The 144,179-nt window shown below is 31.5% G+C and overlaps 7 protein-coding genes and 2 long non-coding RNA genes across 10 annotated transcripts; 2 read left to right on the top strand and 7 right to left on the bottom strand.

Annotated features, from left to right (window-relative positions):
• The first annotated feature begins 5,171 nt into the window (after positions 1–5,171).
• Positions 5,172–6,657, top strand: LOC134693714 (uncharacterized). Its single transcript, XR_010102450.1, has 3 exons — positions 5,172–5,242; positions 6,080–6,151; positions 6,581–6,657. It is a non-coding gene; the product is annotated as an uncharacterized LOC134693714 (long non-coding RNA).
• Positions 6,658–8,006: 1,349 nt separating this feature from the next.
• On the top strand, positions 8,007–11,701 carry LOC134692022 (uncharacterized). Its single transcript, XM_063552365.1, has 3 exons — positions 8,007–8,063; positions 8,731–8,885; positions 10,958–11,701. Exons 1-3 carry the CDS (start codon positions 8,026–8,028, stop codon positions 11,185–11,187), a joined length of 423 nt encoding a protein of 140 aa, XP_063408435.1. The 5' UTR covers positions 8,007–8,025; the 3' UTR covers positions 11,188–11,701.
• A 4,513-nt stretch (positions 11,702–16,214) lies between these two features.
• On the bottom strand, positions 16,215–23,090 carry LOC134693419 (uncharacterized). Its single transcript, XM_063554233.1, has 5 exons — positions 22,809–23,090; positions 20,787–20,864; positions 18,817–18,918; positions 17,709–17,787; positions 16,215–16,797 (listed from the first exon to the last, which is right to left on the bottom strand). The coding sequence occupies exons 1-5, from the start codon at positions 23,083–23,085 to the stop codon at positions 16,551–16,553; spliced, it is 783 nt and encodes a 260-aa protein (XP_063410303.1). The 5' UTR covers positions 23,086–23,090; the 3' UTR covers positions 16,215–16,550.
• Positions 23,091–29,357: 6,267 nt separating this feature from the next.
• On the bottom strand, positions 29,358–50,297 carry LOC134693474 (sodium-coupled monocarboxylate transporter 1-like). Its single transcript, XM_063554308.1, has 16 exons — positions 49,598–50,297; positions 49,064–49,132; positions 43,246–43,297; positions 42,139–42,206; positions 41,522–41,602; positions 40,579–40,652; positions 39,837–39,977; positions 38,242–38,380; positions 37,978–38,063; positions 36,778–36,890; positions 36,167–36,237; positions 35,387–35,473; positions 34,545–34,735; positions 33,607–33,710; positions 31,535–31,659; positions 29,358–30,885 (listed from the first exon to the last, which is right to left on the bottom strand). The coding sequence occupies exons 1-16, from the start codon at positions 49,940–49,942 to the stop codon at positions 30,658–30,660; spliced, it is 1,974 nt and encodes a 657-aa protein (XP_063410378.1). The 5' UTR covers positions 49,943–50,297; the 3' UTR covers positions 29,358–30,657.
• A 4,986-nt stretch (positions 50,298–55,283) lies between these two features.
• LOC134693247 (uncharacterized) lies at positions 55,284–65,031 on the bottom strand. Its single transcript, XM_063553992.1, has 6 exons — positions 64,898–65,031; positions 61,684–61,971; positions 60,086–60,169; positions 59,184–59,282; positions 58,357–58,435; positions 55,284–55,859 (listed from the first exon to the last, which is right to left on the bottom strand). Exons 1-6 carry the CDS (start codon positions 64,968–64,970, stop codon positions 55,598–55,600), a joined length of 885 nt encoding a protein of 294 aa, XP_063410062.1. The 5' UTR covers positions 64,971–65,031; the 3' UTR covers positions 55,284–55,597.
• Positions 65,032–66,301: 1,270 nt separating this feature from the next.
• LOC134693207 (uncharacterized) lies at positions 66,302–76,372 on the bottom strand. Of its 2 annotated transcripts, XM_063553937.1 has the most exons (6): positions 76,249–76,372; positions 73,101–73,376; positions 71,411–71,560; positions 69,952–70,050; positions 69,179–69,257; positions 66,302–67,668 (listed from the first exon to the last, which is right to left on the bottom strand). In XM_063553937.1, exons 1-6 carry the CDS (start codon positions 76,325–76,327, stop codon positions 67,413–67,415), a joined length of 939 nt encoding a protein of 312 aa, XP_063410007.1. In that variant the 5' UTR covers positions 76,328–76,372; the 3' UTR covers positions 66,302–67,412. The 2 variants fall into 2 exon arrangements, with proteins under 2 accessions (XP_063410007.1, XP_063410009.1); XM_063553939.1 differs by lacking the exon at positions 69,952–70,050.
• An 11,292-nt stretch (positions 76,373–87,664) lies between these two features.
• LOC134692965 (uncharacterized) lies at positions 87,665–89,855 on the bottom strand. Its single transcript, XM_063553634.1, has 2 exons — positions 89,789–89,855; positions 87,665–88,816 (listed from the first exon to the last, which is right to left on the bottom strand). Exons 1-2 carry the CDS (start codon positions 89,841–89,843, stop codon positions 88,032–88,034), a joined length of 840 nt encoding a protein of 279 aa, XP_063409704.1. The 5' UTR covers positions 89,844–89,855; the 3' UTR covers positions 87,665–88,031.
• Positions 89,856–96,585: 6,730 nt separating this feature from the next.
• LOC134693473 (uncharacterized) lies at positions 96,586–108,182 on the bottom strand. Its single transcript, XM_063554307.1, has 3 exons — positions 107,783–108,182; positions 107,123–107,298; positions 96,586–99,648 (listed from the first exon to the last, which is right to left on the bottom strand). The coding sequence occupies exons 1-3, from the start codon at positions 107,877–107,879 to the stop codon at positions 98,314–98,316; spliced, it is 1,608 nt and encodes a 535-aa protein (XP_063410377.1). The 5' UTR covers positions 107,880–108,182; the 3' UTR covers positions 96,586–98,313.
• A 4,607-nt stretch (positions 108,183–112,789) lies between these two features.
• LOC134692123 (uncharacterized) lies at positions 112,790–129,835 on the bottom strand. Its single transcript, XR_010102228.1, has 3 exons — positions 129,777–129,835; positions 113,435–113,870; positions 112,790–112,950 (listed from the first exon to the last, which is right to left on the bottom strand). It is a non-coding gene; the product is annotated as an uncharacterized LOC134692123 (long non-coding RNA).
• Between the last annotated feature and the right edge of the window lie 14,344 nt (positions 129,836–144,179).

Here is a 144,179-nt window from a genome sequence, read left to right as displayed (position 1 = left end):
TTTTGTTCGATGACTTTACGTCTTGCAATTTCGATTTATCTTTTTTGTTATCGATAATGAATGATTTAAAAATATAAAAACAAATAACATAAAACATAAAATATAAATATAAAATATAAATATAAAAAACGATTCAGTCAAACCTCGAAATAATAGAAATCAAGGAATGGCATTTTTCTTTTTGTATTATTAATTCTTATTCTTTTTAAGAACATTACTTCACTTAAACATATAATACACTCGCTATTTTTATAGATCTTTGGAATCGAATAGAATAACAGAATTGCCAGCAAAAGCATTTCGCTCTCTTACAAATCTGACATTCCTGTAAGTATTGCTGTAGAAAATAAATATTTTTCAACATCCATAAATTATTTTAAGAAATACACAACACATGTGTCTTTTGACTCATTTTTATTTGAACATAAAACCTGTGTTATCCGACAGTATTGATGCCAAACCTCAATTATGTACGCAACATGTTGTAGATTTAATGATTTTACAAATTTAGTTTTAAAATTGTTATGAAATAAAATACTTATGGTAGATGGCATTTCATCATCAAACAATGATTGCTCTGCTTAAATATTGAACAGGTCCATGCATCTATGAATTGTGATATAAATAGCATGTTGAAAAACTGTAGTGCCTCTAACATGTTTAGAATGCTTAAATTATGTTACTATATTTTACCGAAGACAAAATTAAGCACTTACTAACACTCACGAACTATGATGTAAATTATTTTCTTTTTTCTAGACATTTAGCGGGAAACTTCATCAAAGCTATCAAAGAGAATGTGTTCTTTGGTTTGCATCATCTCATCTCTCTGTAAGTTTATTTTGTTGGTAATTACAGATGATAACATTTTGTCAATAAAATACTCATTAACTAAATAAATGCTAAGGAATAAGAAGACAAAATATGAATTCTTCTGTAAAATCAAGTTGAAAGTATTCAATTTATAAATCTATGCTAGCTTAGAAATGGCTATGTTGTGAAGATAAGCATAATTTTAAAACGTTATTTTTTTTACGCACTAACCTATTACTTGCAGTTTGGTGTTGTGTGCCCTCAGGAATACTGAATAGACACAACAATTTTAAAAGCGCCTACATATACCATGTGTAACACGTATATAGCACACCTTAAGTTTCTTCTTTTTTTTTGCCATTTTATTAAAGAATTTTCGTCTGGATTTCTTTGCAGTTCGATACTTCACTTATTTTACGTTTTAAGCAGATGCCTTTAACTGGTTGGTTATCTAAAATATGCATTTAACGAATTTGTAGATTATTCAAGAAATAATGTATAGTGGTTAGACTTTATACTAATCAAACCACATATTGGCCCTTACTGTTAATTAATATAACACAAACAATAACAGCTTGTAAACTATCGACAAAAAAGGGTTAACCCGTGGTGAAATCGATGACGATGCTTAAACTATTTACAATAACGCATTTTGATAGGTGTGAATGAATTTAATGATAATTTTGCTTATTGGAAAAAAAATGTTGTCTTTTGAAACATTAAAGCATCGTTTGTTTACGTTTCCTTGTTTTAATGATATTGTTTTTACAAGCGTGTGTTTCCCGTAAAAAGGAACCTCCTATGCAATATATTCATATTTTACAATGGGTTTGCACTCAAAGCGTTTTAAGAACGTTATTTCATAATGTGTAATATTGTTATGTTTTCTGTTTTATTATATCAGGTTCCTGGGTGACAATGATATCGAAAGTATTCATAATGAAAGTTTCCTTGGATTGCATAGCCTGAAGGTGCTGTAAGTAGTTGATATATATAATATTCAATATGCTGCGATGTATGACATCTCACTTTCCAAAAATTGTAAAGCCCCTCACATAAATCTAGTAAACAGATAATATTTTCAATAAAATGACAACGTAGGGAAGTTATAAATACTCGGCATTAAAAAAAACACCATTAAATGATTTTGTCCTTGAAAAATAGACAATACTATTTGGAAAGGAATACAAGCTAAAAAAGCAAAAGAAACCCTGTGTATATCAAAACCATTTACTCATATATAATTCACTAGTATGGAAGACCCTTTACTCTCCTAAGTTAATGTTCTTATTCAGAAAATCCTATATATGTGGTCAATAATTGAGAAAGGAAACGGGTAATGTACAACAAGACCAACGAGTAGAAACCAGTCCAAGACCACCAATGGGTCTTCTACACATAAAAAAATACGGCATCGGGAGTCAGCTTTAGCTCCCCTAGACAATTATGTGTAATAGCTTAGAAAACATTGACTTTACACTTAACCTCGGAACATGTAAATCATACATATATCTATAAATATAAAACATTCGTGGACAATACAATTTACACAGTTTTAATTTTTTTGAGTATACCAATGTGGAGAGCTTTGATTTTCTTCCTATTTCAAGCAATGTTGTAACTTATACTAATATTACAGAATCCGTTGACAAAAACTAGTAGTAACATTAATGAGAGTTTTTATACTATATTGTTTCAAATAATATTCCTGGAATATACATATTTCACCAGCTGCGATTACCACACAAGTTTAGTTTGTTACGTGTTGCCCAGTCTTAAGCTATCTTTTCTGTGTTTTGTTTATGGTTGTTTATCGTTTGGTCATTTTCTTTTTGATTCATGGCGTTGTCAGTTTGCTTTCTACTACTAAAGTGAATGCAAATCTAACATCTTTCGCCTCTCTTTTGTCAATGTTATCATAAAGTTAAACATCTTATGTCCATTTACACCAATTAAATCAGTGAACTAATGGTGTATGCAGTTAGTATTTATATTATCATTGACACATCACAACATTTTATCACATCTTTGGGGATTGCAGGTGGATAATTTAATACTAGCTAGGTCAGTTCAATTAAAGAGTATAAAAAAAACTCATCATAGAAAACAGGACTAAATTTTGTATATACGCCAGACGCACGTTTCGTCTACAAAAGACTTATCAGTGATGCTCGAATCCAAAAAAGTTAAAAAGGCCAAGTAAAGTACGAAGTTGACACATTGAAGACCAAAATTCCGAAAAAAATTGCCAAATGCAGCTAAGGTAATCTAAAGCGTGCGCAACTGCTTGTTTTGGAGAAACGTATATGAATTATTGTCAAGTTTTGTTTTCAACAGACTGCTTTACATCCCAAGATGTCTTTGTTATAATTTCAAGTCACAAAACACATATTCAGCAACTATTACCCTTACAATAACTGACAAAAATAATCAAAGATACCAAGCCCAGATGCGCGTTTCGTTTACATAAGACTCATCACTGGCACTCATATAAAAATAGTTATAAGGCCAAACAAGTTCAAAATTGAAGCGCATTGAGGACTTAACACTATCTGTCACTGCGCAGTTGTTTAGATTCATCACAGGTACAACGAGATAGCCAAAATTGACCTGCAAAAACTATTTGCGATACTCAAATTAATGTTTTTAATTTATCTTTCTAATGTTTAGAAATATTCCAAGAAACCAATTAAAGTCTTTACAGAATGGGATATTTGAAGATTTGTTGAACCTTGAAAAACTGTAAGTTTATTGTTCTTTCATTGTATATTGCGATATTGTAAATGTATCATTACAGTTAATGTTTAGCTTTTCATGTCATTGGTATTTTGACAATTCATATCTCTGAACATATTTGCAATTTTACCATGCTTATTTTGGACTTACTGGTCATACATGTAATAGATAAATGATATTTTCTTTAAAGTTGTCTTTTATATTTAAAGTTACTCAGCTTTGTGCTGTTTTCTGCCCTTTGGTGGGGTTATTGGATTCCCCATTTCCATTCTTAATTTAAATGATTAAGTTGTTCGGGTGCCTCTTATGTCACAGTCCAGTTACTTTAAACTAATTAGTAATTTTCAAAGTTTCGGTTATTTCTTCAGCCAGATTGATAAGAATTACTGATACATTGTACTAGTTAAAATATTTTTTATAAAGTTACATTGCTATCATTATATATCAGTTTAGCGAATATTTGTATGAGGCCTTGTCCTTTAAGGTCATCGTCCTGAATGTCTTTTCATCGAGATATAGAGAATAATACATGGCAAAATCCGTATCATATGTCGTATCATCCCGAGACATCAATATCAGCCCAAGGACCTTTAGGCCCGAGGGATGATATTGGTCGAGGGTGATACGGCAAATGATATGGATTTTGCCATGTATTATACGCTTTATCATATATTTCAACAGAAGAGTATTATATTTTATGAACTGTTTTCTGGTCCATAGCACTGGGTTACCTTCAGTTCAGCGTTTGTCTTGTTTCAAAGCCTTAAAATAACTGCGCAATTATTTACACAAAGCACCTGGGTTGTTGTTTTAAAGATATTTTGTTTATTATTGACTGTATTTATTTGAGTTTTTGTATTTTTTATAGATGCATTTAGTGTGCCAAAAAATATGTTGTCAACACTTGATGATCGTGACGTCACATACAATATGAAAACTTGACGTTCGTGACGTTACATACCAAACAATGACGTCATTCCAAAAAATGACCTATTTTGAGGAAATTTTTTCTTAAGCCAAAAAAACAAAAAAAAACTGACTTCATGTAAAAAAAAAAAAAAAAAAAGTATGCGATACGGGGTATGCGATACGGGTTTAGCTATGCAATACGGGGTATGTGATATAGGGAAGGTGATACAGACTGGAAAAAAAACCCTTTATTAGATATACAAAATAGCTGTATTTTGTACTAAATATATGATAAATAGAAATAAAGCACTTTATTACTTTTAGCATATTACTAAGCAATGCCATACCAGATATTGGTGAGGAAGTATTCAACCATCTGTCTAGTCTGACAAAAATGTGAGTTAGTTTCAGTAAAGTGTGATTTTACGAGAAGAAAACTTCTACTTTCTTATATAACAAATAGGCTTTATACATTTTCATTTTTACTTCATTGTAATAAGTTCATATGAACAGCAAAACGTTTAAACTCAATGTTAACCTAGTGATGCATGAATAGAAACTACTAGCGGTTCATATAAGTAGCAAATGCAATGTCGTTTCTTTTTAATGAAGTGTATTTAAACCTATCATTTTATTTTTATAATTTTTCATACTGAAAAAAGAAACAAATCTGGAGCACGTTTCAAAACAAATATTGAATATTTCATTTTAGGAAACTGCAATCGAATCTACTTCATGTTTTGAGAAATGGAACTTTTGAAGGAATGTTGCATCTTCAGCACATGTATGTTGCTTCACTTATTTTCATTCAAAATGTTCTTAAAATATCTGAGAACTAAACAAAATATATTAACAAGAAATACGGAAAACTATTCAATACTTAACGCCTTTTATTGTTTGATATTAACATATTGATAAAAAAAAAAAAAACATTACATAGACATGGAAAGCTCATCTTTAAACCCCTTTAGATTCTTTAACCTCTTTTGGATTCTTAATTATATGGTTGTATTGGTTAATTATCTTAAAATAGAATGTGACCGCCAATATGACATGATTCGACCTTATAACAAGGTACAATGATGAACATATAGGTAACCTAAGATTCTGCGCTATTTGAAGTTCAAATATCAAAATGAATTCATAGGGATTGAGAATCAGTAACATTCTCATGCATTTGGAGTATGATACGATATTCGTTTCTTATCACAATTGAAGGCGAGTTCTGCTTCATCAAGAGGTATCTTATAAGTGGTAAAGGTGGAGTCATCGTTAGAAAATATCATGAACAATATAATGAGTTGGTCGGTCGAACACAAATGAAAGTCTGTTCGCTTGAGAACCATGGTTGTGTTCTAATTGTGGTAGTATGATAACAAACCATCTCGAATTCCTGAATACGATATTATCGAATGAGACTTTACAGTTTTTAGACATTTACATTTTATTAACGGGTTCCTCCTTCTCAATACTCAAATTTTAGTATCCCAATTTGAATACTGGAATCTTAAAATTACCAATGGAAAATAATATTTGTAGATACAACTTTTGTTGTTTATATTTACGGTTTTATTTTCACCAATGGTAATGCTTTCAACAATTTTGTTTATTTTTATGTCAGACAGCTATCAAGAAATAATATCAACCTGGTTGAAAAGGGTGTTTTTCGAGGACTTTATGAATTGGAAGAATTGTAAGTAACTTTTTAGAATATAAAAATCGTAAATTCTATAATGACATACTATAACATAGTTACTCGTCAAACTGTAAACTTACAACTTGTCACTTTTTTAACAGTTAGTTAGAAGTATGTATTTTCAGATAGGGTTAAGTACGACAAAGTTCCTGTCGAAAACTATCAACTTATCCTTTATATTGCATTTTGATTCAACTCCAATATATCATAGAAAAATTTAAAAAGCCTAATTTGAAATTAATTAAGCGTTTTCATTAAATTAAAAATTCATTCAGAGAATCACAAATAATAAGAAACGGATGTAAAATAATTTTGACGGCACAATAAGTTATCAGAAAAATAATCCGGCTTAATAAGCAATAGTAAGTTCATTTATCAAGATTTATAATTGAATGTTTAATGAAATGTATGTATTTTTCTTTGCAGAGTGATGGCCTTCAATAGCTTGAGTGATATATCCAGTTTGTTCGATGATTTGAAAAAATTGAAAGAGTTGTAAGTTTGAAATTGATGAATTAACAGTTTATTGATGGAAGATTTTGATCTATTTGGTTATATAGAAATTGTCCAACTTGACTGAAAGGTCTTAACAGGAAAAGGAAAACAATATGGAGTATTTCTGAATATGATAATATTTTACTAATTTATTGTCATAACTGAAAAAAGCACTTCATCTTTGTACGTTATATCAGTTTGCTCATACTTCTCACGAGAGTTCAATCGCTGATTAACATATTAAAAACAACACATAACGTTTAAATACGCTGCAATTTTTTGCACATGTCCTAAGTTCAGATGTTGTCGTTTGTTGATGAGTGTTTCTTGGTTTTTTTTTTAAAATAGAATAGACCGTTGTTTTTCACGTTTGAATGGCTTTACACCAGTAATGTGTTGTGTCGTTTATAGTTTGCTGTGAAGTGTAAGCCAAGTCTTCATTTGGAAGACCGTACTTTGACCTATAATGTTAACTTTGATAATTTATGACTTATACTTATACCACATCTTCTTATATCTATGACATATTTTCCCTACAATAACCTAACTGATAACGAATGGAATAACTGAGCAAATTACCATGATCTATCCGATAAGTTAATCCCTTTTAAATTGATTTATATCTTTTGCTCCTGTGTTGTATAGTTACCCCACTATCAAAAGTTAATGGAGGGTTTGGTGTTTTACTCCGCCACATGCTGTTTCTGTCTGTCTGTTTCAGTCCAGAGCCTGTAGTACAGGGGCTTTGTTTTGTTGCATTATATCTATTGTTTTTTTCACTGTTTTGTAAATGAATATAGTCGTTCGTTTTCTGGCTACAGCTGATCCCTTAACTAAACTTAGTACTAGTTCAGTGAAAATGAACGTGATACTAAACATACATTCTAGCTAAAATTCAAAACAAACAAGACAAGCAAAGGCTACATATTTGGATGTGAAATACCTGAATCTTAGAGAAGTTTGCATGTTGATTTATATTTACGAGTAGTGTCCTTGTTTCGATGATAAAATTGAGTTGACGTTTTGACTAGTTTGTGATATTGAATACCAATCTGTAATATTTTTTCATTTATGCAATTATTTTGTTTTGTCGTTAAAACCAAATAAGTTGTTGTTACATAAACGAGCTAATCGAACAAGTTGAGATATATAAACACTGTAAGATGGTTCGTCACCATTTAAAATATATCTTTTTTATCATAAATTTTGATATTAAGCTTCCTATTATGATGTAGATATCAAAGAAAGAGCAGTGTTCATTGTTAGCACTAGAAAGACAATATGATTACATTACTGCACTTTGTCTATAATTAAATTCAATTATTTGTGTTCATGTCATAAGGGACCTGCAACACAACCTAATAACATCAATAGATATGAAGATGTTCAAAGGACTAACAAACTTAAAGATTTTGTAAGTATATACATTTAAAAATAATTCCTGAAAGAAAAGTTACATTACAGATATCATAATCAAGAAATAATAGTGCACATTTGACTAGTTCCATTTCATACTAGTGCATGGGTTTTTTCCTGCTTAAAACTCGTTCATTAAGGTAATTGTGGAAGATATCTTTTGAATTGACAATTTCGTGTTTATATTATTCCGACTAAAGATGAGTATAACTTATTTATCGCAAAGAAAAATATCAATTTCTTGAAAAAAAAGTCATGTCATAGAAATTTACACAATGATGATTCAGAACACATATATGTCTAGATAATTTTCATAAATGCAAATAAACTACAATTAAACTATACCACATAGTTTTTGTTGTTTAAGTGGATCAAATTTGAAATAGATTTTTGTAAAACCTATAAATATCAATATTACTCACTTTCTATTTATATATACATTGGGTATATCGATTCTACTGAACAAAACCAATGCAATAGTATACATTTAAAATGGAATTCAGCTTCAAAGACATGTACGAGTTTCAGCTATCGTTTAACAGATGACATTTTTTCTAAATAATCGACGCAATATAAAAAAAAAACATTATTATATTGTATATAATCCTTTACAAGAATATCAACACATGTCATTAACATGCGTTTGCATAAAAAAATCTTTGAAGGGATCTTTCTGACAATCAGCTCATTTGTAACTGTGCGCTTGTAAGCTTGAAAGACTTATATATTGTTCTGGATCATGGCGATGGTATTATCTGTCCGGACAACCCAGGAGTCGATCTTCAGACTATGCCAGATTATGACCTGTGTACTAACAAAGGTAAGGTTTCGTCACCCTTTTTGTTTATAATTACTTTATTTCTAGATGGTACATAAAACGCTGCGCCGCTACTTTTACGATTTGATTAATGCAGAATACCTATGTCTCGTGTTTCACACTCATGCTGGCTGGTATTGGTATCGTTAGTTTAAATACTTGTTACTTTTGTTCCAGAAATGTCACCATTTGACAAGAAGACTATGTTTTGGTGTTGGACAGATTAAGACCCATTAGAGATTTCCAATAAAATGACATACGTACCTAACTCGACGTACGCACGTAACGGGACCGGTAATTGCTAACCAATTAATTTTGTAAAATGCGTTACTCAATTTTAACTAAGTATTCATAAACTAGGAAACCCATTCATAATAAATTTAATCAATATCAAATATTTCTAAGATGATGAAAAACGAAAGAAATCATGATTTTTATATATCACATGATTCTTGAGATTCCCGCCTAAACTTCACTGTCATAAGACCACGTATATATACGTATCTTTACCTATCATAGGAGTTGTCTTTCATGGTTTTTACAATGACTTTGATTTTCAGATATAATTGCAAATTTTAATGAACTTATTATTTTATATTTGTATTGATTTTGTGTGTCGTTATCAAATAGATTCTTCTTTTCGATTTTTAATGTTTTATGATATTTAATTTCTTATTTATCGATCGAAAAGGGGGAGTACGCCCTCTACCCCTGTATCCTCGGATGCAAGTTTATCTTAAACAAAAACCTCGCCCCATAATTTGGTATAGTTAAAAACGAAAAAGTACTTTTGAAAAATATATCATTGATATGAATTTCTGCCCACATCAAATTATCTTCAATTAAATTATAGAAAAATATTATTTTGTTTTACAAGTCGAGTACACCTTTTACATTCGGGTGTGTTGGAATTTACTTTAAACGTTAAATCTTTTTAAAACAAAAAAAGGCAACCTTCTCGCTTCGGAATTCGTTATTTTAATATTTGTATGCTAAATGTCGTCTAGGTAGTTTTTAAAATTCATAATGTGAGATTACAAGAAATGATGGGTGTGTTTGATTACAAGTTGGTAATGTACTTAGTTTTTTTGTTAATAAAATCATTCAGTGTTAAATGACAAAATATTTAAAGAGTAAAAAAAATAGTTGTGGTTGATTTTTACTGAAGGCATAATCCAGCAACAATGCGTGTTCAAAGAGCAAAACATGCATGCAGTGTATGCTCCCCTCTGTCATGCTTCAATGCAGTAGGACGAAATACATTGAGTTAAGTCGGTTATGTCGAGTAAAGTCATTTTTAAGTTATTGGAAATCTCTATTTTGACTTATCATAAGTTATGAGCGCTTATTCATTGAGGGTTAAACTTTTTAAAACAAAAGTTAGTTCTACACGGTACACTTTTTTTTTGTACCCTTTTTACCTTCTGTTTGTTCCAAATAAAAGGCAACAGTAGTATTCCGCTGTTCAAAAATCATAAATAGATTGATATAAACACAATCCCTGGTAACAAGTTTAAACTGAAAGACACACATCAAATATAAGAGCAGAACAACGACACAACAGAAGTACTGAAATTCAACACTCACAGAAACAAACTATAATATAACAATGGCCATTGTCCTGACTTGGTACAGGACATTTTAAAAAATCCAGTTTTGTATTCAATCATTTTTAAAACGCTTACTCTATAGTGTAGAGGATCAAGAAATATTACGGAAATTTGTGTCGTGCGTATCATATAACTAGTATAATAAGCATACTACATGTATGTTATCATTGCTTTCCCTATTTCATGACCGGAATAACCATAGATTGCATTTCAAATATCAAACAGTTGTGTCACAAGAATTGACAACTGTGTTTTCGAAATTTTATTTCTTTTTTATTGCTCTCTTTGGTATACTTTCTTTCTTGTTATTTCCTGACTGCAAAATAAACGATGCAAAAAACAGCAAACACAAAATTCGCGAGCAAATTGAAGATAACCACAACGATTTGATTTTGTTTCGCACACATCTTCTTAATCATTTAAATCAGTAAACAATAGCAAATCTTTGTTTTTTTTTAATTGCAGGTGATTTCTGCAGGCATGATAACGTCACAATTATAGATGGCCATTCTATTGATACTGCTTATGGTATTAGTATCATTAGATGCGCATTCATGTGTGACATAAATCAGGAATGTAATGCTTTTCAACACGACAAAGATCTGCAACTGGTCTGCAATCTGTGGAACATCAGGCATAAATCGGCATGGTTAACGAATGTTACGCGATATGTTGATCTTTACGATCGATGTTAACACTTTAATTTTAATTTTCTTTAGCTTTTTTGCTATGCTTTAACTTTATATATTAGTGATTACATTTTCGAACTATAAATACATTTCCATATAGATTAAAGGCTACATTTGACTAATAATTACATGCGAAAGATACCAAATAGATATTCAATAGATATAAGAAGATGTGGTATGAGTGCCAATGAGATGTCTGTCCATTCAAGTCACAATTTATAAAAGTTAACACTTATAAGTTTAAGTACGGTCTTCACTATGTAGCCTTGGCTCATATCGAACAGCAGGCCCAACAAATTACTAGTGTTAAACCATTCCAATGGGAAAACCAACGGTCTTATCTATATAAAAATCGCGAAAGAAGTAACACTTGTGAACCAAATCAGCAAACGACAACCACTGAATATAAGATTCCTCAAACTCATTTGTGGGAAACAAACTGTTAGTACCGTGACAAAAACGAAAAACGACGAATAGTACAAAACCACAACATAAACATCTAAAGATTTAGCAACACAAATCTAACCAAAAACTTGATTAATCTCAATAGCCCCGGAAGGGTTACATAATGCTGCACCACATGCAAAACCCGCTGTTTCACTCATTTGAAATAATAAGAAACTATAATCCAATTATTGGGGCATTACACAATAGAAAATTGGTAACCATCGGTCGTGAGAGTTTATACCCCTGAAATTTGGCAAGGTGTGATATTATGAAGTTAGAACGTTTTTCAAAATATAGGATTGAAAATACTCTCAATGTCCCTTTGGGATACTTAAAATCCAACAACCCGTGGATAAACAAATTCAAAATAACAACAACAACAAAATATCAGGTTGGTCTCACAAGTCCACTTACAAAATATAAGATACTAGGCACTAAACTTATGATACACGTTAGAGCAAGAACATCTTGTAGTGGTTGTTATTTAATAGTCACTCTGGTAACTCAATTGTACATAGACTATTGATAAGCATTACAAAATCAATTGATTTTGAAGATTTGGTTCTTTTTTTTTTTTAGATTTTTTTTAATTTTTATTCATCTTCAAATACAAAAATAATCATCATGTTCGAAGAAAAATTAAAAAAAGAGACATTTAACTTTCGTGCATGAAACGTGCGCTCTTTAATTTTCTTTTTGAAAATTTTGAACTTTTGATCTTTGAAAAAAAAATATCTTTATTTTTTTTCATTTGATGTCTGTAAAATCGGGAGACAATTTTTTATCTTCATACAACATATTAAATTGAATTAATAAACTATTTAGATTCATTAAAGAAGATATCATAGACAAAACAATAAAAATATGAGATACTATTTTATCTTAATACATGTGTTTTAGTATATTTTTGTAATGAATATCATACATGTTGTAAGATTGATATAAATGAAATACGAAACAGAATAATAAATGTATCAAAATTTAAAAAAGGATATTTAACGAAATAATGGGGAAAAAATATTTGATTTTGGGGTGGTTTTTTTTCATGACATTGCCATTTTGTTTCATATATTAATCTCTATTGGGAATCTGTCATACACAATCATTACTAATACAACCTGTTCGTACATATATATGTCTCGCCTTTCTGTAATTTTCATAATGCAAATATGCAAATAAAAACAGAAATACTTTGAAATGTGTTACATTTAATTATTCATATATTCAAAGTTTATAAACTATGAGAAAAGAACATGATTATACATCGGCAAGAACATGAGATGTGCCAATGCTAATACCACTGCATACCAAATTCCATTGACTTATCATTAGTCGTTCTGTTTGAACAAACCTAAACACGAATACTACCTTGTAGACTATGTAAAAGTTTCCAAGTCAGCACATCAGTACCAGGGGGTGGGATTATATAATCTCTTTGATAATGAGACTTGCAAATTCAACAAATTTGCTTACAAAAAATGAAATTACAAAAATACTGAACTCTGAGCAAAATTCAAAACGGGAAATTCCTAATCAAATGGCAAATTCAAAAGATACATATCAAACTAATAGATGACAAAAGTACAAAATAATGTTTATAGTTCACGAAATAAGATGTACCAATACTAATACAACTACATACCAAATACCATCGACCTACTGCTAGTGGGTCACCATAATCTAGACCTAATCACAATATTATACATTGTGTACACCGTCACTGCCAATGCCGCCGTCGAGGTCTAAAACAGCGTGCATCTATATCACTTAGACTCTCCGAAATATAATATAATTATACAACAACGCACATTCCCTAGATTTTGAAATTACAGGGCGTAAATGTATGTCAATAAATATTTAGTTTTCCCACTTATCATACACTTGGAGTAAACTTAAACAATGACGTGACCGATTTTCATCTATGTAGAACGCTCAAACCCCAAAATGTTAAAGCCATGGATGTGAATATACAACAATGCGTTTTGATATTTATTACCATTAATAGACCAGGTGTAAAAGGGATGGTTTAATCGTCTCCGGATAACCTTACCCAAGAGAGTTTGAACCTTGGGTGTAAATAATTTCATAATCCACCTATGGTCAATCTGTTCGACTGGTGTTATAAATTATGTCAGTACCAACACACTGTCCACTGAGTTAGTAATACAGTCAATCACTAATGCCATCGACTAAGTGCTGGTAAATGCGGGAAAACATGATGATAATTTATTTCGATTAAAGCGTTTTTCTGGATCAATTAATATTCTCATCATGAACGCTCAAACTTATTATCTTAAAGCAAGGGAAATTATTAGAACCTTTCTGACCGAAAGGAGCCGTAAAAAAATAATTTAAAATTAAGCTAGGAAAACAGATGTAGAACCATTAAGAAACGCCGACTAAAAAGGACCACAAAATAAAAGCGAAATTTATATGCGGTGAAATTAAAAAAAGGATGATATAAACATGATTATCTTGTGAAGACTGTAGTGCTGAATATTGAACTGGGGATACCATTAACCACAGAACAATCAATCAGCAGCCATAATAAATTAACACAAATCTTTATACATGTCGTGCATCCGTAGCGCTTTTTTTCAGAAACTCTGAAACCTATACATTTAAAAGAATAGTATGTTTTATTTATTTTTTTTGCACCTCGTGTTTGCAATTCACCATTTTTCCCTTCAGTTTACTATTTTCCGTTTTGATAAAATATACCTTTTTCTCTCTTTTGTCGTTTGGAAAATGTCGTACTGTATTAAAACCCCTCTACATAGAAATTTTGTTATGCATGCACACGTATGAAAATTGTGAGTTATATCCAACGGCATCATAGGTTTGTTTATCCCAAATTCATGTAATTGGTTTAGATGTTATATGTGTTATTCTCGTGGGATTTTGTCTGATGCTTAGTTCGTTTCTGTGTGTGTTGCGTTTCGGTGTTGTGTCGTTGTTCTCCTCTTATATTTAATGCGTTTCCCTCGGTTTTAGTTTGTTACCCCGATTTTGTTTTTTGTCCATGGAATTATTAGTTTTGAACAGCGGTATACTACTGTTGCCTTTATTTGAACTTTGTTTTCAACTCAGACTGGTTTATAATGTATAATTATATACGTGAAAGACTTATCAGTAATATAACTGAAATATACGAAAAAGCAACCAAAAAAGTTCAACAACAAAAACTGTTATATAAGAAATAAAGTCCTTTACATTATCTTTGATATCAGAACAACGTAATGATAATATAATGCAATTCTCAAATTATCCATACAATTTTTTTCCTAACTTATCAAGAAGTTTCATTTTGAAATTGTATTGTGATTCAAAAGAGCTTTAAAGGTAACTTGCTCTATGAATTGCATTAAACAGAAATGTGCAGATTGTCAAACCCAACGTATGACAAGATGCTCAATTTTGCTAGAAGATAATTAAATAATAAAGTAAGATTAAATTATATGTATAAGTTTTAATTATTTGCATCATGTTTGAAGGTAATCACAATATTATCCACTTTTTATAACATATTTAGTTTTTAGACAATGATAGTTTAACTTACAAAAAAGAACGAGAAGGTAACATTTTTTCACTATCATGCATGACATATCTATTAACCATATTAATTTTATACTATGATTGGCTTGTTTAGATGTCGGTACTATACTGTTAATCTTTTAAAAAAGTTACAATTCTTTTACTTGTAATGAAACCAATCTGAGGATTACGAACCTAAACTCAATTTACTAATTCATAGAATTGGAATACAGATTTACGGACGAAAGTATCTGTAGATATAGTTTTATTTTACTCGAAGTAGTCATGTTCAATATGACACTGTTAACTATAATCATATCTTTACATGAATGCAGCTTAAAGGTAAAAATATTCATAAAATATAAAAGAATAAATCATTTCTATTCATGTCTGATAAAAGAATTTATACATGTTTAGACATTGCTTATTTTTTGTCTTCTTTCAGAAGTAATTAGCACATGTTTTATGGCTAAAATCAAACTATATTAAGTACACCACTTAACAGTAATTAATACTTTGAGCAAACGTGCAGCTCTTAATATTCTTGGTGCTACATTAGGATTCACATTCATGTTCTAAAGAACGACACTCTGTGTATTAAAACTTAATTTTACAAAATATGGAGGAAACATAATCAATCAATAATAAAATAAAAGCTGAATCTTGTCTTGCCTTAGTTCATTAACAAAATTGTTACCCATATGTTCATGGAGTTTATCTTATCTTTAGTTAATACTTAATTTATACGAAAATATGATTAGATAGATATAGGAAGATGTGGTGTGAGTGCCAATGAGACAACTCTCCATCCAAATAACAATTTAAAAATTAAACCATTATAGGTTAAAGTACGGCCTTCAACACGGAGCCTTGGCTCACACCGAACAACAAGCTATAAAGGGCCCCAAAATTACTAGTGTAAAACCATTCAAACGGGAAAACCAACGGTCTAATCTATATAAACAAAACGAGAAACGAGAAACACGTATATATTACATAAACAAACGACAACTACTGTACATCAGAGTACATATCCGTTTTTTACGCTGACATACACGAAAGTCATAAAATTATACAAAAACACGTGTACATTGAAAAATAAAAAAATAAAGCAAGACAACATCTTAACAAACACTAATAACCAACATTAATGTTCGGCATCAAAGACGTCAGCTGCTATGGTTGGGTAGTTATTTTACGTAGAAGCAGTGACTATATCCGCTTTATTAATTTAGTTTATATGATTTGAAAGAACTATCCATATAAAACTACCATTTTATTAAGTATAAGTCTTAATTTCGTTATATATTCCATGATATAGAAAAATAAGCAAAGCCTTAAAACAGTTGTTTCTAGACACTTCATTACAATTAGTGTTACAGTTTTGTTTACTTTGAAGTTCTATAATTCACCTCGTCGTACGGGTTACTGACTGCTTCTTCATATGAAGGCAAAGCATAATTGATATCTCTAGAAGTATCGACTCTGTCCATCCTTGTTTGGCTGTATCCTGTGTATGTTGGATTTGTAGCTGAAATCTGGTATGCAGTTGAGTTTTCAAAACCGTTATTATATTCAGGATTCAAATGATTGCTGCGAGCCATAGGGTTTGGTCTTTGTTCATGTTTGTTTCTCCTAAACAGTAAAATATAATAAACCTTATTTCAAATTTTTGGCTCTGAGCGTTCCTGGTGAAGGTTAATCAAGACAAGCGCGTCGGACGCAAGAATTTCATAATGGGTTGTTTTCAATTTTTTGACATAACATGCATTGCAAGTCCTCTTGTACATTAATCATTTAGTTAAATTCAAGAAATGTCTAAAAACCTAGAAATGAATATCGGAATGATGACAATATTAACCTAACATAAAAGCCTAAACAATATAAATATAAATACACATCATTTGTTCTATTGCCAATATACATATAGCTTCTACACATCGTTGGTGTTTTATTGTTCTAGATGAATATCAATTAAAAAAAGCGTATCAACCCGACTGTTATACATGTAATATGGATAATTACTGATAAGGCAATTCTATCAACTACAAATGATACAAAGAAATAGTTAATTGACTTCTCGGAATTAGTCACTTGACATTATGCAACAAATTAAATAATGTAGTAATACCGACGATTAACGATGTATGAGAAGGTAGTTCGGTTTAATATTAACAGATAATTGAAGTTACTTAATAAAGTTCGTAGATAGCAAATACAACAACAGATCAGGTGTATAGCACAACACAGAAAAAAATATCAACGTGAATGACGTTTTTTGGTTCATCTATTTTTCATATTCAATCTGGTTTTTGCTTCCCTATTAAAATTTACTTCATCGATATTGATAGAAATTATTTCAATAATTCAAAATATGATATATAAATTGTATTTTCCCCAGAGAACTTGAACTTAAGATCAATTACAGCAAGGTCTACTTTATTACTTGACTAATATTTAAAATCACGTTTTCTTTCTTAGTTGAATTTCTGTTATACACAACATGTTATGTGTCACTAGTTAAAAACGTGATATAATAGACTAACCTGGATTTTAAAATGCAAAGCAAAGCAATAATTGCTATAAGCGAGGTGATTCCAACAGCCGTCCCTAGACAAATTTTCACTGAAAAAGTCAACACAATTTCGAAATTAATTGACATGCAAGGAATTGAAAGATAACATTTGTGAACTTCTCAAGGATAGTAATTACATATCTTTGCACAATTCATTCGCAAAATTCAATCACAGAGTAACTTTAAAACAAACAGTATTGACCTAATACTTGGCTTAGAAAAAATCCAATGTCGTAGAGTGCATCTTTACGTGCAAATAATCATTTTTGTAAAGTTGCATTAAGTTTGGAGCATTTTGAAACGTTGAACATTTTTGCTGTATCCATGGAAACGGTGGACATTTTGAAAATTCAAAATTCAAAGAGTACATCTATACATGCCAGTAACTATTTTTGTAAAGTTTCTTCCAGTTTTGAGCTTTTTTAAATATTTGAAATTTTTGACGTTTTTGCGGTTTCTATGGGTACAGTGGATAATTCCAAAATTCGAAAAGCAGACATCTCATTGCCATATATCATTTTATATATCCATACAGTTTCATTGACTTTATTTCGATACTCTCTAAGAACATGCTGATAGGATAAGTGTTAAATTTTCTCCTAGTTTCAATGACAACGACGGCAATTTCGGAATATCTTAATATTTTCTACACATGTAGGCATACTGGGTAACATTTCAAAAAAGTTTCCCCCAGTTGGGTTTTTTAATAAAAGATTTAAAATTTTTCATTAAAGTGAAGTTCCATCAACATTGGTCCATCGAAATCCGAGAAACACGACGGACAATATGTGTGGAAGAATAAGGGAAATTAAGGGAAAAATAGACGCGTAAAATAACAACATGTCAAGCAAACACCGTTGAGGGTGACATATTAATCTTTTAAAAAATGTAGTAATCCTCCGATTACAACTGACTAAACGTGTTTACATTAGACATTTCCATGTTGACCGCGTTAACGTATTGACAGTCAACGCAAACATCGAAAGTAACATAGGAAATATGCACACGGGGCATTATGTGTATTTTATTTGTGCAATGCATGATCAGAACTCAAATGTATCAAGGGAAGGTTTACATACAAGATTTGTTGTTTTGGCTTTCGTTGTGGATTTTGTCATCGTCGTCATCGTCGTCGTCATCGTCATCTTTTTTCTTGTGCTTATGATTTGGTGAGTTGTTAGCTTAATATAAAATATATATGTATAAATATAATATGCAAAATATAAAAGAGATTTTGATATATGTATTAAGACTTTTTGTTTTATAACCTTATTTCTAAATACACCATACACAATACTACTAAACATTATTCACGAAATAGAAAAAAGCGTTTAAAATGACAATACGTCAGTTTTTAAAGTATTTATATCTTTCATTAAAAAAGATATATTGAAAAAAACAAATAAAAACGGAGAATTCAATAACAACTACCCAAATCAAATTCATCAAACAACAAAACGCGCAAAAAGCAAATGTAATTTCTTTCTTTTTGTAGACATTTTCCTAAGAAAATTCTGGATTTCACCTGGTTTTGTATAACAGTTATTATTACCTCTATTATGTTGACAAAATAGGGTAAATAATATGTTATTTCGACAATCGTTGTGATCCAGCGGCCAAAACTATGTAAGGAGAGGAATTTGTATAAGTGACTTGTCACTTGTTTTCCAGTCCATTGTATTGTATTTATGTACGCATTTATTTATTTGTTTCTGAATAAAATATTGTTTACACTAAAACTATGTTAATGTACATTAATCATTATACGTATACAAAATGTTTCGTGGGGTACAACACATTATGTGATAAATAAATTGTGTAATACTTTATATAATTTGTGTCGTAAGGTCAACTAACAGTTCGTGAAGTATGTTGAAACTTTAACATAGCATAACAAAACAAAACAGCCAATTGTTTTAACAGCCTGCTTTTGAGAGGTGTAATCATATCCAAGGTAAAACTGTTCTGTAAATAAATCAAACATTTGACATACTGAAATTAGGTATTAAATAATTTGTGCACGATTCCCCTTTTTTAACTTGAGGAAACATTTTTATGCATAATTCTGTGAGGATAAAACAAATGGCCAAATACGCACAAGAATATCCCAAATTTTACAAACGCCTATATTTCCAGGCTTTTTAAAAATCAGTAAGTGAAACTTGACCATAATTTGGTTACATATGACAAAAAAGACAATACTTAGGTTCTTAATTTTCGTAATTTAAATTTGAACAGAAAAAAACTATAGCTGACTATGCGGTATGGGCTTTTCTCATAATTGAAGGCCGTACGGTCACCTATAGGTGTTAATGTTTATGTCATTTGGCAATCATACCACATCTTCTTTTTTATAAGTTTCATTATCACACCTCATGCTTACAAGATATATATGCAAAATAAATAACAAGAAAGCCACAAAAAGAAGGGGAAAACGGGACACCCAAAATACAATTACTTTTCATGTCGAAAATGGTTATTCAAACCTAGTTTTTACGCTAGCTTAACATCTCACATGTATGACAGTCGTATACTTCTCCAGGATGTTGACAACGATGTGTGAACAAAACAAATAAAAATAATAGGTTCAAATGTTAAAAAAGGGGTACAGCAGTCAACGCTGTTTTATAATCAATAATACCATTGATTTCAAAGTTGTTTTTTAATTTCCTTTTTTGTACACGATCCTTCAATTTAACTCTTAATTAATCCAATTATAAATATCAAATATGCAAGTACTGTTACAACTTAAAAGATTTTACCCCTATAAAGGACCCGTAATATACTACCCCGAAGAATTTGCATAATAGCAAAAATGAGAGAAGAGTCGTCCTTTTTGTCGTTATTAGTTTGTTGTATTTGTAATAATATTCTAAATCTGAATTAAGTAAGAACAGGTAAATTGCAACTTTCAAATATACGGATATATTGATTTTTGGATACATTATATATTTCGATAAAGTACACGTAAAACAAGGTTTATGTGGATTGAATCAGTGTTGTAGACATCATAACCTTGATGGCTTGAATAGGTTGATGATAAACATACCTTTCTGTGTAGATGTAGATGTTGGTATACCATTGGAGTAGTATTTTATCAGTGGAACTATTGTTTCATATCTTGATTCTAAAAATTATATAAGATATACATTTTCCGCTGATTTTAATGTCAAACTATAAATGAGGGACGAAAGAGGGACAGTCAAAATCCTAAATCGAAAATAAACTGACAACGCCCTTGCTTATAATAAAAAGACAAACAGATAAACAATAGTACACATGACACAACATAGAAAACTAAAGAAAAGGCAACACGAACCCCACCAAAAACTAGGGATGATCTCAGGGGCTCCGCAGGGGTAAGCAGATCCTGCTCCACATGTGACACCCGTTGTGTTGCTCATGTTTAAACAAATCTGGTATATAGTCTTATTCGGTAGGATACGTTCATGAAAGGGAAGGGAATGATAGTTACGACGTAAGAAAAATATCCGATATCATTTGGTAAACGGTTATTCCATAACGGTCAATCAACTCGTGATGGCGTCCGTAAAATGTACTAAGGGATGATTCCAACTACACTACTATTTGGAAGTCTTGGTTTAATTGCGTCCTTGTGAGCAGCAACCCTCTATCAAGAAAATCATAAGAATCAAGAAAATGTGATATTTGTTGTTGTTATATTATGAAATACATTGTAGGATGTGGTATAATTGCCAATAGGACAACTCTCAAAAAGATATCGACACGAAAAAGAAATTAACAACTATAGGTCAGCAAATGCGTACGACAAGCAACAATAAACAAAGCCAATACAGCATAGTAAGCTGCAAAAAGAAATGACAAATGTTAGATAATTCAAACTAAACATCTAATGGCCTCATTTTTGTACTGAATAATGAACGAAAATTAAATATGTAACACAGCAACAATCGAATACCACTGAATTATGGGTTCCCGACTTAAGACAGCCACAAACACAATGTGGCCGGGTTAAACTTGTTTGTTTACGCCAAATCGTCTTCCTACTTTTACTTCATGATTGAATGTAAAACTTATTGATTTTTTTTAACGCAAGTGTATTGCACGTACAAGAATACCAAAACTTAAAAACAGCGCTTCCAATGATTTTTTTCATAACACAGTCTCAGTGAAAAACTTTGAACATGGACCATCATTTTTCAAATTAACTCAAGTTTATTATTGAATCTATTAATTAATATTCATATCAGATATTCAAACCTTTGTATTTAGAGATTAGATACCAGGATTTTAAACTAACGTATGCCACATGATCATGTGTATCCTTATTTGAACTCTTAGAAGTTTTCTGTTCGCTTCATTTCAAATTAAAAGTAACTTACTTACAATTGTATGTTTCAACATTTATTATCTCTATAAAAAGTAGGCGTGGTTTCCTGTGATATAACTATCTGAGTATGATTTGGCGACCATAATTTATCGATGCAAAATTTAGTGAATCAAATAGAAAAATGAAGTTTAATAGGAAACACGGTAAACAAATAAATAAACTGAAATAAAACCATGACTTTCAAAGTAAAAAAGACCTGGTGCCTAAAAAAAATTACGGCAAGATATATGTTCAAAACAATAATGAAAAAAGATACATATGACCACCATCACACTAAAGGATCCTGACTTGGGAAAGGTACATTCAGGATATTACGTGGTTAAACTACTTTCTTGGCATCAACTTGAACAGTGGTGTATCAGTTCAACTACAGAAATCAGTTAAAAGGGGCTCAAATACTCATATCGATCGACAACAGAAAAGCATCTTACAAAAACACAAACCTTGTAATGTACGTAGCAGAGTATTTATTTATCTCAACAACATAAAAGACACTTAGTACCGAACTTAGAGTACTTGCAGTCACTCACAGTTCAAAGACAATAACAACGAATAAAGCAATCATTGAAAATGACAGTTATAAACGTTTTGTTTAATTAATTCTAAATTTCGACGGTATATTAGGAAATGAATGTAATTGAATTATTTAAGGACATCTATCAATCATAATGTGTGAGAAGAACATTAATTAAAACTAACCTGAACATTCATAATATATAGTAGCATACAACAATGGTACTGATGAGCATGGATTGTAGTTCATCATCACTGTACATGTATCTTCCCCTATACACTGGTCTTGTAAGGGTTGGTAGGAAATTGAGTATTTGCAATCATTCCATGTGTTGGTCCATGTTTTACAAACTAACGGATTAAATGACCTCCATTTAAAAATATTCCACTTGGTTTCGTACACTATATTCGTTATAAGAATAGACTGTCTGTGTGGACATTGTAAGTAAACTTCGCCATTCATGCATACACTTTCTACAATTAGCAATGTAATTATATGTAAGAATTGCATATAGTTTTGCATGTTAAATGATTATAAGAAAGACAAGTACAATCCTCCATTTTATTTACAATATATATATGGCTTTATCGAATACGTTTTCCGAAGCACAACATATTGCAATAAGTTTTGAGAGAAAAACAGTAGATAACAAGAGTATCGTTTTTACTTGATTTGGACAATGTATTGATATTTAAAGCAAGTAAACCTTCAAAATTTCCAGCTTTCAAGGTATGCAAACTGTACTACAACAGAAGTATGAAATAAAAAAAAGTGTTGTATAATTTGAATATCTGATGAAGGTGTATTTAATTTACAGTACCTGTTTTGTATTCTTATGTTTGCCTTTTTAATTTTTAATCATAGGGAAAATCTTATAATTATAAATCTAGAACAAGGTGTTTTGGGCAGAATTATCGAATATTTATATCGTATAGTAGAATTGCGTGTCATCAATTTGTATTTTTGGGAAAATGATAATAAGGGACAGTGCAATGTATCAGTCGACGAAGGACGAACAAAAGCATGGCACAAAGAAACAACAATACGAACTGATAAACACATTTAGCTACGTTTTAATGGTGTGCTTCTGTCGTGCAGTAGTTCTTTTCTTATATTTGATGTGTTTCCTTCAGTTTGTGTTTGTAAACCGGATTTGTTTTCTTTCTCAATCGATTTATGAATTTTGAACAGCATTATACTTCTAATGTCTTTAACTGACAAACATTTGCGTTATCTGTGAGGGAAAAATGTTTAAAAGACAAATTAAGAAGTACAAGACATTACATTCATCGTGTTTATACGTCATATCAAATATTTTAACGACTGTTTATGTTTTCAGAGTAATCGCTACTCAATGAAATCGGCCTCTTTCTTTACATGCAACACAGTCAGAACCGTATGTTAAATCTAGTTCAATCATATGGTTATCTAAGGGGCTATAAACGAAAATGTTGTGTTCCCATTTTTTTTATCACAGCGAAAATTAAAATAAAATCGAAAACCGATAGTACATATATGCTTCAAATTTTGTTTACTAACCTGGTTTTCGTTTCGAAATATTATTGGTGAAAACATAACAAGGTTTGGTGTCAAATGTAAGGCACGAATGTGATTTTCCAGTGGTGATTGCAACATAAATATTTTATTATCAAAAATTCTTTTAAAAAAACGACGTAACTTAAAGATTAACTAAGAGTTCTGCATTTCTAAATTTAAAATGATCCAGAAAATTTGTAACTACAAAACGTTAAACAAGAAGTTACGAATAAAGAATAAATTAATAAAGAAAATAATTAGTTATTGCTTACTGTGTAAGATCTGTCGACTTGAAACGCTTTGGACGAACAGAATTATAAACATCAACTTCATTATTGTTCCCACTATTTTGAAATCGTTACGATTATCTACGTATCCTTCCTTTCATGTGTGGTTTATTTGAACAAAAATCGATGTATTGTATATCATACTCGTTTTCCCACTGACAAGCGTGATTTAGGATAGGGAAAGGTAAATACCTTTATAAAATTCAAGATATGCGTAATTATTTTAGAAATTGACGATAAAGAATTTATTCCATTTATCTTCATGTCTAATGTTATGCATTTGAAATATGAATTTGTTTAAAAATAAAAAAGTCATATTCAATCAGTTATAGCCATCAGAAGTATTTATAGATCTATCTGTTTTGCACGGATGGTCAATATAGAAACCATATACATTTAAATTCTATTATATCGGAAATATAATTTAGAAAACTGCTGAAGACATAGAAATAGACCTTAGACCTGTCCAAATGTCCAATTATATGAATGGAGGCATGTAATTTCTATCCATAACAGGCCTGTATGTTGTGTATGCTTTTCCTTTTTAGCGAACTATGGTTTATAAATATTTAGAATCGTGTATGAATACCAAAGGTTTGGGTTTTTTTTCGTTTTTGTTTTGTTTATTTTTGATCATAGTTTTTTATTATGTTTTTAATACGGGTTACATATAATATTCCATTTGACATTCTCTCTTTAAAATAAGGAACTTGTCTTGTAAATATAATATTTGTCAATTGTTGGATAAACCGGTTTTTTTTTCTTTCTAATATGTCTTGTGTATGACCGTCTGTTGTCCAATGTATTCACCATTCACACGGATTATGGAAACTTTTCACACCAAAACATCCGGAAAGCAAGAGATACTTGTTTTTCCTATTCATAAATGGATTCCTTTGGAGTAACTTGTACTATTTATCTTAAATTTTCCGCTGCTTTATTCTGCAATAAAGGCTTCAAATGTTTGGCTTTGGGCGATTAGTTCCACCACATATCTTCGGATGCATTTAATATATAACGTGTAGTTTTCAGTTTTTAACTGACAATGAAAAAAAAAACTATAGTAGACAAAACTCCACTGAGAAAAGTGACAACTGAGAAATACTAATTTATAAAAAAAAAATGGGGGTTTAATGATATCAAACATATATACATGTGATAAATATAAGCAATGTTTTTGGTGATGATGTAAACAAAACTTTGCGACGAAGGATATAATTTCAGCTTCCCGATTGTGAACCTTTACATTTATATGCAGCAATACATCAGTAGGGCCTGCATACAGAGTATTTATCTTCAAGTAGATATGATACGCAAGTGCTTGTACTTCCTATCTTGATTTTATTTTCAAACGGAAACTACTTAACCAAGTGTTCCACGTGGTGAAAGTTAACTATTCTTTTGTAGATCTTAAAGACGTCATCAATAGTTGGTTGACCGTCACTAAATATCCATTCCACCGATGATATCGGATATGTTCCAAATGTCGTAGCAACAATCCCGTCCCTTTTTAATCGAACGTAACCTACCGAATCAGACTTATTTCTGAGTTTGTACCAACATGATTAACACTACCCTTACAACATCCCAGATTTTGGTGTGTTTTTTTGTTACTCAGTCTTTAGTTGTCTATGTTGTGTATTATTGTTTGTCTTTTAATCTTTTCTTTTAAGCATGACGTTGTCAATTTATTTTCGGATTTTGAGCTTGAATGTCCCTCTGGTATATTTCGCCACCGTTATATGCGTCAAAGTTAGAATGTCGTGCTGTTTAAGCCGCTTTTTGCATATAGTCTGAACAGGTTAAATAACATATTACCCATGAAAATTAAACTATAAAATCGATATATTATGATAAAAAGTCATATCTGAATACACATATTACAATAGAGATATCAAAGGGAAAGTTATCAAGACTGTTAAAGTATGTAGGAATAGGAATATCAGGTGGGGAAGTCAAATCTGTATAATAAAATAGATACAAAGATACAACAACTCGAAATAGCAGGAAACCGAAACCGGACAACTCAAAAAGTAATAATTGATAAGATGGGATGGTCGATATAAAACACACAAGACTAACACAGGCTAGGGGTTCCTCTCTTGAGACAGATGCACACGTGAATCAAGATGAGACACATCTCAACTTTGTCCCTTTATATCCTCCCAATGCGGATCTCCAGAAAAAAAAACAGAAAAACAATAAAACGCACAGTATTACTCAATTCAATAAAAGTCTGAGTTCGATGTTTGATAGGAAGGAAACAGAAGAAACTGAGTAAAATGACAAAATAAGAACTACTACACAGCTACTGTTGCACAAGACTAACACAGGCTAGGGGTTCCTCTCTTGAGACAGATGCACACGTGAATCAAGATGAGACACATCTCAACTTTGTCCCTTTATATCCTCCCAATGCGGACCTCCAGAAAAAAAACAGAAAAACAATAAAACGCACAGTATTACCCAATTCAATAAAAGTCTGAGTTCAATGTTTGATAGGAAGGAAACAGAAGAAACTGAGTAAGATGACAAAATAAGAACTACTACACAGCTACTGTTGCATAGGTATTATTTCTGTACTAAAAATATGTACATGTAGTACTTGAAATTTACTTTTAATATTTAGTACTATTTCTTTACTTTAGAATTATTGTAATATTTAGGTACTTGTATTTTACAGTACTTGATGTGTACTAAATATTTTGGTACAGAAATAATAAAATATTCCATGTTTGAAAATGATCCTTTTAAGAGATTTGAAATAGAAAAACTTTCAAAATGTCGAAATTGTAACGGTAGTAACCAAAAATCTCTAGTACCTAAATTTCAAGTACAAATCAAGTATTGTAAAATACAGGTAACTAAATTTTACAATAATTTTAAAGTAACAAAATAGTACTGAATACTACAAGTAAATTTCCAGTACTACATATTTTTAGCACAGAAATAGTACCTTTGCAAAAGTAGCTGTGTAGCAGATACTTATACGCCAGCTCCAAACCTGAATGAAACTAATACAAAGATTATGTCTTTGTCATATGAAATCAACCACAATCCTTCCCGTCAGTGATTTAATAACAATTCAGTATATATTAAAGGTGATGAACCGTAGCCTGCCATCAGCTATTTGTTAGGATACATATGTTAATATTCGATGAAAAGACCCGACGAGTGAATCAGGATTGATTAAAAAAACAACATTATCGTAATTAATCCTTTTACGATAAAACTATGTGTAAAGTCACAGCACAACTAGATAAGTTTGGAAGGGTGAATGGCGACATTTTTGTGTTATGTTTAGAATACTACCATAGAAAATAGGATGTGAAATATGTAAACGTATTAGTTATCGGTTCATAATTTATATTTAGAAATGATTTCGTTGTTAGGACGATAAACAAGTTAAGGGGTTGACAAGTTTGTATTAAAATCTTTTTATAGATAATAATAGATATTAGCTGTGTCGGTCATAACTGTTCAGATATATATGATGTTGATACAAATACTGTAAAAATGTGGGGCACACTGAATAAACCGCATGGCATATTTTTTTAAAGTGTGCACCACATTTGTTTTAAATTTCGAATAGATAGAAAATATATTTCAGTTATTTCTCATAATTTATTTCTAAATCCCATTTTTAAACGGAGAAAACTATGGAAAATCGTTAATGACGTCGCGGCTACATGACTACATTATGTCTATGAGCTGAAAAACAAAACAACGTCAGCCAATCAGATAATGCATTACATCCAAAATTAAATTTCAATAGAATCAAGACTGTAAAAAAGTTTCAACACTCGCATTGAGTTTAAGAAATACACACGGGTTTACTGTCACTGATACGAATTTGCTGTCCGATACAATATGCCTGTCTCCCAACTCATTATAGAAGTGTTTTCTTTGTGTAGATCCTCAGATATCAAAAGCGAAAGGCGAAAATCATGGCAATAAAAAGAAAAACGACCGAGAAAAAATTATTAGTTTACAAAATACAACGAAGAAAACAAAAGAACAACAACAACCCCAAAACAACAGGGGGTTGTCTTAAGTGCTTCTATAGGATAAACAGATTTTGATCAACGTGTTGCTCATTGCTTTACCAACTCAGTAATAAGTATAATTCAATAAATCATCTTTCAGTATAAAAGGATGTGGTGATGGTTACGACAATAGGAATAGTAATCTGATTAGTAAATATATCGGTTATCTTTTTTGCATTAAAATTCAGAAGACACTGTTTAACAAGTCAGTCGTTAATGTGTTTATTCCTAAATACATCTCAATGCAGTCACTCTTACACATTTGATACATATTTGATACATATTTTCAATCATAACTAACAGTTTTGAAAATTACACAAACTCTGATAATCTGTAAATACGAACGGTTGTTATGACTGTCAAACCTTCCTGACCATTATCAAAACGTTCATATGTTTCTTTTAGAGAAATTATGCAGTATTCGTTTTTTGGTGCAGTATTGATTGACCATATTTGGGCTGAACTATTATATATATTTGTTAAATGGCCAGCTGAGGAACGCTTCCGTGTGCTAAAATTTCTCGCTGCATTGAAGACCTGTTGGTGACCTTCTGCTGTTGTCTGCTCAATGGTCGGATTGTTGTCTCTTTGACACATTCCCCATTTCCATTCTCCATTCATGCCATTCTCAATCTTATTCTTAAATCTTCACTGCAGGAAAAAGTCGGGTAAAGGAGCGACAATTACATAGTATTTTTGTCTATTTTATTAACTGTGATGACAAATGAAATATGCTGAGCCAATAAAAGTTTAGCAACACTTTTTTGTTTCTGGATAAAATTATATGAATATCATTGATATCATCGTTAGTTTTACCTGTAATTCAAAACAGTCGTACTTTATTCCTGGTGATTGATTTGGCGCCATTTCAGCTTTGCGTGTGTAATTGATGTTTTAACGTCTGTACTTGTACTTTGAAAACGATATTAAAAAGTCTTTTTTCACTACCGTTTATATACACACCATTTGTTAGAAAAACACATATACCTTTGACAAAATTGCGTGGAGCGTCAACCAGGCCACCCCGAAAATGGCCAGAATGAGTGTTGCTGACATCTTGGCTCAATTTAATGTGCATTAGGGAACAGTTTAGAGACTAACAAAAGATTTCGACAAATTGCAACTGCACAGGATAGGTCGATATCTCGTAGACCACAAAACTATCGTCAGGGGAGAAACGCTTCCTTCGCTTTACGTCAGCACGTGACCAGTTTTTTTGTTCTGCCACAAAAGTAGTGCATGACTAAGGGCAGCTGCTGGTGTGTCTGCTAATCCTTCATGTGTGCACTTAGGGCATGGCTGAGAAATTGATTTTAAAAACCACTATACTCATTTTCAAATTTAGACCTTCTCGCGCTGCATACGAAGAAAATCCTAATGAATGTGAGTGATAAACATTCATGTTGCTTCTGACATGTCATAATTCCATTTCGTTATTATTAAAACTATATGTTGTTATGATTTTGTAATATAATAAAATATCACATTTATGTTGCTGATTTTTTTTTTGACTCAGTATAGTTTACAATAAAAATGAAACAATAGAAAATGAAATATAATACAATATATAAGTTAGGTTTTTGTCGTACTGACATTAACCCCCTCTTACGGAATACCCGTTAACCATATTAAGAAATTATTATTAAAAAACGAATAAGTCAGAAATAAATTTCTGCAATTATATTTCCTTGGAGGCAACAAATAAATGAATGCAATAATATCCATAAATCAAAGAATGACTCTTAATGAATCTTGGATTTATATAAGTTGAAGAGTTCATGATAATCACGAGAGCACATGTACATTAAAATAAATCACTGAAACTCAGGGTTAAACATGGTTGCAACAATAATATTTCCTTATCAACGAATGATATTTTCAGCATGTTACGGGAGACAACTCAACATGGACTTTGTCAATCTGTTACTGTTAATTTCAATTATAGCATTGAATGAACCTTGAATTTACATATTAGTTGAAAAATTCATGATAATCACAAGAGCATATGTACATTAAAACAAATGTTCCTCTATAGTTATATGCATTTTTATATATATGATGGACAGATTTTAAAGTAGCTATATAATGCTTGATTGTGATTGGTCAGTCAGTTTGTGCAATGTCTACAATAGTATTCAGAAACTAATAGTATGTTCTACCGAAATTCATATTCTTGTATGAGATTCATCTGTAAAGGCCAAATTATTATGCTCTAGTGTCCCATAAGATGGTGGTGCTCCATTATCAAAAGGTTTATTCAGTTTAGAATATCGTCCGATATTGTAGTCGATGATATCGCCATTTTTCATCGATCCAATTATCGATGGTTCTTTATATAGGTTGCCTTCCTTGTCAACTGTAAATTCCTCATCCTTTTCTTCTTCTTTTATATCCTTAACAATACATTATTATTATTATTAATAGTAATAGTATTATTATTATTATTAATTTTTTTTATTATTATTATTATTATTATTATTATTATTATTATTATTAATTTTATTATTATTATTATCATTTTTTTTTTTATTATTATCATTATCAATTTTTTATTATTATTATTATTATCATGATTATCATTGTTATTATCATCATTTAAATTATTATCATTATTATCATTATTATTATTATTATTATTATTATTATTATTTTGATTATTATATTATTATAATTATTATCAGAAGATACGTTTCTGGAGATCCATAAATACAACTCCATATAACTCATATTAAGTCGTTTCCTATATCGATATATGTAGTAACTTTGTTTGCATTTAAGAACAATTTGATTTAGTTTCTACCCTTCATATCAACCCCAGTTTTCCATAGCAACAAAAAGGTTTTTTTAAAGTTAATAGTGTAGGTCTATCTGACATTTTGTTTCGAATTGTCTCCCAATAAAACATTCAAAAATAAATAAATTATATTAAGAGATATATACTGAATTGTAAATGCACTAAAATTTCGGACTTTCCGTTTTGAATTTTCATCAAAGTTCCATATTTTTTTTATTTTTCTTTCTTTTTACATGTTTACGTCTTACCTCCGGATCCTCGAAGTCTATATAACATCTCAACCATCGACGGACCGAAGCTGGCAGACAGCAGAAAATTCTGTCAAACAACGGAATCAAATACTTTGGATCAACATCAGATTTTCTTGTAAAACCTATTAATGTAAAATTGTTATATAAAGTAAACACGTCTCTGTTTATAACAGAAAAGAGCAACAGTCAATGGTATGTGACAACACAGTCATTATAGTTGATTCAAATACCAGGGCAGGTTTTGTATACTGAGTGTGTTGTAATAAATGTAATGTATATTTAATGTGTAATGGCAACTCTGTGGATAAATTGATGGGGACACTTGTAACACTTGTTGTGATGAAATGATTTGATCTTGATTTTTTTTAAATTTTAACGCCCCTCAAAATCACCGATCTTCAGCTATTACGTGGGGACCAGTTTGATTGGTAGAGAAAGCAGTAGAGCCCGGAGAGAACCAGCGATTTTCGATGGAAAAACTGACATTCCCATTCAATCAAGATTGGATAAGAGTATGGATAATGAACGTCTTTAGTAAAGAACAATTGACTGTTTATAACTGTGTTATGACATGATTGCTAAACTTAACCTCATATAAAGATAAAGGAAGAGGTAGTGTGAGTGCCAATAAGACAACTCGCAATCCATATAACAATTATATATAACCATTATAGGTCAATGTACCTATTTATTTGAATGATCTTCTTGTATAATATGTATTCCCCCAGGATCAGAAATTAACAACAGACATGGCTTCTATCGCCTCATTTTTAGACTTATATATCGACTTTGACTTACACAGTCATCTCAATACCAGAATCTATGACAAACGAGACGAGTTTAATTTTGAAATTATAAATTTCCACCACCTTAGTAGCAGTATACCAACTTCACCTGCATATGGGATACATGTATATATTTCCCAACTTTTTCGATATTCAAGAGCTTGCAACTCCTACTCAAGACTTTGTTAAACGTCATCAGTGTCCGAGTAGAAAGTTGATGAACCAGGGGTATGTCATATTTTTTTTCTAAAAAAGTTCATCGGATGGTACCAAGACCTTGTTGATAAATATGCCATATCAACTTCACAAATAATACACGATGTTCTTGATGTTAAGATTCTGCGTTCTGATGTTGTTTATCATCTTAACAACATGTTATATAGGTCTTTCATTTGTCTTTGTTCTATTATTAATATAAATTTTACTGTTGGATTGTTTTATTTGATATTCATTTAACGTGGCTCGGTACTTAAACATCCCGTCAATGTGTTTATATTATCTTTCATTTTTCGGTAATGTGTTTTGTATATGCGACTTAGTGTTCTGTTAAATTGTTCCTTTTAAAATTGTTACACGATGATGACTGCTGTACCCATATTTTCACTATTTTATTTATTATGTCTGTTTAGTTCACGCATTATTGTAAATATAACGGAATTTGATAAGACTGTCATCAAAGTGAGAGATTTAGCGCTTTAAAACCAAGTTTTATCCCCCATTTTCTACATTTGAAAATGCCTTTACCAAGTCAGGAATATGACAGTCCTTGTCCATTCGTTTTTGATGTGTTTTGTCATTTAATTTTGCCATGTAATTATAGACTTTCCGATTGGATTTTCCTCAGAGTTCAGTATTTTTGTGATTTTACGTTTTTTTGTACAATTATACTTGTGTACCTCATTATTTTCTACTCTTCATATTTGGTGCTCACCTTTCTCCATGCATTACTTTTAATTCAGTATTCTCTATACTGTAAACCCCCATCTAGACCCGCATTTATATCAACAAAACAATTTCCAAACCAGTTAAGGTGGAAGACCTAGGCTAAGGGAAATAACTCTTAAATTCACCAGTACGTTTGTGTACACAATTTTCCTATAAAGATTCTAAGCTCCTTGGGTACATGGACTGTTTCCAATCTTTTTCACACAATACATATGAGAAAATTGACTTACAAAAACGCATAACTTATTTAAAGAGTTATCTTCCTGAACCAAGGTCAATCCCTTTAAAAGAATAACGCGCTTTTCGGGGACATAACCAAACTCCTGTTCAAATACCCACCTGTTATAGCGCTAACTATCATTCCCACTACAACAACAGTGGCAGCTCCTATTGATGGGTACCATAAATATGATACTTTGTATAGATCTGATATGCCTCCTGACCTTCAAAAATAAAAACAGAATCCGTTTCTTAACACCCATTTCAATTAAGTCATTAGAGCTTGAAATAGTTTAAGACGAACGTGGATGACCAACGCTTTGCATCGATTTCAATGTTACTAAATTTTATTTTAATTTGCTAAATTTTGCTTCAGAATCTAAAGTTACTTACTCACTTAAAGCAGCAACACTTTATGAAATACAAATACAAAGAGAACGGCTGTTGGTTCTTTGGTTTACAGAAATGGACATTTCATGTACTTTGAGGACAATAAGAAGATTATAAAGATACTGTGTATATCAATGTCATATAAGTCATTTAAACGTAAGGTTAGTGTGCCATTCCTCCAAATACCCATTAAAGTAAAACCTAAAGATGAATTTCATAACGACGAAAAATATTCATCTGTTTTGATTAATAAGACCGATTTAAACATCTCCATCAATACGACTAGCCTCCCTTTAATTAGCTTTGACATCTGTAGAGTGTTTTTTTTTTTTGAATTACAAAGTATACATATGTAGCTAGGGGATGAAAAGTACCATTTAAAGTATCTGTAACTGATACCCGATGTATTGTATTTAAAAATCGTGTTCTGATGACATCAATTGTGAAGTAAATGTGACATATTTGTTATTATCTGGGTGCTTTTCACTGTTTTTATTCGTTTACGGTGTCTTATGATTGGGATTTTATCCTGTTATATTCTGTTATTATTCGTATTAGGGTTTTGATTGTCTCTTGATAATTTTCAACACTGTTTTTTAAGGGGGTTGAAAACAAAGTTAAGAAAAATCTGAATCTTCTTTTCACTTTATAGCATATCATAAACCTACGATTCATCTGGCATGACAGTAGTATACATTTCTGTGGACGTGACGTATGAGCTTGTGCTGTTGTCTATTTGGTTGTAAATGTAGCACAGTGACGTGTTGGTAGGGAGATTTATTTTTCCTCCAACGCTGTATGCACCTATACTAATCCACATTGGTAGTATAAAACCTAAAATACTCCCAATAACTGCCCCCTACAACATTATTATTAATATTATGTTGACGAATTAACATCTGCCTCGCATTGAGAAGTGGAAAAGAAAGTATTTGTTACAAAATAACCTACTTCGGTACAAGATGTGGACAATAAAGTTGGATCGGCGGTTTATAAAATATGATGTCAATTTGCTTGTGGATGATCTCTGCAATCAAAGTTTAAACGGGTTTTTTCAGCATTTTCAAGTTTTCGGAACTTGCATTTCACAATTTTGAGTGAACGTGCAAAGTTTTCCAAATCTTCAGTTTATTAGTTAAAAAAAGAGATACGTACCCAATTCTTCTTACTTTAAGTAATATCGCTGTTTTGTCATTTTCTAAGATTGGCTTAATTGTCATTTTTCATGCATAACTTACGTGTTAAAAAGTATCCCCCAATGGTCTACTTGATAAATGGTCCAAGACCTTAAGCATTTCAAGATAAAACGTTTTGTGATGCATGCATGTTACGTGTGTGCCGCCTAGTTTCACGATTTTCAAGCTCATTACTCGATTCTTTTCAAAATAGGTAATGGGGAATAGATATTTCGTATCAAAACGGCATATGATGCTATGTGTAACAATGGCCTGCGGTTTCATTAACGTATACATATATAATTACAAAAACAGCCGAACCATTAAATACTAACGATCCAGTTGGCCCATGGAAAGAAAGCTCCAAGAACAAATATTCCTAACAAAGGACCAGATGCAGCTCCGGTAAAACTCAGTGAGGCCTGTAATCAAATTAAGAAGAAAGGCAAAACTATATGATTATTCTTTTATTTAAATAATATATTTGATACTTTAGAAAGTAAAATCACAAAAATACTAAACTCCGAGGAAAATTTAAGATGGCAAGTCCTTAATCAAATAGCAAACTCAAAACGCCAAAAGCTTCATAATTAATATAGCATTTGTGTTGACTGACTTGAACAATAACCAGTTATCTTAGTTGTGATAATAAGTAATCTATATGTCGTTATAATTAGTTAGTGAAGTCGTACAAAAAAACTACCCCTTAACACTAACCAGCTTTTATTTTTTAGGTTACGTGCTAACTCCTGTATAAGTTATTACTAAAACAATGAACGGAAAATTAGACGGACAACCAAATATAACACAATATGGGTTTTTTAGACAAAAAGAAAAAAACTAAAACCAAGCTCACACCCTTCCATTTTTGGAAAGTATCAAATCCAGATAATATTCCCCCCTTTTGGTTTAGTTAAGAACTAACGATCTGTTTATTATAAAAATTTAAACTGAATTATGTGTGGTGGAACGGGTGGATAAAAAAAACCTGTAGAACGGTAGGACAGACAGACACGACTAAAACCATATGCCCATTGCTTATCCAGATGTACAAATTGTTCATTAATAATTTATAAATATACAAAATACAATTTATAAATTACAATATAAAATACCTGTAACACTGTTCCTCCAAGGTTCATTGCCATGAAGGCCATACCTATACCACAACCTCCGTAAAACACAACTGTCAAATTGTTAAACGATAATATCAATTAATACTGTATAGAATAGATTTGAATACAGTTTTTAACTTTTATCACTGATGAGTAGGGGAAACTAAACCTTTTCGTGAGTTCCAAGTATATTTATATGTAGACTTCACATATCATTCTACCTTTAAATAAGAATTCTGCTTTTTCACATTACTAACTACATAAATATTTGCTAAAAACATTTGAATGTAGAATTTTTTTTTAAGATTTTTGGTTTTAAACTCAAATAATTTATGACAAAAATATATAACATGTATAAGCCTAATCTTCTATGATTCAAAAAAGCGATCAATTATATATGTACATATATGATTTTTAATGTAAGTACCAAACACCTACAAGAATAAAAATAATTGAAGATCGCCAAAATCCTTTATAGTGATTTTCAAACAAATTCATTGATCAGGGGAGAAAAATATTTAAATATCTATAAAAAGATGTGGTATGTGTACTATGAAACACAATATATTACAGTAAACCACAATAGGCCAAAGCAGGTTTATTATACAAACCTAATATTCTTGTCACCCAAATTTTCTTATCTTCTGAAATATTTCCCCAGAATGGTTTAAAAATATCTTCCCACGTCACTGCAGCTAAACTATTTAAACATGAGGACATCGTACTAAAATATAAGAGAATAAAAAAAAATAATGAATTGTAGTTTTGATGACCAATGAAAAGGTACGGTTTGAATTTTGAATCAAAGAAAAAATGTACGTTTAAATTACTCTTTCAAAGTTTAATAAGTGGTATGGGTTCTGCTCATAGTTGGAGGCCGTACGGTGGCCTATATGTGGTTACATCTCTACATTATTTGTCTCTGATGAAGTTGTTTCATTGGCAATCATAATACATCGTACCATTTTTAAACGGATACGGATAAAACGTGTAACTATCACTGTAAAAAGATCAAATATAATATTATGTTAGTAAAATTAGTGTTAATTTGTGTAAAGGGCAAGGAACAGTAAATGGGCTATGTCACAGATTTTGTAAAATTTTTACATATAACCTTGGCTCGTTGAAATACAACTGAAAATCGAAAAAATTATGCATTCATCTAAATAAATATCTGAAATATTACAGATTAATTTCTTTTGCTATGGGTGAATGTTCATATAGACAGCAGATAGCATCAATGAACACACTTAAATCTTATATTCGTCTTAAAATCATCAAATCTCTAATTTGAACTCCATAGAGTTTTCTAAAAAACTATATGTTGTTGACACATAAGTTTCTGCTTTAATGTTTTAAAATAATCATATGACAACCGACTTCGTTTTTTGAAAAATAAAATTGAGAATGGAAATGGGGAAGTTGTCAAAGAGACAACAGCTAGACCATGGAGAAGACAACAGCCGAAGTCCACCAACGAGTCTTCAATGCAGCGAGAAACTCCTGCACCCTGAGGCGTCGTTCAGCTGGCCCCTAAAGAAATATATATACTAATTCAGTGATAATAAACGTCATATAAAACTTCGAATTATACACAAGAATCTAAAATTCTTATTACGTCTAAGGCATGGTCGTCTTTTTTTAATGACGTCACAGTATAGATTTTCAGAGGAAAGCAAGAACATTTGTCGTTATAATGAAATGTTAACCAATGAAGAACAAAGATCAAACGAACCACACGTTGATTAAATAAAAGTAATCAACAGGTCAGGAAAGGGATAAATCGAGTAAGTATTGGATAAATTCCTTACCTAAGTGCTCCGCTGAACAAACATGAGACAAATAACCCAGGTAAACCAGGGTAAGCCAATGTTTTCATGACAAATAGTGGAATTATCTGAAATAATAACAATTTATACATTCTATACTGGTATCTGGCTTCACAAAAACAATTTCAGTGTGTAATTTTTAGTATTTACACAAACACTTTATGCAAATCATCGATTATAATTATACATGAAATATATTTTATTGAACATTCATTATGTAACATGCTTGTACAAATTTTTGCTTACCTGATTTTCGTTGCTTACTTGTCCATTGGCCAATGGATCACAGCCAATCACTCCATTATAATATGCAAACACAACAATTCCTGCCAAACAGGTTACAACTAATAGTATTACAACACCAAGAACGTTTAACAACACAGCGCTAAAAATAGAAAAACAAGGAGAATTTTAAAAAACACAAATATTTTAAGAATTTTCGAGTGTCATGAGTAAAGTGGTTACTACTACCCTTCCATAGTATCTGATATTTACTTGGTGATTATGGGGTTCCTGTTGATTTTCTCTTTCCATTTTGTCCTATTATGCTGTTTGAATTTTTTTCGACTTCAACATTTTTGGTTGTCCCAGGAAGTTTTAATCATACACAATCATATTAAGGATACAACAGTCTACTTATAATGTTCTACACATTCCCATTGGATTTCAAATCTTACATTGTTGAAAAATGTCGTTCAGGAAATAATTTGGTCTTTCACGTTTTTAGTAGTCAACACTTCGGTGTTGACATGAATATTATTAATGTGGTCATTTTAATAAATTTCCGGTTTACAAAACTGAATTTTTCGAAAAACTAAGGATTTTCTTATCCCAGGCACAGATTACCTTAACTGTATTTGGCACAACCTTTTTGTAATTTTGGTTCCTCCATGCTCTTCAACTTTGTACTTGTTTGGCTTTATAAATATTTTGATATGAGCGTCACTGATGAGTCAATGTAGACAAAACGCGCGTCTGGCGTACTAAGTTATAATCCTGGTACCTTTAATAACTATTAGAAGACTTTGTCAATGCATTTTTGTTAAATTTCTATTTTGTAGGGTTCTTATATCAACTCAATTTTCGAAAAGGTGATGACGTTCTAAATAATGTTAATAGTGTTCTTTTTATGTGTCTTTGTATATTGTTAACCTCTACTGTTTAGTTCATTTTAGTAGTATACTTTTGGGATGGCTAAGTATTTATACACCCCACCACTGTTACTGTGCTATGGTTTTTGTTCTGTATTCCTGTCTTTCTTTTTTGCTTATGTTCTTTGTCTATACAGTGTCTACTGGTAGTTTGTCTTATTTGTTGAAGTAGTTGATTGTTTTATAGATTAAGATTGTAACACAATGTTGACTGCTGATTCCAAATTTTTCCATTTTTCCCTACTATTTGCAAATATATTGTTATCAATATAATGAAATTCTAAGCGACTGTCATGTAATTGAGAGGTTATTAAACCAGGTTTTTACACTATTTACTACATAGTTAAATTCCTGTATTAAGTCAGGAATGGAATTTGACTGATGGCTTCTTATATAATATGCTTTCACTCATACCACATGTTCGTATATATATATATTGGGCTTTTAATTTTGCCATTTGATTATGGACTTTCCGATTGGAAATTTTTATGGAGTAATTTTGATATTTTACTTAAGTTTAACATACCCAAGTATAGACAGTGAGCAGTGTATCTTACCACTTACTTTGTTGCACACCAATTAATACATTTCATAAAACATACAGCTTAGCTTTTGCCAGTATAGACAGTGAGAAGTGTATCCAACCACTAACTTTCTTTCACACCAAACAAAATATATTATAAAACATACAGCTTAGCTTTTGCCAATGTTGGTACTGAACAGTATCTCTGTACGCTGGCTTGATTCACACCATATGTCGCTGTCCATCCTACCATACCACCAACAATTAATGACCAGAAGGAATGGCGCTGAGTGGGATCAGGATTAAAGCTGTCAAATAATAATAAAAGTATATATTCTAAATAATAAAACACAAGGTTAAAAAGATCAAAGTTAATTACCGGTATAAATGCATGAAATAAGTTCTTTTTGAGACAAAAGAGAACTTCAGGTTTATGTTGATTAAAGAAATTAATCTTACAAGCCTGTAGAGATTACATCTAAAATATTATAAATTGCTGTAACTAAATTTAAGAAACTATTTAAAATTAAGGAATGTATCTCTCTCGTGCAAAGGTATGATTTCTTGCCAGGTTTTGACTATACTTTTGGTACTTTTTGGTTTATAGCTCTTTTTATGAATTTATGAATTTTATTGAATTCTTTGGCATCGAGCATCACTGCAGAGGCTTTGGCTGTCGAAATTTGAATCTTGTTTAGAAAATTTGGTTCTGTTTATGTTATAAACATTAGTGAAGACACATTAATTATTTAATGATGCAATACATTGCGACTGTTAAATGTTATCAACAGTGAGTCAAATCAGTGTGGTCCTGTGTATCTAGATACTAACTGCATCATGCCAAGATTTTTCCAGTTCTAAATCAAAATCAAACATTTGCATTTCATAAATCGACAACTCTTTCCTTACTCAAAGAAATCGATCCGTCCCCACTTGTCGTTGATTTCCCACACGTCACCCATGCTTCCGACTTCTACCACTCCCTATAGGTACATAATAATTCATGTTTGATACATTTTTTTCATACGAAACTTTTTCATCTTTACAAAACTTTCTGATACAAAACAGACCTTTTTTTACCTGAATGTATAAACTTTTGAAAGATCCTTTTTCTTTGTAACCTTAACTTTAAGAAAAAGTAATATAAAAAGATACAATTCGTTAACCCAAATTGTATCTAACCTTAACTTTAAGAAAAAGTAATATAAAAAGATACAATTCGTTAACCCAAATTGTATCTAAGTTTACGTGCTTTGTAAACAAATTCGTGGTATAAATTGGGATGTGCTTTCGGATTTGTTACAAGTCTCATGGACTTAATATCTCGTGTATTTGTTGTTCTGAATATTGAGTTGATGACATCTCTTCTTTAGATCAATGGAAATTGCCATTGTTTTTTAGATTTGTTTTGTCAATGTCTGTTTACGGATTCATGTAATTCCAGACAAGAATGTACCAAAACAAAAAAGGATGAAATCTTCTAAGTTTTCTTAACCTTGCACTACAAAACAATGCTTAGCATAGAACCAAATGAAGCGTACTTGACATATAAAGCTAGTTATTAAATTAAATTCTCAGCTATTGCCATTTAAAAGTAGATGATTCTCTAATGTAGTTTTACAGAGCAAATATATTTTCTAGCATATAAGTTAAGTGTAGCATATGTAACATTGTAATGGTAAATATTTTTTTCAGGTAATAATATATAATTATCAAAGGTACCAGGATTATAAACAAGTTTTTGAAGTAGTGAAGACGTGTGGTATTTTTTTTTACAAAAACGCAACCTAAGACCTTTTAATGCATTGGAACTACTTGCATGGCCACGGCATCCAAAATTAGTCATCCCTACCTGAATTACAATGGCTAGTAATCCGGCAATCATAACTAATGACTGGAATACATCTGTCCATACAACAGCTTTCATTCCACCCTATAAATGTGTACAAATAATTATGATGGAGTACAAAATGTAAGCAATATAAGTTGAACAGTACTCTTAATAGAATATTAAAAATTCAAAGGATTTTTTTTTTAATTTTAGATCAGTAAAGATAATTGTATCTGCATATTTAAAAAAAAAAAAAAAAAGCATATCCTTCTTTGTTCTCCTGTCGCTAAACAATTAGAGTTTTTCATCGAACTTATTTGAATCTGATGTTCAGTAGTTGTCGTTTGTTGGTGCGGTTCATAAGTGGTTCTCGTTTTTTTATTAAATAGATTAGACCGTGTTGCATTGGTTTTCCCGTTTTAATGGGTTTACATTAGTCATTTTGGGGGCTATTTATAGCTTGCTGTTCGGTATGAGCTACGGCACTGTTTTGAAGACCGTACTTTTACATAAAAAGGTTTATTTTAACAATTTGTGACTTGAAGAAGACAGGTGTTTCATTTAATTGGGCACTCATACCACATCTTCTCATATCTACATTATTTTAACAAAAAAGCTAAAATATATAGCAAACTCACCAGAAACGTATACAATGTAGATACAAGACCAACAGTAACAATGGTTGCCCAAGTTGGAAATCCTGTAACTGTTAATCAAATAAAATATATCATTATGTTTGGAATATGAGTTGTGTCTTATTTATCAAATAAAATCCCGGGAACCTTCAACAAAATGAGTAACAAAACAGTGACGAGCTAACCTGAAAAACAAAAAGTTCACTGATATATTTTTTAAGGAAGATTTGGTTTCCATACCGTTATTTATTTTGTACACAACTTTATTTGGGGGCCAGCTGAGGAACACTTCCGGTGGGATTGTCTCGCTGCACTTAATACATTTTGGTGGTCATCGGTTGTTGTCTGCTCTTTGGTCAGGTTGTTTTCTCTTTGACATATTCCCATTTCCATTCTCATTTTCATATGTGTTTAATACGAAAGGTTGGACATTCTTGTTAAACTATAAGCATTCAATCATGCTATTTTATGATATCTTTTGGAGGAGTTTAATGATGTTAACACTGCCGAGTCACTCACAAATAAATAAGTAATATGAAAGACCGGGTTTACAATTATTAAATCCATAAAAAAAACATATCGTTACAATGTATTTCTTTTATATATGAGTACAACAAGATGCAGAAAATTTCTGTCTAGATAAAAATTGTCACAACTTGAATAACTCATATACAAGTTTGATGTTATTGGTTTTAGAAATTATTGCCGGCATATTATTCCGATTGTTGAATCCATGGAAAAATAAAAACGGTGCGGGTAAAAGAGGAGAGGCTAATTAACATTATTTATATTTACAAGATTCAATGAAAATATAACGATTTCCTGTATTCTACATGTACATGTATGTCATCTTCGGCACAACACATGTATAAAGAGTATAAGGTTTTCAATTGATAATAATTTTCAGGTAGTGTTTTATAGAAAACAAGATAAAGAGAAAACGAATTCAAATCAATAAAAATTCATAATATAAATGTATATTAAAGACACTAAAAGTAGTAAGATTTTTTATGACGGGATATTTAATTCCTTTTAATCTGACTTGTAAATTTGTTTTAAATAAATCTTATAATTTTTACAGCTCACGATTTCAATTTTGAGTTGACTCACCAGCTTCTAGCGCTGTAGATGGAGCAAATGAGGCTATTCCCATATAGATTACCTACAAAATTAAATCATAAGGTACATGTATCATGTACAAAATCAATATAATGTTATCGCATATTTAGTGCACTTACATATAAGTACTACTCAACGGTGCCATTCTCATTCAACTCGGCCGATTCCGTACCCTCATCTAGTTGCGGATTCTACCGAGGATTGCCGAATACAACGGTGTCATAGCTGTAAAATGGTTAGTACTTGAATCAATCGGCAATCACCGGGTTAATCGATACTCTGGTACGAAACCGACCGAGTTGTGTCAAATAGTACTTAGATGTTTCTCCAGTGTTTAATTTGTAGATTCTTGTCCAGATTTTGTTTGAGATCACTTTGGCGTCATACGGCCAATCAGTGTGTTGTTGGACGTTATAGCAGAGCGAAAACGGAATCTTTTACTTCATAGACCTCAGTGATATACAAGACAGTTTATTTTAAATTCACTCGTCTAAAATATTATTTAAATCTTTAACATAAGAATAAATAGGTGATAAAAATAGCAGAAACTAATATATAAACCAGTAGAAAATGAGATAAGGGTTAAATCAAAGAATAACTAATCGAAGAATTCAAAGATAGAAAAAGTGTTCAACGAGTCATCTTAATTCCCAATATCAAGAAGTTACTAACTTGTGCTATAAACACAAAACAAAATACAAAAGCGTTCATTTTATCATTAAATTCACTAGAAAACTGCGGGGAAACACCCAGTTTCATTTATTATACTTAAAACAAGACAAATCAAGAAACTAATGTTTTACTGCACTTTGTTTGGTGTTTTACTAAGTACAATAAAAATCGCATAAATTATTTTTACAACGTGTTTGACAGATGAATGCACTTCATATTTAATACATTGCACGACAAAAATAAAGTTTAACGTGCAAAATCAGTTAAGTCAACAAAAAGTATCATAAATAAAATTAAGACAGTCAAGAATAAGTTATAATAGTGGAGCGGCGGAGAGGACAATTTTAGAAATTTAAATTACCTAAATACCTCATGGGATTTTAATAGCTCATTGGAAAGCTGAAATCCTGTACTTTTTGAAAATATGTGTCGTCAATATCAAATCTGGTACAATAATATCGAAAGTCAAGGTCAAAGGTCATCACTTAAAAAAATCCTACATTCATCTAGAGACACAATACCATTGATATTTTTCAAAATTAATAATCCATTCAATAACTTATAAGAGTAGTATTATAGAGTAGAAAAACGTTAGTTCATACAAAATCTTTTTCATATTTGCACATGACGTCAGAACAACGTTTTATTTAACTTTTTTGAAGGTAGTCCATGGTACATACAAATTTTAATGTCTAATGGAAAATAGGAACATAATAATATAAACATTGATAATTGACATCGACAAATAGCATTTCTTGAATACTTTAATAGTTAAAAAGTTTTCAAAGAGTATCTGAAATGCATAGTTAATAAATCAAATCAAATATGCAGCCATGAAAAAATTCGTTTCAGTTTTCAAGGATTCGACGTGATACTGACTTTTCTGAAAATGAATTCAAACTATCTCAATACACGATACCTTTTTATATAATATAGTTATTGGAGTTTGATATGTTACTCAATTAGTGCAAGCGTGTTGTAGAACAAATTCCTAAAATTGAGACATGACCGTTATGGTATCTATGATGAGTTTATTTTCATACCAAATGAAACGTCGAAAACATGGAGCAAAAAATAAAAGTTACCAAATATTACAAGAACTATTTTCATGATATTTCATTACAACTACCTACATTTTGACAAAAACATAAATCAGTGCAAGGAAGACAGGGGCGTAGCTAGGATCTTGGTCAACTGTAGGCACCAATCGGCAGGGGGTCTGGGGCCGCTTAAGGCCCCCAGTAGGTCCAGATCGTAGGGGGTTCAGGGGGGCGAAGCCCCCCGACGGAAAACGGTTTTCAGCGTTTTAGCTGCAAAATTTTATGTACAAAATATTAAATGTACTGGTTATTTAATCAATAAAATTAAAATATACATGATTCAAGACCCTGCTCCTTGCAAACACGTGCTGCCTAGTATGTTTTTCCCCTTACATGAACTAATTATATCTTGTAGAAAGTCCGATACCATTTGTCCCTCAAAGAAAACTGGCTCTAACTTGTCATGTTGCGCAGTTTTCCAACAAAGGCACATGGGGAGCCATTACTTCGGTTGGCTAGATTTGCCGACAACCAAACTTTGCTTTGCCACATTGTACGTAGTACTTGATGCTTAAATACGAAGTCACATGCCGAAAGCTTTTCATTTGAATTGTTTTACACTGTCTTATCGGGGCCTTTTATAGCTAACAGCGGTATGGCCATTTAGGTTTTGCTCATTGTTGAAGGCCATAAGGTGACCTAATGCTTCAAGATTACCGAAACGGTTTGGTTTTGTCTTAAAGAGGTTAAATACCGAATTTTAACCGATTCCAAAAAAAACTTGATGTGAAGTCACACCCACCCAGAGCATGAACGACCGGCATAATAAGACTTTAAATGTTATTACAATTTGACACCAGGCACTCTGCGAGAGTAGCACATTTTCTCCGAATGTCATGCGAAATATTCATTGATACTGAAGAAAATGTTTCAAAAGACTTTTTCAAGAGACAAGTAACAAAACTTATCAAACAGGTTGACAACATTTCTTCTGATATTTCCAATGATATGCATTTGTACTTGGTTATTTGCATGATAATAATCCCTAGATATATAAACATTTTCCATTTTTTGTGATAAAATTGAGGCTGCTTCATAAAGTACTTGCATACCGATTTGTTCGTTGGTTTTGGTGGAGCTACATGTACTTAAGTCGGCTTTTATCTCAACCATTTTAAATCATGCTTTGATGTTATTCGCTGTCTTAACAACTTCTCCAATGGAAATATCGCTAGCAAATACAATGCTAGATTTATATTGTCCTTGTTGAGCAAAAAAGGCAATGGCATCCCTGTAGTACCTCTCAAGTTTAGCCTTATGTTCAGAGGAATTACAGTATGTCTTACTTATTTTATCAGGTAAAAATGACTGAAACCTTGTCAAAAGTGATGATAAAACAAGAGACTTTTTGTCAAGAATAAGGTCTCTGTCTATAATTTAAACTATGCTAAATGCCATATCGTACGCAGATTGATCAGTGGATTTTGGTCTATATGCCAAGTTTGTGGTCAGACATGCTGCGTGATACACTGCATTATTGAGCAAATTATTTTGCTATATTCGATTAATCATTTAACCGTTGCATGCTCTAAAAGCAGCATCTATAAGATTGACTAACCTTTCAGCAGATGATATTGTATGTAATGTTTTCACCCTTTTATGAGATTTTTTTTGCAAATAATACACTTTATAATGTATTGTGATCATTTTTTTCAGGCACCAAATAATTCATTATAGATAAATCGGAACCTATATCTGGTGATTCCTTTTCAGCTGATACTGATTTTAATTCTGCTTACTTGTGTAGCTTTTATAACATAACCTATGCTACCTAAATATGGGTAATTTACTTGCTGTTTCATTGCAGAATTCGTTCAAATAACTGAACAAATCATCACGTCTCTTTGCTGCAGCAGTAATCAGACTTTTTCTTCCAGATTCTGTTGGTGTTATTAATATTTCATCAACAACAGAATCGCAGATAATGCATTTGTCAACACAAACTTCCACTTTCCTTTTTTTTTGGGGCATCTAGCGGGACCAGTTTTAACGATATTGTCAAATTGTCCATGTGATTGAATAAAAAACAAATCAACACACCTGAAAACCAAACGAACCCTAAAATCAAATTTACTTTCCCAGTTCAATTCAATTTCCTATTTAGAAATGCCCTTACATTGTATGAAGTTCACGAATAACGATATTTACCAATTTCATTCAAAAATTATTTTTTAGAACGGGTTTGTTGTGAAATTTGACTACCGAAACGGCAGTGGGGTATTCGATGCAAGTTGGGTAACGTCAGTAAAGGCTATTTTTAACGTCATTTGTACCACATTTGATATTGACGACAAATATTTTTCTAAAGCTGAATAATCGATAAACATTTTTTAGACCTTAAAATTCCATGAGGTATTTAGGTAATTTAAAATCGTTAACTAAGCGACTTTTTCAACATTCGCCGCTCCACTTTAATATTTCACATTATATACATTTCACCATGAAACATAAAACATTAAACATAAAAAAATATATTTTAGTGCCATCGCGTTTTTCTTCGTTATTACGGTTTCAACAAAAAAAATCTCGTTAATTTTTAATTTAGTACGCCAGACGCGCGTTTCGTCTACATAAGACTCATCAGTGACGCTCATTTCAAAATATGTATAAAGCCAAACAAGTACAAAGTTGAAGAGCATTGAGGATCCAAAATTCCAAAAAGTTGTGCCAAATACGGCTAAGATGATCTATGCCTGGTGGGATAAGAAAATCCTTAGTTTTTCGTAAAATTCAAAGTTTTGTAAAAAGGAACTTTATAAAAATGACCACATTATTGATGTTCATGTCAACACCGAAATGTTGACTACTGGGCTGGTGATACTCTCGGGGACGAAACGTCCACCAGCAGCGGCATCGACCCAGTGGTGTAAATAGTTATCAAAGGTACCAGGATTATAATTTAGTACGCGTGTCGTCTACATAACACTCATCAGTGACGCTCATATCAAAATATTTATAAAGCCAAACAAGTACAAAGTTGAAGAGCATTGAGGATCCAAAATTCCGAAATTGTATTATAATTAGGAAGATGCCACAGAACATTGGCTAAGACCGAACAACAAGAAATAAAGGGCCACCATGACAAGTGTGAAACAATTTAAACAGGAAAACCAAAGGAATAATCTTTATAAAAAAACGAGAAACGAGAAATAAATGAACCACATTAACAAACGACAACCACCAAACAAAAGGATCTGACTTAGTGAATAAAATTCAGCGACTTCAACTAGTAAGATGACACTGAACCCTCCCCTTATCTGGGATAGTGGCTCTAAACATGATTAATATTGTCATTTTGCTCAGTTTCTTTTGTTACCTATTCTGACATCGGACTCAGACTTCTTTTAAACTCAGTTTTTACTGAGTGTATTGATATGCGTTTCTTTATTCTACATTGGCTAGAGGTATAGGGGGTGATTGAGATCTCACAAAACATGTTTAACCACTCCGTCTTTTTGTGCCTGTCTCAAGTCCGGAGCCTCCGGCCATGGCTCGTTCTGTATTTTATTAAACATAGTTCATTTTATATGTTTTAGAGTTAATTTGACGTCAATTTTCACAGAACTAGTACACACTTTTATTAAGGCAGCTGATGATTACCTCCGAGTGCAGGATTGTCTTACTGCGTTGAAGAACATTTGGTGGCCTTCAGCTGTTGTCTGCTATTTGTTTGGGTTGTTGTCTCTTTGCGACAATCACCATTTCCATTCTCAATTTTATTAGATTCCTTCCTTTTCATTCATTCATACTTATTATAGCTAGCGGTAAATCCAGTTACATTATGGCCGGCAATGATTTTTCTTTTAAAACAAATATGGTCCCTTTTTTAACTGTCGGGTTACCTTTTCGTTCGACCCCTCCGTTCCCGTTAAAAAAATCGTGGATCCGCCACTTATATAATATAAAAGTTACTGCAAGCATTAAAATGGATATGTTATATTTCTGTAATCCCCTTGTTTGGACTGACAGGTCTATTTTTAGTGATATGTATATATACACAGATATTCTCTAATTTGTTTTTATCTAGAACACCATACCTGTTGCAAGATCATCATAATGGTCCCTGTCAACTTAGCCGCTTTCGAATCGAAACGTTTTTCTAGGTACTGAAATAAACATGAAAAAAAAAACTTTCAATACGTTTTTTCCCCAAATGAACCATCTTTTTTTTAATGAAAATTAATTGAAAATAAAACTAATTTCAATCTATATCTGATCCTAATATATTACCATTTGAGAAAAGTGCTAACTCTTAATTACTGTCCCTTTACATTCAATTAGAAAATAGTTTAATCAAATAACCCCTAGAAGAGAAGAATTTGTAACCCTTCAGACGCACTTGGTATTCCCCGCGTTGTTTTGTTTTTCGATGCATTCATGTTGCTATGCAACGATCTCGACATTTCTTAGCGTGGTTCCTCTTTTCGAGATTGAATTGCATTTTTTGAAATTGTGATTTGCAATTGAAGCCTGGTTATGCTATATCTTTTTTTTTATATTCGGCGTGGCCTACGTATAAATTAATATTTGAATAAGATATGAACACAAATGTAAAAAAAAAATAAACTAACCTCAAATGAACTTGTGAGGTTTAGAGGATAGAGCAGAGGAACGAACAGTTGAGAGGCCAGGATGACAGCAAGAATCATTCCAAACAGGTAAACAAAATACTGGGTTCCTTGTGTATACATTTCTGCTGGTGTTCCAAGGATAAGAATAGCCGACATGAAAGAAACCAGTATAGATATAGCGACTGGTATCAACAGCATCTGTCTGCCTCCCATCAAGAATTCTTTTGTTGAGTTTTGTTTAGCTCCTCGTATAGCATAGTATATCCCAATGGCTGCTGAGACTGACAACATTGCAGCAAACAGCAGCCAGTCCCATTCGTTAAATTCATCTCTTGAACGAGCCATCGTGCTTTTTATACTTCACAATTGTTAATATATTGTTCCGTTTTATAGCATTCAAGATTATGTTGGTCACAATCTTAATTCAGACATTTACAGCACTACAATCATAGCTCTGCAGTAGTTCGGTCAATTCTTGATGTATTCCTAAGTTGCAATTTTTTCACTCACAATTTTAGTTCCGACATACAATTCACACCAGTCACAATATAAACACCGACATACAATTCACACCAGTAACAATCTAAACACCGACATACAATGCACACCAGTAACAATCGCAATACTGACATACAATTCACACAGTCTACAGAACTTCAATCTGTTCTCAGTAACAGGCTACTGATTGTAAATTTAAATTTACCGTCGTCCTCCATATATATTATTTTAATCTCAATAGATACTCATCTCCCAGTTATTTACAATTTATATTTATTTACATGTCATTGTATATATAGATAACGGCCAGTAAATCAAATTTTTTATCTAGTATATTATATTTAATTACCATTGGAGGACTTTTTAAGTGTAGCTGTATTTTAAGTGTCCGTGCTCATCATGTTTGGAAATTATATGCGAACTAAATCAAATACATGTGTTCGCCCAAAATACCACAACATTATTTTTATACTTTCACACCAATATGAACATCAACAAGAGTCGCCTTCCATCTCATTGTTGATAAACGAGCATTTTAGAATTGTTCATTTGTAATGAATAAAACATATGATATTAGACTGATAAACTGGCCATTAAAAGCCCGCGCTAAATCCAAACGTTTTTAATCAGCTGTACCATTAACATAAATTGGCGTTAATATTGATTCACTTATAGGGTCTTTGCATCGGAACTAAACACATTTATTCAAAAACCAGTTGTTGGCATGACACGGGTTATGTTCTTCTCGTATATGTTATGATCGTATGATACTAATCAGTTTAATTGAAGTGTGGAGCTGGCATGTCAGTTAACTGCTAGAAGTCTATTGTTATTTATGTATTATTGTCATTTTGTTTATTTTCTTTGGTTACATCTTCTGACATCAGACTCGGACTTCTCTTGAATTGAATTTTAAATGTGCGTATTGTTATGCATTTACTTTTCTATATTGGCTAGAGGTATAGGGCGAGGGTTAAGATCTCATAAACATGTTTAACCCCGCAGCATTTCGCGCCTGTCCCAAGTCAGTAGCCTCTTGCTTTTGGTAGTCTCATATTTTTTTTTAATCTTAGTTTCTTGTGTACAATTTGGAAATTAGTATGGCGTTCATTGTCACTGAACTAGTATATATTTGTTTAGGGACGCCTCCGGGTGCGGGAATTTCTCGCTACATTGAGGACCTGTTAGTGACCTTCTGCTGTTATTATTTCTATGGGGGGATCGTTGTCTCTTTGACACATTCCCCATTTCCATTCTCAATTTTATTGTAACTGAGAAATAAAAAAAAGAACTAAAATAATATAAAAAAATGTACTGAATGAATGCTGATATATAGTATGTTAAGTCATTAATTTTAATTCATTCCGAATGTTCCCTTTTCTCATATAAAAAATCTAGGCCAAGAATATTACAAAGGTGCAGAAATAAACGGCAAACATTTTTTATATACATTTTTTACCTAGAGGACGTTGATATCATTAACTCAATTCCATCCTATTTCGGACAAAAACATATTTGGTAATCTCTAAGTTTATGCTGACAAAGAAAGTGATGTTAGGGTACTATTGTAATAGAAAAATGCACTTTATTTAATTTTAATTAATGTACTAATTAATACATATTAAATTTAATTTGAAAAATATTTTATAATAAATTATTGTTTAACTGATATATAATTTAAAGGCCAAACTGTCATGTCCAGTTTTGAGTTCAAGTAAACTTTACGTTAGTCAAACGAACTTTCTGATAGAGCAAATATTATTCAAACCTTTGTTTAAAAGTAAAAGATTAAAAAACAAGTCACAAACTTATATTTTGAAACACATTTTAGTAATTTCAAAAGTAGAAATTAAAGAAATTAAAGAAAACTCATTTTCTATATAACTGATAGTTATGGCCTAGTTCTGGACCATAACTATATTTTGGTATTCTTATTTTATTGATTGTGGATTAACAGTAATAGCTTAATGGTCACTATGACACTTAGAAATTGGTATATAAGTAAATCAAGTCGCTTAAACATTAATAGCGCATTTCTTGATTTTTCTAGGTGAGTCTCTTGGTTCTTTTGTTATTTTTGTATTTTTCCAAAGTAAAATAAAAATAAAAATAATTTTTAATCTAAATTATTTTTATTTTTATTCTACTTTGGAAAAATAAGATAAAGTTTATAAATAATTAATATTTTAATTAAAAAATGGATTAATTTAATGGTAATTATTATTGTTATTGTATTATATTTGATTTGAGTTGTAGTATTTAATTATTGTTTTCAATTTATTTTTGACTAATATTATTTGTAATGTGAAATTGAATTATAATTGTTATGATGTTCTCGTTATTAAATAATCGCGTATTTCTTGATTTTTCTAGTTTGGTTTTCTTTTCCGTTGTTGATTCCGGCCTCCTACCGTGAGACTCCCCCTAGATTGCACCAAAAGGCATTACAATTGTCCGGTACAACATACATAACATCACACGAAATATATCAACACAATAGTACCATCAATTGAATAATTGCTACATGTTAATCTTCATTACTTAAGGAGGAGGCTGATTTCATTGAGCTGCATGTCCTCTGTAACCAAACAAAGCGTACCTCCTTTAAAAGTGTACCAAAGTGTCTTTGAAACAATCTTTCACTAAATTCGCGTTTTTTATATAAGTTTTCACCAAATGCTAAACGTCCTCGAACAGGTAAAACGGTAGTATTTATTTTGTCTGATGCGATAATACTAATATTTTCTGAATTTACCACTTTTTATAATAATCCTGGGCAAAAGTTATGTGTGGTTTTATTTCTTTGTCATCCTGTTTCAAAAATTGAAATCAAATATTATAATGATCAATTTCCGACGCAGTATCCATGAACATCCATTCCCACCGTCATTTTAAAAAATAAATCAATAAAAAAAATATATATTGTACCTTTACATCCAATCATAGCGCTTCTAAGTGGCAACTTGACTTCCTAAATTTTCTGGGCAGATGTAATACTACTATTTTCCCTTTACACTTGTCCAGTTGTACCGCGATTTCACGGCATTTTCTAGTAAATACAAATTCTGCTCCAGAATTAGACTTAAACATATGTATTCTAAAACCAGCTGTTGGCATGACACGGGTTATGGTCTTCTCATATATTTTATGAGTGTATGATACTAAACCCCGAACGGGAGGGATTGTGCTTGATATTCATATGATGAAGACATAATCTTCAATCAGTTGAATTGTGGTCTGGAGCTGGCATGTCAGTAACTGCTAGTAGTCTGTTGTTCTTTATGTATTCTTGTCATTTTATTTATTTTCTTTGTTTACATCTTCGGACATCGGACTCGTTTTACTATGCATATTTTTGTGCGTTTTTTTTCTACATTGGCTAGACGTATATAGGGAGGGTTGAGATCTCATAATCATGTTTAAACCCACCGCATATTTGCGCATTTTCAAAATCAGGAACCTCTAGCCTTTGTTATTCTTGTAAGATTTTTAATTTCAGTTTCTTGTGTATATTTCGGAGTTTAGGATGACGCCCATTATCACTAAACTAGTAACATTTTTGTTTATGGGCCAGCTGAAGGACTCCTCCGGGTGCGGGAGTTTCTCGCTGCATTGAAGATCCATCGGTGGCCTTCGGCTGTTGTCTGTTCTATGGTCGGGTTGTTGTCTATTTGGCACATTCCCCATTTACATTCTCGATTTTTAAAGTTTAAATTGCAGTTTTTAAACAAGTTTAACTGAAATAAAGATGATTAGTAGTAATATTATCATAAATTAAGTTTTAAAAACTATTTAGTGTTTTTTTATTAGGGAAATAATTAAAAAAAACATGTCGTTTCCTTTGTTCTTTACGTTAAAGGTTTTAGATTTGAAACTTAAAGTTGTCAGTCGATCCCAGCCTGCATCTATATCGACTGTAATGCCATACACATTTCTAGGCATTGTCAGCGTCTAGTCCCCACCATGATGCACCTACTATTACATAATTAGTTCTTTTGTATAGAGTTTGGGGGAAATCAACAGTAATCATAACATGTTACATTATTACGCGAACATCGACCTACTCTTTATTTCAATAAATGGAGCTTCATTCGTTTTACACAAAAGAAAAACATAAAAAAAAATGAAGAAGAAAAAGCATATTTCATTTATATATTAACATTGTAGATATATTGAATTAGTTTGGTCACTAATTTCGACTCGCTAAAATGAAACAAACCCTTGATCTATAAAAAGTAGAAACATAAACAAAGGTGTTTGTTTAATTGATATCGAATATATATTTTCTTTAGTGTAGAATAGTTGTTTTATTTAAATAAATTGATTTTCTGTTTCACGTAGGTAATTAAAAACCAGAAGCAATTATAGATTATCGTTGATTATCTCAACGAGATTGATTTTCTCGCTTGAGCTGGTACAGTTGAGATGACCAATGATAATCTGTTTATCGATATTTTACCTATGACGATGTTGTCAATTTCAATGTCAATTTCGTTAGCAACGCCACGTGGCCTCCTTAGTTTCTAGCGATAATTGTATTCGGTACATATCGATAATTTTGCTTAATGGAGATAAATGTATTCGTAAACAGAATGTAGCAAATTAGAGAAGAGACTGTATTTTGTTTTAAAGGTAACCGGAAGTGAGATAATTGTAGTCTTTGACCGGCGGTAATAAAATGCTTCTCTTGAATGTATCTCTGCTTATCTTTATTTTACCGGTAACTATAACATTAACGGTACCAATTTTTTCTGCACCAGATGCGCATTCCGACAATAAAAGTCTCATCATTGATACTTGAGGCCAAACAATTAAAAACCAAAAGCTTATTACAAAGATGAAGAGCTAAAATCCAAAAAAGTACAAAAAGTATAGCAATAGCTGACCAAGGAACCAGGGCATTGCATGAGGGAGATAATTCCTTAATTGATAATAGTTTCTTACATTTTGTAACAGCAAATTTTAATAACACTTATATCCGTATTTTCATTGGTTATTAACTCACTTTTAAATTAATTTCCAATTAACGCAGAAACCATCTGAAGTGTGTGATGCATGATTTTTGCCATCAGAATTACACGGATAGTTTTGTGCAGATTGAATGCACAACTCTGTATCCGCAGTAGTATTTTCTTTTTCCCCTATTGTGTCACATGTTATGAATTTATGCATGTTTAAAAACTTCCAATTCAGAAAAGAATATTTATTTGGGTTGAACATAAAATATATATATATATAAACAATACAAATTAACTTTTACCTTTTAGTTAAGACTAAAGGTCTCCTGGAAGAGTGAACATTCTATGTAAATAGTTATCAAAGCTACCGGGATGATAATACCAACAAATACATCTCTCGTATGGAAGTAAATGTATTTGATTTTCAAATAATCTTCATATAAACCTCATTGTTTAAACGCTAATAATTCATTTATTACAAAGTCCATGTAAAGGGTAAATTAGCAAATAGTTGCAACCGTTGTTTTTAGATAATTCATTTGAGTCACTCTGGCCCTTTTGGTGCTGTTGGAGTTGAACTTCTATAATTCACATCTTCATACAGGTTTCCGACTGCTTCTTCATATGAAGGAAGAGCATAACTGCTATCGTTAGCTATATCGACTATATCCGGTATTGTTTGACTGTATCCTGGATTGGAAACTGAAATCTGGTATGCCCTTTGGTTTTGAAAGCCGTGATTATAACCATAATTCACTTGATTGCTGCAAGGCGTAGGGATTGATCTTTGCTCAGGTTTGTTCCTTCTAAAGATAAAACACAATAAACCAGTATTGGACAACTCTAGCAATTGCAACTATTCTGTTATGTCATTTATTAATACAAATTTAATAATCATTACTAAAACTTGCCTCCTAACTAAAGTTGTACAATACTATATAAAACGATATTATTAACCGAGCAGCAGTACAAAACTTGGCTTAACATTATAGTTACTAATTTGTTTAATTTGACAATCTGGAAATTTATGTTAATAAAATTGTATTCACATATAACAATTTTAAACCTGAAATTATTCATTTTCGTTTTTTTCTCGGACTGTAGTTTATAAACAACATATTTTGGGACTTTTACATTTTTTTTCAGTTTCATGACATTGAGATAGTTTCTCGGCTTAAGGTGGTACCAAACACCTTGACTAAAATGAGTTTGGTTCGTTTAATTTTCAAAAAAGTTTGCCAAAATATTAACTTTAACCCTTTGACAAAAATATCAAAATTTCAAAAACTTTGAACTACACACTTCACTGCTATTCCTCGGAAATATGGGGGTTTGAAAATAAAAATAATACTGAAAAGTTACATCTACAGTTTTGTAAGCGCACTTTGGGTGTGCGATCATCTACGCCAAATTTTATGGTATATGGGGAACTTGGAAGATTTCCGCTTGAACTGCAGATCAAGTTAAAAATGGTATGTTTTTGGCACAAGCTAGCAACAAATGATAAAAAACTATCGGGTAAACTTTATAAGTTACTTTGGTACATGCATGAGCATGACGGTTGTAATTTTAAGTGGTTTAACTATGTAAAATCTGTGTTTAATGATTGTGGCTTTTGTGAACTATATAATTCTCCGGAACAAGTTGATTATAATTATATTAAAATTAATGTAAGGCAGCGTCTCCAGGACCAGTTTATTCAAAAATGGTTCTCAGATATAAACAATTCATCAAGGGGGGAATTTTATCTACACTTTAAAGAAGAGTTTTGCTTGGAACCATATCTGTTAAAATTAAGGCGGGGTCATAGGGTAAACATATGTAAATTAAGGGTATGTAATACAAAGTTTCCCATCGAAACAGGAAGATGGAGAAATGTACCACGAAATGAGAGGATTTGTCCACTTTGTAAAGCTGGTCCTGGAGATGTATACCACTATATTTGTAAATGTACCAACTATGAAGTTAAGGATTTAAGGGGGAAGTTCATACCTCCATATTATTTAAAATATCCAAATGAAAAAAAAGTACTTGGCATGCTTAAATATAGTAATAGTAATGTGCTGTCTAAGCTGTCAATTTTTATTCAAAAGGTAGAAAAGATGCTTGTCTAATTTAAAACTGTAATAAACACAAACTTATTTTTGAAGATGTATAATTTAAAAATGTATTATGTTTGTATGATGAACTATGTTGTAATTAATATTGTGTATATAAATATGCTCCTGTTACGCAGTCTTCTGCGGCTGAGTTTTCTCTAATAAACTAAACTAAACTAAGTTTCAAAATAAATAACTGTTCCTAAAACTAGTATGTATTGATAGGTAATACATTGAGGAATCAAAAAGCAAAAAAAATATAGGGTCAATGTGCTTGTTTTCGAGATATAAGCGATTGAAATTGTGGCGGGAAAATGTTCTCTCTTGATTTTACACAGTTTTATCATTTACCAGTAAAAGTTCTCAAATACTATTAAAAAATAAATAAAATTTTATAAGACTTTTGCAAATGAGTAATAATTATACCTGTTAAAGATTTATTAGAAGAAAAATGGGAGTTCATTGGGAAATTTTGTTAAGGCAGTCGAATGGATAAAACCACAGGATTTCGAAAATCTGACAAAAATTCCAAAACATGACATCCTTTAATGTTTTTTTGGTGTCGTCCACATCTTTTTGTAAATTATTTTTTGCCACAAAAGAAACTATATTTGATATAAATGTTACCTTAGTTGTATAAATGTAACCCCAATGCATTCTTGTACGTACTGATCGTTTTTGTTCTAGCGTATCTCATAAGTTAATCATGCCCGTCAGCTACAACTTGATAATTTCAAATGTTTTTTGACAACCAAGAAAAAAAACTTTTTGAAAATCGATGTCAACGTGAAAACCGTAAAGTTTTAAGTTATCTATTTATTAGATATAAATTTGTGGTCAACAGTCAGTCAGTTAATAAAAAAAAAGAGAAAATAAATCGAATAACTTGACATTCGAATATTTTTATTGCTTTATTCCAACTTAAAATCTCCGTTTACGTCTTTCATACAAAGTCATAAACAACACGGTATGTGTCACATGCTTAGCCAGAACTGGTTCTCATTCAACAAACATATAGTTCGGAACCCGTTTTGTTTGGGTTATTCTGTGGGGTTGTTTTGTTTGTTTGATTTGTCTATTTGTTCTCTCTGATAAATCTTATTGCTTAGGTTATTATGTGTCTTGTCTTCTTGCTAGATTTATGCCTTCTTTTTCATTAGATCAATCACACACAATAAAAAAAAAAGCGAGCTTATACACTTACCTGTATTTAAGAATGCAAATCAGAGCAATAACTGCTATTATCGATGTAATGCCTAAAGCTGTTCCTAGTCCAATTTTTACTGGAAAAGTAATGAAAACTTTTAAACCAACTTGAGTTATCAGTATATTGTGGTGTGATCAAAGTCCATTAAATATGACTAATTAGGGATATTATATACTAGATGACACTAATTGACTTCTTAGAATTAAGATAGATACTGTTTCTTTGCATTATTGATCTATATTAAACGTCAATATGCTTTTTTGAAATTGTGACGCCACTGTTGGTGGAGATTTATATCCCTGAGGGTCTCACCAGACGAGCAGTCAGCACGTCTGTTTAAACTTGAGTTATCATTGATATGTTCATAATAATAAATTTACTGTTAACAGAACTTAAATTTTTTGAAATACTTTTTCTACCTCAGGAATAGCTTATCGAAGCTGTTATTAGCAAAACGTTTAGGAATTTTTGGTCCTGAATGCTCTTCAACTTCGAACTTCATTTGGCCTTTCAAACATTTTTTTATTCGAGCGTCACTGATAAGTCTTTTGTAGACGAAACGCGCGTCTGAAGTATTTATAAAATTTTAATACTGGTATCTATGATGAGTTTATTCATAATTTAACTATGCTATTCAATAGTTTAAAGAATGATATAACATTCCAGGTTATTGTTAAACTTGTATTTGCTTTAACTGCAAATATAAATTCAAATGCAGTTTTAAAAGGTAAAGAATTTCAAATAACATTTTTAGAGAAAAAAAATACTATTTTCTAATAAAAATAATTATGTACTTAAAATCTTCTAAATAAAAGTTTACATACATGATTTGCTGCTTTGGCTTTCGTTGTCGTTCTCGTCGCCGTCGCCGCCATCGTCGTCATCATCATTTTGATTATGCAAATGAGGAGTTGATTTATCAGTTAAAGTAAAAATATTTATAATTTTAAAAAATCCAATAGGTGATAAGGTTTGAGTTATTACGTTTAGTTTAATAAACTATTTAAAAATACTTGTTCATTGGTTTGGATTTTTCCGGTATTTTTGAAGACCCATTTTTGGCCTTCGGCTGTTTTCTGCTCCTTCGTCGGGTTGTTGTTCCTTTGACTGAGTACAAGTTTCCATTCTCAATTCCCAACACATTAGTAACCTGTTTTATGCCCACATGTCACTGTTGTTTTGGCTTGTATATTTCGAAATTAATATACGTTTGCAAAGAATAATGATTGGCAAATCCCAGTAATATAGCTTTCATTTTTTTAACAAGTATGCCAAAAACTGTCATTTGTAATTCCCAGTAACATAACATTTTGTTTTAGAAAAAATGAGATGTTGAGTACCTATAACAGATAACTATGGGAATTTTATAGGTACAGTGCATCATACGCCTTTGAAGGCTATTATTAGTATTATAATGTTATATCAGGTTGCACTTAAATAAAACAATATATATATAGCATGGCGCACACAGTATTAGTGTATGGAAAATTACAAATTACTACGACCACTTCCGAAAGTTTGAAAAGCAATATGCACAAAATATTCAAACACACCGACACATTTTTAGTTATAAACAATGTTTCATATTCCATTCTGTCTTTTATGAGACCTGTCGATATACGCTGCTTTCGTAGCAGTTATGAACATATGAGATATTTTCATTCAGCACTTTGTACATTATACGTTTCAAATTGTGTTTTACTAACATATCTAATGATATACATACGATTCTGTACATGTGTAGATGTAATATGAGGTACTCTACTGTCGTAGTATTTAATCAGTGGATAAACGTGTTCATATCTTGGATCTAAAAATACATATGATGCTTTCATTGTTAATTGAACATAAGGTAAAATCGATGTCCCAACTAACGTAGGGAAGTGTGATATAAGTCAGAATTATTAAAATTCAAATTAAGTACCATAGTAACAATCACCTTAATTTTCAAGTAACATGCGGATTTTTTTTAGCAATCCGAATAAAAGGGGCTTCGATGATCTTTTTAAAGTTAACTTGTTTGTCATTGTATTCGCATACAACGATGCATTTCAAATAATCAAGTACATTGTGATATTGCTCCTTGTTATATTACTCTGTATTTGAATAGAAAAGTTATCAACTACTTTTACACAAGTTCATTGTACGTCCATAAGAACTAAAAGGAAGTGAAAGAATCTTTTTTTGTTGTTCATCATTACAAAGTATTAAAGAGAGGCATTGGATTTTTCCATTTTTGTTTAAAATGTATTAAAAGGAAATAGTCGTGTAAAACCTAGAAAAATCAAACGTTTGTATAAAATGCAAAACTAATTTTGATTAAACAGTGACATGTAGATAAGCATTGTAGACGTTTTAAGCATTCACATCTGATTGACACCGTAGATGAAATAATCTGATAACAGTATTTCTGAGAGAAAAGTGCTTAGAACTTTTAGAATATACTAAATCGAATATCTTGATGACCTTGCAATATGTTATTCTTTGTACCACTTTTTTTTATAAGTTAAGATGTCCAGTTTAAAGATATGAGATTTTTATCGGTCTTTTTATGTTGATACCAAGTGAGAGAAGGACATAATTTTGAAACTAAAATCAATGAATACTATGTATGTCTTTGTCTGCTGTAATAACAACATATTTGTCGTGAAGTGAAAAAGACTTCCACAACCACAGGAATTTATGAAGTATCAGAAACAAGTGACATTATTGTACATTGTAGATTTGAATATGCTTCTGAATTCAGCTTTGAACGGTCAGGTGTCCATCTTTTACGAAAGCTTCTTTTCAGAAATATGATAAAAAATTAACCTTATGGCTTGAACTTTATTGTATATCAATTTCGGTAATATTTTCAAGGATATCTACGGTAGGCTTTACATAGATAAATAAAGTCGTATAAGATAAACAAAATGAGTATGTTAAATTTGATGTATGCCTTTTTGTGCTTCTTCGTTACATTTGTTGTTTCTATAGTGATGAAGATGATAACACCATATTGACTGCTGTACCCCTTTTTTGACATTTTTACTCTTTGAGCATGTTTGTTATGTTCATGCATCGTTGACAATGTAATGGAATTTGATGCGACTGTCATACAAGTGAGAGGTTTATCTAGCTATAAAATCAGGTTTAATCCACCATTTTCTACATTTAGAAAATGCCTGTACAAAGTCAGGAATATGACAGTTGTTATCTATTCGTATGATGTGTTTGGACTTTTGATTTTGAACTTTCCTTTTTGAATATTCCTCGGAGTTCAGTATTTTGGTTTTTTTACTTTTTATCTATCAATTGTGATTATTAGGATAATATTAAACAAACCTATGCATGAATAGTATATTGTAGCATACACCAAAGGTTCTGAAAAACATGGATTGTAGTCCATTACCACGGTACATGTATCTGTCGCCATGCACTGGTCCTGTAGGTGTGTGTAGGAAATTACGGATTGGCAATCACTCCATGTGTCATCCAATGTTGTACAAACAATCGATTTAGAAGGCATCCAGCCAAAATCATTCCATTTTGAATTGTAGAATATTTGATATATACAAATAGACTTCTTGTTTGGACATCTTAAGACAACTTCGTTTTGCATGCATACATCTTCTACAAACATATTAATTATTTGTATAAATTGATAATGGTTTTGCGCAATGCTCATTATTAGTTTGACAATCTTTACAAGTTACAAATGTATATGTCTACATGCGACAGTTCGATAACATTTAAAAATAAATACTATTTTTGTAATCGTAAACACCCTTTTACTTAATACAGGCAATGTATGAATTTTCAAATGCAAACTTCAAAATCTCTATTTTACGAAGTACGGAAGTTGTAATCAAAGATCAGTTTGAAATAAATTAGAATTAAAATTGAAATTTAATTTTAACAACGACTATTTTAGCCGTATAATTAAATTGAATATCGAATGTAAATCGGACAATTCAATTTGTATTGACAATTGCTATGAAAGGAGAGACCACAGCAAGTGGCAATCGAATATATCAGTCAATGAACGATAAAATAATAAAATAGTCTAATATCAAGACACCATGTCCTTAAAAAAAAAGAAAAATATCATCATACACAACATTCTTAAAATGACTAAGAATACAAAGAATTTGTGAAAACAAGCATCAAATCCAGAAGTGTGAATATAAGACGAAATAAGCATATTTTGTTCTATTTTGTGTTGGTTTATCCCTTTGGTATTTTTCGTCTGTCTTTGAAATCAAGACATGACACTTAATTTTGAAACCACATAACCGATTTTAAACTTTAGAACAAACGTACACTAATAATAACAGATTGATTGAGTTGACATAAAAAAAAACAACGTTTAAATCGTTTATCTTGTTTTGGATCTCAAACTTTGTTTCCATTTTTTGTTTACAGTGAAATCTAAACAAATGTTACTAAGTCAGGAAAATGGCCATTGTTATATTATAGTTTTCTATGTATGTTTCCTCTGAGTTCAGTATTTTTGTGATTTTACTTTTTTGTGTTGTGTTTCTGTTGTGGCTTAGTTCTCAGCTTATATTTGATGTATTTCCCTCAGTTTAAGTTTGTAACCCGGATTTCTTTTTCTCAATTAAATTATGAGGTTCGAACAGCGGTATACTACTGTTGCCTTTATTGAATCGATATTATGATTCAAATGTCCTTTCAGTCCACCATTTCTACATAAGAAAATGCCTGTACCAAATCAGGAATATGACAGTTGTTATCCATTCGTCTGATGTGATTGAGATTTTGATTAGGACTTATATCTAGAAATTTAATATCAGGGTCGGTTGAAAACAAAACTTAACACACACAAGATGATGATTTCAGCTTCCTAATTGTGACCATTGCATTTTTACACCAAGAGTTGAAATGGTGAAGTTGAAGTTATCTCTTGGTAAATTTTACGGAAACCACCACAGGTTGACCGTTAAGGAATATTCGTTATAAATACAAATGATATCAGATATTTCCCTTATGTCTTATGTCTTAACGACCATACCCTTCCCTTTTCACGAATGTGACCAACCGAATTAGACTATTTACCGCTTTTGTAATGATATGAGCAACACGACAGGTGCCACATGTTGAACATGATCTGCTTACCCTTTCGAAGCACATGTAATCACCGCCAGTCTTTGGTGGGGTTCGTGGTGTTGTTGTTGTCCTATTTGTTATATTTTGTTCATTGTCGTTGTCAATAAAATTGAATTTCATGAGACTGTCGTGCAAGTGAGAGGTTTACCTCCTTTAAAACCAGATTCAATCTACCATTTTCTACATTTGAAAATGCCTGTACTAAGTCCGGAATATGACAGTTGATGTCTATTCGTTTGATATGTTTTCTCATTTGATTAAGGACTTTCCGTTTTGAATTTTCCTCGGTGTTCAGTATTTTTGTGATTTTATTTTTATTACACCTGTTTTAGTAGTTTCCAAACATTAACAGAAATAATATTTACAAGATTAACTGTATACATTGTAATGAACCGAAAGTGCATTTTGACAATTAATGTATCTTTGGTGATGATTTTTGAAGCTGACTTCATGCAGGAACTTCTTAGGAAGAAAGACGTTCTTTCACTAAACAATTCAAAATTTGGTGACTATGTGGATCGCAGCTATCCCATCGAATTGAGATAAAGGACACTACAGATACAGTTAAGTCGGCTTCATATCTTGATTTACATCTAGAAATTGACAATGAGGGTCGGTTGAAAACAAAACTTTACGACAAAAGAGATGATTTCAGCTTTCCAATTGTGAACTTTCCATTTCTAAGTAGCAACATTCCAGCAGCACCTGCGTACGGAGTATATATCTCCCAATTGACACGATATTCCCGTGCTTGCATTTCCTATCACGATTTTCTTGATAGAGGGTTACTGCTCACAAGGAAGCTATTAAACCAAGAGTTCCAAATGGTGAAGTTGAAATCATCCCTTCGTAAATTTTACGGACGCCATCACGAGTTGGTTGACCGTTATGGAATAACAATTTCACAAATGATATCGGATATGTTCCTTACGTCGTAACTACAATCCCTTTCCCTTTCATGAATTTGACCTACCGAATTAGACTTTTTATCGGATTTGTAATCACATAAGCAACACGACGGGTGCCGCATGTGGAGCAGGATCTGCTTACCCTTCCGGAGCACCTGAGATCACCCCTAGTTTTTGGTGGGGTTCGTGTTGTTTATTCTTTAGATTTCTATGTTGTGTCATGTGTACTATTGTTTTTCTGTTTGTCTTTTTAATTTTTAGCCATGGCGTTGTCAGTTTGTTTTAGATTTACGAGTTTGACTGTCCCTTTGGTATCTTTGGTCCCTCTTTTAATATATTGTGGCATAGATATTAGATTATAATAATAATGCCAAAAAGAACAAAATTAAAATCAAAACCCGGAGTTATGCATTTCTTAATTTTAACATGATCCACCAGTTTTGTAACAGCAAAACGGTAAACAAAAAGACGTATCAATCATATGTTACCTATTAATACAGACGAAAATAAATATTACTTACGTTCTAATGAACGTCCACTTGGAACAATTTGAGCGAATAGAAGAAACAACAAATTTAGAAGATGTCTCACCATTTTTATTTCATTTGGTGTATCAACGTATATTTTCTCTTTATGTGTGTGTTTATTTGCACAAAAATCGATATAGTGTTAATCATACCCGTTTGCTAACAGATAAGCGAGATTTATGGCATTCAAAGGTAGATAACTATATTAAAATAAATACATGCGTAAAACATGAATCATTTAAGAAATCGACAATTGATGAACTACTATAGTTATTAATTTCTGTGTCATTTTGGTCTCTTGTGGAGAGTTTTCTCATTGCCAATCATACCATATCTTCTATTTTTATATTCATATAACATGTTAAGCATTTGACATATCAATTATTTTCAAACAAACAGTGATATTAAAGCAGTTATAGCAAACATGTATATTTATACATATATCTAGCTTGCACGGAATGACAATTATAAACCATTAAAAATTAAATCAAATAAAGCAGAAATATATTCTTATAAGCTGCTTCAAACCAAACCTTAGTAAAACAAATATGATTATGAACATATCAATGATAATTCAAGCCAACACAGTTGTGTGACTACTGGGCTTGTGATACCCTCGGGAAATTAAAACTCCACCAGCAGTGGCATAGACCCAGTGGTTGTAAATTTAAAAAAATAGTAAAAAAATCTTTATTTTACACACACCAAGACACCTATTAGTGCGGAACATAACCTTAGACCTAAACGACAATGATTAAATGCAAATTTCAATCCTGGTTTCAGTGATGAATTTTTTACAACCATTGGGTCTATGCCACTGCTGGTGGAGTTTTAATTTCCCAAGGGTATCACAAGCCCAGTAGGCACACAACTGTGTTGGCTTAAGTTATCGTTGATATGTTCATAATCATAAATTATCAGTTAACAAAACTTTGAATGTTTGAAACACTAAGGTTTATCTACCTCAGGAATAGATTACCTTAGCTGTATTTGGCAAAACATTTAGGATTTTTTGTTCCTCAATGCTCTTCAACTCAGTACTTTATTTAGCCTTTTAATATTTTTTCGACTGTTAAGTCTTTTGCAGACGAATCGCACGTCTGGCGTAAATATATAATTTCAATCCTGGTATCTATCATCAGTTTATTTACTTGAAGGGACGCATGGTATTTCTATCCATAATAAGGTTTGCATTTTGGGTAAGCTTTCACTTTCATCGATCTATGTTTTATACATTTTGAGTTTTGATTACTTATCATGTTGAATTGCTCTTGTCAATTGTTAAAAACAATATTTTTTGTCGTGTGTATATCAGACTGCTTTCAAATGTATTAACAACAAAACTATCACTCCCTTTTTTTAATGAATAATATTCACACCAAAGCGTTCGAAAAGCAAGAGATACTTATTTGCCCAATTTATAAATAATGTCATTGGAAAATTATTAAAATTCTTTGTAATATTTATCTATAAAATTTCTGCAGCTTTTTTTTGCAATGCAAGCTTTCATATATTCGGCCATGAACGTTCTTGGTGAAGTTAATACAACAAAGCGCTTTGGACGACCCAGCAGTGATTTTGATAAATATGGAAACAAAAAATTGCGACAAAGGAGACATTTTAGCTTCCCGATTGTGAAATTTTACATTTCTGAGCGCCTGCATACAGAGTATATATCTCGAAGTTGATACAGTATTCAAAGGCTTGTACTTTCTATTATGATTTCATTTATAGAGGACTGCTTTTCACAAGGAAGCTACAAAACATGATATGTAAGTAGTGAATTTAAAACCATTTCTGTTTTAATAATACGGACGCCATCACAAGTTGGTTTGCCGTAACCGCATATCCGTTTCACAGATGATAGCAGATATATTTCAAATTTCGCAACTTCAATCCTGTTCCCTTTTCCTCAAATGTGAACTACCGAATCGGACATATTTCAAGGTTTATACTTACACGATCAACACGTCGGGTGGAGCATTGATCTACTTACTCTTCTTACCCTTCCAGTGCACATTTTAGTGGGAATTCGTTTCTTATTCTTTAATGTTATAAACAAAGGTTCTATGTTGTGTACCTTTGTTGGATTTTTTTTCATTTCTGTTTGCTATGACGTTGTCAGTTCATTTTTGACTTATGAGCTTTAATGGTTCACTTAAAAGAGGGACGAAAGATACCAGAGGGAAGTCAACCTCATAAATCGAAAATAAACTGACAACGCCTGGCTGAAAATGAAAGGAGACAAACAATAGAAAAAGACACAACATAGCAAACTAAAGAATCAACACATCTACGTTAAACAAAAACAAACAACATAATGATGTAAAAAGGAGACAAAAGACACACATCATTGATTAAACACTTAACAAAAAAATAAAAATTCTCTGTAAAAGTAAGTCGATCATTAATGCGGACAGATGCACAACACTTTTTCGGTACAATTGTCATGACAAAGTTAAGTAAATTATTCATTAAATTGTTAGTTCCTAGATACTTCTCAATGCAGTCACTCTAATACATTTGATACTTTTGGAACTCTTAAGTTCACTTGTTCGTAATTGTGACTGACGGCTTCTTCATATGAATGCAGAGCATAACCACTTTCGTTAGATGTATCTACTGTGTCTCCCATTCTGTTGCTGTATCCTGGATTAGAAACTGCAATCTGGTATATGCTTGGGTTTTGAAACATGTGATCTTGATCATAAGACAGACGGTTTCTGCGAGGTGTCGGGTTTGGTCTTTGTTCACGTTTGTGCAGTCTAAGGAGTATAGCAAAATAAAATAAAAAGGTATTTGACAGATTCGTTCATGCTTATCATTAAGTATCATTAATCAAAATAAAAATGAAAGATATCTCTTTCACTTTTATTGTCCTCCATTATGATAATTGTAGAAAAAGATTTGACAAAACAAAACATGGAAATAAATATGCTAACCCATTAGGAGCATACATGCTCAATAACAAAAACAATATGGAACACCTCCATTAGTTTCGTTTGAGTAAACATTTCTATTGCATTAAACTTTGTCAGAGTGATTAAAAATAAGTTCAAATTTTGACACGTTTTTTAGATCAAAAACACCAAATTCTTTTGTGAAAATGTGAATTTTTGTTAATTCAAATTGTTGACCTAATATAAAAAAACTTTTAATCTAAATACAAAATAATTGTTTCTGATTATTTTTTTAAACTCAAGTTAGAGGTACCTTTTTTTATCTGAAAACAACATTAATGACTTAGTTTCTTAATCAAATTTTCTTCTAATGAGCAATTTTAAATTGCTTAATTATGATGTTTGACTTTTGTTTTGTGGTTTACAATTTCGTTTTCACCGCTAAAATCAAACTCTTAATTAATTTCAAGGTCTTGCTTATCATATACTATTAATTAAAATATATGGTAAGATATGGTGAGTTATTTGCATTGTTTACCTCTACTAAATATTTTACAGTTTGTCGTTTAATTTATTTCAAGCAATTCGACAGACTTAACACTAAAAGCTGGATAGCAAATTACTTTTAAAAATTAATCATAAATAGAAGAATATGTGGTATGAGTGCCAACGAGACAACTCTCTGTCCGAGTCACAATTAGTATAATATACATTATAAATGTTCAAAGTAACAAACGAGAAATTTTGAAACTAGTATCATCATGGTGATCCTAAGGTTTTCGCTTTTCACCAGATGTAATGAAGGTAGGAAAAACTATACTACATGATACGTTGTAACCTAATAATTAATGTGTTGACTATAAATGATTGTTTCCACTGATCGAAATATTTATCAGATACACCAACGTCTACCTTTTGGCCTTTTAAGACCTTTAAATTTTAGTCCCTTATATTTCTGTCTATTACTTACTGTAGCTTCTTGTTGTCATTATATGTCTCAATTTGCAACTAAACCACTGAAGTGATTATCCTTTGCCACGTTGTGTAACACATATGTTAATCAGGAGCTAATTGTTTTTCATTCAGCATACATTTGTTTGTGAGGTGTACTTTTTGTTTCGTATTTGTTTTGTTTTTATTTGTGTTGTTTTGTTTTGTTTTGTGTTTTGTTTTGTTTTGTTTGTTTGTTTTGGGGAGGGGTGCTTGGTGTCTGGTGTTCATTCTGTAATTTCTGTTTACTGTTCTTTTGTTCAGAGTTATTGACTTTTTTTACTTTTTCTGGTGAGTAATGGAAATGTCTGTCTAAAATATTATATGTTTGCTTTTGATGAATAATGAAGGAAAATAAAAAGAAAAGTTCATCTATTAAACTAACCTAGACTTTATAACGTAGATCAGAGCAACAATCGCAATGAATGATGTGATGCCTATAGCTATTTCTAATCCAATTTTTACTAAAACATATAACAAACCTTAAATGTAATTAACATATTTACTTTGATGGTATCCGAGTGCATTGTAAATCAAAAGACAATAGTGAACTTTCTAAACGTAAGAGTTACGAATATGCCTAGCATTATCAACCCAACCAATTTAATAACCGAACCTTTACACATATTATATTGGCATAATAATTTGCCAATGTTAAAATTAAGCATTTAATGATCCGAAAAAAATATTTTTGTCACTTTGCTTACTGTTTACAAAATTTAAAGTCAGTATGTTTTTTTTCTAAACGAATAATAACGCACATGTACCTGGAAAACCGGTTAACGTTTGAAAGCAGATACACAACAAGGACCGATAAAGCCTGTTTAAACGGTCTAAGGAAATCATTTTCGAGAAAAATGTATCTTTAGTTTTGTAACACTAAATCATTCATGAAATAGAAATTAAGAAGCAAGATGCATAATATATCCCATGAACAACTACTTTTGTTACTTGTAAATTGTCATTTCTTTTACATTTTAGAATAATTGGAATGTTAAACAGACACACAAACATATACGTATTACAAAAATAACAAAACAGATCTTTTTTGGTGAATTTTTATTGATTTAGAAGGCTTCAATAATATTAAGTTTATTATATCATATATCTTTTGAAAAAGTTTGTTTCTTTCAACATATCATAAAAATGTGTACATACTTTGCTTGTTGCTCTGGTTGTCGTTGTGGATTTGATGATTGTTATCTTTATTGAAACCATCGTCGTTTTTATGGTCCTTATAAATTGCTGATAAATCAGCTTGATATAGAAGAGAAATATATTTTATCTAAATTACAAAAACTGATAGGTTTTTGATTATCATGGTTTTATTCAGCTAGCTTATCGCGTTACTTCAATACAACCACTGAAATAACAAAATGTAATTAAATACTTGGGATAAAAAAAATATTCAACAAATTGTCGGTATTCTTGTGGCAATAAACTGAACGCCTCTTCTTGTCGACGTCTTTTAATTTTTATATGAGTCGGACTTTCTTCAGACACTTGTCAAAAACAGGAAGACCAAAGACGCCGGGTTAATTAATTTGATATTCAAATATATATTGATGATGTTATTTCCATTTACAATCCAAAGTTTTTCTAATTGGGTTCCATAAATGTATCCTATACTTCGAATTTAAAAAATTTTGAATTTTGAAATTATCAAATTTCTCCACCTTCATAGTAATATACATACTCCACATGTATATGCAATATACATTTCCAAACTCATTCAATATTCCAGACCTTGCACCTGCTACTCAAACTTTGCAAAACGTCACCTGTGTCTGAGCAGAAAGATGATGAACTTTCATGTCTAAGTATGAGTTTAGATTACCAGAAAAAAATTGAATAAATCCATTAAGCGCAACAAAAGACTTGGTGTACAATAGTAATGTGGATTCAATTATTGTCGTGTGTACCCATTTTCTTGGATTGCGCACATCTTGCATCACCGTGGATATTTGCTTTCGAGTTTTTGTTAATTTACCAATACAAGATTTAGAAAAATTGATGAACATCTAAATTCGTGGTTATATTGAACCAACGAAATGCACGAAAATTAGTATCCCACAAAATATAATGAATTCACTATCAATATACATATATAATACAAGTGCTGAGTAATTTTAAATGATACTGTTCAAAAACAAAATAAAAATATAAATGAAATATGCTTTAATGTATCATAATTTGGTTGTCTTATTATCCTTTACAATTGTGAAGATCTGTAACAAATAGCCATGATCATACTATTCTTCCATATGTTTATTAAAACATATATGTTCCTGTTAAACAAATAATATTTCAATTTCGGATGTAAAGCGTCTTATGAATGGCTTCTGTTTATCAAATTATAAACATAATTTTGTCATGTGACAATGACGTCAGTATCGTTTTTTATGGTTTACTCGGGTTTACAATGAAATTTAGAATTAAATTATAAGAAACGACTATATATTAATTCTGTTTCTTCGAAATAACATAAAAATGCGGTACACATTTTTAAATAACCCGTTACGCGGGTCATTCAGTGTGCTCCACATTTTTTAAACAAGAAAAAATATTAGTCATTCTTTTATTCTGACAATAACAAGTTTGAATGTTATGTACATACGAATATTTATAGTTGAAGATGCAGTTGATGATGTGGTTGGTGATTCAGCTAAAGATGCAGTTGAAGGTGCAGTTAAAGATGTTGCTGTCCTGAATCTGTTACCATATAATTTGATAAGTTGATAGGGATCAGTTGTTCCATATCCAGATTCTCAAAATAAAATGAAAGGGTATTTGTCACAGTTAACTGATGATTTAAATGTTTAGTATTAGTGTAAAATTAAATATTCTTCCGCTACGCGTACGACATCTGGTCTTTGTTCAATGGAAAACCATACCACATCTCCTTTTTTCATAATGAAAGTACCATATAAGTAACTTTAATTTAATAAAATTTTGAATAAAATGTAAATAGTATAAACAAAATATGACAAATATATGCTCAAAGTTTTCAATTCGTTTTACAAAAGAAAGATACATATACTTTCAAATTGGTTTTATGAAAAAAATTCCTTGAATGTGACAGTTTTTTGCTATTTGTAGGAAATGTAAAAGAAATGAAATATTTTAAATATTGAGTCTCATGAACACATTTAATGAGAACCACTAATATTAGTTAACAAGGCAAGCCATACTCATTGTTCTTGGGAGTATTTTCTGACTTTTTCTCCTTATTTCTTATTTTTAGTATTAATAAAGAAACTCAATAATAAATGTAGAATTATAAGTTAATGAAATTATTTTCAAAGCGAAAGCAACAAAAAATTCACTAAAAGAGATGCTTGATATGTCCCTCTCTGGAACCAGACGTAAATTAAAGTTAGGTAAGGACATATTTAAACATTCCTGGAGGTAGTAAACTTTTATATGGATAGTTAATTCAACTTGAATACTTCAATTACCCATTTGATATAACCTTTCTGTCATAAATGAGTGAAAGTTACCCAATTATTTTTTACATATTGCCCTGAAAAGTTGAAATTTTGAGGTATAAATAGACCAAAATAGACCTTATTAAGAACAAAAGAGATCCATAAGTGGTATTTATCTTTCCTAAATCATCGTTTGTACCATATTCAACCGTCTGTAGGCAGATAAGATAAATATTTGATCATTTATTGGTCCAAACTAGATCCAATCATGATGCAGCTTGGTTTGGATTTTTAGAAGCAATTATGCTCGAATTGCTGTAGATTTCATTTACACAATTCATATTTTCCTAGATTTTTCTCAAACAATTAATCTTTTTTATGAAAAAACTTCATTCACATAACAGTGTATTCAACAAAAAAAGTTTTTTGGTGTAATACCACCAAATCATAGTACCTCACATCCGGTTGCATATGTCTTTGGGTGTTTCTAAGTACCATTTTTTTTTATTTGGTGTATCTATAGAATATGTTGGATTCAAGAGGTTACTTGGTTACTTACGCATGTACACATGTAAAGAAGAAATACTAAAGTCTGATTGGTTGACTTTCAGTGATGCTAATTTTTCTTATATGCACTGAAATGTAATGCGAAATTTTGTCTATATTACTCGATAGGATAAAACTATATTCGGGCTAAGTATTTTTTTTATATATACAAATCAAATGAATTCTTTACAATGTTTGGAAAAGTGCAAATTCATCAAAGACTTATTGGAGAAAATTAATGTGGTATCATACACCTCTAAATGGTAAAATGTACTGTTGATAATATTAACATATATCTATTTAAAACGAGAACGCATTATAAGTTATACACACCTGTACATTCATAGTAAATAGTAGCATACAATAAGGGATATTGTGAGCATGGATTGTAGTCCATAACTATTTTACATGTATCATTCCTCTGACACTGGTCTAGTAAAGGATGGAAATCAATAGAAGATGTGCAATTGTTCCATGGTTGCGTCCAAACTGTACATGAGCTTCTGTCCCGAAAAATTTTCAACCGTGATCTAAATAAAACATCGGTAACGGCGATAAACAGTCTGTTAGGACAATTTAACACAACTTCGTCATACATACACACATTTTCTGTAAAATCAAAATAAAAATGTATTTATATAAAAAATAAAATCAGATTTTGCATGCAAATGACCCCCATTTTCATAAGCTGAGTTATCTGACATGATTTATAGCTGCATACTTGTCTTGATTGGTTCGTTTATAAACTTTGAATTATAAAGAAACTAGTTTAACCCCTCAAGTGCAGATGAAATGTATAAAGTTTGTTTTAACATGCCCCCTTCGATCCATTTAAACGTGTTTCGGTACTTAGACTTATCTGGCTTTAACAATATTTAGCATTCATCGATTCTGATGAAGATTATTCAAGAAAATCGCTTCCTTTGCTTCATTAATATTCAGTTTTGAGCGTTATTGATTCAGTTATTCTAGAAAATCGCTTTGAACACATAACCTGTAATGTTTTATTCTAATTTTCTTCTTAATTTGAGGGTTTTAAGTTTTGATGTAAAACCTCATCGCTTTCATAGAATAAGAAGAAACCTTAATGATTTTGTAAAATAAAAGGTTCTCAAACAACAAGTTTCTGACAAAAATAAAATATGTAAACTCCTTATATTATACAGACACGATCAAATTTATTCGTTCAGTGTATTTTCAATTGTGTTAACACGTCTTTTGATTGAGGTAATTTATACTGTTTCTTTCTATGTTGTGATGTTACACTATTGTTACAGATAAGGGTAAATGTTTGGTATAGTTAAACGTGTTAAACCATCGGCAGTTGTCCTAAGTCATGATTCAGATGTCCAGTGGTTGTCGTTTGATGATATAGTTCATAATTTTTTTCAATTCTCGTTTTTTATATAGATTATACCCTTTTCCCGTTTGAATGGTTGTACACTATTAATTTTTGGGCTCTTTATAGCTTGCAGTTCGGTGTGAGCCAAGGCTCCATGTTAAGAAGGCTAGCGAGTACAAAAAAATCAGCAATAAATTAAACATTTGTTTTTTCATTACAAATTTTATTAATTACACTATTAGTTATTACTTAATGATATGGTACAAAAAAACAATTCGGTTTGGTTCCAGATGAGTTTTTTAATGTTTATATCATTGAAAAAGCTCAAAATTATCTCCCTTGGTGCAAAAGTGCTATTTTTTGGCATTAAAATTGAAATATCATTTTTAACACATCGGTGACCTGTATTTTTTATTTTTTTTTAAATAAGCTGTATATAAACTAAATAATGTAAAATTTACGCGATTTCTGTAATTACGTTATTTTTTCATATCTATATTACTTCTATTTCTCCTATTAGTTCAACAGAAAAAAATAACATTAACAAAAATGTTTGCTTCTTTGAGAGGCAGATTGTGAGCTTAAATAAATGGTGACCCCATCTTATTTTTCATTTTTCTATTAAGTATATAATAAAGTTTATTTATAATATAGCGAGATCCTATTTTAGAAAAAAAAAGATTTATACCCGCGAGCCCCCTTAAAGACCGTACAGCTTTAACCTATAATGGATTACGTTAAACTTTATGAATTGTGACTTGGATCGAGAGTTGTCTCATTGACACTTATACCACATCTTCTTATATCTATATACGGTATAAATGAATGAATTTAAACAATTATTATTTCCAATAAACAAAAGGGAATAGTTTCGTTTCAGATGCATTTGATAATTAAAAAAAATAACATTCATTTTTTCTATAGGTTGTATTTCTATAAATATAGACTATGCAATTATACCTGAATGGAAAGCTCATTATATTAGCACTACTTTGTTTTCAAAGGCCAAATCAAAGAGTTGTGTGGTATGTTTTCAACATTTATATTATCATAACTTCTAAAAGAGGGACGAAAGATACCAACGGGACAGTCAAACTCATAAATCTAAACTAAACTAACAACGCCATGGCTAAAAATGAAAAAGACAAACAGACAAATAATAGTACACATGACACAACATAGAAAACTAAAGAATAAACAACACGAACCCCACCAAAAACTAGAGGTGATCTCAGGTGCTCCGGAAGGGTAAGCAAATCCTGCTCCACATGTGGCACCATCGTGTTGCTGATGTGATAAAAAATCTGGTAAATAGTCTAATTCGGTAGGTCACATTCATCAAAAGGTAGGGGATTGTAGTTACGACGTAAGGAACATATTCGATATCATTTCAAATTTTGTGAAACAGTTATTTCATAACGGTCAACCAACTCGTGATGGCGTCCGTAAAATTTACTAAGAGTTAAAACAAATACTAAAAAATCTGTACTACGTGGTATCCCATCCTTCACTTAGGGTCTACCTCATAACTCAAGACGGACACAATTTATGATGTTTTTTTTTATACTGGTAACATTCCCAAACTATATCTCTATGAGAAGATACATACATATCATATCTAGGAACCAGTCCATTAACAAAATAAACTATCTATGATTAGTATATATCTCCCAAAAAGAGGCATGGTTTGTTAAAAAGCTGTATAAACAAAGTGCTACCGCATGTTACTGAAAATGTTACTCGACAAGGAAAACAAATCAATCTGACAAAAAAACAGTTAATCACAATCTACTCAGAAAAATTGTGTGCAAGATAAAAGAAAATCACTTCTCAAAAGAATGTGTTTTAGATAACAGACCAGGAGGAAGGTACGATATCAAACCATACAATTCATACAAAAACTTGACAATATCAAGGGCAAATAGATATAGGAAGGTGTGGTATCTTTAGATTATTATAATGCGCAGTAGTTACTGATTAAACAAAGGACCATAAAACGTTAAAAAAAACAATTTTTCAATTAAATTAACTTGCTGAGCTATCTCAAAAACGCAGTGATTAAAAAGGTCTGCATACTATACACGTGATCAATCAATTATAAACAATCGCTTTAAAAAAAGATGACAAATTATTGCTTACTTTTTAAGACATGTGGACTTGGAACCACTAGTGTGGACAACATCATAACAAACAACAAAAATAATATGTTGACCACCATTTTGAAACCATTACTACTATCTAAATACTTATTCTATTCATTTGAACAAACATCAGTATTTTGATATTGATAACTGTTTTGTAACTGATAACCTATATTAGGATTTTAAAACATGTATTATAATGTGTTGACAAGAAATGTACAGATAAAAGTTTGAATGATCTGACCTAACGGTGCTTGAGGTGACTTTGAATTTGTATTTACTTTACTTTTATCGTAGATATTAGACACATGTTGTTGAAGATGTTTAAACTTTCTCTGATTATTTATCAAGGTAGCTCCTGATAGTAGAAGCTGCAAATTATGTTAATTCGCTATTGCTCTTGTATATTAACCAATTAAAAAAGATGCACTGACAACAGTTTTGAAGGTTATTGTTATAATCTACTTTTATTTGGATGAAAGGGAGTTAGTGTATATTTCCCGTAATATACTAGAATAATAAATAAATATTTTCTTTTACGCCAAAAATTTAATGATATTGTACTATATATCTTTTGAATATTTATGCATAAAAGAACGTTTATAAAGAATGCTTCTTGTTGAATACACATTGTCATGAAATTGCATTATTTCATGCATATTTAAGAGAAAAACAAAATATGCCAATTCTGCAAGAGTTGTTAGCACAAATACTTACTGCCTCTTTCGAAAGAGATTATGTAGAATAGGGCTTAAATCTTGCCTTGCAACAGGCTTCCAATCATACAATCACTCAGACCATTTTAGGAGATATTTCAATGATTCTTTAACGTGCAGATATAGAGAAATGTACCTGCATGAGGCATTGGATTTGGCGTTTCAATTCTTACATGAAGAGGCTGCGTATCTATACATTTAACACATATTATAACATCAAAACAAGATTTAAATGAAAATTAAGGAAGGTGTAGATGACATGGAGAAGTTGACGTAAAATATGATCTTGCGAAACTACAACAGGTCGAATTAACAAGAAAATACGATATGAGAGAACTCGCAGTTACTGACAGCTAGTTAAAAGCCAAAAACAATTTATAATAAAAAAGCATGCATCAGAAACTAAAATCAACTAAAACACATCCCAGAGATTTAGTATTTTAACGTCATCAACAGTCAGAGAAGAAATGTCTTGTTCTATGCCAAAAATAAATGTATCTACAGGTAGTAGGATAGTGAGGAGCGACTTCTTTAGGTGTAATACCACTATTGATTTTTCCCTATTAGTCTTTGTTAAATTGGCACTTTTAAAAAAAATGTACAGTATTTACCTTTATTTCAACCAAAGAAATACTTTGCATGTATAAAGTTTAATATATTCCATTGATACAGTGAAAATTTCCGCTACATTTCATTACATATAAGAAAGTTCCCAACACCGGAAATAAACAACCCAATTTTTACACTGTTATTTACTGGTTACCTGCTTTGGTAACTATGTAACCTTAACGTTCCATAATATTTTATAAGACCATCAAATAAAAAAAATGATGCTCTCAGACTTCCAACATACATATTTACGACTCAGAAAAATTTAAGTGCATTGAAATGCAGGGTTAATTTTATACAACTGTCAAATTCAAGGGAATATTTTTTAAGGCCTACTTTCGTATGCAACCGGATGCGACGAACCATGATTTGGTGGTATTACACCTAAAATTTAGAGATGGCAATTGACATGTTTGTGTCTCTAGACATCCCGCCTCAAAAGAAGATATTATATAGTTATGTTTTAATTTGATAATGACAAAATCGATATTAGTGCCAATGTAAACTATATTCAGAGATCTGATTACAATATTGGTACGATAACCTTACTTATAAGTTTGTTTAAAGGTTCGATGAGTTAAAACGGATCACATAGTCATTTCCTCGCTTTAAGTACAATATGACCGTAAAAATAAGGATGTGAAATACCATTTTTAATCAGTTTTCTACAGGTACAGCCAAATTTACTAATCAAATCTTTGTATCTATAAAAGAATTTATTAAAAGTTTTAAGTAATTTATGGTATCGAAATTTCTGACACAATATTTTCCAAGTGATTAATTTATTACGTTCGTTAAACTCTATGACATCAGAACACATACATTGTAAGGGCATACCGGTCGAGTTGGGATATATAAACACCGTATGATGGAGCCAAAGGCACATCGCCGTTTTAAAAAGGAAAATTAACCATAGCAAATGAAAAATCGTATCTTTTGTCGTAAATTTTAGCATATTGTTTCCAGTTAGAAATTGAAATGTCTAAATCTAGAAAAGGACAAATGCTGTTGTTTATGTTAGATTTAGTTAAAGTAAATTCTTTTTGTTAAATTTCGGAAGTATATTTGGAGAACTCTGGATTATAAGTATGCATATGGTGATATAACTCATGAACTAAATTTAATTAAGACCTAGGGTCATTTGATTTGAGGTCCTTGGATGATGACCTAGACATTAAGCTCAACGTCAAGGGTTAAATTGATGTTCTTGATTTTAACCTTTGCATTTACCTCATATGTTTACATGATAAAGTCATTAGACTTTTTGCATTAGGTTTGAAACCTTTTTACCTTTAAAAAAAACGAAAGTGACATTGTGTAAACCAGAAGTAGCTATTGTGTGTACTTTATCAATATAAAAGTATATAGAACCAGATATTTTTGGAATCAGTACCAAACAAACATTACATTAATACCGAAAGTATCTTTTTTAACCGGAAGTAACACATACATGTAATATTGTATAAAAAAAAATATATTTTTGGAATCAGCGTACAAACACCTATTATTTGACGCTGGAAATGACATTTTAAACCTAATTTTGCTACTTTCATATCAAAATAAATGTTTTTGGTGGAAAGACTATCAATTGTTTTTCATTTAACGAGTTTTCTCAATTTTAAAATTATTTTTAAAAAAAAGAAGTCTAAAAAAGAAAGTCAAATTGTTGGTAGTGTAGACTTCTTTTTCATTTTAAAAAAAAGATCTGTCTTTAGTTTCATGTAATATCTGTTTGCCCTTTCAATAAGATCCTCCCTAGATATGTTAACTTTTTGTTATGCATCATCTCACACCGAGCAAACATAGTGACGGCACCATTCCTGTTCATCAATTTAAAAGTTCCTTATTTTCATTTTTCACAGAAAAGACAATTGTTATTTGCGTTCTAATCAAGATTTAAATTCTTTGAGAAAAGTATACATGTAACGCCAATTTACTGTCGTTTAACAATTTTACACTGAAAACAAGACAAAACGTCAGAATAACTTGATTGATTTGTCAGTTTTCTATTATGTGAAGAAATACATTTTTTTTTAATTTTTACCTATTACAAATTGCATGTCTGCTTGTTTTGTTCACGCATATATATTGTCAATATAATGGAATTGATGAGACTTTCATACATGCAAGAGGTTTAGATCGAATCAAAACTAGATATAATCCACCATTTTCTACATCAAAAATGCCTGATAAGGGACTTTCTTTTATGAATTATCCTCGTTCAAATTTTTTGGGACTCTACTTGTTTGGTGGTTTACATAAGATAATTTTTGAAATGCAAGATATTATTCAGATGGCCATAAAAGAACGAAATATCAAATATCTTCGCTTTACTTTCAATTTGATTAATCACAGTATCTTTACAAATATTATGTTTGTTTGTTTGTCTTTTTCGTTTGTAGCCATGGCGTTGTCAGTTTATTTTAGATTTATAAGTATGACTGTCCCTTTGGTATTTTTAAAAAATTTGGATGTTCAACGAATCACAACTTTGGTATAGCTTGAATGCTGACTTCGGCAAATCCATGACATGAAATATCAACAAAAAGTCGATTACTTAATCCACGGAAATTGGGAAAAACGATAAAAAAAAAAGTATTTCACCGTATGTGTAGCAATAGACTAAACGCATGCGCTATTTCAATATGCTTAGTATTCCAACTTTTACCTGTAGAGTATTTTTTTTAATCTAGAACTTTTTTCATACTGACGACACCTGTTTCTGATTCGATCAAAATAAAACTCATAGACACTAGAGACAATTAAATTTCAATGTTTAATCTAATGTTGATATTCAAGAAACTACACAACACGAACTCTAATTAGCTTTTCAAATCGTCTGAGTATCAAAATATCAACATTAATATAAAAGACTTGAAAACGTCACAATTTTAAACATACAGTGCTAGTTAGATACCATCGATGAAATATAAAAGCAAAGTATGCAAAATATAAAGGTAAGAATAATATTCACAAATTAATTAGTCACACACAAAAATAAAAGGAAACACATTATGAACACTATACGCATTCACTGCACAGGTATGAGCTGTAATCGAACCGCGGGTAAATTATCACGTTGTGATTGGTTTAACGCCGTCATGTGGTGACCCCTTTTGATATCGTAAGGGGTAGTAAATTTCACAGGGGGTTCATGACATGTTAATGGTGAAGTTATCTATTAATTTTGTTGTGTTTCGTTGTTTATTTTTCAACAAACACAGCAGAAAAAGTCTAGCGTGCGATAAATTTGTTATAAGGTTAAAAACTGACCCCTTAAGGATCCATAGAGGGTGAATAAAATCCATAGGGGACTCAGCCTCCGGTCTCACCCTCTATGGATTTTAATAACCCTTTATGGATCCATAGGGGTCAGTAGCGAACCATATAACTTATATTATTAGGCTCCCATGTCTACTTTTTTTTTATTTGGTTAAAATATGTTTCCAGTTTACAAGGATTGGGCAGCTCTTTCCACACTGGTACAGCATTATAACGAAATCATCATCAACCATACCTCATAGTTCTGACATCTGGAAGTACTGCTGTTTCTTGTGCTCGTCATACTGATAAATTTTCGTATCAATTTTAAAATCTTTAAGGAAGCTCGGACTTTTTTAGTAATGTTTTTTTTATTAAAGTCTCTGTTACAATAGTGTTTATTCTTTTGATTTTTTAAGAAGGCAATTTTGACTTTTCTTGCAGTTTTTCATATGATTTTTAATAATCTTCATTGATGAATCTATTACGCCGCTCTTTCTTGATTTTTTTCCAATTTTCAAAGAATTTTATCTCGATAGTAGTGTCACGTTACTGTATAAAAGTTAAAATTTGACAAATATGAATGAATGAATAGTATGCTGTTAACCTACCTAGCCTATAAGAATATAGAATATTCAATTGTCCTGGTGTATTTTTACACATTTCAGATATATGATTGTTAAACTTTTGGATCTTCAATGCTCTTCAACTTTGTACTTGTTTGGCTTTATAAATATTTTGATATGAGCGTCACTAATGAGTCTTATGTAGACGAAACGCGCGTCTGGCGCACTAAATTATAATCCTGGTACCTGTGATAACTGTTGTATGTTTTTTGGTTTTTTTTTTTATTGCTATAACAGCTTTTTATCAGGATTAGCCGTCATTTAATTTATCGAAAACCATGTATAGCTCTTTCATTCTTTTTTTGAAATACACGGTAACACAATTATAAGTCTATAGTTTTCTTTATCTAGAGAGATATTCTTTTTATACCAAAGCAGCTTTTGGTGGGGTTCGTGTTACACAGTCTTTGGTTTTCTATTTGTTCCTGGCATACTATTATTTTTTGTCTTTTTCATTTTATGTCATGGCGTTGTCAGTTAATTTTCGATTTATGAGTTTGACACCTCCTCTAGTATCTTTTGTCCCTCTTTTAAGATTATCTGCAAAAATTGAACTTTCAAAGTTTTATTAACTAACATTTTGATATGATATGATCTTACTGGCTGTGCCTTTGTAATCAATTTTTGTAAAAAAAATGTAATTTCTGTTAGCTTTTGTTATATTTCAACTATGTATTAGTTTACACACTCCTCTGTTACACGTTTTCAATTCAACTCGATCATAATAATAAAGTTTGAAAAGAGAAAATTACACTATAACATATAGCATCGTTTCGATTTAAAAGAGGGACGAAAGATACAAAGGTGACAGTCAAACTCATAATTCTAAAACAAACTGACAACGCCATGGCAAAAAATGGAAAACACAAACAGAAAACCAATAGTACACATGACAAAACATAGAAAACTAAAGAATAAACAACACGAACCCCACCAAAAACTAGGGGTTGATCTCAGGTGCTCCGGAAGGGTAAGCAGATCCTGCTCCACATGTGGCACCCGTCGTGTCGCGTATATGATAACACATTCGGTAAATAGTCTAATTCGGTAGGTCACATTCGTGAAAGGGAAGGCAATTGTAGTTACGACGTAAGGAACATATCCGATATCATTGGTGAAACGGTTATTCCATAAAGGTCACCAACTCGTGATGGCGTCCAAAAAATTTACGAAGGGACGATTTCTACTTCACCGTTTGGAACTCTGATTTAATAGCTTCCTTGTGAGCAGCAACCCTCTATAAAAAAATCATGATAAGAAATGCAAGCACTGGAATACAAACAAATGGAAGTTTTTAACGACCTTGACTGGCTATACAGCCCTTGCACGGTCGGCACTGGAATATCGTATCAATTGGGAGATATATACCCCGTATTCAGGTGCTGCTGGAATGTTGCTACTTAGAAGTGGAAATTTCACAATTGGAAAGCTGAAATCAGCATTTTTGTCGTTAAGTTTTGTTTTCAACCGACCCTAATTGTCAATTTCTAGATGTAAGTCAAGATATGAAGCCGAGTTAAATATATATGTAGTATTCTTTATCTTTAGTTCGATAGGATAGATACGTTCTAGTGTAAGAACATCATCTATATAGCGGAAAGTAGAGTTAAAGGGTATGCTAACTTCTTATCTTTCTTCCTACGAAGTTCCTGCACGAAGTCAGCCTCATAAAAAGAAAGAAATAAGTCGGCAAGTAAAGGGGCACAGTTTGTTCCCATTGGAATTCCGACAGTCTGTTGAAAAACATGTCCTCCGAACGTAATAAATATGTTGTCAATCAAGAAATCAAGCATCTTGATAATATCAGTTTCAGAAAACTTTGTTTGAATCAGAGTGTTCCTTTACAAAGTAGGATTTATCCTCCCTAAGCCAAGATATTTGTATTTACGTTGGTCATTCTATTTTATGAAGTAAAGCAATACCAATTCTTTCAACGTTTCTTTCAGTTTGGGATTTAACCTTTGATGTGATGCATATTATTTGTTGATATATCAGCTTACAAAAAAGAATATCCTTTTAGGTTAAAAAGGTAAAATTAATTAAATTAATATGAATAGTTTTGTAATTTAGAATTACTCATGTCAGAAAGTAATACCTCGATACATTATTAGCCTTGTTAAATACTAATATGACATGCCTCATTGATATTTTTTTGTGAAATCATTTAGAGTATGCCAATCTGTAATCATCAGTTTTCACCTGACTACACCATATCAAATGTTTGATACTTATTATAAAGGGCAAGATAAATTGTTTTTTATTTGAATGTTCATATCGTATAATCAGGACATGGTGTCTGGAAAGTCTATAATCGAAGGTATCAAAACCAAAACTATACTAACAGTACAAAAAAAAACGTTTTAATCAATGTTATTTTGAAATAAAGGTGAAATTAAATACTGTAAACTATCTTATTTTCACGGATACTTAATTTCGCGTTTTACACTTTTTATACCACTTCGCGGCTATTTAATTTCGCGATGTTCTGAATTTCAATAAGGAATGATCCAAGTATGACATATTTGCGACGATTATTATTCCCTTTATTTTTCTACTCGAGAAAGTCGCGAAAATAAATTGCTCGCAAAAATAAGTTGTTTTACAGTAACTCTTAAAAATAAGATTTAACAGAAACAAAATGTCGCCTACATCAAGTCTGTAGGTACCATATTTCACGTTTTATTCGTGTTGCTGATTTATTATTAGGACAAAAATATAATATTTATAACTACAAGCAGATTTACATATAGCATGCATTTTTCTTATCCAGAGTTTTCAATTGAGATCCACAAATTCTGTTAATGGCTAAATCTCTTTTAGTTTATCTATATATATATATTTTAAATTCAAAAATTTAATTTAAGTGCACATTTCTCTATGTGTATGCATATTTCTTCTATTAATATGTAAATGCTTATAAACAAACTGCAGTAAAACTCTAAGGTGCTTATCATATTCCTGCAATTGTCAAAAAATATAATTATATACATAAATATCTAGTAATTGGTTGCTGTGTGTACATGGGAGAAAAATACCCTTATATCTAATCAGTTGGGGCTGCATATCATTTGTATGCAACTCAAAACACCATATCTGTTTAAAGGGGAATAATCCTTACAGAAATTGATTGATTGTCTCCCATATTACTTTCTATTCCATGTGCATGCAATAACTGTTCAGAGTTCTATTGTCATGTATTTCATTTTATTATTTCATTGTTATAACAAATCATTGTAATCATTGTATGAAATTTAAAACCCGCAAGGGTCCATAATTGGATTAATAAAGTATTCTTATTCTTATTCTTATTCTTATAGTCTATGTCTTATCCAAAAAGATAACAAAACGTACACAATAATTAAAATAACAAACCCATTAATAAAACATCGACAACTAGTCAACAAGTGATTGAACAACAAACTGTTTGTTAATTAGAGTTTTTTTCAGGGCTATCTCAGTTTCTGTTTCACCTTGAGAGTTTGTAAAGTGCCCTTGGTATCTTCTGCTACTTTAAAATGTATGCGCACAATGAAATGGAGAAGTGGAGTATACGAAAAGGAAACAAAAAGTCCGGATACACCAAACAAAAAACGTATGTTTGCTACAATGTAACGATTTAAAGTTCTTTGACTGTTTGTCTAACACTTTTCTGTATTGAATTCCTGCATGTTTAATAAAATTTTCAAAATTTTGCTTACATTGGTGATAAAATCAAATATCCGAACCCAATATTGTGAAAAAAAATTGAAATGAAATGTTTAGTTTAAGTACACTGTAATCTGTTTAAATTTAAAAAATCAATTGAGGTAGATTTTTTGGAATGATAACAGAATGCAAATTTAAAATTAAATTTGTAAGGTTACTTTATCCATCTTTCTGTGCTTTTATAAAGTTCCTTGACGACTATTAAAAACTGTATCATCAACTTTTGCAATAAAACATGATATAGGGGAATGAAACAATTTTAAATGTTCAAACTACTTTGAATGATTTAGATTACCTGCTTTTGGTGGTCCTTTTGATTTGATTGGTACTCTTGACTTTTTCACCATTTTTATTATAATCTCTCCGCATAATCTTATCAAACAAAACTTTTCCGATCTAATTAAATGGGCGTTTGCCAAATCTGCTTGCAAAGTGTTTTTCCGCAACTCATATACAGCTTTTTTTCAAATGAGAACGGTAAATATGCTAGATTTACTTTCTAAATGTCTAAACAGATATTTTCAGATCTTAATTTTTCCTTAACACCATTAATGTAAGTTTCGGCAATGAAGTGTATTAACAGGATGCAGGTATTCCTACGGGCACGAACTTTGCCTCTTAAAAACGGACTTGTTTCGTCACTGTAAAGAGTAACAGTGTGTGGCCAAATTTAGTAAAGAAGCGTATAAATTACATTTTTATAAAATTAATAATTGCAACAAAAATTGTTATCGTTATCTTGATGATATTGTTTCGTTAAATAATCAAGAATTCTTTTGATAGACTGCTGATTTCAACCAATTTACAAACTTACATTAAATAAATCTAATTTTAATAGCAATACCTGTTTTTCACTTGATGTTTATATTTCAAACCCATAACGTATACCACTATTATAGACCACTTGGTCAACTTGCTTACCTCATAGGGTGTTTGTCTTTCGAGTAATGCCAGGAAGACTTTATCTAAAACAATTTCAATGTGCATGATCAATCGCTGAATGTAGAACAGCAAAACAGCAGATCAGCTGTGTTGTCTATCGTTATAAATTATAAATTATAAATAATGACTACGCAATCCCATCAATAGCATAGTTTTATTCGTCTATAAATGTTTTACAATCTTATAAAAGCCGTTTACCATTGAATAAACTAATGTTTACTTCGTCTGAAATGTATAGCAACAAATATTTCAATTTTACTTCTGACACATCGTGTTACAATTTCCTGCTCTATGTCCGGAACCATATATGCATATGCATGCATGTGTGTATTATGGAAACAAAATAAACAATTGACAACAATAGCGATATTGATGACTTGAAAAATTTCGTCGAGTTGAATAATGTACGTTCACTCTATACCTTTGGAAAGTGAAACAACACATTTGGGCTTTCAGCAACAGTATGTACAGATCATTATAAAACATTCAACAATGAATGCAAACAATATTATCATAAATATAGAAACGAGTCAAGCAATCAATCATTGAAATTCCAAATAAAATTATTAACAATGACATCGTTAATATTATACGAACACCATTATATAGTATGAATTGCAAAGCCTCCTTAGTATTAAGCGAAAGATATGCATGAAACGCTTAAAATTTAAAAAAAAAACGATTAAATATTTTTCGTCTTACCAATTTTTTATTACACAAAGTGATTGAATACTTAATCAAATAAAAGGTTTTCAATGATTAATAAACCTCTCGCATGTACAGTGACGAGGGTAATTTTAACTACCTTAAGTACCAATCAGGGTCTTTTGCGGTTGGCCTTCACATAAACATACTGCTTACTTGTATTAAATTATAAGTTCCTATCAACAACATATTTGTTGAATTTGGAAGTATACTGTTTCAACTTGTTGTCATTCATTTGAGAACTTACTGTGTGCCTCGTTTTTTCTTCCTCACTTTTTGCAAATGATTCGGAAAAGACAAGAACATAAAAAAAGACAGATCATTGGATTTCACATTAAGATATAATGATAATGTTTTTTCCAATTATAATTTACGCATCTAGTCATTGTGTTATTGGCCTTTGGTCATTTTTTGTATTGTTGTTTTTCATGTGTGCGTAAGTGTTTTGTCTATAGAGTATAAAATTGAGAATGGAAATGGGGACTGTGTCAAGAGACAACAACCCGATCAAAGAGTGAAACACACAGCCAAAGGCCACCAATGTAGTGTCTATTTGCTATTTTTTTTACTTTGACTTTCCGTTTTAGATTTCCCTTGTAAAATGTTCACTATCATTTTCAAATATTTCTTCCAAATATTTAACGATAGGTTAGAAACTACAAAATGTAATTTCATCTATTTTTTCTTGATATAAAATTTGTATGGCACATTATTTAGCCGCTCAAGTCTTGAATTGGAGTTTGTTATTATGCGCCTTTGAATATAAACGCCCCTCAATCACAAAGTAAAACAGTTGAACCACTCAATTACAATAAAGAATAGTTGAACAAAGTTATAATTGAAAGGATAATAAACAAACTAATGCTTTATTCAATATTGGTATCATTCTTATAGGTTTCTATAAGAACTACTTTTAGAATTAAACAGCATATTCACCTGGACAAAAATTATATGCATCACGTTAAACGTCATGCGCTTTTAAATGTAACGTTTTGATAAAATGGTTGATGTACAATTGGTTTAGGTAAATATTTGTCATTGGATACATTGTTTTCTCTCGAAATATGCATTCGAATAAATCAATTAATATCTTTAGACAGTAGTTGAATAATATTACTTGCCATATAATTTGTTATTTCATTTATTTTAACAAGACTGTGTTCTTATCTTTGGATAAGAAATAATAATAAAGTTTCCTTCAGCACGAAACCAAAAGTTCAATCATACACGATGTTATAAAGATATGCAAATCCGTCGTTTAAATTACTTACAAGCAACCTGGCTTTTAAATTATCAAAGTAAATTGATGTCGGATAGTGTAATCCACTTCCCTTATTGAGTAATTCACTACAATCATGACCATTGTTCTCAATAACAACCACATTGTGTGACGAAAATCCAGTGACAAAAATATTTCCATGGATATCAGAGGTTACTCCCCTTGGCTGATTGAAAATATTTTTCTGAAACTGCCATTGAACACTGCCATTCAAGTTTATGCTAACAATGTTCTTTGGAATAAACACTGAGAAGAAGACATTCTTTCCGTACGTTGTTATATATTCAATTTGGTCAAATTCGCTTCCTACGGGAATTCTTCTGATAAGTTTTCCTGTTAGTGTTATAACTGCAACATAAGTACCATAACCGTCGATGACCGCGTACAAATATTCTCCGTCATATGAAAGTCCCCAGCAATTTACGCCTGAGTGAATTTTGGTGACAACTTTTGTATTCATATTGATTTTTTCAATATATCTATTTCTACCAAACGAAACAGCAACACTTTCATCATCTAAAGCAACGATATCGAACGGTTCACTAGAAAGTGAAATGTCCTCAATATGATTTCCAGCTCCGTTGTGTATTATTATCCGTTTGTTTCTTTTGTCGGTAAAAAGAAGCTTCTCGCCACATATAGTGCAACCCTTGATATCAAAATCTTCGTTACTAGGTTGAAGTTTGATCACGTTTTGTTGAATCTGTATACTATTAGCCTTCACTGTAAAATTATGATGCACAAATATTACAGTAAACTTATCCTAATAGTTTCAACATCTACGAGTATTAAAAATTAAAAGAAGAATATGTGTAATTTTTATTTTCATACAAATAGGTACGCCATGCATCTGTTTATATACGAATCACATCAGTAAATAGTTGTCAAAGGTACCAGGATTCTAATTTAATACGCAAGACGCGCGTTTCGTCTAAATAATACTCATCAGTGACGCTAACATCAAAATAGTTAAAACTAAACAAGTACAAATTTGTAGAGCATTGAGGAACCAAAATTCCAAAAAGTTGTGCCAAATACTACTAATTAGTAATGATTTTATTCTTAAATACAATAACAGCAAGCTTAAAATTCAGAATGCGTACACCAAAACGCATATAAATAAGAAATGTCTAATTCAATAGAAATTAGCCAATGACGTGATAATCTTTCGGATTCTCAAACACCAAATTTGTTTTACTAGCTACTTCATTGCTAAACTGAAATTTATTATAAACAAAATGAAAGATATAATATGCTCCATCAGCCAAAATTGCTCATGTGGCATAATAAAAATAATAGAATGACGTATTGAATTCTAAAACACATAATGCTCTTTAAAATTTGAAGCGTTATACAATTACAGACAACTTCTTTTGATGTAATCTTTTATGAAATGCTATGTGTGACCATTTGGCAACCAATATTAAAGTCAAAACTAATAGTGGACAAACGTTACGTAAGAACAGCATCCCCTGTGTAAATGTATAATACACTAATAAATGATTTGATCAATTGATCAAACTAGATATATAACTTGTACTTTATTCACGACTATATTGATTGCAATTTCAGGATTTACGGCATATTGTAGACTATGCCTTTTTTCAACATTTCGTAGATTCAAATAAAACAGAACAAGAAAAATAAAATCACAGTATGTTTAAAACAAGGAACAAAACTATGTTACGACTTTACCTGCTATAAAAACTGATGATACCGTCAAAATGATATTTATTTTCATGATGTGCATATTGCTACTATTTTCAAAATGATACATATATTACATAAATTTATGAACATTTTTTTAAATTTTAAGTTGTGACATCTGTTGTCAGATACGTTATACTATTTACATTGTTTAATATTGGTGTATATTACACTGAAAACATCAATAATGTTGCATATCGGATTTTTTTTAAACGAACAATTGTGAGCAAATCATTATACCAAAATCCCTAGATTCGGGCTTTTATTGGTTATTATTATTTTTTGCATTTTCTATGTTATACTTATCGTTAACAAATGACCTTTTAATAATTCAAAGATTTTTATTTTTCTGCATCAAACATGGATGATTATTCACGAATTCTCAAAGAGAGTCACACAATCAATATCAAGCTTTAATAGACAAATGTAGCGTGATTGAGTGGCCATCTCGAAAATATTGTGATTACGAAATATTTCATTATATACTAGCTAACTATAAAACCAGGTTAATGCATTACCAAGTCAGGATTTTGACAGTTGTTATCCTTCTTTTGATGTATTTGAACTGTTGAGTTTCGACATTTGATTAGGGACTTTCCTTTTTTTATTTTCTCCCCGAGTTCCGTGTTTTTGTGATTTTACTTTTTTATACAATGCCCCGATTTGACTTTCAAATTATAAAAAAAGTAACAAAACATCCGTTCTTTTTTATTTCGTTTTTTAAATAGCGCGTATTGATATTCTATCTCTATCTGACCAAGGAGGTAATATCTAATATAACCTCCTTGATCTGACCATAAAACTAAAGTCGGAACCCTTTTGGAGTAATCTTTGTTTTTTTTAAATGATGAAATTTATTAACGAACTTTTATAAGAATGCATGTTGGAAATCATATTTAGTTTCAAAAACATTAACAGCTTGTCCGACGATATCTTTTCGAGTGGACAATTTTACAATCTGTATGCTGGAAACACCTTAAGGTAGTGCATAAAACTAAAGGGAAATAAATCTGAAAATCAGCTGAACGTTTTAACACGTTTTTTATTACGGAAATATTAACCTTTTCAATGATCTAAACTAGTATTTTCCAAAATTGCTGTGTATCCAATGAAATTTTTCAGACAAAGTGCGTGGTTTAAGATTTTTGAAACTTTTATATTTTAGTAAAATGGTTAATATTTTGTCAACATTTAAAGAAAATTAAACGAAATTCCTTTCGTCCCTCTTTTACAGTTATCTTAAGGTATAATTCACAACATATGCTATTCCATCTTTTCTAAACCAATTGACACCAAGTTCGTTCCTAACACGAATATCGTTCTTTCGAAACAATGTTTGTACCAAATGGTTTCATAATCGTAAGTGAAAGATTCTTTCATCATGAGTTTTCGGTCATGATTTTCATAAAATTTAATATTTCAGTACTTTCAGACATTTTATAACTTTCAGTGCTGTCATCTTAAGTCAATATACTTTTTTTACAGTAGCACTCAGACACTCATTTTTTGAAATTTAAAACCCCGCAATGATCTATAAATGGTCAGCAAAAAAAATAATTATGTCCATTTCTATTTCTATAATTATAAATAAATTGCCCGATTTATACAAATTTCATTCAAAAGTGTATGTGATAGATGTGTACTATAACGATTGAAAGTCAATTATTTTATTTTCATTACCAATGTTTTGATTCCAATGGCTTATAGTTATATAAGACGTCGATTATATTTTTTTTCTTAATTAATGGTTCATACAGACCACATGTTGGTAGAGTAATCAAACATAACTAAATATTATTTAATATAATTTTGATACATAAAGGGTATTGTGTTGTTGATCTTTTGCTGTTTACCATAACATGGCGTTGGTAATATTGAATGCAAATAGGAGCTTGAGAATTATTTATGCAAACTAGATACATTTCAAACAAAAGTATTGATAAACACCAGACTAGTATCATTTGTCCTCATGGGAATTATTTGTGGCGGTGAAAACCAAAAATTAAGAATAAGGGCACTTACTATCTAAATTAACAACAACTAGATCCTTTGGCTTAAATCATCTTTAGTTGGTTGGAACTACCCAAAGTTTTTCAAACAATTTAAGATTGTATATCAATACAAATCACAACTAATGACGATATCGATGATATTAAATGTCAGTGCCAGAGTAATAAACTGAACCAATTAAAGTCACGGGAACGAATCATCCACCAGTGGTTATCAAAACTCATCAAAGATATATAAGACTATTCAGGAACATTTTGACTACGTATTTCAATATAATAGTAATTTCAGTCAGATAAAACAAAATTCGATGTGATTCGAACTTATGTTTGGTATTTGGCATTTTCTAAAATCTTAGTGTTTCGCACACTATAAAAGTACTTGGATTAAATTAATTGAAAGACTTCGAGGCTGTGTGAATTAAGTCTAAACACTAGTATACATTTTAGATCTTTTCACGTTATGTTCTTTCTGCGTCAGATTTAGGAATTCCTTAAGAAGTCTGCATGACACGCATACACTTCCAATATTTTATCAACGTTTTTGGTACATTTCTATCCTCTAACATATCAGTACTCTTCGGCAACACTAATATATATATATTAATGTTATATTGTCTATTAATTGAGTGCTGTTCATTATTATACAATGACTGTAAAGTCACTAATTTTATAAATTCAGTACTGATTTGTCAGTACTGTTTCAGTCCTGATTTCTTCAGTAAAGTTTCTGTACTGAGTTTGCCAGTACTGTTTGTGTACCCATTTCATTGGTTTTGTTTTGGTACTGATTGCATTGACCTTAAAATTATATACTTACACTACAGTCACACTTTTTAAAATAGACCACTTTGTTCAAAAGATGGATGTAGGATAAAAAAAAACTTAAATCAAATAGTTTGGGGGTTGGGGGTCAACATATCTGCAAGTTTTGTTTATCTCTATTGGTCAATCAATTTTTCCCAAATTAAGTTAAGAGAGGGTATGGGGGTCAGTGAAAAAACTATGTGAATTAAGTTTTTTATCCTACATTGAGCTTTTGATGTCGTCCCTTACGTACGTAGCTGTGCATCTCTTTCAAAGTTTTAATTTGGTTTTATGTAAGGTTCACTTTTGTTTATAATTCTCACATTAGCCAATTGGGAAACCTCAACATCAAATGTCCTGTTATTGGTTCCATGTTTGAAACTTTGTTCCGTGTACCAAAAGTGTTGTACATGTTCTTTATTTTAGGAACCCACTAATATATATTCGTTTAAACTTTATCTTAAATAATTTCAAATATTATATCGTTTTGATTTTTATCAAAAGCTTTTTAGTTCATGTCCTAAATTGAAATTATTGTGATGTTCCCTTTTTCTATTGAATCAAACATTTATTGTGCATTTTAACAATTGAAAATGTAATAGCATGCCATGTCACTGTCATGTGTTTACTTCCCTTAGACTTAACTGAAATTTGGTACGCAAATCGTGTATTGTGTCATCGTTATGCTTACTAGTCATAATTTAAATACATATTCAAAGCAAATCAATTACGACGATTCCGACTTCTCAAATTTAAAGTTTTTAAAAGTGGATCTAAAACCGGGACAAGGCCTAGTTTGCTTCGATAAAAATCGTGTAGTGCTGCGAATTGTTTAACATTAATATTGTGTATCGGTTAACATTACAGCAACTGAACAGGTGAATGTAATTTCATGTCAGCATGTGGGTCAATAGCTGGGCTTATACATGTTGTATTAAAAAAAGATTTAAAGAAGCAACATCTGCCAGAAGTAACAGTTACAAGCCGAAGTGAAAACTCGTTTTTCGGAGCAGGGGAGGAGTGCTGGTGGTTAATTTTGACATGTTGCACTTGATGTATTTGTAACGATTCATTCTATCCTTTTAGTTTAATTTTCTGTATTGTTTTGTTTCCTTTGTATTTAATATTTTGTTCAAATTAATTTAATGACTTTGACCACTCTGTGTTTTTGTTAGATGTACTTCTATTCGTCCATCTGTAGACATAAGAGGTTGAAGTATACTTGCCATTGAAACAACTATCCGTCAAGGTTACAATTTATAAAAGTAAACCATTATAAATCTATATAAAGAATAAGAAACGAGAGACTCTTAGGATCAAAATCAACATACGACTAATGAACAATTGCAGCATTAAGCCTTTTTCAAATGTTTTTATAGTTCGTTATTATGCTGTACTGTACACCACTGTCGAAGATGAGGGAAAGGGGTAGGATCCCGCTAACATGCTTAACCCCACCACAGTCTGTATGTATGTTACTGTCCACGGTCAGCATCCTGTTATTCAGTCATTGTCGTTCTTTTGATGTGTTACATATTTGTTTTTCGTTCATTTTTTTGTTCATGCCGTGAGTTTTCTTGTTTGAATTGTTTTATATTTGTCATTTTGGTGCCTTTTATAGCTGCCTATGCGGTATGGGATTGCTCATTGTTGAAGGCCGTACGGTGACCTATAGTTGTTAATTTCTGTGTTATTCGGTCACTTGTGAAGACTTGTCTCGTTGACAATCATACCACATTTTCTTTTTTTATTATAAAACTGCATTACATCATTAAGGAATCAACAAAAACAAATTGAATTAAAAACCAATTGTTCAGAGAAAAATTGAAGCCTTTCCACATCAATTTTGATTGATATGAAGCTACTTACGGTTTACTCAATCTACCTTTTGGCGTTTAATCATAGTTTTCTTTATATTGATTCAATAAAATGTTTGTTTCTTTATACTTTCGACTGAGATAATGAAAACATTTTGCTACATCCAGGATTAAATAGTTCACTCCCGGTTTCATATGAAAGCTTTATTCGCACTGATTTCAATGATATATGCTTTCTCTGTGCTTTTTCTTGAAAGAATAAGACCGTTGCCACCTTTCAGTTTCAAACATTTTCTGTCCCATATTATAGTTATTTTTACACAGACTCCAAAAATCATATCTTACACATGAGGTGGAGCGAAAATAAAACTTTAGGACAAAGCAAACGACCTGATTTAAGCTTTCCAATTGTGAATTTTTCATTTCTTTGTAGCAACATTCCAGCAGCGCCTGTATACAGAGTATAGATATCCAATTTAATATGCTATCCCATAGATTGTTTTTCCTATTATGATTCCCTTGATAGAGGGTTGCTTTTCTCATGGACAACATTGAACTAAGAGTTTCATGGGTGAAGTTCCAATTATACCTTCGTTAATTTTACGGCCGCCATCACGAGATGTTTGAACGTTATGGAATACTCGTTTTATAGATAATAGCAGATATGTTCATAATGTCGTGTCAACAATCCCGTCCCCTTGTCTCCGTGTGTGACTTACGAATAAGACTTATAATCGAGTTTGTACTTACCTGAGCAACATATGCCATACGTGGAACAGGATCGGCTTGTCCTTCTGGAACATCTGAGAGCACTCCAAGGTTTAGTAGGATTCATGTTGCTCAATGTTTAGGGATTTTTTTTATGTTTCGTGTGTTATTGTTTGTATGTTGATCTTTTTGGCCATGGCAATGTCAGTTTGTTTTTTTAGATAAACATGAGCTTACATTAACAAAAGGGGTTATTCATAACGCTGTTTTTCTCTCGATTAACTAACTAATGACTCCTTTAAATGTAAAAAAAACTGTAAATGGAAATTGGGAATATGTCAAAGAGACAATAACCTAACCAAAGGGAACACAACAGTTGAAGATCATTAATGGTTTTTCAACGCATCAAATATAATCCCGCAACCCAGATGGTACTTCGCTGGCTTCTAGATTAAATTGTGTATTAGTTCAGTGAATGTGGACGTCACAGTGAAGTTCAAAACATATGAATGAATTAAAATGAAAAACATACAAGACAAACAAAGGCCAGAGGCTCCTGACTTGGGACAGGTACAAAAATGCAGCGGGGTTTGACATGTTTTGAGAGATCTCAAACGTCCCCATATATCTCTAGCCAATGTAAAATAAAGATACACATTAGCAATACGCACATTTTAACTCAGTTTAAAGGGATGCCGATGTCAGAGTTGGTAACAAAGGAAACTAAGCATAATAATTAGCTTTTATTGACATGTCAGTTCAAGACTCAATTAAACTGATTAAAGATGATATGTCTTCATCATAGGAAAATCAAGTACAATCCCTCCAGTTAGGGGTTTAGTATTATGCAATCATAAAATATATGAGAATACATTTGTTTGTATTACACTTGTCATACTTTATTAATTGCTATGCATTGTGTGTTTTGCTGATGTTCGGAGGCCGTATAATGTATCGTATGTCCTTTCTTCTGCGTCATGTGGTCTCTGGTGGAGTGTTGCCTCATTGGCAATCATACCATCTCCGTGTTTTTCAAAGCTGATAACAAACTTGTAGATTTACACTACACAAGACATTTTCAAAGGACCGAAGGAGCAATGCGAATAGAATTCCTTGGAAATAAAATTTACCAATACTTTACAACTGCCTACAATACATTGACTTACTAACTATGATTCATACAACTTCATAAAAAAAACACTCACTTACTAATTATGATTTACCTTTACCTAAAGGAGCAAACCAAAATCATCATTAATGAAATTTGATGTGCATGATGTTCTAATAGTCATACAAATGCATACCAAATTAAATTAATATTTGAATGACCATTTTGTGAATCCCATTTAATGTACATGATTTGTCAACTGTCATTTTATCAGTATCGTCATACTCTCTTGTCCAACAATTGAAAAGTGATTTTATGTATTTATTATTTTTTCACGTGTTTTATATTCACTAAACTAATAATGATACTGAGGAGCTAATATTACAATGATTATAAACATAACAAATGTTGCATCTAGAGTAAAATACAAATGTACAATTCAAATATACTGTTGCAAATTTATAACATTTACATTTGTGGTAAGTGGATACTTCCGTCATCTTTACAAGAGTTACATGCTTATAATTGTAAAAAAAAACATCAGTTCAATCGGAAAGACTGACAGTCGTGACGGTCTTGGTAAATTGTCCCACCTTACCGTCTCAATTGGCAAACGATTAATCCCACATCTTAATAAAAAGACTGTACGATGATAAATAGATGCACGAAAACTGATAAATAGTCTTGAGTTTAAAAACATTTCATAGAATCAATTTCAAAAAAGGTGAGTTGTTCTTATCCATTTACATTTTTTGAAAAACAGAACTCAGCCATATATTTCTCATTTCTCTAATTCTATGGAAAATTATCCCTTTTCGAACCCATTGTATAAAAAAATTTTAATCAACGTGTGGTTGCTGGTGATCTCAAAAGATCATTGGATGATTTTAAGGGTCATGACCTTTTTAGCTGACTGGATGAATCAAAATATGATAACAGGTGTTAATGAAATTGACAACTTCGTGCAATGTGAAAGGCACTCGTGGGGGGATTTTCGGTTAACAAAAAAAGAAAATGTCTTTTAATCATTAGAGAAACAGATTCTTACATAGTTACTCGTGGATTATCGGATTTATCCAATCTCGATAGTTAAATTATAAATTTTAAAGTCCTCGCCGAGGCGGCTCGGACTTTAAAATTGATAATTTAACTATCTCGATTGGATAAATCCGATAATCCACTGGTATCAATGTAAGAATCTATATTTAACAGTCATTAAAATGTATTCATATGGGATAAACATTATCTATTATAACCATATTGTTATAGAGATTTGAATATAACAGATTGTCTTTTCCTTCTTGTAAGCACAAGAAATGCCAGCCCACAGGTAGGATTCTTGCTTCATAGACAATATTACCAAATAAACATTGAAATAATTCATATAAACAGGAAAAGAAGCAACAAATTCATTTATGGTGCAGAGAATTCTCGGGAAATCCCAATCTATATTACGTTGTATCGAACCTGTGTATATAATATTTAATCAAATCATTAAGCATAAAGAATTTACATGATAAAATATTGTGTATAAAATGTATATACATTCTGCTTCAACGTCAAAATTAAATTCATTGTTCTTATTTGATCAAATGTTCTGTTGCATTACAACTAGATATTAAAATTTCAGCTGAAGCGAAACTTTCAACTAACACATAATTTTCTGCAATCTGGTGTATAATCGTATTCTTAAACTAAAACTTCCTCAAAAATTTGTCATCAGATCGATACAAAATAGACAAACAAGTAAAGACTCACTGACACGACCTTACAGTGTAATTGTACATCCCTATAATAACAAAAGGTCACAAAATCATATCTTAGAGAAATTGCAGTTGCTGAATGCTACATTAAAAAATAAAATTAAATCAAATATAAACGACTTAGTATCAATCAGTACAAAACCAAGATTCAACTCATATGGTCTGTACCAAGTCAGGAATGTTGCTGTTATGTATTTATGTATGCTGACGTTTGTTTTTGTTGCACTTTTGTTTTTTTATGTTGCCTTTATGTTTTACATATTTGAAGATTCATTTGTAATAATGTTGTCACTTGCAGGATGTCTTAGTCCAACAAATACAACAGACGAATTCTTTCACGAACCGCCCCCGATTCGGTTTTGAATGCATCTACATTTTCTTTTGTGGTTGTTTTTAATTTTGCCTGCTGTTTTTGTCGTTTAAGAAAAGCAATTCGTCGGTCAAACCCGATTTTTTTAACTAATCTCTCTTTTTGTATTAGCATTTCTAAATAATCCTCTACTGACATTGGATTTTTCAATAACGCCATTAACTTCAGTTTGTTGATTCGGTGTGTAACTACTGGCAAGCACATAGAGAGAGTATCTTCTGCTTCGTTCATTTCTGAATGCATTTTTGAGATTATTTCTATCTGAGTTTGTATACACTGCGTTGCATCTTTGCATGAACGTTTTTTACCATTATATGTCTTGGTGCTTTTGGTAATAAGGTTTCGGAAATGGTATGTTTCTTTTTCGTGATACATCATATCACATTCAAGTGGACAGTTTCTGCAGGTACCGTCAGCTTCCATTGATATGCATTGTTCTTTGCTCGTGTTGCAGGTGCAGTTTTCATGACATGAATATTTGCATCTGGTGCAGTTATAACTGTATTCCACTTTTTTTGTCGTGTCGATCTTTTGAATTTCGATTTCTTCAATTTCATAGGTGAAGTCTAAATTGTCCCTAAACTTCTTTCTTTGAGCTTCGTAAATATCAAGTTCTTGTTGTATTGAATCTATTTTAGCCAAACCTCGTTCCATCGTATCTTGCATTTGTTTTATAAGAGCATCAACTGACCTGCGCAAAATCAAAACTTCGGTGGTTAATGACAAACTTTTTGTTCGTAAATTTTGGATATGTTCGAAAAACTTTTGCATACTTTTCTTTCCTAAATCCCAAAATAGTTTTGACGTTTGACAGTGAAAATGATCCGACGTATTTTCGACATACAATGCTGAATTATTTACTGTGAAATATGATTCGTATGGGATAGCTTTTTCGTCCAGATCTTTCAGGGCTTCAACCACAGGGGGTGTCTGACCATCTGCAAATGTTATCACCGTACATATATGTTCTTTAATGTCGTTTCCGAACAAAGAGAGAACTGATGTAAAAATATATCTCTGGCTACTGGTTAGCCTTGCATCAGGAGCTTTCACGACAAAGCATATAGCATCAACAAAACGTACTCCCCTTTCGTCTCTACATTTGAAGAGATTTTCAATTTGATTTACTATTTCTTTGTCGTATTTGATACCGCCTGTATGACCAAAGCCGGGAGTATCAATTAGATTAATGGCATGCTTAATATAAATTGGAGTTCCTTGACTCCGATGTATCTTGTAGCAAGTTACCCATCGTGTTTGTGAAACTGACTACAAAGTAAACAAACATATTTATGTTTTATACAACGACAACGGTTTTATTTTATGTAGTACCTATGATAAACATACCCTTAAGTTATCTTTTATGAAGCCAGCTGAAGGACGCTTCCGGGTGCAGGTATTTCTCGTTACATTGAAGACCTGTTGGTGACCTGTTGAAATGTCTTTTCTATGGTCGGGTTGTTGTCTCTTTGACACATTCCCCATTTCCATTCACAACTTTATTTATACATGTAATAATGTTGGTAGTCTCTAAAACTTAATAATGGTTCTGCATTCGACTCTTTTTATGTTTTTAATTAGTACAGTACTTGGAACCTAAGGCATTACTTTTTAGCGTTCAGTCTTCAGTCAAGTTAGTGTCAGTTTCACGTTATCGATTCGTCATATTTACGACTTATTGACAAAAACTGTTTAACTAATCTGACGGATTAAATGAATTTGTCTGTCTGACTTTACTGCATCACGTTGATCTATTATGAATTAAAACATAAAGTTTTGTTTCGTTTAATTAAAATGACACCATGAAAGACCTACAATTGTATTCATATGCAGCAAATTTTTCACCATTCAGAAATTCCTGTTAGTTAGTATATGCATACCTGTAAGTTACATGTTAGTTAGTATATGCATATCTTTAAGTTACCTGTTAGTTTATGCATACCTGTTAGTTACCTGTTAGTTACCTGTTAGTTACCTGTTAGTTACCTGTTAGTTAGTATATGCATACCTCACGGCTGGTAATCTACACACGCAGAACATTTGGTTCTGCAATGAAAACTGTGAGAGGATTTTCCGGTTGTGCTTGAGTGGAGAAATTGTTACCACTTCAAAAGGTATATACATTTCTAAATTTCAATTTTCTTATTCAACTGCTCAAAATATTAGAAATCGGAGAAAGCTATACTGTGGTGAATACTTTAACGAAGAGATAAATGTATCATTTATTGTTATACGTAGAGTTGAACTCTTACAAAATCAGTTGTCCCACGAGAAATTGCCTAAAAAAAAGACATTTCAATTTTGAAGACAAGTGAAATATGCAGATAAAACTAATACATGTAATATAAGAGAAACGAAACTAGTAGTTTAAATTTTGTATTTGGAAATTATCGATATGTTGATGGAAATCAAGAATCGTCATTGGATATTTTTTTTTAAATCAGAAAGGGTTGTTGGCAGTGCGATTCAATAATAGAAATTATAAGTATTATTTTTTTAAACTCATGTTCTGATCATGATATATGCAGTGGTGATTGTTTGTTTTGTAGAGCATTTTTGGCATTTATAAAGATTTTAGCGATCGCGAGGAGTATTTTTGCACTTTTCTTGTTTATAAAAGTGAGTACATATGAAGGAAAATTAAAATCTTTTCGTCGTATTAAAATGTTTCTTTTAGATATTGAAATAATTGGATTTAAAAAAGTAAGTAGAAGTAATTTGTGATTAATTCAAATTACAGATCCTATGTTTTCACATATATAAAGAGTATCAAAATCTTATTAAAAAGCATATACTGTCATATGTTATTTGCATCTTCATTTTGATATGTCAATATTGCGAAAAAGCTGCATACTAATGATCGGTAAAAATGTCCTATCGAGGGCTATCTGTGTGACAATAGCATATGCGGAATTCGTTTAATTCATGAGTTTGTATATAAATTTGTTTTAATTTTTCATTTTGTCGTATTAAATTTTAAACATGGTGCCTTTTGTTAGCTATTATTCGTGTGTGTCTTTGTCAATTGTGTTCTCCTATGTATTTGTATTGTAGTCCTGTAATGTTGTGTTGTCATTTTAATGTTTTATTTAACATGGTCATAAAAGAAGAAGGTTTGGCATGCCAGAGGGCAAGGTTCAAAATGTTCTGTGCCAAGTCAGGAATGTGGTCATTGTAATATTATAGTTCGTTTCTATGTGTGTCAGTGTATGTGAAGTTCGGATCCTAAAATATCATTTTCACTGTATATGCCATACATTTCTGATGTAGAATGATAAATAAACAGACGAAATTGTTTTTGATTTTTGGAAACGAAGAAAACTACCAGTAGTTAAAATGTATATGCTGAGAAATCAATAATACTAGTAAGACAATGTAAGAGATGCGAAAGTGATTTTATCGCGCCTACAGCCATCCATCTGTGAAATATATACCGAAATAGGTGAATATTTAGGTCATTTCACGAACAGATCGTGCAGGTCAAAAAAAAATTAGCAGGTAAGATGTTGTTGCAGAAAAATATTCATTTCAACACAATTATTAAAGTTGTATAACGTAGAATAGGTTAAGTCATTCAGTCTCTTCATATTGAACTAAATTCCACTATGATGCTTCCGTTGTCATGTTTACTGTCGAATATTGATACTTTACTTTCATTTTCACTGTAGAGCGATTCATTATTATTGTATATGCGGTGCATTTTCACTATATCATTTTTTTAATATTTTTATCAATCAAAGCTTTTATTTATAGCCGACTGGCTCCAACAATAGATAAAGTAAGGATTTGATAAAGTTTAACTTGAGGAGGAAAGTTAGATTTAACACTCTGACAAATTCAATAGAAATATCATTTATTTCAAATGTATTATATTTAATTTCTTATAGATCGTAGGGATCTTGGTCCTTGGTTTTATTTATCAATTTCCATGACACTTCATCACTAATTACGTACATCTTGATACATATTAAACCGTTGGTTTTCCCGTTTGAAAGGTTTTACACTGGGGTCCTTTATAACTTGCTGTTCGGTGTGAGCCAAGACTACATGTTGAGGACCGTACTTTGACCTATAATGGTCTACTTTAAAAAATTGTGACTCGGATGGAGAGTTGTATCATTGTCACATGTGACATCTTCTGATATCTATCTATGGCTCAAATCGAAACGGGACGGGATAAAAAGGGATAAAAAAAAACACACTACTTTTCTAATATATTAATAATGGGCTTAATATGAGTGTTGTCAAATCATACAATTTTGTCTAACCGGTTACTCTGATAGTCGTTCGACCGATTAACCGGTTAACCTGTAGTTCAATAGAGGTTGGAAATGTGGAATAAATCAAAGAGACAACTACCCAACCAAAGAGCAGATAACAGCCAAAGGCCACCAATGAGTCTTCAATGACGTTTTTTACTTTTGCATTATACATTTTATAAGGATTATCTTTAAGGAATACTGGCGAAGTTTGACTTTTAATAATTCCAATACCACCGTATATGCTATGGCGTGTGTAATATCATTATATTGAAAAAATAAAAAACCTTCTTGATTTCGTCGAATTAAAATGATTCTTTCTCTTTCTCTTGATGTCTCAGAAAATAATGGGGGGGGGTCAATTTGAAATTATTAGACAGTTGAATAATTTGGGATGTTTCAATTTGAAATTATAAGCTAATTGCATCAAGTATACATTGTTCATTAATTACATTCATTTAAGTACAATTATTTTAGTTGACATTTCGTTTAAAGTATAATGAAGCATAAGTTCTCTGTTCGCAAGTGTATGTATTGCGTGGAAGATAACGTCCTCAAATTTACTCGTCTCAATGTGACTTTTTGAGAAGCGTTTTGTTACAAGTTTGAATAGCTATATACATATGATGAAGAATAAATGAGGAGTTTGTATTTCAATTTAAAAATATCATAAATGTCATCAACTAAGTTTTTCATTTGTTGCAAATCCATTTATCACATAAATCTACAATAAAAATTCCTCGCATCTTCGAATATTCTACATCAGAAATGATCGCACTAATATTGATAATTCATCGCCTCTATAGTTAAATTGGATCGCTTTCAATGATCGATATGCTATATTATGTTGCCTTTATAACACTTATTTGACTTTAACTTTAATGCTATGTTAGTACATTAAAAAGACATCACAAAAATACTGAACTCAGAGGAAAATCAATTTGGAAAGTCCATAATCACATGGCAAAATCAAAAAACAAAACGCATCAAAAACGAATGGACAAGAACTGTCATATTCCTGACTTGGTACAGGCATTTTCAAATGTAGAAAATGGTGGATTAAACCTGGTTCTATAGCGCTAACCCTCTCACTTTAATAACAGTCTCATCAAATTCCGTTACATTTACATGATGCGTTAAATAAACAGTCACAATCAATAAATTTAACTTTGTGTTTCTTTTGTGTCGTTTGTTTCCTCTTATATTTGAGTGTGAATTCAAATACTTTAAGACGTGTCACCCGTCTAGTTGCTCATGTTAGTACCAACCTGGCAATAAGTCTAAATCGGTTGGTCACATTCGTGAAAAGGGAACGGAATTGTTGCAACAACAATAAAATCATATCTGCCATCATCTATGAAATGGATATTTGAAAACGGTCAACCAACTCGTCATACCGTTCGTTAAATTTTCGAAGGGATTTATTTAACTTCATCATTGGAAAATCTTGGTTTGACAGCTTTTGAGTGAGCAGTGACCCTCGATCAAGATAATCATTATGGGAAATACAAACCCTGGAATATCGTGTCAATTGGGAGATATATACTCCTTATGCAGGCGCTGCTGAAATGTGTTACATAGAAAAGTTCACAAATTTGAAACTGAAATCATCTCTTTTAGTGCAAAGTTTTGTTTTCAAACGACCTTCTAGATGTAAGTGAGTATATGAGTCAGACTTTTCTGTTACAAATATCTTCTTCAAAAGGTTATGTATACTAGTTCAACGGAATTAAGAAATACGACTTTTGCGATTTTATACAGTTAAACCTGGGAAAACAGAATTTCAGTTTAAACCGAACAATTTTCAAGGTCCCACAACCTTTCCCTATCAATTAACGTTAATCTAATTTGAAAAAAAAAACCCTGTCAACACCGAATTCTGAACGTTTTTTGATGGCTTCTTAGTAAATACTAGAACACACCTGTGACTGAATTAAAGTATATTACTATGCGCAAGCCTTATGTTAGTATTAGTATTGTCATCTGTTAAAGTCATGCCGATTATAAAATACACAGTTTTTCTCTGCTTTCAAATCTTTTTGTTTGAACCCGTCGAACTGGAGCTTATCAATTATTGGTAATATTAATTATTTGGAAAAACAAAAGGTCCTGGAATGGAGTATTTATTAATCAACAGCATTGTCTTATATTAGTTATAAATAAAGTTGAATTCTTTGATTCGCTGTTAAATTGAAAACTGTCCTTATACGCCTTATTTTTATTCCAGATTTTTAGTATTCGTATTGTTATCTAAGAAAGTCTTATTGATTAAAATATTACAATAGATAACACTTGAACAATTTAGTGGTGTCAACCCTGTGATTATGACCCGTGTATATAGCATAATTATATTAATCCTGAATACACCGTTTGGTAGTGAGCCTGTCGGATGCGAAACGTACAGATAAGGTAATAGGTAACAGGTGAATATACTATTGGTATCGGTATCGGACTCGATCCGGAACTTCTTAATTATTGGCAATATTAATTACGTGGAAAACAAAAGGGCCTGGAGTAGTGTAATTTTTAATCTACACCTTTGTACTATATTAGTTTTATATAAAGTTGAATTCTGTGGTTCGTCGTTTTTACGTGATGACGGCTGACAAATTGGACCTCGTAATTTTAGTATTATAGATGTATCACCTGTCAAAATCGATTTGTAGCAATCAAAACAAAAAGCATTATTTGCATGATGACAGAGTACTCAGTGATCAAATCATTTTTGTTTTGTTAAGAAACGTTAAACTGGTCCCAGGGGCCACATATTTCTATTGAATTTGTCAGAGTGTTAAATCTAACTTTTCTCCACAAGTTAAACTTTATCAATCCAGGACAAAAGGGGGGGGGGGGGTCAACTATATGTCCCCATTCAAGTGCATTGATCGGCCAAAAAAGGTGGGTTCCAACCCTCGGACCCCCCCCCTTTTTGGATCCGCCAACCGCTGCTCATATCAGCGAAAAGGACAAGAATAGAACTTTTCCTTATATCAAATGCATGTTACTCAAAAATTTACGGCCACAAATTTGTAACTGCAATTCAGTAGCTCAACTGTTTATTTAAATAATAGTTTTGAAGCGTTTCACTAGATTAAGAAGTCGTGCAACACACCAAGGTCAATTACTTTCGAATTATATTTACAGGATGCTGGATTACCTTTAGAGGCACTATGCATATAATTCAGATGCTCCTGCAGACTTCCGTTAGCTATTTATCAGCTATAAAGACCGAGAATAAACTGGACCCCAGCTGTTGTTTCTCTCTTATCTTGTGGCAAAGTATCAATCAGCGAGTGGCCAGTTTTGTCTGAGAACTCTTGTTTAAAGATAATTGAAAATGACGATATCAATTTAACTACAGAATCGCAATTTAACAGTGACTGAGAATCTGAATCTGAATATAAAAAGCAAAATCGATCCACGTCGGACATCATTGAACAATTAATACCTTTATTCAACAAGGATTGTGATTGACAGAGTGGAGTTTGATTTATATATATATATATAAGTACGTCTGAGTCAGTGACAACTCTACAACAAATGTATCCATCGGATCGCCATCAATGATGGTGATACATGGCTGTGTACATAATGTATATACAACTCTAAACATCAACCCAACAATGTTAGATCTGTAAATTTGCTTTCGCAAATATATATATATAAAAAGGAACAATATCTATCTTCATCTACCTAGATTTATACATTTACATCTAAATCATCATGAAAATATATTGTCGTCAGTTGTGTCACCAATCGACCCTTGTCTGTAAGTGCCAAAACTATTTTGGTGTTGACTTCAATCCCAACACCTTTGAAAACTGAACAAAACGCAAAGTCCCAGTGGATGCTCGGTTTGAACAGGTGTCACTGTATGATATATATATATATATATGTATATTTTTTTAGTTTGTGAAAATGATAAATACAGAATGCATACCCTTATAATCTGAGTATCCTGAGTATCTATGAAGCTCAATTTAAATTTTCCAACTTGAACAGTATGTTTGATAAAAAAAAAGTGTGTCGTGGAATTTCAAAATTGCATACAAATTTTCATGGCAAACTATCAAGATCATCACGAAAAGTGTATTATTTTAAAAAGAATTTAGGATGACATATCTTAAAACGAGATTAATAAATCTTATGTAACAAGTTCCATTTTAGAAAAACCAAGAGATATTATTCAACTGATTTCACACTTTATAGTGCTCTAACTAATCCCTTTTGCAAAACACATCCTTTTGTGTTAAACGCTGATTTATCAGAAGCACGAAAACTGCAAAAAGCAATTACTTGATCAACTCAATATCAATATAATTTAAACCCGAACGTTTGCTGTACCATTACTGTCACTTGTACCATTACTGTCACTTGTACCATGTACATTATATATTTAGTAACCAACAGGAAATAAGCGGATAGCTAGATAATAACAACACCAACTGGTATCGATATACATATCTAATCTAAATTTAGTGTACCTGTGATTGACTATCAATACCCTCTTTTCCTGGTGGTATTAAAACTAAGCGTGCCTTATCTTCCCATTTCACACCAGCGATGTGGTTAACCATAGCATTTATCAACGTTGTTTTACCTGAACCTGTTGCTCCAACTAATATGACTGTCTGGTCTATGATAGAAACTGCATCGTCTCCTTCAAATTTGAACATAACATGTTAAAAAATTCATCAAGAGTGCTCAAAGCCGAAAATTTTAAAAACCGAAAGAGTGTAAAGAAGAGAAAGAGTTGAAGAGCTATATGACAAAACAAGTACCTGAATACTAGTCAAATCCATCTAAGGTAAATTTTCGTTATAGTCTAAAAAATAATTATAGCGGACAATTTTGAAAGGTTTGTTATGAATCATGCCAGTATCGAAGTATTTACTTCTGAGCTGATAATACCCTCTGATTAAATATTTAATCAATTAAATTTAACTAAAATATATATGCATATACTAAAATATGACTAGTTCATTTCGAATGTCATTTAATCTATCCAGAATTCAAGTGCATTCCTTTAACTATTACATATTTTGCTTGAAAACTATTTGATGAATGGTTAATTAATTCATGTTGTATGATTCAAACTACCTTAACATTACATATCTTAAAGTAAAATGCCCAATCGTACAAACCTATGCAGTATTTCCTTGTCTTAAAAAGTTCATTTCTTGCTTCTTTGTTTTCTGTAAGTGGTAATTGGTACTGCTTTATCGTAGTGTCACAAATCATTTTGGTTGTGCTCAACAAATTGTTTATAGCTGATTCATTTGTTGTTATTTTGTCGCTCAGGAGACTCGAGGGACCTTCAAATTCTGTTTTTTCGCTGACTATCTTAATCTTAAAAATATAACTGGTCTGTGGTTGTAGGTTTTCTATTAAGATCCTCGTAAACTTACATGGTGTTTCCGACAGATATTGAACACATCTTCCCTCGTTGTGTATTTTATAGTAAATCTCAAATCAGTGACCCTGTTCGAGTTCATTGTCAGTTTCCCATTCTAGCTGAATATTATCTGAACCTACACCTTTTGCATAAGGTTAAGTCACATGTTTCCCTTTGTCATTATACTGTAATATACACATGTACCTTGTTTATATACACACATTAATTGAATAGAAATACCCATAATTAAGTTATGATGAAATATAAGTAAAATCCGAGCTTTCACTTTGTTCTGTTTTATTTGTTTATCGCCCCGCTCAAGATCTGAACGCGGCCAATAATAAGTGTTTTTTATTGATAATTTTAATGTTTTTTCGTTTTATAAAATATTTTTTTACAAAAGTTTTGATTTTTTTACTATGGACTTCATATAGATTTGAGATAAGTAGTGCAATATTTCAGAATGTAGACCGACATTTCATTGTTCTATCAATAAAATGTATTTTCTATGACGCGGAATTAGGGTCATAAACATCGAATTTAGCATATGCTTAAATGATTTTAGCATAAGCTATATTATAATTTAGCATATGCTAAAATGATTTGAGCATAAGCTTAATTCATTTTAGATTAAGCTAAATTCATTTTAGCATAAGCTAAATTCATTTTAGCATAAGCTAAATTCATTTTAGCATAAGCTAAATTCATTTTTGCATAAGCTAAAATCATTTTAGCATATGCTGAATTGTTAAGCTTATACATAAACCTTGGCGCGGAATCAAGGTCATAAATATTAAAATTCAGCTTATGCTTGAATGAATTTAGCTTATGCTAAAACGATTTAAGCTTATGCTAAAATGATTTTAGCTTATGCTAAAATGAATATAGCTTATGCTAAAATGAATTAAGCTTATGCTACAACGATTTTAGCTTATGCTAAAATGAATTCAGCTTATGCTTAATTAAATATTTTATCCAATCAAAATCTCGCTTTCTTAACTACTTTTATACTTTTCTCTGGTAAAAAGGAATAACCACTTTTCTCAAATAAATAAATGTTTTTCTTAATGTAAATACATATATAAATAGGGAGACTGTGGCCCTTTGCCATCCCGCTTAATCCGTCTCTGTTACCAATTAAGCCGATTTTGTATAAATATTTAGGTCTCGCATGTTGCAAAATTTCAAATTCTTGACACGTGTTTGTTGATTAAATGAAATTCTATGTGTAATTGTGTATACATTGTACTCGATCTTTTAACCCTTAACGGTGCTATAGATATACAATGTGTACATGTACATTTTTTACCGATTGCATAAATGAAAATTTCACTACTGTGTGGGGTTAAAGGGTCGAATACAATGTATATTTATCAAAATAGATGACAAGTTGAGATTGGAACAAATGATGTTTTTTAATCTTGTACAATGAAATACAGAAATACAGGTCAATTTTTATATGCAGCACAATTCCATTAGTAGTTTTCATAGTGACCCAAGAAATTGAAATCAGACAGCAATCATTTGATTTTCTGAGGGGTGGTGGGTGGGTTATTTGTGTGTGTGGTTAGGGGGGGGGGTAAGTGATCAATTTGCTATCGACTTGTCGCCCAAAAAAAAGATTGTTCTTTTCTAAAAAAAACAACCTTAGCCCGGGGAAAAAATCCATCGCCCATCCCCGAAAATCAAATGGCTGCTACCTTAGATGCAAAATCACTCGGGAAGAATAAATGCATCCAAGCAAGCGGTGCATGAGAGTATAGTAAGTTCGACCTTTTCGGCCATTCACGAAAAACTGTGGATCCCGTTGTTTAACTGAGTGAATGGCCAACTTATTAAGAACAAACTGTAAAATCAATTGAAAACAGATAAACTTAAAAGATCGGTACGAAACCACTAAAAAACACTAACATTATTTCTAGACAATAGCTATAGACACAAATCACCAAAATGAGAACATGTACAATAACTGAAAGTTTGTCCAAATCATTGCACTAAGACTGACATAAACCTTGTTCTTCTAAGGCCGTGTTCACATTGACCTAAATTCGGTGTTTTGTTAGTGTAACTCACACGTAAACTAAACACAATTGCGTTCCCATTGATAAAACTCAATGTTAACATGTAGTTTAAATCATGTTTTATCTACACACAGTCGATAGTCAATGTATGCCTAGTGTAGATTAAGTGTACACAAAACTAGGCATTTAGGACATTAGTTTTATCGTGTATATATTTAAGGAGAAAACAATTTCTGAGAAAATTGATATTTTTGATAATTATTAGTAAAGTTCTTTACAGAAATTGTTGTCGTAATTTTACAGATTTTTTTTTTTTGTTAATAAAAAATAAAGTACTTTTTCAAATCCTGATCAAGACTCAAAGCAGCATCATTGCCGAACCCATAAGACAGCAACCAATATTGATTTTCGAGGGGGGATATTATAGTTGAGTATAAAACATAAAGGCAAAAAGGGGGGGTGGTGAGCTATGGATTTTGTTTTGGAAACAAAAAATGTTTCCAGTTTTTGGCCCTGAACAAAAAATGTGTTTGTTTCAACCTCAGCTGACACTATATATAATGATAAAATTGATTTCGACTTGTCACCAAAATTTGTCCTGAAAAAAATCAATAGCCTACGCACCCTACCCGCTCCCCCTCCCCAAAAAATGAAAAATAGTTGCTGCCTAATTCATTTGAAAAGGTCTTCCCGAATCGACTTGACGTACACAAAAATATTCTTTACTCAAACAACGATTCACGCCTAAATGCATGACTAAAAAAGTGTTAGGTTAATGATATGTTTGTCTAGTATCTCAGATCCGTTAAATAACATTTAAAATAAATAAAAAAACGTTACCCTATTCTTTTACCAAATACTCCTTGGAGAAGAAATACCATTTGAAACAAACAGAAACAATAAAAATGTAGTGATCCCTAATATCTCAATCTTTTTTTCGGCTGTAAGCACGCTGCTGCAGCTAACGTTATCTAATGCGTAATCGAGACATCTCTAGTATATTCAAACTACTGCAAATTATAAAGTAGCAACCCCTTAACTAAAATAAGGGTGATGGTTATTTTTTTTTTATCTGAGTCAGATTTTTTTTCGCGGGTACGTTTTTATTCCTTTTTTTCGATGCTGGTGATCAAATACTTTTTTTTCAATATTTAACACTATAATGTATTTTTTTTATCATCTGTATGACAATTCTTTTTTTTTTTTTTTTTATCAAATTGGGGTTCGGAATATTTCCATTCCCACCCCTCACCCCCCTTTTGAAGTCAAATGGTTGTTGCCTTACCGCTAGAAAAATTGTCCAAAAATTTTGAATTCAATTCTACGTAATGATCATTTAAATGACATAGTTTACAAGTGGGAACAAATTTTATGTACAGGTAGCTAAACAAGGTGTATAGATGTGAACAAATGTAATGTGAAACCAGTGTACACTACACTAAACTAATTGTAAACATGTTTACTCTACACGGCGTTTGGTGTGAACACGGCCTTAGACTCAAGTATCAATCACTACATATCAACATATTTAGTCATAAACAGTCTGAAGGACGCCTCCGGGTGCGTCAATTATTAAGGACCTATACCGTGCAAACAACCAGTCCACACTAATAAACAGCTTTTCTATAAAATCATAACAGTTAAGTTATTTAAAACTTATATCCATAGACTAGACAGATAAATACTATTCTGAAAAAAAGAACAAATTGTTTAATCATATTTTACTTTAGTCTAAAATAAGGACAACATATTGACAAAACGTCAAAAATATGCGTGTCAGACGAAACAGACTATACGCACAATCACTTTAGCAGGGGTGTTTGTGTTCTTCAAAATAGTGTTATATCCACGAAAATTCGAATGAATGATATGCTTTATATATAGAGAATAATACATGGCAAAATCCGTATCATATGTCGTATCATCCGAGACATCAATATCAGCCCAAGGGCCTTTAGGCCCGAGGGATGATATTGGTCGAGGGTGATACGGCATGTGATACGGATTTTGCCATGTATTATACGTTATACGCTTAATCATATATTTCGACAGAAGAGTATTATATTATATGAACTGTTTTCTGATCCATAGCACTGGGTTACCTTCAGTTCTGCTTTTGTCTTGTTTCAAAGCTTTAAAATAACTGCATGCTCAATTATTTATACGAAGCACCTGGGTTACTTTACAATTTGCTTGCTGTTGTTTAAAATATATTTTGTTTATTATTGTATTTATTTGAGTGTTTTGTATTTTTTATAGTTGCAATTAGTGTGCCAAAAAATATGAAAATTTTCATGGCAAACTATCAAGATCATCACGAAAAGTGTATTATTTTAAAAAGAATTTAGGATGACATATCTTAAAACGAGATTAATAAATCTTATGTAACAAGTTCCATTTTAGAAAAACCAAGAGATATTATTCAACTGATTTCACACTTTATAGTGCTCTAACTAATCCCTTTTGCAAAACACATCCTTTTGTGTTAAACGCTGATTTATCAGAAGCACGAAAACTGCAAAAAGCAATTACTTGATCAACTCAATATCAATATAATTTAAACCCGAACGTTTGCTGTACCATTACTGTCACTTGTACCATTACTGTCACTTGTACCATGTACATTATATATTTAGTAACCAACAGGAAATAAGCGGATAGCTAGATAATAACAACACCAACTGGTATCGATATACATATCTAATCTAAATTTAGTGTACCTGTGATTGACTATCAATACCCTCTTTTCCTGGTGGTATTAAAACTAAGCGTGCCTTATCTTCCCATTTCACACCAGCGATGTGGTTAACCATAGCATTTATCAACGTTGTTTTACCTGAACCTGTTGCTCCAACTAATATGACTGTCTGGTCTATGATAGAAACTGCATCGTCTCCTTCAAATTTGAACATAACATGTTAAAAAATTCATCAAGAGTGCTCAAAGCCGAAAATTTTAAAAACCGAAAGAGTGTAAAGAAGAGAAAGAGTTGAAGAGCTATATGACAAAACAAGTACCTGAATACTAGTCAAATCCATCTAAGGTAAATTTTCGTTATAGTCTAAAAAATAATTATAGCGGACAATTTTGAAAGGTTTGTTATGAATCATGCCAGTATCGAAGTATTTACTTCTGAGCTGATAATACCCTCTGATTAAATATTTAATCAATTAAATTTAACTAAAATATATATGCATATACTAAAATATGACTAGTTCATTTCGAATGTCATTTAATCTATCCAGAATTCAAGTGCATTCCTTTAACTATTACATATTTTGCTTGAAAACTATTTGATGAATGGTTAATTAATTCATGTTGTATGATTCAAACTACCTTAACATTACATATCTTAAAGTAAAATGCCCAATCGTACAAACCTATGCAGTATTTCCTTGTCTTAAAAAGTTCATTTCTTGCTTCTTTGTTTTCTGTAAGTGGTAATTGGTACTGCTTTATCGTAGTGTCACAAATCATTTTGGTTGTGCTCAACAAATTGTTTATAGCTGATTCATTTGTTGTTATTTTGTCGCTCAGGAGACTCGAGGGACCTTCAAATTCTGTTTTTTCGCTGACTATCTTAATCTTAAAAATATAACTGGTCTGTGGTTGTAGGTTTTCTATTAAGATCCTCGTAAACTTACATGGTGTTTCCGACAGATATTGAACACATCTTCCCTCGTTGTGTATTTTATAGTAAATCTCAAATCAGTGACCCTGTTCGAGTTCATTGTCAGTTTCCCATTCTAGCTGAATATTATCTGAACCTACACCTTTTGCATAAGGTTAAGTCACATGTTTCCCTTTGTCATTATACTGTAATATACACATGTACCTTGTTTATATACACACATTAATTGAATAGAAATACCCATAATTAAGTTATGATGAAATATAAGTAAAATCCGAGCTTTCACTTTGTTCTGTTTTATTTGTTTATCGCCCCGCTCAAGATCTGAACGCGGCCAATAATAAGTGTTTTTTATTGATAATTTTAATGTTTTTTCGTTTTATAAAATATTTTTTTACAAAAGTTTTGATTTTTTTACTATGGACTTCATATAGATTTGAGATAAGTAGTGCAATATTTCAGAATGTAGACCGACATTTCATTGTTCTATCAATAAAATGTATTTTCTATGACGCGGAATTAGGGTCATAAACATCGAATTTAGCATATGCTTAAATGATTTTAGCATAAGCTATATTATAATTTAGCATATGCTAAAATGATTTGAGCATAAGCTTAATTCATTTTAGATTAAGCTAAATTCATTTTAGCATAAGCTAAATTCATTTTAGCATAAGCTAAATTCATTTTAGCATAAGCTAAATTCATTTTTGCATAAGCTAAAATCATTTTAGCATATGCTGAATTGTTAAGCTTATACATAAACCTTGGCGCGGAATCAAGGTCATAAATATTAAAATTCAGCTTATGCTTGAATGAATTTAGCTTATGCTAAAACGATTTAAGCTTATGCTAAAATGATTTTAGCTTATGCTAAAATGAATATAGCTTATGCTAAAATGAATTAAGCTTATGCTACAACGATTTTAGCTTATGCTAAAATGAATTCAGCTTATGCTTAATTAAATATTTTATCCAATCAAAATCTCGCTTTCTTAACTACTTTTATACTTTTCTCTGGTAAAAAGGAATAACCACTTTTCTCAAATAAATAAATGTTTTTCTTAATGTAAATACATATATAAATAGGGAGACTGTGGCCCTTTGCCATCCCGCTTAATCCGTCTCTGTTACCAATTAAGCCGATTTTGTATAAATATTTAGGTCTCGCATGTTGCAAAATTTCAAATTCTTGACACGTGTTTGTTGATTAAATGAAATTCTATGTGTAATTGTGTATACATTGTACTCGATCTTTTAACCCTTAACGGTGCTATAGATATACAATGTGTACATGTACATTTTTTACCGATTGCATAAATGAAAATTTCACTACTGTGTGGGGTTAAAGGGTCGAATACAATGTATATTTATCAAAATAGATGACAAGTTGAGATTGGAACAAATGATGTTTTTTAATCTTGTACAATGAAATACAGAAATACAGGTCAATTTTTATATGCAGCACAATTCCATTAGTAGTTTTCATAGTGACCCAAGAAATTGAAATCAGACAGCAATCATTTGATTTTCTGAGGGGTGGTGGGTGGGTTATTTGTGTGTGTGGTTAGGGGGGGGGGGGGTAAGTGATCAATTTGCTATCGACTTGTCGCCCAAAAAAAAGATTGTTCTTTTCTAAAAAAAACAACCTTAGCCCGGGGAAAAAATCCATCGCCCATCCCCGAAAATCAAATGGCTGCTACCTTAGATGCAAAATCACTCGGGAAGAATAAATGCATCCAAGCAAGCGGTGCATGAGAGTATAGTAAGTTCGACCTTTTCGGCCATTCACGAAAAACTGTGGATCCCGTTGTTTAACTGAGTGAATGGCCAACTTATTAAGAACAAACTGTAAAATCAATTGAAAACAGATAAACTTAAAAGATCGGTACGAAACCACTAAAAAACACTAACATTATTTCTAGACAATAGCTATAGACACAAATCACCAAAATGAGAACATGTACAATAACTGAAAGTTTGTCCAAATCATTGCACTAAGACTGACATAAACCTTGTTCTTCTAAGGCCGTGTTCACATTGACCTAAATTCGGTGTTTTGTTAGTGTAACTCACACGTAAACTAAACACAATTGCGTTCCCATTGATAAAACTCAATGTTAACATGTAGTTTAAATCATGTTTTATCTACACACAGTCGATAGTCAATGTATGCCTAGTGTAGATTAAGTGTACACAAAACTAGGCATTTAGGACATTAGTTTTATCGTGTATATATTTAAGGAGAAAACAATTTCTGAGAAAATTGATATTTTTGATAATTATTAGTAAAGTTCTTTACAGAAATTGTTGTCGTAATTTTACAGATTTTTTTTTTTTGTTAATAAAAAATAAAGTACTTTTTCAAATCCTGATCAAGACTCAAAGCAGCATCATTGCCGAACCCATAAGACAGCAACCAATATTGATTTTCGAGGGGGGATATTATAGTTGAGTATAAAACATAAAGGCAAAAAGGGGGGGTGGTGAGCTATGGATTTTGTTTTGGAAACAAAAAATGTTTCCAGTTTTTGGCCCTGAACAAAAAATGTGTTTGTTTCAACCTCAGCTGACACTATATATAATGATAAAATTGATTTCGACTTGTCACCAAAATTTGTCCTGAAAAAAATCAATAGCCTACGCACCCTACCCGCTCCCCCTCCCCAAAAAATGAAAAATAGTTGCTGCCTAATTCATTTGAAAAGGTCTTCCCGAATCGACTTGACGTACACAAAAATATTCTTTACTCAAACAACGATTCACGCCTAAATGCATGACTAAAAAAGTGTTAGGTTAATGATATGTTTGTCTAGTATCTCAGATCCGTTAAATAACATTTAAAATAAATAAAAAAACGTTACCCTATTCTTTTACCAAATACTCCTTGGAGAAGAAATACCATTTGAAACAAACAGAAACAATAAAAATGTAGTGATCCCTAATATCTCAATCTTTTTTTCGGCTGTAAGCACGCTGCTGCAGCTAACGTTATCTAATGCGTAATCGAGACATCTCTAGTATATTCAAACTACTGCAAATTATAAAGTAGCAACCCCTTAACTAAAATAAGGGTGATGGTTATTTTTTTTTTATCTGAGTCAGATTTTTTTTCGCGGGTACGTTTTTATTCCTTTTTTTCGATGCTGGTGATCAAATACTTTTTTTTCAATATTTAACACTATAATGTATTTTTTTTATCATCTGTATGACAATTCTTTTTTTTTTTTTTTTTATCAAATTGGGGTTCGGAATATTTCCATTCCCACCCCTCACCCCCCTTTTGAAGTCAAATGGTTGTTGCCTTACCGCTAGAAAAATTGTCCAAAAATTTTGAATTCAATTCTACGTAATGATCATTTAAATGACATAGTTTACAAGTGGGAACAAATTTTATGTACAGGTAGCTAAACAAGGTGTATAGATGTGAACAAATGTAATGTGAAACCAGTGTACACTACACTAAACTAATTGTAAACATGTTTACTCTACACGGCGTTTGGTGTGAACACGGCCTTAGACTCAAGTATCAATCACTACATATCAACATATTTAGTCATAAACAGTCTGAAGGACGCCTCCGGGTGCGTCAATTATTAAGGACCTATACCGTGCAAACAACCAGTCCACACTAATAAACAGCTTTTCTATAAAATCATAACAGTTAAGTTATTTAAAACTTATATCCATAGACTAGACAGATAAATACTATTCTGAAAAAAAGAACAAATTGTTTAATCATATTTTACTTTAGTCTAAAATAAGGACAACATATTGACAAAACGTCAAAAATATGCGTGTCAGACGAAACAGACTATACGCACAATCACTTTAGCAGGGGTGTTTGTGTTCTTCAAAATAGTGTTATATCCACGAAAATTCGAATGAATGATATGCTTTATATATAGAGAATAATACATGGCAAAATCCGTATCATATGTCGTATCATCCGAGACATCAATATCAGCCCAAGGGCCTTTAGGCCCGAGGGATGATATTGGTCGAGGGTGATACGGCATGTGATACGGATTTTGCCATGTATTATACGTTATACGCTTAATCATATATTTCGACAGAAGAGTATTATATTATATGAACTGTTTTCTGATCCATAGCACTGGGTTACCTTCAGTTCTGCTTTTGTCTTGTTTCAAAGCTTTAAAATAACTGCATGCTCAATTATTTATACGAAGCACCTGGGTTACTTTACAATTTGCTTGCTGTTGTTTAAAATATATTTTGTTTATTATTGTATTTATTTGAGTGTTTTGTATTTTTTATAGTTGCAATTAGTGTGCCAAAAAATATGAAAATTTGATGTTCGTGACGTCGCATACAATAAGAAACTTGACGTTCGTGACGTTACATACCAAACAATGACGTCATTCAAAAAAATTACCTATTTTGAGGAATTTTTTTCTTAAACGAAAAAAAACCCCAAAAACTGACTTTATGTAAAAACAAAAAAAAAATTATGCGATACGGGTTTTACCATGCGATACGGGGTATGCAGGATATATGCGTATAATAATATTACTGGATATGTGTTTTTGATATGACCAACGCGTTTTTTTGGCAAAATCAAAAAGTGTTCATATTGCTCAGATTTTAAAAGATGTTAAAAGTTTTCAAAATTTATAGGTTTTGAAATATTAGATTATATGATATTTTGTTTGTGTAAATTCGGCTCACATATAAGTACATACATAGACAATATCAAAATCGATTTTTTGCAGCACTCACACTACATATAAAATTGCAACGGCCTTTGTCAAATGTCTTGCAAAATGTCAAATGTCGGATTTCGCCGTTTTTTACAAATAAATTGTCATTTGCGACGTTATTTTTTGAAAATTTAGATTAGTTGCATGCTAAATATTGCTTTTCCATAATTGTGTTTTAACTTTACAAAACAGCTACATACGTTTTGATAACTTGCGTAGTCGAAACGACTTCGTTTTTAAAGGAATGAAATGTCTTGCAAGTTTGTCCACTGGACGATTTTCGTAAAATTTCAACGTTGTCGATTCGGGGTACGCTATTTATGGTGGATCATCTGTATATAGTTCCTCAGATAGAATTTTCTTGGCACTCATCCTACCGTATATATCTTCTCATTTCATATACCTATGCATTACCCAAATGCCATTGATGGATCCGGGGGCGGGGGGGTACGGGGATGGGAACCCCCCTTTTTTTGCCGATCAATGCATTTGAATGGGGACATATAGTTAGAACCCCCCTTTTGTCCTGGGTTGGGACCCCCTTTTTAAAATGGCTGGATCCGCCCCTGAATACGATACATTTTTTTGTTTGTTGCTTACCTAACTATCATTGGGAAATATTCTATGCATATTCGGTACAACAAAACATTATAAGTAGTATACATATTGATAAGCAAAACAAAAATTGCCAGCGAAATACAAAACTTATCACAAATAATCGGTAATCGCCGTAAAACGTAAAACTTTGACGTTACCATATGATACGCAATATCGTGCTTAACGTCCTTTGTATTCTACAATTCAGGTTTTTGAAAAGTTGTGATCCAAAGGTTTTTGACCATCGGAAATTTGCAATAAAAATAAAATTTAGGACTAGCAGAGTTTCTTTAAGGTTCACCATCATCCACATATTAAATACAAGACAAAAAATTGACAAATTATTGTATAGTTACAGCGATTTCTTCCTACCAATTGAATTTGTTTTACGCCCCACCTACGATAGTAGAGGGGCATTATGGTTTCTGGTCTGTGCGTCTGTCCGTCTGTTCGTCCGTCCGTCTGTTCGTTCGTCCGTTCGTCTGTTCGTCCGTCCGTCTGTTCGTTCATCCGTCTGTCCCGCTTCAGGTTAAAGTTTTTGGTCAAGGTATGTTTTGATGAAGTTGAAGTCCAATCAACTTGAAACTTAGTATACATATGTTCTATGCCAAGTTAGAGTTTTGACCCCAATTTTATAGTTCATTGAACATAGAAAATGATAGTGCAAATTTCAGGTTAAAGTTTTTAGTCAAGGTAGTTTTTGATAAAGTAGAAGTCCAATCAACTTGAAACTTAGTAAACATGTTTCCTTTGATAGGATCATTCTAATTTTAATGCCAAAATAGAGAATTTATTCCAATTTCACGGTCCATTAAACATAGAAAATGATAGTGCGAGTGGGGCATCCGTGTACTGTGGACATATTCTTGTTACTTATTGTTTACTTACACCAAATATAAAAAAAACAAAGCACTGTTCCAGTAGTCCAAAAGGTCCAGGTGGTACAACTCCTGGTAGGTCCAAACTTAATTATGTTTGCAGGGTCTAACATGTCTACCCCTAATTTTAAAAATCTGACAAAAATTCCTTTCGGTTAATCATGTTTAACCACTAGGTACAAATGATAGGTAATGGTCTAAGGTGCAATGGACCTTAAGGCCAAGGATGGACATTTTAGGGTTTGTCTTCACCATAGCTCCAAAATAGATATGTTATGGTTTGTCTTCAAAAGGTCCAGTCTAAACGGTCTAACATGCCTACCCCAGATTTTTTAAAGAGTGTCAAAATGTCCTTTCGTCAATACCCTTTTACCTACTAGGTGCATTTTATAGGTAATATTCAAAGGTCTTATGGGCCAAAAGTCCCAGGTGGATCAACTGATGGTTAGTTTTCACCAAAGGTCCGAGTTTTGGTCTAAAGAGTCTAGCATGCCTACCCCTAATTTTTAAAAGTCTGTTAAGTACGTTTGAATCTTATGCAACGTTTGGGTTAAGTAGGGGGGGGGGGGGTTAATATTTATTATCTGAAAATAGGCTTTAAGAGTTTGAACTGACGTGTCTTAATTTTCTAATAATCATCGTAAACTTCATTTATGTCATCCAATATAAAAAAATCTGCAGATTTAATTTTCATTTTAATGATTCTTCTGCAAAATATCTGTTTCATACATTTTACTTGATGATGTTATCTCAGTGAAAGATGAAATATTAGACCACAAGTGCCTTATTTGTAATACCAATTGTAATGTTTTATCTTTTTGAAAATGATATTCTCAAATGTACATAACTTAAATTAAGAAGTGTTGAAATTAAGTAAGGATATGGTATGTGATTGCCAATGAGACAGAGATAAAGGTATTTTCAGCCAGTGACTGAACAGCCGTCAACAATGAGCAAGACCTATAAACATTTAAATGTCTGCATGAAAAAAACACAAAAACATTCAAATGGATAAACATAGGACACTGTATGAAAGCTATACATGCAAAACTATATACTGAAAATTCAGAAAGTTTGCTAGCAATTGTAAGTGTGATTTTTCTCAATTTCATCATTTTTTTGTGTGCAAAATTTAGAATAATCCTGTTTAGGTCATAAAAATTTCAATATGCAAGTGTATACTATTGTGATTATAACCCTGTCACTATTTTCACAATAATAAAAACAGCAATAATTTCTGAATTTATAGTAGTTAAATTTTTGAAACTCGATTTGCACTATGACACATAGTGATTTACTTTCAATTGAGCATGCCAAGACAAAAATCGTAGAACACACAATTATATATATCTACAATTAAGATACAGAGAAATATTTGGACCCATAATAACTTAGTCCGTTTTGTGAAATTGCTTCACTCATGCAATGAGAGGATTTTTTTATGTTTTCTTTTTAGTTATATCACTTCCCATGTGAACAATCATTGTTCCCATGGGAAAACATATTGTTCCCACGGGAACAATTATTGTTACCATGGGTAGAAGTATTGTTCCCATGGGAAAAATTATTGTTCCCATGGGAAAAAATATTGTTCCCATGGGAAAAGTTTTTTTCCCATGGGAAGAAAAGGAGTTTCCTTGGGAAGAAATATTCCCTTGGGAAATTTAGAACTTCCCATGGGAACAAACAATTTACTTATGTTCCCATGGGAACTTTAAAGTTCCTATGGGAACTCTAAACTTCCCATGGGGAAAGTATTTTTTCCCATGGGAACTTTCAATGTTCCCAAGGTAAATTCTAATATTCCCATGGGAATTATCAAATTTCCCATGGGAAATGTACTTTTAATCAGCTGCAGTGACAAGAGTGACAACAGTGATAAGTTGGAACATATGGCATTTTTTTTTAATTTTTCAATAATCTATCACTGGGCAAATTTTTGTTGTTGATATCTTGTAAACCGACAAAGTCAGATTTGCCGATACCGGAATGGCAAATTTGTCATCATATTCAACTGTTTGTAGGCAGATGTGATAAATATTAATTTTGATCCTTTATTTGTCCACACTATAATCTATCTTGATGCGTCTTGGTTTGGAATTTGTAGATGTCGTCTTTCATTACACTAAATTTTTTTCAAACTACTATTGAACTGATTATGACAAAACTTGACAGAAATGCTTGAAATAACCATTATTACAAAGGAATAAAGTCACATTCATTTTATTAACAATAATGTCTTCTTCAGGTGTCATACCACCAAATCATGGTACATCACATAGGTCGGGAAAAATACTCCCTTAAATATGACACTTGTAAGTGATTAATCCTACATTTTATTGAAGTAAAACATTTCTGTGTCATACACATATATCTTGGGTATTTCAAACCACCTTGAACAAGGACTAGTTTAGGGATGGGTTGACCGCTCTATTTGCATGCATATTGTATGTGCCTGTCCCAAGTTATGAGCCTATAGTTCCGTGGTTGTCGATGGTTCATGTCTGTCGACTTATTTTTGATGTTTTGTAAAAAAAATATAGCCGACCATTCGGTGTTGGTTTTTGTCATTATACAAGTCCGTATGGTTGCCTATAATTGCTAACATTTCAATATTCTAGATGAAAGTCATAAAATGCCGGGAAGCTCACCATATCATATTTGGCATTTGGTTTTCAGTCACTGTCTAATGTACATTTAATTCGAATTGAATTTAACTCGAATTGACAAGCCCCCCTTCCCCCCAACCCCCCTATATCGCTAAATAATTGGGAATGCCTTAATTGAAAACAGCATAACTCGATCTAAAACTAAAAATGCAATTGAGCTGAAAATTTACTTGGCCTCACAGGCAAATCTCTAACCGTTAGATTCAGGTATTAGTTATATTTTGGCAAAAGTTAAAAACGATCAAAAACAGAAGTACTCGAAAACTGCAAATGGAATTGTGCTTCAAATAAAAATTGACATGTATTTCTGATAGTGCTAAATCATTATACAAGATTAAAAAAAACATCATTTGTTCCAATCTCAACTTGTCATCTATTTTAATGTATACATTGTATTCGACCTTTTAACCCCACACAGTAGTGGAATTTTCATTTATGCAATCGGTAAAAAATGTACACATTGTATATTAATAGCAGCGTTAAGGGTTAAAAGATCGACTACAATGTATACACAATTACACATAGAATATTGTTTAAACAAAAAACACGTGTCATGAATTTGAAATAAATTTTCCAACATGCGAGACTTAAATTCTCATACAAAATCGGCTTAATTGGTAACAGAGACGGATTTAGCGGGATGGCAGAGGGCCACAGTCTCCTTATTTATATATGTAGTTACATTAAGAAAAACATTTATTTATTTCAGAAAAGTTGTTATTCCTTTTTACCAGAGAAAAGTATAAAAGTAGTTAAGAAAGCAAGATTTTGATTGGATAAAACAATTAATTAAGCATAAGCTAAAATCATTTTAGCATAAACTAAATTCATTTTAGCATAAGCTAAATTCATTTTAGCATAAGATAATTTCATTTTAGCATAAGCTAAAATCATTTTAGCATAAGCTAAATTCATTTAAGCATAAGCTGAATATTAATATTTATGACCTTAATTCCGCGCCAAGATTTATGTATAACCTAAACAATTCAGCATATGCTAAAATGATTTTAGCTTATGCAAAAATGAATTCAGCTTATGCTAAAATGAGTTTAGCTTAAGCTTAAATGAATTTAGCTTATGCTAAAATCATTTTAGCATATGCTAAATTATAATATAGCTTATGCTAAAATCATTTAAGCATATGCTAAATTCAATGTTTCTGACCCTAATTCCGCGTCATAATTTTCTGCGCATTATTTCGATGTTTTACATTGACCTAAGCGTACATATTTCTAAACTCTTCGATTTTTGTATTTTAATTTGAAAATATTTAATCGAGGGAGCGTAATATTATGAATCAGTTCCGTAATCTATGTTTTCGGGGATTAGTTTATAAACATTTGCATTAAAAGTCATATTACAGTGTGGAAGGTCCTAATGTCTAACATGAAACTACACACAAAACTAACAGAGCAAAGGGATATGTTTCTTTTATCAAAAGACCTTCCTGCCTATCAAATATTTTCCTAAGGCAAACATAAGGACAACCTTATTCAATTGTGCTTGCGTAAACTTCAAGCAATTACATTCACTTGAAATGAACTAAAATGCTAATTTTGTGTCACATTTCAATATTTTTACCTATACTGTCTATTTCTTTTGTTCACCTATTGTTGTCAATATAATGTAACTCTATTCGACTTTTATAAATGTGAGAGGTTTTGCTAGCTATAAAACCAGTTTTAATCCACCATTGCTACAAAAGTAAATACCTGTACCAAATTAGGAATAGGATAGTTGTTTTTTATTCGTTTGGTGTATTGGAGGTTTTGATTTTGCCCTTTTCACAAGGAACTTTCCGTTTTTAATTTTCCTTGGAGTTCGGTATTTCTTTTTCTTTTTTACTTTTACATATCAGTTAAATTCAATTGCAAAACGAGGGATATATTTTATCTTACATTTATGAAAAATCGACAAGTCGCCCTTACCAGTTGTTGTAACAAGCTTTGGATATAAGAGCCAAAATTATATATTTTACTGTTAAAAAACGTTTATTTTGGAAGTAAAATTTTCAAAAATTAATTTTCCTAGATAAAGAACTGCATTTTATGAATCGGCAAGCGTCTGGCGTAAGTACAAAATTTAATCCTGGTACCTATGATGAGTTTATATACAAGCACTGGGTCTATGTTACTGCTTATGGAGTTTTACTTCCCCGAGGGTATCACCAGCCCAGTAGTCAGCACTTCTGTGCTAACATGAATTATCATTTATATTGTCATATTTATAAACTAACTGTTTACAATTTTTTTTAATTTTTGATATACTAACTTTAAGGTTTTTCTACATCACAAATATGTTACCTTCGCTGTATTTGGCTAACTTTTAGGACTGTTGATCCTCAATACTCTCCAACTTCGTACTTTATTTGGCCTTTTTTTATTTTTTGGGATTGATGAGTTTTTTGTTAACGAAACGCGCGTCTGACGTAAGTTAAAAATTTATTCTTGGTATCTATGATAAGTTTATTTCCATGAATTGAAATTGTAATAGTTACTTGATACATCTGAAATTTTCCTACTTCCAGGACCGCATTTCATAAACAATCAGTTAATTAAAAAAAGATTACCCAAAATTGTTGCCTTTCATGTACTTATAAAATCATGTTTAATTAGTCACATTTTTACCACAATAAATATTATTCACATTTTTTTCATAAATGCTAAAATGTTTGAAAGTGTATACTAAAATGAGCAGAAAAGCATAACATAATAGATATTATTGGATTCTGATAAGAACATTGTGATACTGTTGCACTTCGATTCATATGTTTAAATAAAATAGTGACGTATATACATATTCAATAGCGAACCATGTTGATTAAGTGAAACTCAAATATAAAAGCTTGGAAAGCAACAGTTTTGAAATTAAAAATGAAAAGATACATATAACCGGTATTCTACTTTAAAAATTATTTCATACAAACAAAACAAACACAAATATCTTTTTGATATCCTGCGTGTTTAAAATACAAATAACGTTGCAATTCTATTGTATAAAAAAAAGATATGGTATGATTGCCAATGAGACAACTGTCCAGAAGACAACAAAATGACACAGACATTAACTACTATAGATCACCATACGGCCTTCGAAAATGAGCAAAGCCCATACCGCATAGTCAGCTATAAAAGGCCCCGATATGACAATGTAAAACAATTCAAACGAGAAAACTAACGGCCTTATTTATATAAACGAATTAACAAAATCAAATATGCTACATATACACAAACGACCAGAGGCGGATTTAGGGGGTTCAGGGGGCCCGCCCCTTCCCCTTTTTGGGAAAATTTTTTTTTGCTTATATAGGGAATTACTGAAGCGTGACTGGAGCGGGTCCCCTCCTAGGTCAGTCAGTGGGCCCCCCACTTAGGAAAATTCCTGGATCCGCCACTGACGACAACCACCTGACTTGAGACAACCACATGCATAAATAATGTGGCGGGGTTAAATATTGTAGTGGGATCCCAAACCTTACCCTAATCTGGGACAGTGGTATAACAGTACAACATGTACTATAAAAATCAGTTAAAAAAGGCTAAACTCATAAGATGGAAACAAATACAAGTGGACGTGGCCGGGAACTTATACATCCCGTCAACAAAAAGTCACTAGGAACAGATCTGAGAGTACTCGCGGTTATCTGACAGCTAGTTCAAAGCCACTAACAACTAATGAAAAAAACAGGCATCTAAGACTTAACTATCAATCCGTATACATCCAACATTCAATGGATTTAGTTTAAAGACGTCATAAACAGTCAGAGAAAAACATGACCTTGTGCAATGTTAAGTTACGATTATCTACATGTTGTAGATCCATTAATGTGTAAATGTATATAACATACTAGTAATAAATAGTTTGCTTTTAATTTACTGATGAAAAAATCAATATTTATACCAATAAAAACAATATTCAATGATCTTATAACAGTGTTGAATTGGTAACCTTTTAGAATAAATCTATTTAAAGGAGCGATAATTTGGGACTCCTTTCATGTGCATCTCAGATTCCATTAGCATAAGAACTTGACTTTGTTTATGAAGTGAAAGAAGAAAGTCATAATGGAGCAGTATTTTAATTCATCTTATCAGTGAAATGTAACATTTCATTCATAGGGCAAAGTAAAGTTCATGTCGTATCTGTTTACACAGCCAATAAAGCACTCCTAGTAATTTTCTTATTACACGATCTGCAAACTGAAACTAAATGTTTTGGGTCATATTGTTGTATTCATGTTATACATGTAGCACGGCTGGTAATCTACACACGCAGTACATTTGGTTCTGCAATGAAAACCATGAGACGATTTTCCGGTTGAGCTTGAGTGGAGTAATTGTCACCGCTTCAAAAGGTATATACATTTCTAAATTTCAATTTTCGTATTCAACTGCTCAAAATATCAAAAATCGGAGAATTCTATACTGTTGTGAATACTTTAACTAAGAGATACATGTATCATTTATTGTTATACGTAGAGTTGAACTCTTACAAAATCAGTTGTCCCACGGGAAATTGCCTAAAAAAAGACATTTCAATTTTGAAATGGTTCTATTTACAGACCTACAAGTTCAAATTTATTTTTTACGGACAATTAGTATGACTGTTGTTTTGGGCGGCGTGAATGTTGTCTTGTGTTGATAGGCGTCTAAATAATTCCAAAAACTACATTTATTCATTAAGTCATGCGTGAGGGGATCGGTTCTGATTGAGGACATCGTGAATGCGTGAGGGGAAGTACAGATCATCTCTTAATATTCAAGCTATTAGTCGTTGAAACTTACCTAAATTTGGCTACATTGTTAATGTGTGCTTAAACAAAATTATGAGATAGAAATTTGAAATAAATTGTGGGAACCTAGGTTTAATAATATGTTTCACGAAGAATAGAAACAAAAAATGTTGTCAACAGTTTTGTTTTCTTGCTACACATAAAAAACAAGACCAATTATTGGCCCAAATTTGCAAATTTGGAGACCGATTTACAATTCAATAACTCCTTCCGTAAATGTGTATAATATGAATCTTCATTAAGCCTTCTTCAACTGGGTTTTATAGTTCGTTCTTATGTTGTACTGTAACATTATGGGCCATCGTAAATTCGCCTTTTATTATTTTTATATATTATATTATAACTTGTTCGTCCGGTCACTTTTTCGCTGGGATCGGTTTTTCTCGTCCTTTAGACTCAATGTCCAGACTTATTTAAAACTCTTCTGGTCAATATGTCTTTAGATTGGGGAAAACTTCCGTACTGGTAAATTGTACTATCCGGCAATTTCATTTTAGTCGTATTTCAATGTTTGACGTGAATAACATTTACCTCTTTACACTTGATATTTTCTTTCGGTTTTAAAGTCAAACATTTTTTAAATCAATTTAAGTTTCTATTCTTAATTAATAAAAGTTTTTGTACACTGGCTATTTATTTTTTGATTTCGGGTTTATAAAGAAATAGGGTTCATTTTGATAGCAATAATTAGAAAAATCTCTGTGACGTATATTTGACGACAGGACTACTTCAAGAGGGTAGTTTAGTTCGTTTCGAGGGCGGGGATAAATTTTATCTCAATTAGAGTCAATGGATAAATCTGTGCTTTTTAATCAGCTTGGATCACATTTATTGATTCAACAAAAGTCACAAAGCCAAAGATTAAAAATAAATTGTGTACTTCCCCTCACGCATTCACGATGTCCTCAATCAGAACCGATCCCCTCACGCATGACTTAATGAATAAATGTAGTTTTGGGAATTATTTAGACGTCTATCAACACAAGACAGCATACACGCCGCCCAAAACAAAATTAATACCAATTGCCCGAAAAAAAACTAAATTTGAACTTGTAGGTCTGTAAATGGAACCATTTCAAAATTAAAATGTCATTTTTTTAGGCAATTTCTGGTGGGACAACTGATATTTGAGGAGTTCAACTCTACGTGCAACAGTAAATAATACATGTATCTCTTTGTTAAAGTATTCACAATAGCATAGAATTCTCCGATTTTTACTATTTTGATCAGTTGAATAAGAAAATTGAGATTTAGAAATGTACATACCTTTTGAAGCGGTGACAATTACTCCACTCAAGCACAACCGAAAAATCCTCTCACGGTTTTCATCGCAGAACCAAATGTTCTGCGTGTGTAGATTACCAGCCGTGTGTAGTCAATGCATAATCTTATGTTTTTTCTTGTCGTTTAACACACCGAGTCAAATGGACATCGCATCATCATTTCATTTTCAGTGTTATTTGAATTTTTAATCTTTATTATTCTTCTTAGTTTTATTTGAATTTTTATTTTTACTTTTACCTCTTAAGAAACGAAACGAATAAAGAGAGTTTTTATTATAAAAGCATACAGATTCTCCGCATGAAAAATATGTTCAAAAATGATTTCAATACTAATTCAATTATCAATGCATTAAAAAATTTCTCTATCATTGTGATCACTCTTATTTTCTTCTCAATAATCTTAAATTTTACTTTGTACTATATCTGCCGCAAAGTGCTTTTGATCTACCTTTGCGTTAGATTTTTGCAGGATACACTCAGTTATCTTTTTATATTATAAAGCCTCCTAATTTTACTGACACGCAAAAAAACAAATGAAAACAAATACATGCAATTTGACTTTGCAAGATAAAAAGACACCGAGTGATTAATATCTGTGTACCTTGATAGTGTAGTTTTATTACTTTTGATATTTAGTACTATTTCTTTACTTTAAAATTATTGTAATATGTAGGTACTTGTATTTTACAGTACTTAATTTGAACTAAATATTTTGGTACAGAAATAATACAATATTCCATGTTTGAAAATCATAACTTTAAGAAATTTGAAATTAAAAAAAAATAATAAAAATCCTGAAAACGTAACGGTTATTACCAAAAATCTGTAGTTCCTAAATTGCAGGTACAAATAAAGTACTGTAAAAAACAGGTACCTAAATATTACAATAATTTTAGAGTAACAAATAGTACTTAACATTATAAGTAAATTTACAGTACTACATTTTTTTAGTACAGAAATAGTACCTATGCAAAAGAAGCTGTGTATATGGTATAGATTGTTTTCCAAATCTTGAAGTTCGTACGTTTGTCTATAATTGCTTACATTTATTTCAATAAAAAAAAAATCGGTGGATGGTTGTCTCATTGAGAATCATACCACATCTTTTTTAGTTTTAGAAAGATAATACATCACAGTGGAGTACTTACATGTCCCGTGTCTGAAGGTGTCTGAGCCATACTGCGATCAAGATAAATTTATACCTGCGAAATGAACAAAACAAAACAAAACTAGTTAAATCAGTACATTTGCAAAACAAAAAAGTTTTAATTCTTAAATAACGATGTTTAAAATGAACATGCTAATTATCAAATGAGTCAGACAATCTCTGTATTACTAATGTTTGAAGTGAATCAAAAGCAATTGTAGTAGTCTGAAATAAATGTATAATATAAAGGAATATGCTGTTAGTATGTTTAAAAAAACATTTGAAGACTAGGATGAATCAAATAACAGGTATGCCAAGAATTGTTCATAAAAGTTTGATCTTATCAACAATAAATGTTGACATGTATATAATGCAACTGACAGACAGACAAGAATGCTTAAACAATACATTGACCGACCTAAAACAACAACAGAAACCATAGATTTCATCCCTCACAACAACATTACAGTATTGTTATGGCCTTCAAGTTGCCGGATTTAAATTGCAAAACCTTTTTGAGACTTACGTGATAATTCTCCAACGCCAATACCTACCTCAATTCTTAAAGTGTTCCCGATATCAAAGGTCTAATCCATGCCGAGGAGATACACAAAGGCAATTATAGTAGTATACCGCTGTTCAAAACTCGTAAATTTATGGACAAAAAACAAATCGGGGTAACAAACTAAAACTCATGGAAACGAATTAAATATAAGAGAAGAACAACGATACAACATTAAAATGTAACACATACAGAAACGGACTAAGCATTAGACAAAATCCGATGAGAATAACAAATATAATAATCAAAACCAAATACATGAATTTGGGATAGAAAAGTACTGTGACACGTCTTATAGTAATGTGAATTCACACTCAAATATCAGAGAAAACAAACGACACAACGGAAACACAACGTTAAAATGTTACACACACAGAAACGAACTATAATATAACAATGGCCATATTCCGAACTTGGTACAGGACATTTTTAAAGAAAAAAATGGTGGGTTGAACCTGGTTTTGTGGCATGTCAAACCTCGCACTTTAATGTCAATGTTAAATACTAGTATAACATTAAAATGACAACATAATATTACAGGACAATATGGAATGCTGCACACTTCAGCCAAATAGATAAGGCTTTTATGAGGTTTTTGTAACGTAACGTGAAATTGGTCAAATTCATATCGTATGGGAATGATTTTTTAATACGTGTTTGATATCATGTATAAAAATTAGGAGTATTATTTTAGCTCAATAAACAGATGTATTGCTGTGAAAACAAAATCGACTTGACATACCCATCATACAATTTGAAGAAGAAAAACATCGTTCAGTTTTCTTTTTCTTTATTTTTGCCGAGTGTATGTTTTGTTCGAACATGTAACAATACGAATTTTAAATAATCTGGAGAATAGAACAAACTATAATTCTCAACATTTTCTTTTCAATTTTTTCACTTTACACTTTTCAATAATTTCTCCTCTTATTACTGTTATAATATAAAATATGTTAGTTTAATTTAAACATATGTGTTTAAGTTACTGCAACTTTATTAATCCCTTTCCATTTTGCGGGTGCGAGTGCTGAATTGTAGTGGCATTAGCCTGCTCTTTTATTAAAAATCTACAAGGTTGTCTTTTACGTGCAAGAGATATGGCCCTTTCTTAATACGGGTCAGACATTTATCGTCTCCTTACGATGGACTACCATCGTTTATCAAGTCCATACTCGCAAAAAACGATTGAAAATAAACGATACTCTTAATTATTCTTTTTATTCATTAAACGATTTCTGTTTTTTTATGTTTCAATTGAGAATGGTATTCGTGTATGGACCATGTTCCGTTTAAATTTTATTATGGTGAATAAACTTTGATATTTTGTTTAATCTTTTGAATTAACATTTAGAATACATAAAATGTGCTAATATATATGTCTACCGTAATTGATGATAAAGAATTGAATGTCTATTAAATGAGCGATGAAAAACATATGATACCACTTTCAATTATAATAACATTTCGAAAGATGGTATTCTTGTATAAACATGACTATATCCTGTTAAAATATATTTAAACATCATAAATACACCCTTGATATATAGTTTGTTTAAAAAACGTTAAATTACAAATTTAAAATATATACAATATGTCTGGCACACAAAATGATAAGCATTGTGATTTTGATGAATTCAAATGAAAGCGGTACTGAAAATTAGAAATTTGATATAATTTTGTAAAGTAGTATGTCTTCTTAAAATGCACTTGAAACACTATTATTCATCGATACATATTTATATCCCATGGAAATAATAACTAATACATAAGTACCACTCATTCATCAAATCTGCATTATTAAGATGGAGTTTGCTGTTATTAACAATTATCAAAATAAATGATGTTTGATAAAAAAAAAAAAAAAAAAAAGTATTACCTGATAGCAGATACTCAAAATTGATTTTTTCGTTTTTTCGTTTTTTCAGTATTCAGAACTAGATTGTCAACATTAAACATTTCAATTCAACATGCAACATTAACATACGATTTTGACATTCAACGTTAGTATCAGCATTCGACGTTCTAATTCAATTGTCAACATTCAATGTACGATTTCATTATTCCTACTTTAACATTGTATATTCTATTATTAGAAATTAATCCGTGACGTCACTTTGTATGGCGTTGATACATTCGTGTGACGCTTAGCTCATAATTATAAAGTGAGGTCGACAACTGATTTGAAGTGTTTGTTGTTATTATGTGGTTTCATGTCCAAATGTACAATTATATAAGGTGTTTAGTACTTGTTTCGTAGTGTTGTCATTTTAGCGGTATTTTAAACATTGGCATGTAAGCGGGAAGTTTACCTAGCCATAAAACCAGGTTTAAATTACCATTTTGTTCTAGAAATGTCGTGTGTCAAGTCAGAAATATTGCAGTTATAATCAAAAGGTACATTTCTATGTATGTTGGCGTTTGTGTTTGTGTTTCTCTTGTGCACTTGTTTACTACTTATAGTTGATGTTTATTCCTCGGTTTTGCTGTTTGACTAGGATTTGTTTTATCTAAATCGAAATATGACTACTAAAATGCTATTGCCTTTGTTCAGAATTCATTTTTAACTTCAAATTTCAAACGTTTTAAACAAATTAAATTTGCTATGTTCATCTTTCTCATATTCCAAAAATATGCAATTTCTTTTTATATTCAAACGCAAGATATACCATACAAATTTGAACATTCAGTAATTTGTATTCGAAAATTTATTCTAAAAGCTCGATATCAATTATGAACTAGATTTACCGTTGGAAGCAATAGCGGACGGCACCCTTCCAACATTGCCTCTAAACTGCATCCATTTGAAAATTTAAACAGTTAATGCACATAAATACATCACAATATATTTGAAGTTAAATTTTCACGAACTTTATTCTTTTAGAGTTTTCATGGCAATGGCGGCCATTTTGGAAATTCAAAATCAAAAAGACTCAGGTTTTTTTTTTACAGTCAACAATTCCATTAAGTTTTATCAAGTTTTTACCATATCGAAATGTTTCGACATGTTTGCTGTTAACATGGTAACAGTGGTTATTTCTAAAACTCTAAAAGCAGATATTTCATTGGCACATACCATTTTATATATCCTTACAGTTTTATTGACTTCGATGGAATACTCTTCATTGGAAATGCAGATTTGATGCATTTTCCCATAAGGTTCAATGCTAAAATTCCCTTGTGTTCTTAACGGCGGCCATTTTTGGAATACCAAAATATTGTTTACACATCTAGGCAAACGGGCTAAAATTTCCATAAAGTTTCATCCAGTTGAGTCTTATAATGAAATATTAAGCATTTTTTACATTCTAACTTTTTCCATGGTAACGGCAGCCCTTTGTGAAAATTCAAAGTTCAAAACACAACTTTATCCATGTCAGTTATTATTTCTGTGAAGTTTCATCATGTTTGGAACACTTTGAATATTTTCGGAGTTTTGCTGTTTCCAAGGAAACGGCAGCTTTTTTATCATTCCAAAGTCAGATGCACAATTTCACATGCTGATCCACATTATGGTTCCATCAACATTGGAAATAGCGTGTATAATTTATGTTAAGAAGAATAATGAAAAAAAAGGAAAAAAAAGATCATAGAATAACAATACGTCACCACAACTCCGTTGAGGGTTCCATAATTAAGAATAATTATAAGTAAATTGTTGTGCTGACTTGTTTAGAAACGTTCGGTAAAATATCTTGTACGGACAGCATTATTGTTCCAACCATTTTAAATTGGTACAATTATCTAAACGTTTTTACCTGCGTGGCAGCATTTCAATATATTGAAATTCATATCCGTGTGCCTACTTATACTAAGTTAGTGTGATTTGAAGCGGATGAATACCGATATGGTATTATGAACGGTTTGAGTAAAAGCAAATACACGTCATCAGAGACAGCCCATTCTTTTGACATCTTTCTTAATATCAATAACGACTGAACATGTATAGATATTTTCGGCCTATGATAATTATACCAATTTTTATTTTGTCTTTATTAAGTCTTAACTATTTCTTATATATATATATATATAAGTATATACCCTTTATAGGCCATCTACTGTCTTTGCCCGCTTTTCTTTCTAACCAAAATTTGTAAACGTTGTGTCGCGTTTGTTGTGGTTTTCTAAACGCTTCAAAAGTAGAAACAAATATATTTAATGCGTGTCCCCCGGTTTTAGTTTTTTACTCCTCTTATATTAAATGCGTTTCGCACAATTTTTGTTTGTTACCCCGATTTTGTTTTCTGTCCATGGATTGATGAGTTTTGAACAGCGGTATATTACTGTTGCCTTATACATCGTTTATTAAGTATTTACTGACCCTGTTTGAACTTTCAATAACAAATGTAACGTTTGTACTAACAAACGACATACTGCAGACGCATTTTTATCGTGTGCATAGTTTCTCAAAGTTTATGTAAACTTTGCAAGCGCATGTTTGAAAGGAATGAAGCATGTGTCCGTTTAGCCGTTTTCATCGTTTGTGTTAGAAAGAAATGCGGCCTAAGTAAACAAGGCAATATGAACAGCCAAAAATCACCGTATGACCTTATAATTTGATAATTGCAAAAGATGCTACATTTGTACAAACGAATACCACTGCTTCATAAGAGTTAACAATAGTAGGTACAATGTTCACTGTGTTTATTACACTCAAATAATCAATTAATCTGAAAAATATTTCATTAAATTAAAATGCTCAAAACAACAACAAACTATTATAAACGTCTCAAAGGTTTAAGAGTTAAACTCTAAACATATGTCGGATTGTGTGATTGTCCTATAGCGCCTATCCCCTTCTACTTCAATTAAGCACCCCAGATTTTATAGCAGATGCATATCTAAGATGTCTACAAACTTTGGTTCGATCAATACCAAGGAAGTTGAGGCACATTATTGTCATAGAAGAATCAGACTCTAACGAGTTTTTTTTTTTAACGTAACCGAACATAGTCGCATGTACCTGGTTTATCCTTCGTATTCTGTATCATGTATAACAGTATGAGTACAGGTTTGGAGTACTGCTGTAAAAGTCGATTTGACATAGGCAGAAATAAGAAATAAACATTGTACTGTCCTTTCTTTTGACAGAGCCTAGGTTTCTTATCCAGGGCATAGATTACCCTAGCCGTATTTGGCTCCCTTTATTGGTTTTGGATCCTTAATGCTCTTTCACTTTGTACTTGTTTGGTTTTATAGCAGTTTTGATCTGAGCGTCACAGATGACTCTTATGTAGGCGAAACGCGAGTCTGGCATATTGAATCATAAGCCTGGTACCTTTGATAACTATGTTAGTGAATCGTGTAGTCATACTGATTTAAAATGAAAAATGGGGGGGGGACTTCCTTTTTTCAATCATTTTTATTTTATTTACTGTAATCATATGAAATTTAAGAGTGTTTGTCATACCGTTTAAATGACAAGAACAATTGCTCAGGATATACGATTTTATAATGGAAAAAAGATTTTTAAATTTGTTTTAAATTGAACGAATAAAATATTCTTTTTTTGCTTAGTTACCACACAACTTGTCCTTTTATTATAGTCTTTTAAAAAGCAGAAGGCCATACTTGCAAGAACATTAACTAATCCCATCAAAATGTTATCACGGTGAAAATCTATGATGTGAATAAACCTTTTATGTTTTGTGTAATATTTCGTAATTTCGAACTGCATATAATGTCCTGATATATGTGTATGGTGTACTGAAAGTAAATTTGTTTTCCCGTTTGAATGGTTTTACACTAGGTATTATGGGGCCCTTATAGCTTGTTGTTCGGTGTCAGTCAAGGCTCCGTGTTGAAGGCCGTACTTTGACCTATAATGGTTTGATTTTTTTTAATTGGTATTTGGATGGAGAGTTGTCTCATTGGCACTCACACCACATCTTCCTATATCTATGATAATTTGGATGATTTTTTTTCAATATATTTTTCCAAATGAGTATGGTATTAAAAATAAACCCATTACATTGAGAAATACAATTTGATTTTTTAAATCGTTCATGTATTTTCATTGTTCCATTTCAAATCTGATTGTAAATCACTTTGTGTCGTGGTTTCAGGCGAATGCATATATTTAAATGTCTATTTCACAAATTGCAAGGATGTCTAACAGGAAGAGCAAAGCTGTACTATAACTTCCACTTAATGACGTCATACTGTACAGTATATTCCCTTTTGATACCAGAGATATAAGAAGATGTGGTATGAGTGACAATGAGACATTTCTCCATCCATATCAACCATTATAGGTTAAATTACTGTCTTCAACACGGATCTTTTCTGAAACCTTACAGCAAGCTATGGTGAGCCCCAAAAATGACTAGTGTAAAGCTATTCATACAGGAAAATCGACGGTCAGAAACAAAAATGTAGAAACGATACAAACTTGTGAACCACATCAACAAACAACAATCACTGCATGAACATCAGATTCCTAACTTTGTACAAGTGCAAACAAATGCAGCATGTTATATTTAGCGCTTTAGCCCAATAAACAACAGAGCTGTTTTAAAAAAAATAATTGATCTACAAAGAAAAGATTGGAAAAAATACTGTGCGATATTTTGTTAATCTTTTTATTTTGCAGAGTACCTTTTTTACTGTAATTAGTTAAAATTTATGCTAAAAAGGAGTGTTTGTGATACCGGTAAAATGAAACAAAATTGTCAAGGATGTATGATAATTGACTGTAACAGGGCTATTAAGATTTATTAAATGAGCCCTTGACAATATACAATACCGGTTTATGATTTTTTAGCTTATTCATCATACAATTTCTTTCAATGTGTTTATTTCAACGTTTAGGTATAATTGTATGTATATGACTATATCTCTTTACAATATCATCGAGAATAAACCATTAATTTTTTTATTAATATTTCAAATTTAACTTTACAATACATATAATGCGCTAATTTATATGTCTGGCGTTCCGAAAGAATGGCTTGGTAGTTTAAATGATTTTTTCAAATACTCTTTTCAAATGAAAATGGGTATGAAAAGACAGAGGTATCATTACGAAACGTGATCTAGTTTTTAAATTTGTTTATGTCGCCTAATTATGCACTTGAATTATACATCACTACATGTTTCTTTTCGATGCATACCAAAACAAACACCGTTGTATTAACTAACAACGAAGTGCCAATTTTGTCCTTCTGCATTATTAAGGGGGCTCGCTGATCTAACTCGATTTTTTTTATCTAATGTAGAATTTCGATATATTTTTCTTTAAATGAACTTTGTCTTATACTTAATAGAAAAATGAAATAAAAACATGGGGTCACCGCTCATTTACGCTCACAATCTCCCTTCGAAAGAAGCATACATTTTTGTAAATGTCCTTTTTTTCTGTTGAACTAAGAAATAGCGGTAATATCGAAATAAAAAAAAACTAAATTACAGAAATCGCTTAAATTTTACAATTATTTAGTTTATGTACAGCTTATTCGAAAACAACAATAAAAAATATAGGTCACCGATGAGTTAAAAAAGATATTTCAATTTTAATGCCAAAAATGGCATTTTTGCACCAAAGGGAGATAATTTGGAGCTTTTTCAATGATATCTACATTTTAAGAGTCAGCTGGGGCCAACACGAATTGATTTTTTGGAATGATTTTTGTGCCATATGATAAAGTAACAACTACTTAAGGTAATAAATAAAATTTGTAATGAAAAATAAATGTTTCATTTTTTTCTGAAAATCTTATACCCGCGAGCCTCCTTAAGATGGATTTTCTATTAGTATTCCATTTTAAAAATCAGTCAAGTTTCATGAATTTTTTATTCAATCATCATAGACATACTCTTATTTCGGTTTACTCAAAATACATCTTTTATTTCAGGTATTCAATACTATAGTTTCAACATTCAACAGACACATTCAACTTTCAATTTTGACATTTCAACATTTAACATCCATTTCAACAATTAATATTCTATTTCAATCATCAATATTTATGCATCAACATTCATTAGATTTTTTTTGTTCTTCAACATTCAACAACAGTTTTCAATTTCAACAAAAACTGATTCAGCATTCATATATCTAATGTTTACATTGTTAATTAAACTTAAGGGAAAATATGGAATGTGTGTTCATGTACCTAAAACTAACTTATATCAAGCATCTCTTTTAGTGCATTTTTTGTTGCTACCGCTTTGAAAATAATTTCATTAACTTATAATTATATATTTATTATTGAGTTTCTGTATTAATACTAAAAATAAGAAATAAGGAGAAAAAAGTCAGAGAATACTCCCCAGAACAATGAGTATGGCTTGCCTTGTTTACTAATATTAGTGGTTCTCATTAAATGTGAGACTCAATATTTAAAATATTTCATTTCTTTTAAACATGATACATTTCCTATAAATAGCAAAAAACTGTCACATTCAAGGATAATTTTTTTAAAAGCAATTTTAGTATATGCATCTTTCTTTTGTAAAACCAATTGAAAACTTTGAGCATATATTTGTCATATTTTGTTTATACTATTTACATTTTATTCAAAATTTTATTAAATTAAAGTTACTTATATGGTACTTTCATTATGAAAAAAGGAGATGTGGTATGGTTTTCCATTGAACAAAGAACATATGTCGTACGCGTAGCGGAAGAATATTTAATTTTACACTAATACTAAACATTTAAATCATCAGTTAACTGTGACAAATACCCTTTCATTTTATTTTGAGAATCTAGATATGGAACAACTGTTCCCTATCAACTTATCAAATTCTATGGTAACAGATTAAGGACAGCAACATCTTTAACTGCACCTTCAACTGCATCTTTAGCTGCATTACCAACCACATCATCAACTGCATCTTCAACTATACATATTCGTATGTATATAACATTCAAACTTGTTGCAAGAACTCAATTGAAAACGTTATTGTTAGAATAAAAGAATGACTGTAATATTTTTTCCTGTTTAAAAAACGCGGTGCACACTGTTATTTTAAAGTGTTTACCACATTTTTATGTTATTTCGAAGAAACAAAATTTATATTATAGTCATTTCTTATAATTTCATTTTAAATTTCATTTTAAACCGGAGTAAACCATAAAAAAAAACCGTTACTGACGTCACGGTCACATGACAAAATTATGTTTATGAACTGATAAACAGTACATTCAGACATTCATAAAACGCGTTACATCCGAAATTAAAATATTATTTGTTAAACAGGTACATATATGTTTTAATAAACATATTGAAGAATAGGGATCATGGCTATTTGTAAAAGATCTTCACAATTGTAAAGGACAATAAGACATCCAAATTATGATACATTCAAGTATATTTCATTGATATTTTTATTTTGTTCTTGAACAGTATCATATAAAATTACTCAGCGCTTGTATATTGATGGTGAATTCATTATATTTCGTAGGATACTAATTTTCGTGCATTTCGTTGGTACAAATTAACCACGAATTTAGATGTTCATTAATTTTTCTAAATCTTGTATTGGTAGTTTGACAAAAACTCGAAAGCAAATATCCACGATGATGCAAGATGTCCTCAATCCACGAAAATGGGTTCCCACGACAATGATTGAATCCACTTTATTATTGTACACCAAGTCTTTTGTTGCGCTTAATGGATTAATTCAATTCTTTTCTGGTCATCTAAACTCATACTTATACATGAAAGTTATCATTTTTCTGCTCAAACACAGGTAACGTTTTGCAAAGTTTGAGTAGCAGGTGCAAGGTCTTGAATATTGAATGAGTTTGGAAATGTATACTGCATATACATGTGGAGTTTGTATATTGCTACGAATGTGGAGAAATTTGATAATTTAAAAATTTAATTTAAAAAAAAATTAAAAGTGGAGGATACATTTAGAAAACTTTGGATTGTAAATGGAAATAACATCATCAATATATTTGAATATCAAATTAATTTACCCGGCGTCTTTGGACTTCCTGTTTTTGACAATAGTCTGAAGAAAGTCAGACTCATATAAAAATTAGAAGACGTCGACAAGAGGAGGCGTTCAGTTTACTGCCACAAGAATACCGACAATTTGTTGAATATTTTTTTATCCCAAGTATTTTATTACATTTTGTTATTTCAGTGGATGTATTGAAGTCACACGATAACCTAGCTGAATAAAATCATGATAATCAAAAACCTGTCAGTTTTTGTAATTTAGATAAAATATATTTCTCTTCTATATCAAGCTGATTTATCAGCAACTTATAGGGACCATAAAAACGACAATGGTAACAACAAAGACAACAATTATCAAATCCACAATGACAACCAGAGCAACAAGCAAAGTATGTACACATTTTTATGATATGTTTAAAGAAACAAACTTTTTCAAAAGATATATGATATAATAAACTTGATATTTTTGAAGCCTTCTAAATCAATCAGAATTCACTAAAAAAGATCTGTATTGTTATTTTTGTAATATGTATATGTTTGTGTGTGTGTTTAACATTCCAATTATTCTAAAATGTAAAAGAAATGACAATTCACAAGAAACAAAAGTAGTAGTACATGGGATATGTTATGCATCTTGCATCTTAATTTCTAGTTCATGAATTATGTAGTGTTACAAAACTAAAGATACATTTTTCTCGGGAAATGATTTCCTTAGACCGTTCACACATGGCTTTATCGGTCCTTGTTGTGTTTCTGCTTCAAACGTTATCCGGTTTTCCAGGTACATGTGCATTATTATTCGTTTAGAAAAAAAAATACTGACTCTAAATTTTGTAAACAGTAAGCAAAGTGACAAAAATATTTTTTTCGGATTATTACATGCTTAATATAAACATTGGCAAATTATTATGCCAATAAAATTTGTAAGGGTTCCGTGGAACCCAGTGTCTCGCCTACTATTGCTGTAAATCACAGCCTCAACAAAAATGAGGGAAAAAATCAATAAAAATATTCCTCTTGATACTATCTTTTGATTGTAAGAAGCTTCTGTCCAAGTTTGGTAAAAATCTAGGATAGTTAATGAATCTAATAAATGTTTTGAAAACTTTAACTGCAGACTGTATGCAATGTTAACTGGAAGAAAATCTAAGTCAAAATTTACTTCTGGATACTAACTTATGATCATAAATAAGCTACTGTCCAAGTTTGGTACAAACCCAGGATAGTTTAAGAAAGTAAACTTTAACCACAGAGTGAATATACTGTTTCCCCGCAGAAAAACTAAGTCCATTTAAAAGTAAATACGGAAAAAATGGATTTATTTTTTCACAAAATTTACTTCTGGATACTATCTTATGATCATAAGCAAGCTTCTGTCCAAGTTTTGTACAAATCCAGGATAGTTTAAGAAAGTTATTAATATTCTAAAAACTTTAACCACAGAGTGAATGTAATGTTTCCCCGCAGAAAAAAAACTAAGTCCATTTATAAGTAAAATACGGAAAAAAAGGAATTTTATTTTTACAAAATTTACTTCTGGATACTATCTTATGATCATAAACAAGCTTCTGTCCAAATTTGGTACAAACCAAGGATAGTTTAAGAAAGTTATTAAAATTCTAAAAACTTTAACCACAGAGTGAATGTAATGTTTCCCCGCAGAAAAAACGAAGTCCATTTATAAGTAAAATAGGGAAAAAATGGAATTTTATTTTTTCAAAATTTACTTCTGGATACTATCTTATGATCATAAACAAGCTTCTGTCCAAGTTTGGTAGAAATCCAGTATAGTTTAAGAAAGTTATTAAAATTTCAAAAACTTTAACCACAGAGTGAATATTTGTGAACGCCGCCGACGACGACGCCGACGACGGAAAGTAGGATCGCTTAGTCTCGCTTTTTCGACTAAAGTCGAAGGCTCGACAATAAAATGTGTAAAGGAAATTGGTTGGGTTGATAATGCTAGAAATGTTCTTAATTCTTACTTCTAGTAAGTTCACTATTGTCTTTTGAATTACAATGCACTCGGATACCACCAAAGTAAATATATCAATTACATTTAAGGTTTGTTATATGTTTCAGTAAAAATTGGATTAGAAATAACTGATGTCTCACCTTTTTGTAATGTTGATAGTACAAATGTTGGAACTAAAATATCAATACTTGCAAATCCTAATTAATTTGCATATAAAATATCATTGACCTAACATTAGCAGTTCATCTTAAACTGATCTAATCTCAAACTGATGCATGTAAACTAAACAAAAATTGCGAAGTCAATAGATCATGACTGAGGAAGCAAAGCCAACTACTCTCCATGGAAATGAAATGTGCTAATACAACTGAAAACCAATTACCAATGGCCTACCACTTATGGTTCCCCTTGTACTAACATAATCACGAACTAAATATGTAAACTCAGCATAATTTTCAAAGTCAATAGACCATAACTAAGGGAATGGAGCCAAATAATCAATCGCCAATGCTTCAAAAATTACATAAACATATCATTGACCTACCACTAGTGGTTCCCCATAAACTGACCTAATCACAAACTAATACAAGTAAACTAAGCATTTTTTTCAAAGTCAATAGACTATGACTGAGGATGCAGGGCCGATAATCTCCATTGAAATGAGATGTAACAATGCTAATACAACTGCATACCACATATCATTGACCTACCACTTGAGGTTCACCATAAACAAGACCTTATCACAAGCTATTTACATTGTTGACGCCGCGGCCGGAGCCAGAAACAGCATACATATGTCTTGCTTTTTTACACCGTCAAGGTGAGACAATAAAATGGAGAGGTTTTTTCATAGCAGTCGGAGTTCATTCAAAAGCTTTGTACAATACATGAATATCAAAGGTGTCAGAACATTTAATTTGACATTCAGATGTGATTGATGATGTTCTTATACATTAACAAACAAAGATTTTCTTATTTGTGTTCCATCAAAGTCATATGAAACAAGTGATCGGTGAAAAATAATATCAATCCAATTGTCAGATTTGCTATAAATGCTTTGGTTTTAGAGTTATAAGCCAAAAAATTGCAATTTACCCGTATGTTCTATTTTTAGCCGTTGCGGACATCTTGGTTGAATGGCCGGGTCACTGGACACATTTTTTAAATAAGATACCCCAAAGATGATTGTGGTCAAGTTTAGATTAATTTAGCCCAGTTGTTTCAGAGGTAAAGATTTTTGTAAAAGATTACGAAAATTTACGAAAAATGGTTAAAAATTGAAAATAAAGGGCAATGACTCCTAAAAGAGGGACGAAAGATACCAAAGGGACAGTCAAACTCATAAATCTAAAACAGACTGACAACACCATGGCTAAAAATGAAAAAGACAAGCAGAAAAACAATAGTACACATGACACAACATAGAAAACTAAAGAATAATAAACACGAACCCCACCAAAAACTAGGGGTAATCTCAGGTGCTCCGGAAGGGTAAGCAGATCCTGCTCCACATGTGGCACCCGTCGTGTTGCTAATGTAATTACAAATCCAGTAAATAGTCTAATTCGGTAGGTCACATTCATGAAAGGGAAGGGGATTGTAGTTACGACGTAAGGAACATATCCGATATCATTTGTGAAACGGTTATTCCATAGTGGTCAACCAACTCGTGATGGTGTCTGTAAAATTTACGAAGGGATGATTTCATCTTCACCGTTTGGAACTCTTGGTTTAATAGCTTCCTTGTGAGCGGCAACTCTCTATCAAGAAAATCATGATAGGAAATTCAAGCACGGCAATATTGTATCAATTGGGAGATATATACCCTGTATGCAGGTGCTGCTGGAATCTTGCTACTTAGAAATGGAAAGTTCACAATTGGAAAGCTGAAATCATCTCTTTTGTCGTAAAGTTTTGTTTTCAACCGACGGAGTCAACTGACCATTTTCGATCATG

Source organism: Mytilus trossulus, chromosome 12 (genome assembly GCF_036588685.1).
Source record: "Mytilus trossulus isolate FHL-02 chromosome 12, PNRI_Mtr1.1.1.hap1, whole genome shotgun sequence".
Classification (NCBI taxonomy): domain Eukaryota; kingdom Metazoa; phylum Mollusca; class Bivalvia; order Mytilida; family Mytilidae; genus Mytilus; species Mytilus trossulus.
This window is presented reverse-complemented; position numbering and strand designations above follow the sequence as displayed.

What these genes read in the sequence shown, in the direction of transcription:
- LOC134693419 (XM_063554233.1), bottom strand. Translation starts at nt 23,085, where the DNA reads ATGAATGGCGAAGTTTACTTACAATGTCCACACAGACAGTCTATTCTT. An exon ending in TATATATTATGAATGTTCAG is followed by an intron (nt 20,865 to 22,808) that starts GTTAGTTTTAAT and finishes TATAATTTTTAG; the next exon opens with AATCAAGATATGAAACAATA. An exon ending in ATCTACATCTACACAGAAAG is followed by an intron (nt 18,919 to 20,786) that starts GTATGTTTATCA and finishes TTTTATATTAAG; the next exon opens with CTAACAACTCACCAAATCAT.
- LOC134693207 (XM_063553937.1), bottom strand. Translation starts at nt 76,327, where the DNA reads ATGGTGGTCAACATATTATTTTTGTTGTTTGTTATGATGTTGTCCACA. An exon ending in AAGTCCACATGTCTTAAAAA is followed by an intron (nt 73,377 to 76,248) that starts GTAAGCAATAAT and finishes TTGATTTTACAG; the next exon opens with AAAATGTGTGTATGTATGAC. An exon ending in TATTTACTATGAATGTACAG is followed by an intron (nt 71,561 to 73,100) that starts GTGTGTATAACT and finishes TTTTATTTTGAG; the next exon opens with AATCTGGATATGGAACAACT.
- LOC134692022 (XM_063552365.1), top strand. Translation starts at nt 8,026, where the DNA reads ATGAAGATGTTCAAAGGACTAACAAACTTAAAGATTTT. An exon ending in CTAACAAACTTAAAGATTTT is followed by an intron (nt 8,064 to 8,730) that starts GTAAGTATATAC and finishes AAATCTTTGAAG; the next exon opens with GGATCTTTCTGACAATCAGC. An exon ending in TGACCTGTGTACTAACAAAG is followed by an intron (nt 8,886 to 10,957) that starts GTAAGGTTTCGT and finishes TTTTAATTGCAG; the next exon opens with GTGATTTCTGCAGGCATGAT.
- LOC134692965 (XM_063553634.1), bottom strand. Translation starts at nt 89,843, where the DNA reads ATGCACATCATGAAAATAAATATCATTTTGACGGTATCATCAGTTTTT. An exon ending in ATCATCAGTTTTTATAGCAG is followed by an intron (nt 88,817 to 89,788) that starts GTAAAGTCGTAA and finishes ATAATTTTACAG; the next exon opens with TGAAGGCTAATAGTATACAG.
- LOC134693473 (XM_063554307.1), bottom strand. Translation starts at nt 107,879, where the DNA reads ATGATTTGTGACACTACGATAAAGCAGTACCAATTACCACTTACAGAA. An exon ending in GACAAGGAAATACTGCATAG is followed by an intron (nt 107,299 to 107,782) that starts GTTTGTACGATT and finishes TCAAATTTGAAG; the next exon opens with GAGACGATGCAGTTTCTATC. An exon ending in GTATTGATAGTCAATCACAG is followed by an intron (nt 99,649 to 107,122) that starts GTACACTAAATT and finishes TTTACTTTGTAG; the next exon opens with TCAGTTTCACAAACACGATG.
- LOC134693474 (XM_063554308.1), bottom strand. Translation starts at nt 49,942, where the DNA reads ATGGCTCGTTCAAGAGATGAATTTAACGAATGGGACTGGCTGCTGTTT. An exon ending in CTACATTGTATACGTTTCTG is followed by an intron (nt 41,603 to 42,138) that starts GTGAGTTTGCTA and finishes ACACATTTATAG; the next exon opens with GGTGGAATGAAAGCTGTTGT. An exon ending in GATAGTTAGCGCTATAACAG is followed by an intron (nt 31,660 to 33,606) that starts GTGGGTATTTGA and finishes TTACATTAATAG; the next exon opens with GTTTTACAAGAAAATCTGAT.
- LOC134693247 (XM_063553992.1), bottom strand. Translation starts at nt 64,970, where the DNA reads ATGGTGAGACATCTTCTAAATTTGTTGTTTCTTCTATTCGCTCAAATT. An exon ending in AATATACTATTCATGCATAG is followed by an intron (nt 60,170 to 61,683) that starts GTTTGTTTAATA and finishes ATGTATTTTTAG; the next exon opens with ATCCAAGATATGAACACGTT. An exon ending in ATCTACACATGTACAGAATC is followed by an intron (nt 59,283 to 60,085) that starts GTATGTATATCA and finishes TTTTTACTTTAA; the next exon opens with CTGATAAATCAACTCCTCAT.